General features: G+C 35.7%; 12 protein-coding genes across 15 annotated transcripts; 7 read left to right on the forward strand and 5 right to left on the reverse strand.

The window, feature by feature from the left end:
* The first annotated feature begins 24,049 nt into the window (after window positions 1–24,049).
* On the forward strand, window positions 24,050–28,612 carry LOC113500663. Its single transcript, XM_026881526.1, has 4 exons — window positions 24,050–25,600; window positions 26,055–26,150; window positions 26,525–26,605; window positions 27,242–28,612. The coding sequence occupies exons 1-4, from the start codon at window positions 25,543–25,545 to the stop codon at window positions 28,447–28,449; spliced, it is 1,443 nt and encodes a 480-aa protein (XP_026737327.1). The 5' UTR covers window positions 24,050–25,542; the 3' UTR covers window positions 28,450–28,612.
* An 82-nt stretch (window positions 28,613–28,694) lies between these two features.
* LOC113500673 (signal recognition particle 19 kDa protein) lies at window positions 28,695–30,335 on the reverse strand. The gene is made up of 4 exons (XM_026881536.1): window positions 30,145–30,335; window positions 29,636–29,813; window positions 29,143–29,282; window positions 28,695–28,841 (listed from the first exon to the last, which is right to left on the reverse strand). The coding sequence occupies exons 1-4, from the start codon at window positions 30,198–30,200 to the stop codon at window positions 28,769–28,771; spliced, it is 447 nt and encodes a 148-aa protein (XP_026737337.1). The 5' UTR covers window positions 30,201–30,335; the 3' UTR covers window positions 28,695–28,768.
* Window positions 30,336–30,716: 381 nt separating this feature from the next.
* On the forward strand, window positions 30,717–32,139 carry LOC113500666 (tRNA (guanine-N(7)-)-methyltransferase non-catalytic subunit wuho). Its single transcript, XM_026881529.1, has one exon. It carries the CDS (start codon window positions 30,982–30,984, stop codon window positions 32,110–32,112), a length of 1,131 nt encoding a protein of 376 aa, XP_026737330.1. The 5' UTR covers window positions 30,717–30,981; the 3' UTR covers window positions 32,113–32,139.
* Window positions 32,140–32,343: 204 nt separating this feature from the next.
* LOC113500661 lies at window positions 32,344–44,595 on the reverse strand. Of its 2 annotated transcripts, none has more exons than XM_026881524.1 (14): window positions 44,186–44,595; window positions 43,760–43,964; window positions 43,110–43,306; window positions 41,945–42,197; window positions 37,837–38,011; window positions 37,618–37,757; window positions 36,977–37,532; window positions 36,714–36,901; window positions 36,338–36,636; window positions 34,106–36,242; window positions 33,780–34,027; window positions 33,600–33,696; window positions 33,258–33,427; window positions 32,344–32,946 (listed from the first exon to the last, which is right to left on the reverse strand). In XM_026881524.1, exons 1-14 carry the CDS (start codon window positions 44,311–44,313, stop codon window positions 32,772–32,774), a joined length of 4,968 nt encoding a protein of 1,655 aa, XP_026737325.1. In that variant the 5' UTR covers window positions 44,314–44,595; the 3' UTR covers window positions 32,344–32,771. The 2 variants fall into 2 exon arrangements, with proteins under 2 accessions (XP_026737325.1, XP_026737324.1); XM_026881523.1 differs by having other exon boundaries at window positions 34,106–36,257.
* Window positions 44,596–45,355: 760 nt separating this feature from the next.
* On the forward strand, window positions 45,356–48,393 carry LOC113500668 (zinc finger protein 830). Its single transcript, XM_026881531.1, has 4 exons — window positions 45,356–46,089; window positions 46,277–46,374; window positions 47,948–48,117; window positions 48,210–48,393. The coding sequence occupies exons 1-4, from the start codon at window positions 45,630–45,632 to the stop codon at window positions 48,355–48,357; spliced, it is 876 nt and encodes a 291-aa protein (XP_026737332.1). The 5' UTR covers window positions 45,356–45,629; the 3' UTR covers window positions 48,358–48,393.
* LOC113500667 (ATP-dependent (S)-NAD(P)H-hydrate dehydratase) lies at window positions 46,397–47,786 on the reverse strand. Its single transcript, XM_026881530.1, has 2 exons — window positions 47,505–47,786; window positions 46,397–47,423 (listed from the first exon to the last, which is right to left on the reverse strand). Exons 1-2 carry the CDS (start codon window positions 47,730–47,732, stop codon window positions 46,683–46,685), a joined length of 969 nt encoding a protein of 322 aa, XP_026737331.1. The 5' UTR covers window positions 47,733–47,786; the 3' UTR covers window positions 46,397–46,682.
* A 372-nt stretch (window positions 48,394–48,765) lies between the features above and the next one.
* On the forward strand, window positions 48,766–57,867 carry LOC113500662 (26S proteasome non-ATPase regulatory subunit 5). Its single transcript, XM_026881525.1, has 7 exons — window positions 48,766–49,099; window positions 49,240–49,384; window positions 49,709–49,930; window positions 54,597–54,849; window positions 55,203–55,391; window positions 55,816–56,136; window positions 57,367–57,867. The coding sequence occupies exons 1-7, from the start codon at window positions 48,915–48,917 to the stop codon at window positions 57,561–57,563; spliced, it is 1,512 nt and encodes a 503-aa protein (XP_026737326.1). The 5' UTR covers window positions 48,766–48,914; the 3' UTR covers window positions 57,564–57,867.
* Window positions 49,937–52,072, forward strand: LOC113500664 (putative nuclease HARBI1). 2 transcript variants are annotated; one of them, XM_026881528.1, is made up of 5 exons: window positions 49,937–50,694; window positions 50,791–50,987; window positions 51,095–51,227; window positions 51,312–51,453; window positions 51,531–52,072. In XM_026881528.1, exons 1-5 carry the CDS (start codon window positions 50,458–50,460, stop codon window positions 51,929–51,931), a joined length of 1,110 nt encoding a protein of 369 aa, XP_026737329.1. In that variant the 5' UTR covers window positions 49,937–50,457; the 3' UTR covers window positions 51,932–52,072. The 2 variants fall into 2 exon arrangements, with proteins under 2 accessions (XP_026737329.1, XP_026737328.1); XM_026881527.1 differs by having other exon boundaries at window positions 51,095–51,453.
* LOC113500669 lies at window positions 52,280–54,456 on the reverse strand. 2 transcript variants are annotated; one of them, XM_026881533.1, is made up of 5 exons: window positions 53,906–54,456; window positions 53,595–53,788; window positions 53,310–53,504; window positions 53,074–53,215; window positions 52,280–52,787 (listed from the first exon to the last, which is right to left on the reverse strand). In XM_026881533.1, the coding sequence occupies exons 2-5, from the start codon at window positions 53,781–53,783 to the stop codon at window positions 52,528–52,530; spliced, it is 786 nt and encodes a 261-aa protein (XP_026737334.1). In that variant the 5' UTR covers window positions 53,784–53,788; window positions 53,906–54,456; the 3' UTR covers window positions 52,280–52,527. The 2 variants fall into 2 exon arrangements, with proteins under 2 accessions (XP_026737334.1, XP_026737333.1); XM_026881532.1 differs by lacking the exon at window positions 53,906–54,456 and having other exon boundaries at window positions 53,595–53,882.
* Window positions 56,307–60,303, reverse strand: LOC113500670 (dnaJ homolog subfamily C member 9). Its single transcript, XM_026881534.1, has 6 exons — window positions 60,096–60,303; window positions 59,098–59,370; window positions 58,696–58,823; window positions 58,359–58,491; window positions 57,846–58,064; window positions 56,307–56,878 (listed from the first exon to the last, which is right to left on the reverse strand). The coding sequence occupies exons 1-5, from the start codon at window positions 60,184–60,186 to the stop codon at window positions 57,874–57,876; spliced, it is 816 nt and encodes a 271-aa protein (XP_026737335.1). The 5' UTR covers window positions 60,187–60,303; the 3' UTR covers window positions 56,307–56,878; window positions 57,846–57,873.
* A 284-nt stretch (window positions 60,304–60,587) lies between these two features.
* Window positions 60,588–61,660, forward strand: LOC113500671. The gene has a single exon (XM_026881535.1). It carries the CDS (start codon window positions 60,758–60,760, stop codon window positions 61,553–61,555), a length of 798 nt encoding a protein of 265 aa, XP_026737336.1. The 5' UTR covers window positions 60,588–60,757; the 3' UTR covers window positions 61,556–61,660.
* Window positions 61,661–68,383: 6,723 nt separating this feature from the next.
* LOC113500797 (desert hedgehog protein) lies at window positions 68,384–112,218 on the forward strand (the record flags this gene model as incomplete). Its single annotated transcript, XM_026881697.1, has 4 exons — window positions 68,384–68,872; window positions 100,349–100,610; window positions 108,678–108,820; window positions 108,928–112,218. Coding segments are annotated over 4 exons (1,386 nt in total), but the record flags the coding sequence as incomplete, so codon positions are not given.
* Between the last annotated feature and the right edge of the window lie 31,961 nt (window positions 112,219–144,179).

Below are 144,179 nucleotides of genomic sequence, written 5' to 3' on the forward strand. Positions count from 1 at the left end.
ATAAATTTATTGTGTTCTTTACTTTTAAATATTATTATTAAATATAAGAGTAAGTGTAAATAAATCGATTAAAAAGAAGACGAACAACATAAATCGTTACGAACACTTAATAAGGTAACAAGTGTAGAGACGTACCACGCGTCATCGATATCACATTAAGTGTTCACTTTATAGAATCGGATATTCCGTTTCCCTAAGCGGATATACCACTTACTAGCAAGTGCTACATAAGAAAGCTTCTCACTCTATCCGAAAATATAATATAAATGTGATTAACCCGTTAGTTCGTCGAGGTACGAAGCACCCCGGAGTAAAATCTCCGCCGCCGGCGTAAACGGCTTATAAATAACGTTTTATGACATATTAAACTCCGCTAAACGTTAAATATACCATTCTCATGTTTGAAGTGCTCTCCACGAGAAAAATATTAATTTCCTACAGAATGTACATTGAAACGGTGAACTAGCTCGACGCGGTGGCGGTGGCTTGATTACTTTACGGCACAACTTTATATTAAAAAGTATATTTTGTGCTTTGTGAGCGAAATAAAATGTACAAATTCTTGTCGACCTATTCAAAGTACTTACAGAAAATAAACAGCAAGAGGTACATTCATAAACCCCAACATACCTGTTGACGTTAAAAGACAAGCTACATTGTAAATCACTTATTCCCATGAAAATAAACATTTCCCCGCGTAACGCGCTCCACACTTGAGCGTTTTTCTAAACGTTCGTTTTAATATCCAAAATTAGGGTGTAACAACGTGATAACACACGCGTGCGAACATAACGACGAATCCATTACCTGTGTGACTACGCCCTAAAAATCTCATTAAATTCGTATTACAGTAACACTCGTTTCTAGCATATGTAGACTGTATAATCTAATAGGCACTTCTCTCATACGACGGCTCAAATCCCTTTTTTCATACATCGTAAACGAAAATTTCAACATTGAATATTTAAAGGAAACCTCTCAAGTTGGTATTCTTTACGTCGAATCAGATGCCCTTAAAATGCTTACGCAATAACAACTTTATGACGCTGCACTTTTATTATTATTATATATCTCGCGACAAATTGGTTTCGTATGGGAAATACTTCGAACAGCGTTCGCGTTTCTGTTGAGAAATATATACAGGAATATTTAACGAAGCCACTTAGTTTTATTGCTGAACCGAGTGGAAGAAATCCTGGAAATCCCGCTATCATAGAAATGTTTTCTATGATGGATTTTCTTATTTTCGCAGCATGGGCTGATCCCGGAGGAAAGCTTAAGTCGTTAAATAGAAACTGTGATGAGTTTGACCGCCTAAGTTGATTCAGACGTTTTACCACTCAACTACAAGATCGCAATTTCCCTCCTTTTGCAAGTACTACCACTGTAAGATAAATGTAATTACACGTCGTATGAGAGAGATAAAATCGTAATAAGAAAATAAAACTTAATTCTGCACAAATTTGGAAAACCTTTGAGAGGCTACATTATTTGCATGTAAAATGATTGTAACCGTGTTCTACTGAAAATATTTAAAGTAAGTTCAAATTTTATTTATCCATAAACCAGGCTTTCATCGGTTTTTCGTGGACAACAAGGAACATGTTTAAACTGAACGAGTTGCGTAACTGGTCTGTTTTAAACGCCATAATATGATCGTTTGGAGGATTGAGATACATAAATGTTAAATTGATAAATATCAAAATAAACTTTGGACCTACCTCAAATAGAAGGATATAACATTTACAAAACATATTTATCTTGAAGTGTGTAGGTGTAGTCGTAGGTGAAACAGCGGAATATCTTCCTCCCAAAAACACGGCACCAACTTGTGGGAGGCGATGCCTGTTTAAACTGTTGTAGATAACGGCCGGGTGATTGAAACTTCACAAGCCTACTTGCTATACAAAGCCATGTATTCAGGAGCCCGCCGTTACGGAACCTTCCCAGGTACGGCCATATTTCAAGATACTACGCCAGTTTTATTTTCGTTTACGTCATCGGTACAGGGAAGATGAAAATCCGAGAAAATCCTTGAGGGACGCCAACATTAGCATATTTATTAGTATCATCCGAGCCGAGTCCGCGCCACGCCATGGATCTGTTATCAATAATGACTCACGCGGAATTACAATAAAATTTATATTGACTTATAGCCGTTATTAAAACCGCCTTCAAACGACCCGGTTATATGTAAATGAAAGCCAACTCGGCGGGGAACTGAAAAACGCTTACAATTTAATTACTTTTAGAGCAAAATGATAAATGATTTACTAACGTAAATACGCTACACAAATTGGCTTCTACAGAAATAAGTCTCTTTGACGTGGGTAAAACAAACATGCTTTTGCGAGAGGTATTTAAGTGGCTCAGAAATGGAACGAATATGGGGAAGGGGTCGGACGATAGTAAATGATTTGCATTTGCTAATACAGAGGGGCAGTGACATTGTATTATAGTAGGGAACAATCGGGAGCGGGTCGTTGTGCAGGCGCGGCACGTAATGCGCTCGAAACAGATGTATTACTCTTATTTTATGCCGGCCTCGGCTAAGTCTGTTTGTTGAAGTACACGAGCAACGACGTACTTTGATGTAGCCGACGAGGTACGAACAATCCGAATATATAAGTCTCTTTGAACTTGCTGCTGGGCTTCTTCTTGCTTTGTGTAGTTTTGATACTTTTTTGATGGCATTAATATTATTGACGAAGTGTGTAAGTGCAAGGAGTCGTAACTGACATGCGTTTTTATGTAATTTACAAAATTAAAAGGAAACACTTATTTATAGATAGTATTTAAACACATAAATTAAAAGAACTAATTAAGAATTCGCAAAGAAAACATAAAAGTGCTATTTTAATTAATAATGATTATAATTTATGTATATTATTCGTTATTCGTAATTCTATTACTAAGCCTAATACCAGCAGTGGAATCGTACACAGGATATACAAGAAAACTCTAATTACTGGCAACGAGAAACAATAAAGAACGTGACTTCATAAACTAATATCTTTAGTGTGTGTTTTATTTAAAAGAAGAGGTGTGTTCCACTCTAATTGAATACAGATGCGATACTGAACTTTAAGCTAATTCGTAAAGAGGTACATTAATAAAATATTACAAAAAAAGTATTATAAAATTCGTACAGAAGGTACATTAGAAAGCCTAAGCCATTTTTCTGTTATCTTAAAAAACAATTCCGAATTTAGTATTTGTGTCGCGGGGGCTACACAAAAATCAAGTCAAAAATAGTCGAATCTGGGTGTCTTTTGCCCCCAGAAAAAATTCAAACAATCTTGGATCCCACAAACGCTTTTCCTACGCTTGGATCGAAGCTGCGACTCCTCCACAACAGGTACAGACACTTGAATGGGATGGATATATTCTTGGTATATTCCAACACTCATCACCCTTTAATATTTCAATTTTCATTATATATTTAACATACGCTAGGTATTAAGTAAAACGCTATGCATTTCGTACTGTATAATTTTCAATGCACACGTATTATGCAAATACGATGAGCCAGTGCAACGGATGGTCTTTATATTTATAATCCTCTCTTCATATCAAGACCACGCTCATATTTAACTTGAAACTTACTCTTACCGAATATATTTTCGACTTGAAAGCTTTTATAGTTTAATAAGAAGGGTTATACATACCTTTAGGTTACGAACTGAATATAATATATACAACATTCTATAGCGGTCCGTTCCCATTGCCGAGTTTTTTTCGCATACAGAAGTTAGGTTATTGAACATACAAAAACAGCACTTCGAAACTTTGTAACTAAAAAAATATATAGGCTACATAAATATTCCATCACAAAAATGCTAGGAAAAGAAAAAAACGGCCACCTTTTAAACCGACTTTAAGAAGGGGGAGGTTCCCAATTCACTGGTATTTTTTTATGTTCGTTTCTTCAGAACTTCGTACTGGACGAACCTAGTTTGTTGATTCTTTTTCATTAGATACCTATCACTTGGTCCCAAGAACATTTCATCAAGATCTGCCCATCAGTCTTATACTGGAAGACGCGGTGCGACCCGTCACAAAACAAATATAAAACCGCGATAACTTTATAAACTATCTGTGTACCAAGTTTCGTCTAAATCCGTTCAGCGGTTTTTGCGTGAACGAGGAACAAACATCCATACACACAAACTTTCGCGTTAATAATATTAGTAGGATAGGAACAGGTAGTAAAAATTATTTAAATAAAAATGAAATAGCTCTGACAACCAGTCACATCCGTTCGCGATTAAAAATAAAATATAAATCTAAATATTTTATTGTTTGTCCAACTTTTTTCAATTACGTATTTTGTTGTTTGTAATAAAATCACGTTGCCTCCATAAGTTTTTCATTTGAAAAAATAAAGACTTTTTAGATCTATCTAACTTTCGGCCTAAAAGCCACATCGAGTGTTATAAATCTAACTTATAATCCGAATTAATCTTTTATATAGAAAAAGAAAATAAATCTTAAGAATAAAAAGTGGTTTTTACACTCCGTATCTTTCAGAAGTTGTCGTATTTAATTATTTTTTAAATAGGATTATTATAGAATTTCTAACTTTTTTGTATCTAGCTCTGCCACAGCTTTTATAATTTATATTTTAATATGAATTATCTTTTGGAAACACTTCTCAGATTTTACTTAACTATAAATAGTTCTCAGGTAGTATAAAAAATCTCAATTTCAGATGGGACATAGAAATAAATATTTATCTTAAGTATGTATCGTATACATGAATCTAAATAATAGTACCATATCACACGAATATAAGATAACAGGTCAAATAAGAAACGCATTCGCGACTCTCGACAAGTGTTCCGTACAAATAAAACAAAGAATACCAAATTTACTAAACGTCATAGCTTACCTTCAATTATGATTTTTAGTATTTAATGGCAACAGGAATACATCATCTGTGATTTCATCTGTTGAACAATTACCCTTCATGAGATACGGCCTGGTAGCAGACGGACGGTGCTTTAGTAATAGGACTCCATGTTTATATTTTGAAAAACATATTTTTCCACGAATCCAAATCAAAAGTAACATACTACTATCTTCAAAGATAAAATAAAAATTTTACGAAAAGTGCAAATACCTATTTGAGTGCCTTACAAGTTAAGCCCTTTACGACATAAAAGAAGCCCACTAACGAGGCAATTAGATTTATTCAACTTACAAACCTCTTTTTACCATAAAATAATTAATTACTTCTGCTAGACCTGAGGGGAAAATACTTCGTTAAGTGGTTTGACCTTTTAAAGGTTGAAATTTACGAAAAAATTACAAAACTTTTGTAAAATGAAGTACCGGTATTTCACGTAGGCTGCTCTGCCATGGAACACAGATAATTAGATGGAAGTGACCTTAATCTTCGGTAGTATTAGAACCAGTGCTGCAGTGTAACCAAACTTTTCAAAAAAACTTTCGGTGGATGATCAGTTTTTATGAATTACACTTACAGCCGGGTCTGCTCATGATTAAGGACAGTTAGTCAAAAATCAGTTGGACCACCCCGATAAATACACGCGAGGGCACCGTTGTTATACAATTATGTAGAAAAAGCTTACTCTCGACGTTCCTCGTTGTCTGTCAACTTCATTATTTTTTCTTCATTCTTTTTGACTTTGCAAGGTAAAACTTTATTGATATTAGGTTGGCGCGTTTTAGGTTGAGTCTTAAAAAATAATTCATTTCAAATTTCGCACATTTATGAGCTACTGTTGATCGTCATCTCCTAATAGTTGCACACATGTATTTGAACGCCTCTTCCTTTTACACTTCAATATTCCATGTTATCTGCCATTCATTAAGTAACGCGGTGATAATTTTAATTCACAATTCCATTATTATACTAAAATTCAAACGAAGGCGTGTAAGAGTATCAAGTGTCACTGATAATTTAAATTGATATGGGTCAAATTAAGCTGCTGTTTATTATGACTGTATCTATATTTGAACAAACTGGATTCTATGATACAAAATATATGTTGTTCTTTCGGAATTTTACAAAGGAATGATCAATCACTTTTGAATCCCCCTGCTGGGCAAAGGCCATCTCCTAATCCTTCCACGATTCCCTATGCTGCACTACTAATAATTACGACTCCACATTTAAAGGCGTTTCAGAAAGAGCTGAGACATTTAAAGTAATATTTATTCCTCTTTTCATTGGTTTCCAATCAACTGAAGTCATATCAGTGCATGATTTTCTCCCACATAATAATACTTCAAGCAATCCTTCTTAATTCCTCTGGAGGTTTTCAAACAATTCTTTAAAGACGACTATTGTATGAAAGAGACACCGCTATTTGTCATACAGAGCACCGCCTTGCTCTCACAAAGGCACAAACCTTTCAAAAAGTGCTGCTGGACCCCCCGATGTTATTAACTTGCAACGTCTTGAAAACTTCATTCATATTCATCTTGTAATTCCAACGCAGGAATGATGAGGATAAAATATACAATTGTTTTCGTAGCGAACGCTTTCTGTGTCACGTTTACCAAAAGTAAGAAATTATTAATGAGAAATCTCGTGTCTCAATAAGTTGGGAACAATGGCAGTCGTTGGAGATTAATGTAAGTACCTATTAATTATCTAAAGTAAAATATTCCTCGCTTTACCTGTGTCTCTGGGGACGCTTCCGCGATCGAAGTATTAAGCGTTAAGTTATTAAACAATTGTAGCTTACAGTGTGGTTGAAAGCGTGTTTTTTATTTAGAAAGATGCAGAGGTTGATATAAATTAAAATAGCTATCTTATATGTGTTTATAGCAATGCTAGAAACCTTTTATAGTAGTAGGAGAGCAGTAATTAGAAAAAAATACATAGAAAATGTCACCATTCCTTTGATATAACCAGCCAGAGTCACGGGATCGCTCAGGTATGCTCTGCGCGACTTCGGCAAGCATTTTGGACTTCTTCTTTGGAAACCTCACTGCTTGTAAGAAAGGTCGCGCAGAAAGACACGTCTTTCTCCTTCTTGATCTGTTAGCTATCCGGGTGAGAGGGTGCCCTACCCGCCAAAAATAAACAAACTTCCAAAAATATTTTTGCGTTTCAGAAAATTGATGGCCAAAACAATGATAAAGCAACTGATACTTGGAGAAATATATCATGGATTAAAATGTTTCTAGATATCACAGCTCATGAGATACAGGCTGGTGACGGATAACGGAGCCTCAGTAAATCCGTTTCACCATTTGGGTACAAAACCCTAAAAACAAGTTCCGATCGCAAAAAAAGATTTACAATTCCATACAAGCCCCAAATTCCCGAGCACTGATTTACTCAAAGTCATTCAGTCCGTTACTCGATTTAAACTAAGCTAAGTTGACTTTACCTTTTGTCCGGCAGTCGGTGTCATTGCGTGCCAGCAAGAGGTGGTCGTATGCAAATATAATTGCGGCCCGATGCAACGGACGGGCGCGCATTAGTACCGCTTTGTGAGGGAATGAGTCGGTCCATTTCACACCGCTCTGCAAATTAGCCGCTTTCGAGTCTACAGTTAGACACGCCTAGATTCCTCTGTGCTTCCGACCCGTTACTGGAAAGGATATTCTATCATAATTTACGGGTGTGCGTAGATTGAGGTTGTTTTGCTTGTGAGGGATTGGTTTCGATATTCGGAGAATGTAAGTCATTAAAATTAAGTACATGTTTCAAAGTTTGAATGTTAGTTGGAGAAGGTGTCAATACAATAAGTCACATTCTTAAATTCTCGCGATTATTAAGCTAAGTAGGAAAACCATATTTTTTAAATCTAACTTTATACAATGTGGTAAATTGTACAGTATAAAATGAGAAATTACGAAAAATAAATAACAAAATGATTACTCGTGTTCTTAAAATGTGAATTACAGCAACGTCTTTCAAATGGCGATTCCCATCAAGTAACTCTAGATAAACCTCCATCCTTTGGTACACCAATGCAAGTACGATTGAAAGCCATAGAAATGACTTATTTCATTCAAAAGGAACAAACAAACTCAAGTAATTAGACGGCACTGGGCAGCTTTAATAGCTTAATCTACTGAAGAATATCTCGGAACGAACTTATTCGTGCAGAAATATCATTAACATAAGCGTTAATGATATTTCTGCACGAGTCAAACGCGGATCATTTTCCGCGCGAGTGCTGCGTGCTGCATACAAACAGAATCACAGAGTGAGCGCTAAATACGCCCGTGTTCCAATTAACTTTGTCGTTGGAAAAAAAAAATGTAGAATTAGGGACGTCGTTCACTCTTTGCATTCACGAGAATGTGAACGAGACCGTACGACTGCCACCGCGCGATTTCCGAACCGAGTTAGTTTAAAATTTGTTCTAAATTCAAACGAAGTCGCTCTTTGTAGTTCCCTGCGGACGCGAGATAAGGCTATTTCGGAGGTAAAGTCTGTATAAGTATCGCTCCATTGGTTCAGAATTAAAAAACGCAATTTGTTTGAAACATTCCCTGTTATTGGGACCGAGTTCTAAACAACGATAAGTTCAACAGTTCACTTTGTAAATGAATATCGAAAACTGTTTCCTGTAATCTTAAAAGTTTGCATATATAAGTATTAGTAAACAAATCTGCTTGATGAATTTAAGTTTAATCTTTGTGAATTAAATGTAGGTGGGTACACTGGGTACATAGTTTAATGTTCTCAAGGTATTTCTTTTGGGGGTTTTAGCGTTCTCTTATCTTGGTACGTTAGCTGGGACCAGCAAGTGTTAGGTAAATATTTAGCAAGTCCTTGTAATCCTCAGGGTTTTTGCTCGTCGGTGCGGTGTCGGCTGGCGTCGGGCGGCCCGCGGCATTCCTTTGTCCCCCGCTTAGTGTGAACAAGCTCTTTTATCATTACGTTTTGTATTCAATGATAAATTGTTACCGTTACTCTACGGTAAGTATGTATTCTCCGAATTTATGATTATACATTTTATGTTATAGTTTACACAGCTACGTAAATTTCGTTACAAAATAATTTACGGTGTTTTACGTAGGCAATGAATTTGTAAAGAAAATAATATTTTATTGTAAAAAAAAGTAACTTTGTAAATATCATTCAAATTCCAATCCAATCTTACATTTAAAACAAATATTTAACCCCCCAATAACCTAAGTAGTAAAAGACTATTCAAAGAATAAAACTAAAGAGCTCACTCGACTAAGCACTAAACGCAAGTACTGAAAAAGTCACATTCTGTTACCATTTACGTCACTCAACAAGATTTTATTGTTACCATAAATCGTCAACATAACTCCGTTGAATTTCCTTAAGTCAATATAAAATATGTGTGACGTCAGTCGTTAAATATTATAACCTAACCAGCGACCGAGCCATTGTACAAAGTTTGGCAGTTTCATCAATTAGCTACGCCCCAACTAGGTCAATCGATCTATCACGAATTGATCTACACGACTTATACGATCATATGACGCGGTATTGTTTGAATACTGATGTCTGGTTCAGAATTCATGACATTGTGTTTAGTATTTAGGGAGAAAGAGAGCAAAGAGGTTTAATCCGAGCAAAAATGGCCTAGAAGTTACCGCCTTAGTCACTTCCTTGGAAGTGCCCTTCGCTGGTATGTGGTTTCTGTTCTTTATATCTTGTGGAATGAAACACGAGAATTCAAACACGTCACTTTGTGAAGTGTTGTTTGTGAAGGCTGTTGTGTTGACTGTTGCTGTTGCAGTCTATTTAAAATTGTGATCTGAAATATTCAGTTCATTCCTAAGTTTATGGTGACTTTAATGAGAAGCTCATATGAAACAATGTAATTATTTATTGGTTTTAACTGCTTTTCACGTAAACATAAACATTCTGAAAATACATTTAACGCAAACATGGAATACATATAAAAGCCCAAACAAAGCGCGAACACCATGAACAAAGGAGTATCAATGCAATAAATAATAATCAGAAATTTAAAAATAAAGGGAACCCTTGCTTTGCCTGTAGGTTTATGCGACTGTCAGAAGTGACGCCAATTTATTCCAAATAAAGTATCCGTGATGGTGATCCTAAAGGGTTGGCCAGAGGGTTTCCGCTCGCTTATAATCTGACAGACAGCCTATGAGGCGGATACCGGAGACAGTCATGTTTAATCCTATATTTGAAGTTACACAGAGAAAAAATCGCGATTTGCCAAGACAAAAAATATGGACAAAAATCTTGTATATTGCGACTAGGGCTAAAGCTTTCGGTGGGTTTTAGTAAGCTACTCATCCATCCCCAGTCATTCAACGTCCATAACTACAAAAAAATAAAAACACAAATCATGCCCTGACACGAAACGCAAAGAAACTTCCGCAAAAGTTGAGTACATAAACAATAGCAATTCATCATCAGAATTAGTTGGCCGACAAAACAATTTTATTAACAAAAAAAAATCTCTTGACAAATCGCTGGCTAGGACGTTGTTGTGTGGAAGTGAAAATTTATCCGAAACGATATCAAAAGCGGCTTTATCTTGAGATGACGTAACATTATCGCAATATCCGTGCGTCGTCGCTGTCCCGCTCTCGGAATATCAAGAAGATATATTTTCACGGAACAATGCCTCCCGGTATCTCAATTTTCATTTCCCCTCGGCGGGCCATCCGGTGTGATTTGTAGCGCGAGATAATATACAAAACGGTGGCTTCGCGGGCCGCGGCTCGCGACTGCCTCAGCTGGATCTAGACCCGCCTTTATCTATAATACTTTAACCATGCGTCTTTCCTTATCATATATCCATTTGATCCCTTTTCGGAACACAAATAACGTGGAATTGAAGATGAAAAAATGTCGGGAAATCTACATTTGGTTACAACTTTCCTGCTTTCAATGTCTTCTTTACCAAAATTGTTTTCGATAAGAAGCGATTGGTTCGCTATCTCCGAGCTAGGACTTACAGACTTATATTTTGTAGGTTAGGAACATTAGGTCGTATATTACATGAACATAGACTTTCAGTATAATTTAACATAAACAAGATGTTAAATTATGCTGAAAGTCTATGTTCATGTACTACTTATAATTTTTGGTTACAACATAAAGATACAACCAGCTTCAAATAAAACCTATTAAGCCAAGCTTGAAGAAATTTGTGAGACGACATGAAAGGGACTTTACGTTAAATGAAAAAAAGAATCAGTTATGAGGTACGAGTAACAAACATGAAAAATACAGACAAATTAAGAACCTCATTCTTTTCAAAGTCGGTTGAACAGGAGCCGTTGTGTATTTAAATTTATCTGCATTATTGTTTTTTGAAATCCGTCAGCTCGTATAATCATAATATTGGTGTTCGGAGCACGCGGCCGGCTGCCCATTGAAAATGAATTGACTCAGTAGAATATGAATAAATTTAACTCTTCATCATTCACACATTGCGTTTATACGCACATAACGATTCATATGAACTCCACTGGTGACATTAAAAAATAAAAGGATAAATACGACAGCATTGCCCATAATAATAACATCCTCTTTGCATTTTACTGGTTAAATTTAGTCATCAATCAAAAAAGTTTTTCTTTTATAATGGAAAATCTAAATATTAAACAGTTTTATAAAGACAACGTTGAACATTCTCTGAAAGGTAATTATGTAATATAAGCCTTTAATCCCGATCCAAAAGCAATGTAGCGAAGTTTGTAATTTATAAATTAAGTCGGGTAGTTAACTCTTAGTACCCTTCATTTAAAACGGGAATTCGATGAGATATTTAGAGTTATAAAAGCCTACAAACATCCCACAACGAGGCATAGGCCTCTTCCCATCAAGAGAAAAGAGTCAAAACCTAAATCAAAATCAAAAGTTTTTATTTAAAAAAGGCCGTTTTCCAGACACTTTTAAAATGTTATAGTAATTATAATGACTCTAGTTGCGCGAGAGAGTACGGATAACTATGCTTGCTTCATGTGAGATGGCGATTTCAGAATACATTATTTAAAATTTAAGAAACCATGCTTCAAGGGTGTTTTTTTGTCTTTAGTAGAAGGATTAATTCAATTTTCCCATTCCATTTTCATCTTCCCCTTCCAAGTTAGAGCAAATACACCAACATAATTAAATAACTAAACAAAATTGAGGTTAAATGAGTAACCTACTCAAAGCTAATCAATCTTTCGTTCAGTAACCCGTTCGCAGAAACGCGGCAATCGGCCAAAACCAGTCAAATAAGTAATAGGCACAATAACATGTGATCAATCGATAGTCACGTGACCAGGAGTCGGTGCCAGGATAACCACACATCTACTTCATATAGTATACGGTACTTTAACCGTTCATTATATTTTGAACCCCTTATGACAATGTTGTATTGTAACACAAGAGTCAATGAGTCTATAAGACTCCACAACTGGACAAAAGATGTCAGTGACGCTTAGCCAAAATAAGGGGTTCCCCAAGCTCTGCTACGGATGGTATTCACATACACATACACCATATGTTTTTCATAATTAAACAGTATTATTACTATCCAATTAATTGAACCACAAATTGATGATTTATTTTACCATAAAATTAGCGCCATTGTTTTTTTTATGCAGTTTCTTGGGACTCTTCTATGACATTTTGGAACCGTGCACCTAGAGCAAATACTGAAAAGTTAAGTTTTACTCTAAAAGTTGAAAAAGGCCATCTTGAAATAAAAGCTTTTGATTTTGACTTAAAGTTTTCATTTATTATTCACTTGTAAAATATACCGCTACTGCCGTTTACAATATTGTTTCATGGACTATATGTTCTTTAGACTATGTTCTCTACCTAGACACGGTGTATTTAGGAATGTCCGTCTAGTTGCGAACTCTGCCGGGGTCTTTAATAACAAGCTCGTTCCGCTATGTCTCTATATCAAAATTCCTATACACTTCGTCACCTTCATACCATCACGTTAGCTTCAGGACGAAATTAAATGTTTAAGGTAGGTATTTTATGCGGAAGAAGATTATTTTTTGTTTTATTATAAGGTTAAAAATATTTGACTTTTAGATGTAGCACAATTACGTAAGTATGTATTGCGAGAAGGTATTACTAAAAAGGTCAAAAAGCATTTTCTTTGCTGAGCACTATTGGTATACTAGTCTATATTTCTCGATGCAGTTTAAACTAACCTTTTTGTTTAAGCTCATGCTTAAGATTGTCGCCGAAAACGTATTTTTAAATCTGAACAAAAAAAAAACAAAATCTTGTCACCCGTATACTTACCGCGTCAAGAAAACCGCACATTTCCTGTCTCCTAAAAATGTCTATAAAAGTATTTTCGTCGGTCGTAAACACTACAATAAAGTTTAGTAGCCACTCACGAGTATGAACGTTCCCCTATGTTTCTAACACCACTGTCCACTTTTAATTTATCTAATGTCCCAACATATGAAACGGCCAGCCCTCCGAAGAAATAATGTTTAATATCCGCTCACACACTACAGTCACATGCTTAGTCAGAAAATTCTGACAAGCGTAATAGGAATAGATCTTCACTTGCAGAAAACATCAAGAACAACAACATGAAGGAAAACATCATCAGGAAACAGACGTAGGTAATTGTTTGAAATTGTGACAAAGGCGTCACAATCAATACTTGAATCTTTCTCGTGAAGTTTCCCAAACAAATTCAACAAACATTCAAAAAATCTGTTTCGTAATTAAGAGCAAATTAAACTTACGGTTAATTAATAACATTACAAAAACTTTTCTTTTCTTTGAAATCCTCTTTATATTTCACTTTTTAGAAAACTATTTAACAATTTCAAAAGAAATTACAAACGAAAATATGTTATTTAAACAAAGACTTTTTTCTTGTAAGCTCAAGCTTATTATAAGAGTGCCTAACAACTTTAGACTAAGTAACTTTTAATTAAAAATGTTTGCCATTACTTTCTAATTTAGTGGAGTAAAAAGAGGGTAGGTATTTCATTACCAAGTAGATGCTAGTACTCAGAATTTTGAGAAGAGGGGGGTGTACGGATTCTAGAAGCTAACTATGAACTAAAGATATTCCTCAAGTCTAGCTAGTATAATAAGGAACTGACGCATTTCCACAACTTATTGCATTAAAGTCTATTAACCAAATGTAATCTCCCCATTGGTCAAAATCTTTAATTAATTGTTATTGATAATATGAAAACTACAAAACAATCAAAAGAAAACGGATACTTCTCTGACAAGCATTTGCAAAAAAAAAAAGTTGGATTCACGACAAATATATTGAAATCTTTTAATGACACTTACAAGTCACAAGCATGTCAAAAACAAATATTTCCTTTTATTCAAACGCTACCACAAGCCGTCAATTCCACCACTCAGCATCAAACGAGTAATTGGACGTCTGAAGATATCACAGACAATCATATTTCACTCGTGATATACATAAATGTACATAAAACGTACATTACTGGCGTCTTCCTATCCCAAAGTGGAGTTATCTCGAATAAATCTCTGTATTAATGATAAGCGTTATCATTTATCGCATAATTTATGGCTCTCTAATAGAACGCAAGAATTCTAGGTGGAGTTGAGCGTTGTATGAGCAAGGAAATATGACATTATGCATATGTTATTTTTGTTTTATGTAGATACGTCTTGATATATTCTAGGAACCATCATCTTCCAAAAAAAAATCGCTGCAGCCGCGGATGAGGGACGTCCCTCCCTACGACGAGCAATGTTGGTCTCACTTCCACGTTCACACAAAAGAGGGTGATAGCTTGTTTCTTTTTGGGACTTCTGTAATGTTATTATATTAAGACCATTGTTGTGGATTCATGTTTCTATGTATGGATTTGTATGCACAATGCATGTTAGATCCTTAAGCAAGCAAGTATTAATGAGACTAAAAAAATTTTTGATGCTCTTTCTTAGCTATTCTAAGACCCCACTGACTAATCTTGATAGCGTGATGATCAATGATCAAACCATCTTTATATGGAAGGATATGACCATAGATTATACACTAATACTGGTAGATATGACACCAGCTGTTGGTGGGACATTTATAGGCTTTTAATATATACATAATTAGTCCATATATTGTTATTAAAAGATGCCCTCATAATTCGAAAAGAACTACTCGAAAAGGACAGGAAGCTTTTGCTTGTCTTCTATGGAGACTATACTGAGAGTGAACTATTTTACCCAGTGAACAGGGTCGTGGAAGTCAGATAGGCAGTCGCTCATGTAAATTAGTATTCAGCTGAATTTCGACTTGAAGTTGACCCCAAAAAGGCATTAGAACATATTCTATGACAAAGTTTCTAAATACTTAATCTAGATAGCTAAGTTTCGGGGCTAAAAGTTTAAAAGTACAGGCTAAATTATTTACATGACAAGGATATGTAGGCGGTCGGCCAGAGAAATTCTAATTGTTTCGAAATTGAATCAACAAAATTGCCTAAATTAATTGATTTTATTATTTTTTATAAACTGTTAAGAGATTATCTATACTCTATACTAATATATAAAACTGAAGAGTTTGTTTGTTTGTTTGAACGCGCTAATCTCAGGAACTACTGGTCCAAATTGAAAAATTCTGATTTTTGTTTTGAATAGACCATTCATCGAGGAAGATTATATACCATCACGCTGCGACTAATAGGAGAGAAGATACAATGGAAAATGTAGCAAAAACGGGGTAAAATATTTATCATCGACTGCTTCCGTTCAAAAATCCCTAACTTATATCTTCTTACACGCGGACGAAGTCGCGGGCAACAGCTAGTTATTAATAAAAAGGTTTTTAAAAATGAGGTAGGTAAAATATTCTATTAGTCCAATACCTTGTTTTTAAACCCTGGTTTGATTAATTGATTCTTTAAATGCGTACTAAAGAATTCTTACGCCAAGTGACATTTCTTAAATCTTGAATTTAAAATACTCATATCTATGGAAATGACGGTTCAATTCGATAACTCACGTGACTTAGTCTTGTTATTTCCATAAATTTTTAAGTTTTTTCTACCAGCGATTGTCGAAATATCACATGGATAGTTTGAGATGTTTTCAAACAAAACTATTTGCTGTATCAGAGAAATATTTCATCGCAAACCGAGCTCTTTACAAAACCCATGCACATTTTTTATCTTGAAGTAAAAGTACATGTTACACAGAAGTCTGATATAATAAACCTGCCTGTATCTAGCCGCAATCTAAGTTTCAATTCTATTTCTGTACAAATCTGAATATAAATTGAATTTGCAGCCACAATGGAGCGAGCATATTGTCCTCCACAGGACTCCACTGGCTGAGAACATTTGTGCTCGACAAATTGATTTATTAACCTGAACCGAATTGCAGACGAAAAATCTTTTCGTTAAAGAACCGCGAGGTAATGAGGTTGCTTTATTAATTATTTAAGCCTTTGAGTTGGATTTGCGATGTTCTTTTATTTGTATTTTCAGCTGTTTTTTGGGAGATTCGTTAAATTAGCAATTGGCAGTGTACTTTAAAAATCATCATCCATTAGGGTTCGTTTTTGTTTTTTTGCAATTGAAATATATATATATAAAGGGAATTCAGAGTCAGCTTTATGTTTATTTACATTTACAGGTCGAGTAAATACTTGAATTCTGTCTCACCAAATATTAGTTCTCTCAAGTAATAAAAATATTGAAACAGAATTCTGAGTACCCAGCTTTGAACACAACCGGTTAGCATAATTGAATACATTACTTCCACAGAACTTGCGAAAAAGCTACTTATAAAGGGTATATTGAATAATCAACGTATTCCCCGCAAAAAAACACTCAAACAAAAAAGAAACAGATCAAAATATATTTGTACAATAAGACAGAATAAATAAAACAAGGGAATACGCAATTTCAATACACAAAGAATTCTAGTCGGCGTTATGTGTTGCGTAGAAATCATTCATGGGCAATAACGCCCATTTCTGTTGAGCGCCACCTTAGTAATACCCTCGGGATAGGATTATTGGCAAATTGTTCCGTTCGCATTCCGGCCCGACTCGCACATGAAATATTAAGCACCTATGTACCGATACCAGAGGCCTGCGAACATATAAATACGCGGTAAGTTATGACCGCCCTCTGTACACCGCTCATTTCTTTGAATATTTTACTCCAGCGACAAGGAACGTGTTTTGTTTTTCGTTAAACAAGTCTCAATTTGTTATTCTTTTTTTAATAAATTATCATATTAAATATATAGACTAAAGCGAAAGGGATCAGATACGCAGCCGCTTCATGTAAAATACGGTATTTGCAGAATCCTGCAAGACCCAAATACAGAGCTTTTTTTTACTCCCACACTAAGAAATTAAATCCTTGCGTCGCTCAAGGCTTCAAAGTAGAAGACTTAGAAAGAGTATTTATTGATGCACATAAATGTCGGTTTCATATTGATATTGAATCTGTACCACGACGAATACATTGACAAATTGACGTGGTAGATTGTAACACGTCGCTAAAAGTATAAGCCCGCTATCCAAAATAACATTTATGAATAACGATGATCATGGAAGTTCTATGCTTCCATGGACTCTAAGAAAAGGCTGGGGGCTAAAATTCAATTCGCTTGATACGGTCGGTGCTTGAATGGGTGACCATCTATGTCATAACATGACAACTTGTGTCAAATTGAACAGGTTGTTAACGTTAGAAGTAGTTAACAGCTAGAAAGTCTGAAAACCTATCTTAATAAGAAGTATCGCGGAGGAATCGGTATCTCCCAGGTATAGGCAGTTGCTCCTTGTAAAACTGATACTTAGCTGAATCCGGTTAGACTGGAAGCTGACCCCAACATAGTTTTGAAAAGGCTAGTTATCTTAGTTATACTTCGATCAACATTTTATTCGATTAACCTAAGTTTAGTTTATAACGAACATAATATAAACATGAACTTAAACATGACATCTGTTACCTACTGGCCCCACATCCATAGATTTGGAACAAATAATTGGATGATCCACAGAAGTACCTCCGACCTCAAACGTAGAAAACTAAGTTAGTTGGTGCAAACTGATCCGAAAATGTGACCTTAGATATCTAGATAGCACAGGAAGGATCCAAATTCAAATTGAGCAAATGATAGATACAGACTTATATTTATACATTTCTTGACATTGTAAAGAATTAACGATAGGGTATTTGACAAATGAAAAAGAAAAAAGTATCAGACAGATTTCCAAAAAAAAACTGATATTCGTTTCTTCTTTTATCGCATGAATAAGGAATGAAAATTATTTTGGAAACGATATTCAAAAGTTTAAAAAGCTAAAAGTTTTAGCCCTGAAAAAGCCTAACTGGATTAAAAATCTTCTGATTTTGATTACTAAAAAGTACCTCCTATGTGTAGTACGGAGCTTGAACACTGCCTTTATTCTTAATCTAACATTGGTACTAAACTTGCTTCTAGAAGAGAACAACAAAACCACTCTATTCCGCTACAAACCTACCAACAACCAATATCTACCAAATCACAGCCGCTCTTGACAGCAAACGAAAATTATATTATGTATCGTGACTATAAAAGCTAATAGACAATAATAATGAAACAAAGAACAAAAGCAAAGGCACTAAAGATAAAACACAGGTAACAGAAGGTAGTGTACACTCAACCACATAACAAAAGCAAAAACGACTTACGAAATTCAACCTTACGGCTTTACTATACAGATGATATTAACGGTAACATTTTGTTTCAGGAGTGGGCGCCTGTACATGCTTGAGATAAAACCGTGATTGTACAACGAATATTTAAATACGAGCTGGATATTCGCTTTAACTAGGTTGTAACGGTCGATTCCTGCCTGCGAACGGATGGTGGGTCCATAAAATGAGAGATAAGACTCTAACGCGGATGTTTAGTGGCCACTACACGCTAACTGACGCATTAACACGCGAAAATCAATTTTCATATGTCTTTTAAGCACTTCGGTAGTACTAGATATGGTAATTTAGAGTATTTTTTACTATTTGAATGTTTATGTTTCTCGTCTTTGGATTCTAAGTGGAATATCCATTAAAAAGAATTTATTGAGCAACTAAAAGTTCTATACATAATATATGTACCTATGCCAAATGCACCTAAATTTTTTGCAAAATGTTTTTTGGCATTCACTATTGAAATAATCCCAGTCTAAATAAAGTAACATGGAAAATCTGATAAAATTTTTCGGTAAGTTATACCAAAGTAAACATACAACAAATATAATTGGACCACATGAAAGCAATCTAAATTTGAGTCTCATCAACAGTATCAGGTAGCATCACATAATTTTCAAAACAGAAATCGTATATCAAGCCACAAAGGCTTGCTCTAAACCAAAAATATAGACAATACGTAGAGCAAGCCCCATTGTGGTCGCACGTCTTTGTTCGACTATCTGTGAATCCTATCGCCTCTCCTTATTACATTTGGGCGAACATTCTACGGATTCAATGGCCTCTGTTGGGTATGCCTACTCAATACAAAATATGCCTTTACCCTTGCAGTGACAGACTTTTTATGATTTCTGAAACATATTCGGTGCCACCAATTTCCTCCTTCCCGTAAAGAATTCCTTTGAAATCTCGCGTTCGGATTGATAAATGTTTTTTTGGATATTTTCGTGTTGCGAGACAAACAAGCTATCGCTATTTTATTATTGTGCAACATAATTGTTTTTTTTTCCTTCCAATAACAGAGAAATACATCCACCCGGACATAATATGTACATACATCTACTAAGACATACTGCCACGTCGACCAATAAATCAAAACTATAAAGAATAACTGTTTTAGAGCCGGCGCTGAAAGAACTACACATCGTAGCAGAAGGAAATGAAAGCCGTAAGTCGAGACATACGAGCGGCGAGTTCGTTACAGGGTCCCATCAGTTCCGGCCATGTTACGAGCCTTCGAATTTGCGTGCAAATAAAATTGCCAGCCACTGTATCAACTGGACTACCCAAAGGACGTAAAGAGGGGTGGGATATAAAACGTGGAGCCCAGTCATCTCCTGCGGATGTTTGCAAGTAGGGGCGCATAAACAACCTTATTCGCCGTAGGACTGAGGTTTGGTAAATAGCTGCTGCAAAAATATTACCCTTATAACCTTATTAAAACTCAAGTTTTTCGTCCGTATTTCAAGAGAGTAAAGCTTAACCCTCTCGTTTTGAGAGGATCCCCATGCTCCAGTAAAGCCGTCTTGTATTCATACATCTGAATCCAAACATAATAAAACACATTCACTGAATCCACAAAATCTAATTACGTTCGTCTTAGCATAAATCGAATTGGGTTCCGCAGTCACAAACTTAGCCATTTCCGAGATATTCATATGTAATTAATTTGCAGAGGTACACATCAAATTCATCGTGACTCAGACGCTCGGGATCCATACATAGTATTTGCTTAGATTACAAGGAACGTTAGCACTGAAATTAGACACTCTAAAGTTGAGATATTACTGCACTAAGAGTCGTAAACTCTTCAACAGTTTGTAGAGCAAACAAAATAAACTCGTGAAGCGCAAGTTGTTCGCCATTGAACAATACTACCGACCAATTGCGATAATATCTATTCGCCAGTCATACTTTTAGCTGGCGGCGATTCTGCGTGGTCGCGCCACCAGATTTTATAAGGCATAAACCCTGAGATAGCGGCAGTAAAACTTGGAACTGAGGCAATATGCCAGCTCCCTATTGCCAGTTCCATTGCTTTGTTTTAAACTGACTAGGAGGCGATACCTATAACCACGCTGTGGACGAGCCGCAGTAGACTCGCTCGGGACAAATCACGACCGATCACATCCATACGTGGTAAACAATCTTTTGTTTATCGACAACGTCACGTTTTGTAGAGTTACGCATTAATGTGAAACTGTAACGTAATGCTGACACCACAATACCCTAAGTAAACAGCAAGTATTGTACAACTTATGTTCTGATGTTTGTATCGTTTTATTACCCAAGCAATACACGTCCACATAAATAATGTCGTATAAGTGTGTTTGCTAAATTATTTATTTGAGAGAAATCGTAAAAAATAACAAATGATTATCAGAGGCGACAGGCTAGCTGCGGAGGCATTATTTGTTGGTAATATTTTGATGCCACAAATATGATACCATAACTTTTTATGGCAAAACCAAATAGTGTCATCAGTTTCCTGAATGGTCCTAAAGAAGTATCACTCTATTACGGCGGAATAATGCCAACCCTCCCAAATCCGTTTATCGCTACAGTGGTAAGGCTCTCCGGGAGCCGCTTCAGCCTGTTTAGATACAGTGCACTCGATATATTTCCTTCAAATTGCGAATTTCGGCTTGCTCCGTACAAAATCATAAACGAAATTCTGGCGCAAAAAAGTAAAACAAAAACCGAGAGAACGTAATAGAATCCAGCGATTGTGGATATCGTTTCGTGAAGTAAGTAGGTATTAAGCTTTTATGGTTACTATTCCGAGGTCTTAGTTAGGTCGGTATCATGTCTGGCCGGCACTGCACTTTATGCACCGTACTGGATCTCGCTTTACATGATTTGATTATCCGCAGACAATATTACGCCGGCTTCCTATATGTAAAATTATTGTCTGAACATTATTATAGGGAAATGCGATAGACCGTTTCAATTTTCTTACAAGGTCTATGAATCATAGACGCACTACTTCGGATTCTCTCCAAATTATAGTTTGAGTCCAGGCATAATAACCCTCGGTCTAAAAAAGCGCTAACACTATTTGACAACGAACGTTAACAACTAAATATTTGGTATGGCAACAAAAAACTGTGGTCCTCAACAAAACACCGAACAAATTGATTTGCAACCAACAGCGCAACATAAACAAAAACTCAAAAAACTACATCGTGTTTAGAAACTAACACCGGCGCTATAAAATCGAATAAAAAATACACAATCGCCTGTTCCTCGCAAATAGAAAGTAATGTATATTGGTTGAAATATAAATGCACAATATACGGAGCGTGACGACTACGATACTAACTCCTGCCTGTGTTCACTCGTAAATAGGGGAAGTTACCGACCACTGCCGCCAGCCTTCGGATTTTCGACTTAAATAAAACGTTTCACCAACCGCTGAACGCGCGCCGCCTGCTCGAATAAGTATCGCGATAAAAATATAGAAAACTTAATAAAAATGACAATGAGTTTTAAAAGGTCTCACTAAGTGGGTACATTTTTTTCATTCCTGCTCTAAAAAGGACATAGATATTAGGGTTTCGTTTGACTTGCAAGTGAACCCGTACTTTTCCGAAAATGCGTGCCTTTTTAGTGTTGTAAAAATATCAAATTCTCTAACTACAGGTGTCATGATATAAATACAGTGCAGATAAAAACATTATTACGTAATAAAATGTCCAATTTGAGACATCCGCCATTATTCTACCGTCGAATATAACGCAAGCAATAAATAAGACGTGAAGTGCCAAATTATAGGATCGTTCAATATATTATAAGCTCGATTAGTTTTACGACATGGCTGAATATGATTCATTCGGCTGTAAGTTGTAGCTCTAATCCAAGTATTTTAGGCCGGCCGCTAGTCCCACTTTCTTTCCACGTAAAACCCGGATATACGATTAAAGATTTCATCCGACGATATTGGACGATCGTAATATTTTAACGACGGCCCGACCCTGCAGCGACTTCTTTGTTTTACTGCCCTTATTTTATTATTTATCGAAACATTTGATATAAAAGCGCTATTATCTACAATTTTATGTGATGATATATCATGCAAGTTGGAAATAACAGTTGTAAGCATTTTAAAATTTTCAATAGCTCTTATATGACGCTGGTGTTGTGCATATTATAAAACCCTTACTTAATAAATGAGAAAAATAAATGGCTACCTACACTACAAGCAAAACTGCAAAAAAAACAATGAAAATATATTACAATACTATCACAATTTGGGTTCATTTTTCAGTAATAAAAGTTCTTGTTTCTCTGCACCATATCTTGGATAAATGGTAGCAATTGCCTTTGGCATTCAGTCCGCCATTGTACTTGTTTTTTTAAGAAGAATTAAACAGACAAATATCCTTCGAATTGCCCTCCGGACGGAAACGCCCTGTACGGAATCTAACGTGCTCATACAAATATTAGTGCGATCTACGAATCGCGAGTAACATGAATTTCACATGCACAAACGCGTCTAGCATCTACGCGACATTCAAATATTTGTCCCGCATGAAAACAGAACGTTCAAGAACGCCTGGCATTCGAGAATAGATCAAGAACATTTCTACATCAGGAATAAATTGTCTTTTTGTGTATTGAAATGAAATTCATACCATCTTAACCTGTCTTGAAACGGTGATCGAAACTAAATTTTAATTTGACTGTCAAAACTCATTTTAGGTGCGGTAGTTAACAAACCTTTTTTAGATAAAAGTCATTTGTCATCAGAACGGGCACATAGGTCGTTATGTTTATCGTACACATATTAAAATAAAGAAAAGAGAAATTACATCAGAAAGTATTAATTCGACAAATTGACAGACAGCTTCAATAACATAGGGATCAATTTTTGGCCTTTCAAGGTCAAAATCGATTGTTTGTATTTTTAGTAGGCCTAAAAAATGCTTAAGATACTTACTTTAAATTACAGAACTAGTACTTTAAGTGCGGTGCCTTTGGGCACGAAACTCTCAAATGGCAATTGATAAAATATTGTTGTTTTGTTTTGTTTCATCACTGTCAGTAAGGGTAACGTAACTGTTTAAGTTCAACAAGTAATAGATTGTTACGATATCTAGTTAGGTAACCGGAAAAACTAGATTTGAATAGGTGAGAGATAACTTGCCCCAAGTGGGGTTTAAATCAGCCTGTCGAACGTTTGCTTAACCTAGTTAGCAACCACAAAATGGATAACTTAGATATTAATTTCAGCCATTACGTAAATTTGGTCCGAAAATTTGCCTGGTCTTTGTGCTAGCTTCTGTTTTACTTAAAGGGTAAAACGGATACAATAATAGGTACAAAACCAGGTTTCCTACACTTTCGAAATTAAAACATATTGCATCACTGTACACCAAATTCCTATACACACTGTAGGTATGTGCATCCTATATCTTCTACATCGTCTCAATGAACCGAATACTGTTCGCCAGAAGGCAATATGTATGCCTCCCGGCGCCGAACGCTAGTTAGCTGGTCAGAACGATACTTGTATTCCCAAAGGATCAAATGATGAGAGACTGCCGACTGAAGCTACATAACTTAAGGAAATAATATTACTGAATATGCGATAGAGAATATAGCATCGTTTGGCGGATAAAGAAAATGTCTAGGTTGTTTGGTAATTTTTACTAAGGGTAAATTAAGAATGGGTTGGAGAGAGGATAGGCAATGTCTTAATTTAAAAAATGGTATGCAAATGAAGACTGAAACCTGTACTACCCGTACTACTTGCATTTATATTAATTTCTATCGACCTTGGAAAATTCCATTCCATCCAGAAATATTCACACCCGTAACAACCGTATCTTAAACCCAATTATATTTTTTAGTAATACATCATACTTGATAATTTTAACCACCTAGCTATGACGCTTCCTGAGATAAAGCCTGGTGACAAACGAACCAAAAGACAGCGGGGCAATAATAGGTACGAACCCCTTAACGGACAACAGTCTACTGCCCTCCTATAGTCAGAAATTGATTTCACATAGAGAAGGGACCTTCCTACTTTGACTCTCTGGAAGTCCTTTTCTGAAATAGACCAAGTTCTTTTTCATAGAAACAAATAGAGCCAAAACAACCAATATTGTTAATACAGTCCATTTTATTACAGTTATAATTCTATCTAACACCGCGATCACTACGCACTACGTACGTGATCCGTGAGTGAAATTCGCGCAGGGAAAAGACACGTCCTAAGACATTCATTATGCCTCAATAAATTCACTATTTCCATTATACTACGAGAATATCGGTATTTATTTGGTGTTGTTCTTTCATTTCGAGCTGATTTGTGTAAATGGGTATGTTGTGACACTTATCGCTTGCAGTATTTTCAGGGTTTAATACAGAGAGTTGTAGTGTGATAATGTGGTTGGATGTTGTCTGGCGTTTAGCGGAATTCGTAATTCCATATGTACAATATTCTGTATCTCATACTTGTCTCATCTGATTTTTTTTTTATATAACGCTTGGTTTTTTTACACTTAGTTAGTTTTATTTTGATAACATTACCACTATAACTCTGCTAAGACTGTGTAGAAGGAATGTGGTTTGGGAAATTGTCTAATGGCAGCCTGATTTATTTTTCCAGCACCGCTTTTTATAGACACTCTGAATGTACCTAACTTTTGTTTTTTTTCTTCGGGTGAGTAAGTGGGTAGTGTCACGGACACATCTTATACCTTACAAAATAAATTTAAAATTAAGTATAGAAATACGGAACGTAATTAAAAAAACCAGACATATTTGCCAAGTGTTAATGGAAACGCGCAAGCAATATTAATTGAATGCTGAACCAGCATTTACAGTAAAGTTATAAATATAAGAGCATGTCCGCAAAATGCAAGTGTTATTACATAAATAGGTGTAGGTATACACACGAGACAAAAATGACAGAAAATGGAATTCCGACGATGGCACTGCTACGTGATTGTTAATTGTTTTGTTTTATTGCAATGTAAGTAATTTTGATATTTGGTTTTTGGGTCGATCACGTGTACCGGTTACTAATAATTTGACGTAAGTTATCATTTGAATGGTAGGTAGATGGGACCGCAAAAACCATTTGCAATCATTTTATAATACCTGACAGCGTGGTCGCGCTGTCAGGTATTATAAAATGATTTTGTAGGTATTATAAAATGTATTGTATTTTTTTTTGTTTGCATTTCTCATACAGGGTTTTCCAGATGAAAATGAAACGCTCGACGGTCCTACAAACTATTTTCCATTTTTTTATACGTAAACATAGTTTATCACTCGAATTCCATTGATTTATGCATAAACAGAATCACTCTCCCCATTTTCAGTGCTTTTATCAAAGTCTCTTCTTTGCCTTAATAAATATAAAGTTATTATTAGCCTTGGAAATGTGATAGTGACAAGCTAATATAATAACTTATTTTCTTCAGATCTTGAAGCAAAAACATTTTCTTTGAACGAAGCCATCGCTGCCGAGTCACAGTTAGCGGAAGTCTCAGAGCCAACACTTCCGCCGACTCTACCAGGTATTGTGAACATTTTGCTAATTATGCTAATTTTAAATGCTTTGATGATATTGTGCTGAATATTGCTTGATATAAAAAGTCTAAAGGTCATTAACACAGACAGTTTTACTCTCTTTATACCTCTATTTCGATACGAAAGTATTCTATCACATACAAATTTAGAGGATTGGTAGATTAATGCACGCACTGCTAAGGAGAACAATGTACCAAATTGATTTCAAATGAAATATGTTCTTCAAAAGTTCAAAGCTAAATAGTTTTAAAGTACGCATACAATTTATTGATCTTTGAGTAGTTTGTTTCCGCCTTCTAGTAAATTACGTACTCCTAATGTACCTATGGGGTACACATACATCATACATTATTTTTTGCAGCACCTACAAAACGATTGTCACTGCTTGAGCGACTCGCGTTGAAACCGAAACTGAAGTTAAAGAACCTCTTAAACAAAAAAGGTAAGTCTCAAACAGACCTTCTATTTGTATCTACGGAAACAGAAAGGCATCGAATCAACGTACAAAGACAACAATCACACTCACAAATTAGGTATTTGCCACCCAACAAATTAATGAACGTTACTATCGATGCTATATATGGATCTTCACTTTTAAATAACATCTTGTGTCAAATAAAATAGGTATAATTTCGACTATCTAGCTATAACGGTTCCTATTATATTGGCTCAGTATTACTCAGTATTAAAAATAACAATGAAAATGCAATTACATTTAATTGAACTAATCAGACCAGGCACTTTGAGATAGGACTCTACAACATACCGGTTGTCTACTTTACGCTTTCGAATGAAATGTTCAGCTTTGTTGAATATTCCCGTCTTATTTATTTTTATTCAAGTGCTTTCATGTGCAAAGTGAATACGTGCCTCAGTTTTTAATATGAAGCGTACGGCAATACAAGTTATAAAACTGCGCTCGATGCAAACAGACATTCCTAATTCTCTTTTACTTTACCGTAGTACTCGTATATCCTTGAATGATTTATTTTATACATTTATTATTTTCTTCCTTTTCCAATATTCAACTTCAGGAGAATTCCCGATGTCCTCTAATACGTAAATTGTAATTTTCCAGACTATATAGAAGGCAAGAAAAAATCTCCACTGAAATACAGAAAGGCATTCCGGATCAAAAACCCTTTAAGACCGAAAAGACTAAATCTAGCACAACAAGCAAAATACAAACGAAAAAATCAGGCAGCGAAACGAGAAATCAATGGAAATGACAAACAACAGTATATCCCATTACTCAAAAGCCTTAGTATGCTGTTTGATAATCTACTCAATTCAGACGCAAGCGAGTCTCGCGAAATCAAAACAAAGAAATTTAAACGAAATCGATACTACTCCGGAGAAAATGAAGTCCCTTGCGATTGTGCATCATCCAATACTGGGAAAACAAGCGCAGAGCCGCGTGAAAAGGCAATTACTTCTGCCGCGCCTCCCTCGATTGAGATCGCGATTGATGCCGCTGATTCCGCCATTGCCGAGACTGCCCCCGCCGCGACCTATCATCCTACCCCTCGTAACATCAGCACTTTCCGACAGCATAAGGACATACCCGTACTACTTACAAGAGATACCCCTAGCCCTGGGCGAGACAATCATGGACTCAGTACGAGAAGCGGCACCACACATCACAGACACTTTGAGAGAAATATCACCCGGGATCATGGACATCATGAACATGTTGCCCCCCTCAGAGAGAAAGGATTCCGTACAAAAAGTAATGAAACGAATACCAACGGTGTTGCACGAAACGGTACAAGTGGCTTTAGATACACAAGAGCACCTAGACTACGAATCACCGGAGTACCAGCTGGAGGAAATACCACCGGTAAAGGCTCGGAAACCAAAAGCTCCAATGACAGCCTTAGAGAAAATCGGGTCGAGACTGGAAGAAACGAAACAGCGAGCCCAAAGCCTATACCAGAATCTTTTCGAAGGTTACGAGGATTCGTACCCGATGACGAAATCAGCGTACTCTCAGAATCCCTACAGCCCGAAGAAATTCGTAAAGAAAGCAACTTCAGTTTCGCAAACCATAGCACCAGTTATAAACGAATCCCTGACAAAAATGTCACATTTACCGCAGAAGATACAACAGTTCGTGAAGGATATGAAACAATGAAACTGGAAGATCTGAAAGTAGCCAATCATAAAGAGAGTATTAAGAAAAACTCACCAGTCGTGATCATTTATGATGGGTATAGTGTAACAAGAGACAAGAATGGACTGAATAAGTATTCTGAGACAACTATTCGAATTCATTCTAAGCAGTAAGGTCTCAAGAACATATCCTGAAAGACTGTTCTGAGTTTACATCGTCGTTGGAATGGATTTCAATCCGTTTCGTAAATGTGATGAACAGAAAGACTCACATATATTTTGGACAATGTAGTATGAATGTGTTCATTTGACAAATGTAATGTTACATTGTCAAGCATACTTGTGCTGATGTAATAATTTTCTAAATAGGTTTATAGTAGAATTAATTTATTGTAGGAGTCAATTGTAAATTCATAAACTTAGGTAATAAGAACTGTATATTAGAAATAAAGAAGTAATTTTGTACAAATAATTTTGTAATAAAGAAACATATCTATCGGCGTCCTTTCTTTCCCTTGCTTTTGTGACTTGCTTGGGTGGTCTGAGTAGCCTGTTGGTCTGCGGGTCTGAAAACGATATATTATATGTAACCACCATACTTAACAGTAACTTGAAGTATAATTATGCAAGGTTTAAATTACACCAATAACATGTTTTTAAGAAGTCAATGGGCATTTATCTCGCAATATGTATCTTCAGTATGCCTGTTTACTGTTATTATTTCTATACAGACAAAATGATAGCATGGTACAAAAAAAAATGTTAGTAAAAATTCTATTCTTTTTTTGTATACCCATCACAAAGGGGATTTCTTGATGAATATTATTTGTTTTTATGCCTTCACTTATACATATTTTGTATAGGTACCTGTTTTGTCTAGTCTTTAGCTTAGGGATAGCGTCTCCAATGTGCTTCATAACAGCATCCCGAGTAGGTAAGTCAGGTTTGACCGGTGATCCATCATCGTTCTTTAACTGAACCCTTATCCTACCTCTGTATAGTAATTCCTGTAATGAAACTATGTTTTATAATTTGCATGCTACATGGCAGAATGTTGTGATAATTCAATGCAAAAAAATATAGTAAAATATGGTTTCAATCAATACTAACCACTTAAATATAACTTACAACAACTAGATTAATAGCAGCCTTAGGAGCAATTAGTGTCTTATATTACAAGTCTTATATTCAGAGAAGGAATGTATATTGATTGATCATCAATTTCAGTTTTTGATTGATCAACTAATACCTTCCCTGCCACTTTCATGAATAAAATGTTGAACCTATTTCATATATTATTCATGTAGATTGTAGGGCCTTATGCAGAAACTAGTACAATCATAAATGTTGGATATATCACCTTGCTAGGTTCCCTGGGATACAATTTGTTCTCCACCCCAACCCTGAGTCCTGCAGCCACTAGAACATCTCTGATCTCCTGGTGAGTGGGGTTCTCCACACAGTTGGCCTTGGGCAGCTTGCGGCCCTGCGCCAATGTCTTCTTACTGTTCAGATACGCTGGGTATATGCATATCCATCTGGAATACGAATCAGTTGAATCATGAAGAAACTTTTTAAAAATGACAAAAAATTTATTTGGATTTTAACTCATTCAGAATGTTAGGTCTTAATAATTGTGCTTTTAGTAGAAAGACAATAGAATAAGAATACATATGTATAATTATAACGCTTAACTGTGGTCTGAGAAATGCTACGTATTTTGAGGAGGTTTCTTCGCCTGAGCATACAGTACACGATTGCGGTTGAATTATTATGTTTCTATAAATTCATTTTTGTATTTTGTGTTGCATATTGTAGCCTTTAAGTAACTCTTGTAAATTACACATTAATAAGATCTACTCAACATACCTTTCGACATCGCTGTGTTTCTTCTCGGGGCCCCACGAACTTATCATAGCAGCCATGACTTAAACCTCATGAATTCCTTAAATAATCACAACAATTTCCAATTCTAATGAGAATTAGAGTGATAACTGAAATCGTAAACAGTATTCAGAAATGGATACAATCTGACATGACTTGTTCCACGTTGACAGATTGACAGCAGCTGGGAATTGATGACTGACAACAAAAGTAAAGTGTTGTCCATTCAAAAATTATATAAGAAAATAATTATGGGTGCGACTTATTGGAAAACTTGACACTTGATGATTTGCTATTTTCCACTAGAGACTGGCAAACGAAAGTAGAAACTAAACACTTAGTACATTTAAAAATCGCTGCCTAGTAACCCCAATTGTAGGACGTAATATGTTCATAGTATCTCGCCCACTGTGTCCCACAGCTGCTCAAAGGCCTTCCCCATATCTTTTCACGATTCTCTACCCTGGGGCACATAGCAAGACATGACATGGTGAGATTGGACAAAACTTAAAAATACAAAACATTTCCTTGGTTCCAAAGTCGTGCCTGTCACTGCTGTGTTGACATAGTATTAAAAATAAATTCTAACCTACAAATTGCATCGCTAACCAACCGCTAAGGATGTGCAATTATCAATAAAAGCTGTATTAAATGACAGAAGTTCCTGGAAAATATCTTTTTACTTTCTTGACGAACCTGAATTCTACATACTTTATGTTGTACTGCGGCTTTTTACGGTGATAAGTGATCGCACAAATTTCGCGTGTTATCAAGACTTTTAGTCCCTTTAATATTACTTTAAGTACATTTTAAATCTACAAGATGTCTCTCCTGGTGGCAACGGACAAATACATAGCACTAGCTAAAGATCTTCACATAGATTATTACGATTATACAGATCATAAAATAGTTGATATTCCTTTACTACCTAAGCAGCCTGAAAAAGATTATATATCAGATATAGCTGTTTCAAATGACGCTAAACATTTAGCATTAGTAACAGCATCTTCTAAGCAACTTATGATATATGATTTATGTAAAATGGAACATCAAACAACATTTATTATACCAAGAAGTGCCAGTAGAATAAGATTTACAGTGGACAATACAAAGCTGTTAGTAGCAGACAAGAGTGGCGATGTGCTCATTTATGATATAATGAAGAAAGACTCAGGAACTAAACTCCTTGGCCATTTAAGTTTACTATTGGATGTTTTGCAATCAAATGACTCAAAATATATAATATCATGTGACAGAGATGAAAAGATTAAGGTTTCTTGTTACCCCAAAACCTACAGTATCCAAACATACTGCTTAGGTCACAAAGAGTATGTCAACCACATAGAATTTCTGCCACACAATGATAAATACTTGACCAGTTCATCTGGTGATGGAACTTTGAAAATCTGGGACTACAGTGAAGGAAAGCTCTATCATACAATTGACACTAAGTTTGATGTAAAAGATGAACAATTAAGACAAAACTTTATTAACATAATGGATGAAGGTGGCATTGAAGTTGCCACACTGCCAATTGTACATTATACCACAACAAAAAATAATAATTCTAGCAGTTTATTAGCTATCACTGTACATTCTTACAATGCTGTAATTATCTACAGTGTAACAATTGAAGATAATTCATTTAGTCATAAACTAGAAAAGAGGTTGGAGCTTCCAAGATTTCCAGCTGCCATCAATCTATTTAACAAAACCTTATTTGTTTATGACAATGTTGAATGTAATATCAATGTTTTTAAAATAGTTGCCGAAGGTGGAAACTTTTCACTTGAAGAGCCTTCTAAGATAGCAATGTTCAAAAATAAAAATATACAATCAGATAGTGAACAGGTACAATTGGAATCAATCAAGGTTCTATACAAACGAAAATTTGATAATGTTCAGGAATATCAAGAAAGGAAAAAGCTAAGATTACAGAAGTCTACAAAATAATTTGCTTAAATACAGTTTTTTTATGAATTATAGTATTTTAATTTAATCCACTCCTATCACCTATACTTCTACTGTTTTGTCTATTGGACTGTCTATTCAACACAGCTATAAAGTCAGATATCTAAAGTAATATAAGATATTAAAATAAATTAGCATTTAAAATACAGCAGAATTAATAGTACACAAGACTTATACAGAACAGGTAGTTCAAAGGGAAAATAAGAGACATCCTAATTTTAACCAGGTATTTATTTATTATCTTTGTTACAATTCAAACAAGAGATGTGAAAGTGTGCAAGTCTTATGGGTTGTACAAAAATAAATGAAACCTAAGTAATATTTCAACATTAGTTAAGCTAACAAGTTAATCTAAGCCAATTTCATTATTACACAAACAAAAAAAACCTAAAAATCACAATATCACATTTTAACTAAACACAACAAGGCATGTTATAACTAAGTTATAGATTCTGGTATTTATAATACTTATTATTGCTTAATGAGAAGAGCAATGTTCAACCTGGCAAAAGATTCAAGAAGTTCACCGAACTCTGATATATTTGTATCACTATAATAATACATATTTAGGTATCTAGTTTTTACAATCGCCATTATATCTAAATGCAATAAATACATACAATCTGAATCGTTTACGTTATTTACCTAGATTTAAGCACATTAGCAAAGTTGCGTAGTTGAAAGCCTAGGTTATCGATTTCATTCAGCACACTGTCCACTTCATTCTTAAGCTCCATCAAGTCTGGCAGGTTGTTGCAGTCCGGGATGTTCAGGAGAGTCGTAAATATCTTGTCCCACAGACTCACTTTCATGTACCTAGTACAATTTAAATGTATTAGTAACTCATTACTATCTTTTTTACATTGTTGTACATTGATTATGATATCACACAAGTAAACTCTCTCCTACTTTTGCTGTGCCCAACAGGGTCCATAATGAGCTGTGAACCTAGTTATAATTTACCACCTATGTAACATTATGGTATGCAATAAAGATTTGATTTGATTTGAGTATGCAATAAGGTTTAAAATACCAAATATAGTATAAAGAATATGCCACAAAATAAACTGATGTATTTCACAGATAAATTCAACGAATCACAAATATTACAGTTAATTATTCCTTACCTAGGAAGTTTCTTGTCAATATTCCATTGCCCTAAGCGATTAGCTACTTTCATATAGCTGCCCATCAAGATCACATGGATGGTTCCAGCGAGACAGTACAGGTCGGTCTGGTAAGTCCAAGGCTTGCCTTCCCTCATCTCGGTACATGTGAAGCCTTCTGTGGCAATCAACTAAAATATAAAAAAACTACATGAGAACACACACACAAAATATTCTAATAAAATACATTTAATTTTGTATCGGAAACTGTCATGTGGGTCATCCAAAAAATTCACATGTCAGTTACAATGTATAAATATATTTTTTTGTTGTTATAATAGGTATATCAATATTGTTGCCTACCTCTCTGAATGTGGTGCCCTCTGGAAATAGGGACATGTCTATAGCGCAACCAAGATCAATCAACTGCAAAGACGGAGTTCGCCATTCTTGGGTTGGGCTGAAAAATTATATAAGGCATAACATAAGGCAATTAATCAAGACACTGAAACTTTTATATACTGATTTTGGTTGTTTACTTACATTTTCATCAGAAGAAAATTGTCTGGCTTGATGTCGGCGTGAATAATCTTGGCCTTATGCAGATAATGTATTATCGAGAGCATCTCTGACGTCAGTAAGATGACGATAAATTCATTTATACATTTAGAGGTGGCAGCTCTAATTTTATTAGCGACGTCTAAAAGGGATCCGTATTTGGAATATTCAGAAACAAATAAACTCGCATTATCTCCTAAGAATGCTGTTGTTATGTCCATGTATCCAGGAAGCTGAAAATCATACAACATTCAGTTTAAAACCTGTTTTTTGAGAACAAAAACAAACTTGATACACAAAAAATTTATTACCATGAATGGATCCTTTATTCTAGCTTTGATTTCTTGACAGATGTAGAACTCCCAAGGTCGACTCGGTTTTTGATATTTCGCAGCTACAGACTTGTTGTGATGTAAATCAAGACACAGGAATACTGCGCCGTAGTTCCCTTTGCCCAGCTGTTTGTCTACCGAGAACTTTGTATGCCCAACAGTCACTGCAGTGGACAGTTGGAATTTAGGAACACTACGCACTTCTACATACCCGTCTGCATGAGTTTTGTTTGGAAACTTCACATATTCCAACAAAGAGTTAAGAAGTTTTTTACTAAATGGATCGATTATCGCTGGGAATTCAATATCAGCTGGTCTGGGTATGTCACTGGTCTCCACCAACGAGATGGAATGTGTAGATTTAAATGCTGCACATTCCATAGAATTCTCACTGTCCACATCCATCCCATAAATATCAGAATGTACATCTGACTGTCTAGAGTACACTGATGAGATCCTGCTCTCTTTGCTGACAGAGTCTCTGCTGTCTTCAGATTGAAATTCAACTCTGTGTTCAAAGTCTAACTGCCTCTTAGAGATATCCTTTTGTTTCTCAATAGCATGAGAAACTTTAGCTGACTGGATTGGTGTGACAGTTTGTGCTGTCATTCCATCCTTACTGTCAGAGTCGGACATACCAGATGACGGAGGTATCTGAGCCTGCTCGGGGCTGGACACATACAAGTTCTTGTGCATCTTCTGAGATATGCTAGGGCTGTTAGTAAACTTGGGAGTGTTAGCGTTATCTTTAGGTTCATTTCTGTTAGAAATGAAGTTCAGGTACTGGTTTGAGAAGCCAATGTCAGGCGAGTTCTGACCAATCTTGACATTAGGCTGGTCATGTCTGACGTTTCTCAAAGCAGAAGTAGGACTCTTGTGAGCTTGTGATGTCTTCGACGAATTCATTTTGTTTGAGACATTTTGATCAGCCCCAGAAGCGTCTTTGCTCTCTCGTCTCATATGCATATCGTTAGATTCTGCCTGGCCACCAGCGCCGTGTGTAGCCGGACTTCGGTAGTTGTTTTGAGAGGCTTGTGGGCTTTGATATATCTGGAATTGTTGGTTATTGGACGAACCATAACCACCTGAGGCATTTTCAACCATTTGTTTAGGATGCTGCCTGTATTGACCTTGCATTGAATTGTAATTTTGATTGTTAGGATGATTGGCATAAGCATTTGGACTGTTGTATTGATTATGCATATATCCTTGTTGGTTGTATCCTGGATTTTGTGGTGCACCAACTGGAGTTGGTCTCTGGTAGTATTGTGGGCTCTGATATTGAGTCTGATGAGGAGGGCTTTGAAAGACAGCAGCTTGTTGTTGCTGCTGTTGTTGTTGGTGCTGTTGTTGCTGTTGGTGATGTTGTTGCTGTTGGTGGTGTTGTTGTTGCTGTTGATGCTGCAGCTGTTGTTGCTGTTGCTGTTGTTGTTGATGATGCTGCTGCTGCTGCTGCTGCTGTTGTTGTTGTTGATGTTGCTGCTGCTGTTGTTGATGTTGCTGCTGTTGTTGTTGTTGGTTTACATAGATGTGCTGCCTGTCAGTCTGACTAGGATAGTGATAATCTTGACGTCCAGCATAATTAGATTGAGGGCTCATCATTGCCTGACCTGGACTATGATAGCCCACTTGATTAGGGTACGGTGGGCTACCGAAACCTGGCGCCACGTTTGAGCCCATAGCATGAGGGCTCTGCATGCCAGAATGTTGAGGACTGTGATAGGCATTAGAACTAGGGCTTGCATAACCCTGTTGTTGTTGCTGCTGTCCCATCATTTGATTACTAGAGTAGTTTTGTTGATAACTGTAGTTTTGTTGGAAGTGCGGGTGCATCGAACGCGGAGAGTAGCCGTTGTAATTTTGCGGCATTGGCTTCTGATACTGATGATCATGGGAGAGGTAAGGCACTGAGGTGGACGGTGTCGCAGCTTTGTTCTCCGGCATATCGCGCTTTTGAGGATGACTTCTAGCAAACTGTCCATTCAACAGCCTCGGCTGTGAAGACATGGAACTTCTTTTTGATGTTGTAGGTTGTTGTGATGGATCGTTATTATACATAGAGTCGTAATTCGTTGTATATGCAGTAAAATTAGTTCTGGTTGATTGCCCGGAGGAACTTGAGCCAGATTTGCTGAAATAATTAAGATTCAATAGGTCTTACCGCATGACGCACAATTAAAAAACTGTTTTAACATGGTTTACAAGACATACCTGTTATATTCCCTCGTGGCTTCCATTATCACAGAGAGACCTGCGCCCTGATTATCCACAGTTGCATGTTGATCTGTCACATGCTGTCTACAGCTCTCTTCTCTCTTCGTGAGGCCAGCATCAAGATGTTCTATGCCACTCTCGTCCATACTAAACTTTGGTACAGACGGGAATTTACTCTGGTCAATACAAGATGAGGGCTTCTTGAATTGCGACATGTTTGGTGTGCTAGCGTCTTTTATGTTGAAGTTAAATACTTGAGTACAGGAAGGTTCTTCATAGAATGCAGTCTTATTAACCTACAATTAAATTCTCGTGTCATTAACAAGTTTATAAATAAAATTAAACTACATGATATGAATGATTATGTACTTACACTTTGCTGTGCAACAGTAGCTGGTGCAGGAAATTTACTCGCGTTTTCTTTGTCTTGCGGAAGAGGTTTCATTTCCGCAAGTTCTTGTTTCTTCTTAGTATTGATAGCCATAGTTATAGACCTATCTTCATGTATATCGAAGTTTGGAACTTCAAACTGTTGCACTACTGGCTGGACTATTGATGGTTCTGCAAATAACATTATTCATTAAAAATAAACATCTTTTCTATAAAGTTTAATTATTGTTCAGATGTTGAATTTACCATTGTCATTGAAAAGGTTCCTTAGCTCCCATCTCGCTTCCTTTGTATTCACAGTAACAGAGTCACCGAGTAGGTTACCCATCAAACTCCTGTTGAACTCCTCCATCAAATTGTTCTTACCAAAGTTAGTACCCGCATTTTCATTACCATAATTGTTACTTGCAGGAGTCAGCATTTCATTCTCTTTATCAGACATACTTGATGTAGGTTTGTAGTTGTCATCACTTTTCTTAGAAGTCAATTCACTGAATTCTTTAGAATCCAAGTTAACTAGTACTTTTGGTTCACCCGGAGAATGCATGTTGTTGACTTTTGTGATATTTTGTAATGTTGGGATTGTCAAAGGCATCAGCTGCCCTAAATGATCTTGTTCCGGATCTAGGGCACAATTAGCTAAAGTTTCTAAAGCACTACACTGGGCAAGTGTCTCATTAATATTTTCATAATTTTGCTGAGCTCCAACCATTTCAATGTTTTCAGTCTTTACATTCTTTTCTAAATTATATTTTCTAGATCTTATTTCTTCTAAGCTGTATTCTTGGTCATTCACATAAACCTGTCAAATTAAAGTCATTTTTTTATATTCATTATTTACAACTACAGTGAATCTGCATATATTTACAGCTATTCTATACACTTACCTGTGGTTTATTGTAACAAGGTATTTTCGTTGAATCTGGAGGATCAGGTACACATAGAGGCACAGTAAATGATAAATTGTCCATGCAATAAGGCATGTGATTGGCTGGAAGCCTTAAGACGTCATCTTCGTCTTCATACGCTAAACAAATAAAACAATGACATTAGAGTACTTTTGTCTTTCAGAAATACGTAAAAGGAGTATTTATTGTGTAACTTACGTGTAAATGCTAAAGGTTGATGCGGTACGACGTTTGTGTGTACCATTTTAGTCTTCGGGTTTGTCCACATACCGACTTCCTTCTGATTTTCAACGTTACTGCAAGCCTGGACCAGTGACGCGGGACCTGGGTCTTCCGCGACTGGTATAGCTGCTTGTGACGTCGACGGCGCATCCTACGCAACGAAGGGAACGTACGTATTGTTAATGTATTATTATAATTTGAGCTGACACGCAAGGCTGCGAGCACAAAAATCAAATGTTCGGTCGATCGTGAGAACGTGTATTTCGCTTACTCGTTTTAACTTGGTTACTTACGCTACAGGCGTTTTATCTAACTTTTAGCAGAAATTCTAGTAATAATTTGTTCGATTTATAGGTGGCATTCCCGTTGGGCCGTTATTATATTTTAGATGAATAAAGTAAAATTAGAAAGTTTAGACTCGTGATTGGGAAATTAAGACTGTCCGCATCCAGATAAGTTACAGAGTGCATTGCGAAACTCCTTACTTTTCACCACAGATTTTAATGAATGTAACATTATGTACGTTCTTTTTTACCGCTTTGTCCAACAACGATATGGAACTTATGCAAGCTAATAACTATAATCTATATGACTTAATTTATCATAGTTTTTAAGTCCAAAATGTGGCAACGGCATGGCAGCATTATTGGTATGGATTAGGTCTTTCAGTGATCCGGTAGCCGCAATTACCTATGTGAACGTGTAAACTCTATTTAATTAACACCTTTGCTAGGTAATTGCTGGTTGCTGATGTTATTACTAATATGCTATATAAATTTAACATTCAATTCATTCAATGATCATCAAAACAACGCCAGTTTTGCGTGACTACAATGATATAATTACAAAACATGCTAGATAAGGGTATTTGTTTATTTTTATAATCTATACTTTCAAATATATCGACGTTTCATCATCCGGTTTCTAAATATCTATTTGCCTATAATAATCAAATCTTTAATTCTAATGCCTTTTACATTGAGAAAATACTTTATATTTTGCCTTTTACTTCGATAAATTTGAAACAATAGAAAACCAAATAACAGGCCAATCAGGATTTAATCAATTTTATCAAGCTCCATGGGAAAATTACAAAATGCTTTGACTGAGGAAAGTCGTTATGGAAAGCACCTTCGTCACCCTCATTACCGAATTTTTGGGGATATTAATGTAACCAAAACCTTTAACAGATTACAGAAAAAGTAATAAATACTGTTTTCGTCTCAGAAAACCCTAAGGTACAAATGCCCAAGGTTAAAAAAAGGTTGTAAAAGTAAAAAATAGTCTCAACATATAAGTATGAGGCCTATTTACAGGTATATACAGCAGTAAAAGCTAGGGATAATTTGTTATGTTAATTGGGCAATAAAGTTAACTCATTAAGTACTATACGATACTATTTTTAACTTAATTGAGGCTACACGTAATGCCTTACAGTCATGACTAAGAGCACGAGAAAGGGCGTTCAGAAAGACTTTAAATGTTATTTAATATACGTAACATCTGGCCGAATTACGATAAACTATCTAAAAATTATCTTTATTGCTAATAATTTCGATACGTAGAATGAGTCAATGCGAAGGCAAAACGTATCACAAATATATGTGCAGAGATACTGTTTTCCCTTAAATGAGACATTTTTAATCATCTGCAGTACTTTTAGTTCCTAGTATACATAGTACAATTCAGTTACATCTAACAAATCTATTTTAAGAGAGAAAAAAAATACATCAAGGTCATTTTGTTGGTTAGTTTTACGACGAAGCGAAGACTAAATGATTTAGTAACTTTCTATATCAATTGATAATTATGTTGCATACAGTTGGTATCATCTATGAGGAAATGTTTTATTTCAGTTAATCGCTTTAGATAATTATCCCAATCTTGTAATCAAGGACAAAGTATCATTATTTTATTTGCCTAAATTCAGGTATTTATTAGATTTAATGAAAACATTTTTGATTAGATATTAACATTAAAATGGATAGGACATATATGTTTTCCCCGATCCCGTTTAATTAATTGAAAAATTGTGATAAACCTTAGATTACCAATCAATGACCAAGTTTGGTTAAGTTACCCAAAATACACAACACAGATTTTACCGTCAATGCAAATTATGTTGATTGTGTAGCTAGTTAGTTATGTAAGGTACATCGTCTTACACAGTTTTTCCTTCTCTTAGAAATTGGCATTAATTATGAAAGAAAATTTATAGGTTATAAATAATACGATCAGCTTCCTACGACTTCGGTCGCATGTATCATTCTTAATGGTTTGAGTAGAACTCTAAAAACTCAAAAAAAAATCTGAAAGAGAGAGATCTCTTTCAGATTCTTTTTTTAGAACAAAAAGTATAATTCCTAGCCCCAAAAGCTACCCACTAGTAATTGCAAGTACCATTTAAATAGCTTCAGCAATTGAAGAGTTTTGAACAAACAAAACATAATTTCAGCTTCACTATATCAGTAGGTTTATAGATATACTTATTGTAGATAACAGAGGCTATTCTATATGCTGAGAGGCGAATTCCTAGGGATAGATAACAATTCAGTAAATCTTCCATGTCAATATCGGATCTACTAGGGGGTTAGATGAATATATTACTCAAATCCTTTTGATTGAAGAAAAATAATAAAAACTTTTCAAAGACACGTCAACTGAATTGTTGAAGTGACGATTTCGAATAACTTCCGCGTAATTATGACGTCATGAGCCCTATTTCATTTCAACAGATTTTCATACCCAGTCATGATTCATTAAAGCAACCCATGAGAATATTTACCAGGGAACAGTTGTTTTACAATCTGACACGATCAATAATCATCAATAATACAATACAATTGACAATTATAGCTATTAATAAAGCGGTTCGATAAAGACATAAGAGACTCGTTGCATACTATTTTATGTCTATTAACATTTATTTTAGGCTGTACTGCAATAGACAACAAAGACAAAACTAGCAAAATTTAACGAGTAAGTAAAAAAAGCGATCAGTGGCGTCAAAAAAAAATGCTAGGGAAATCAACCCATCTATGACGCGACCCATAAATGATTATGAACCTTAAGGTGATACTTTCTTCGCCTAACAACAAACAGTTCTGTCGTTTTATTCTGGCCCTCACCATACAAGGGTCAAATTCGTTAGTGCGGGATATTCATTAAAAAAAAATTTATAAAGTTAAATCGACGAAAATGTTACTGGCTAAATATAAATGGTGTAACCTACGAAATATCTAGAAGAACGATTTATTCTACATGCATATTTCGTGGGAACTTTATATAGTTTTATAACAATACTTGGTGAACTTCTAAGGCCGCCTGTTGACGTCATAATCCAAAGGGCAATGGCAAGCAATATGTGAATAACTATTACCAGGTGTTTAACCTGTTGCTACACTTGCTATATGAAAACTCATGTCTTGATCAGTCAAGGTTTAGGGCAAGACAATATTACAGAAAAAGGCGACGTAATGTGCATATAGGTGATGAAAGTCAAGTAGATTTTGAAAGTACAAGTTAGGTTTTCCTGAGGTTCTTAAAAATGTAAACAATTGTGGTGTGTCTTTATATATTTCCGAGGTATATTTTAATTTGCTAATCTTTATACACCTCTATATTTCATTTGCTTTATACACCTCAAAGGCTTCGAAACGTCGAGAGCTAGTCTAAATAATAAACCGTAAAAAAGTCAGTGTTACAGGAGTATTACTTAAATAAAGTATGACTAGAATCAGCTTAGTCGTACTTATGTCTACTTACTTGAGGCCATGACATTGTTGTGTAATATCAAATGAATCGATAAGACTAACGAGTAATCCTTAAAAGCACACTAATTTAAAAACCTCAAAGGATTCCGAAAACCCTGGTTAAGCCGCAAGTAAGCACACTAGTCTAACAGGTAGACAGTGACTGATTGTAATGACGATCAATTTCTTATTTCTATTAATGATTCAATTGCTCAACACTTGAAGTCTTAGTAAACATAGTGGAAGTCAAGAACCATCTCTTAGACTTTGAACTTATGATCAGCTTAAGCTTCATAATCAATACAAAATTGTAGATATCAAGACCATCTTACCTCATAGACATTGACCATAACATTGGAGTTGGGCAGCCGGTTGTCAAAGTTCCCTTGTTGCCGCACCACACCAGGCACCACACTACGGACACTGTCCCCAACTCTTTGAACGGGCACATTAGCTATGTTGCGCCGTTTGAACGACTTCAGTGATGTTAGAGCCATTCTGGTCTCCGCCAATGCTGATGCTGCCTTCCTTTTTGTTGGTGAATCATCGTGTAACATTCTCTGAGCAAAGAATAGTTGAAAGTTCCTGAAAGAATATTGCTTTTTAGTGATACTCTAATAATAAATAAAACACATGCTTTTTTTCACCTCTTTGTGTTTATGAAAGACTTCTTAACAGAGTTGTGATTGGTTATATGTTATAATCATTATATGCAATAGTTGTAGTTGTTGTCTATTTTAAAGTACAGATTTACACTAGTAACAAAAGAAGCACTGTTTATTGTTTATTGAATCTTCCATATAGGTACTTTTGTACTCAAACCAGACATCACTTCAACAACCATGATTTATAAAAATGTATGAAATTAACATTTATTTTGTAACAGAAACTTTTAGAGGTCAAAAGGTTACATGGCAGAAACCTCCCTAAGTCTTAATTAGGCTTATTTATCGACTTTAATTGATCCTATTTACAACATAAGTTTGTAAGTAAATATAGCAAGAGATATAAGAAGCCCTGAACTTTACCTATACCATACTAAATGAAGAGCTTAATGTGCATTGCATAAATATGCTTATGCAATTGTTGTGAAATTACTGCACACCAAACACAGTACACTGTTTTGCATAAAAAGATATGAACAAAAAATCACAGATTAGGGTCCAGGTTTCTTTAAGAGACTGGCTAGTTTTCTCTTAACAGAATGCTGCCTCAGTAAGTTCTGTAAAACAGGTCTTAAAAGGCAGCTTTAAATAGATAAGTCAACAATATTATGTGAAAGGTATCTTATCCAACAACATCTAAAGATTACTCAAAAATAACAGGTGGATATAAAAATTGTGAGTGAGTGTAAAAATTATGCTGATAGAAAGACTGGTACTGAATCCATACCAAATACAAAAAGGATGAATATCGAAAATTAGAAAGTCTGCCTTTTACACTAAACCATATATTTTTCAGAGGAAAATAAGACCTATGTTTAAATAAGATACTTACATATGCGCTTGCTCAAGTTCATCCAAAGGTTGTGCTTTAGCTTGAAGACCTAACATGTACACTTGGTTAGCTTTCTTATAGTCGCTTGATTCTTCACAGTAACATGCCCAAGCACGGTAGAATTCTGCACATTCCACACCAATACCAGTGGTGTACAACCTTTGGTATATCTCCAAAGGGTTGGATAGACAGTCAACCTACAAATTTTAAAACAATTTAGATATTTTACAACTTCTTGAATTTACTAGGTTACAGTTAAGTAAAAAATACAATTGCCTTAAAACAGACTCTAATATAGATGCTTATGTCAGAAAAATAGTTGCCGTACCAGCTAATTACAAAATTCATAAAAAATGATCTTGCTGGACAAAGAAATCAAATGTAAATACTATCAATAATAAATTGCTTACTCCTCAATATAACTTTATTTAATACACAACTATAAATAACAAAAAGCAACCACAAAATAATGCTGTTTAATCCAAATATGCAATAGGAAGTTATATTGCAATTGACACACATTTTCATTAACCTTAATTGATATTTTAGCACAACTGGTACCCAATAAACAGTTTTATAATCGGTTTTAAGGTCATATTTGTGTTTCGTTGCCTACAATGTCAATACGGAGTGGTGTTTAAATGACTTACATATTTGATCCACAATTTGACAAATCTTCTATCTTGATAGTACTTCTTTTCATTTTCAAATAACTGTAGACAGTCTTTAATTAACTTATCTATGTGCCCTTCATGTCCATGTTTGGGGTAAGACTGTTCAACCCACTGGATGTAGTTAAACCAAGGATCCAAGGGATCTGTACCCTGGTAGTGTCTGATAGCTGCTTCATGCTCTCTGTAGTATCAAAACACGGACATGTTTACTTATACATGACATAACTGTCCTTGTATTTACAAGGATTCCAAATTTCACCAATGAAATAAGTTTGAAAACAAAAAATTGTGGGTTATGCAAAAATTTAGGATTTAGAAGCTATTTATACGCCAAAACAGTAACAAGGATGTTATATATTATAGTTCATTGGAGATTAGGAAATAAGTTATGAAAAACTTTACTCTTTTTGTAACTGCAGCTGTCTCTGAGCCTCAACATCCGACTGAGCTTGCAACGCTGTACCCAACTGCACAAGGTTTCTACCACCTCTTAGTGGCTGAATATTCTCTTTGCTAACGTCGATGTCCATTGTAGAACTTAAAAAGCGGCGAAATATCACAGCATGAGGGATAAACACAGCACACTGAGCCACAAATAAGCGATCTTACAAAATTAGGTTTTGAGCCCTAATAAGAAGTTACAGTTACAGTATCACGCAGATGTTATACATAAACCTAATTTAACAACAGATTAACATTTTACACTAAGCAATGCTAAGATATTTAAAGTTTTTAGCTTTGAAAACCCGAAAAAAATTGGCGACTACCAACTGAAGCACCAAAAACTAACCCGAAATTGACAATACTCTAGAGAATTTTAACGTCTATGGGTAGATTTGAATTTCACAAAATAAGTCCGTTATATGGAGGCATTAGTCGTTAGGTGGTGGACAGGATAAGTAAATTCCTAAGATTGAGGTATACAAGGAGACAGCATTTTGATACTGTACATAGTTATAAATCTATCAAAAGGGTACCGTGCCCAACTATTCAAGTACTGGAATATGTAATCAAATATTATTTTTGTCTAATTTAAGTTCTGGTGCCTAACTTAATCGATTTTTTTTCCCAACAAAATATTTCTAAATATCGTCTATCAGAAAAATATTCTGGAAAAGTGCTTAGATACACTTGCATATAAGCCTTTTAAAGTGAGCTTTTGAAGAAGTTTTACCCTATATTGCTACGTTTTAATTTTTCGCAACAGATATCCTTTTGAATTGTAACAATATTTTTCTATCTATAAGCGAGTAAAAACACAAGAAATAATGTAGAATATTTAAAATTACATGAATTGGTTTAAAAAAAAAAGTAGATTTTTGAAACTCAATCCAAGCTTATATCTTTACGACAATCTAGTGAACTATATTGAATGGGCTTTTATTTGTATTATAGTGCAGGCTTGGGTCAATAATGTTTGTTTTTCAAAATATCAGCTATCAGTCCCTGATCTAATGAGAACAAATCATTTAAACATGTATAAACTACTAAAATGCTAAGCCGAATACGATCAGGACGTAGATATACAATCTATGGGCTAGATTACACGCATCTCAAACTTCAAAGTAATGTCAGTTATGTCACAAATGTCAGGCATGCATATGTCAAACAAGTGTCTTGGCCTAGCTGTTTTCAGCGAATTTTCTGTTGCGAACATCTAAACTGAATGTAAATTCATAAAATTATTCTTAAAATAGATTTAAGGAATAGTACTGGAGATATATTATTTGTGTGTCCTTCAAGTCCCTACTTGAAGTTGACAATAACGGAGTCCTTCTAAAGTGCGAGAAACCTGAGCAGAGTTTTGTCAACATTGATTATTCGTGCGCCAACCAATACGATAAACATGTCTCTTCGATTGCAAATGGAGAAGCAGAAAGCACAGGAGGAGATGCGACGCCTTATGGCTGAAAGGAAAAAGAAGAACATAAAACCAACAAAGATAGATAACCCTCTTGCTAAATACAACAACACTGGTCAACTGATGTGTATACTCTGTAGCTCGGTAGTACGATCGGAGCATGTCTGGACAGTACACTTAAATAGTAAACAACACAGAGAAAATGTAGAAAAGGCAAAGAAACTGAAAGAATTAACAAACAACTTCACAGTTGGTAAGGTCAGGCACAAAAGTCCACCGAAAGATGCTCCACCTCCAAAGAAGTTGAAAAGTATATTGAAGAATGCAGCTGATGTACCTGTTGTGCCTAAAGAGGTCAAGAATAAAGCTCCACAAGTCATTACATTTCACAATGAAGAAATCAAAAGGGCACCGTTAAGTCCTGCAACTACACCTGCTGTTGAAGGTGACTATCGTTTAACATTTTATCCTGTTAATTATTGATTGTTTATTTCTCACTATTGTTATCAATTAAGACAAAAATGGCTGATGGCATTGTATCCAACAATTGAATAATCACTGCCATGTTTTAATAAAGGTTTTAAAAGGAATTGTTATTCCTGGATTACAGTATTTAAACCTTTTTTTTTTAGAACTACCTGCGACAAGTACAGCTGAAGCGGAAGCAGAACAAGCCCCAGACCAGCCAATACCAGAAGGTTTCTTCGATGACCCCATTTTAGATGCCAAGGTAAGTTTAAAAATAAACAAAATCATTTTAAATCTTTTTAATATACTTCTTTTATATTCAACTGATTAATGCCACCAAATATGATGTTTAGAAATTAGAGGATTTGTGTATAATGTTGCAACTGGTGCAAATATGTCTTTATGAAATGAAATTATTTATTCTGAAAATGATGGAACGATTTCTTGCACCATAATATGGATGTCTTTTGATACCAAGGTATCAATTTCCCAATACAAATTGGAAGAGTTGTTTTATAATAACTGCAATGTATAGATATAAATGCAAATAAAAAACTTGTTCCAATTTAATTACTGCCCAAATAATTCTTCAAAGGATGGATGTATGTAATCAATCATGTCAGAGGCCACCATACTTCTTCCTTTCTCTGCAAAAGCTTTTTTATTGCACAGTCTAATAAGGTGGCAGGCAGCATAACATGATAATGAAGATGCCATTAAACATTTGTCATTGTTCCCAGCTTCAATTTTGTTCTGATTAGCTAAGGTCCAATTGAGGAAGGTGGCTATAGCCCCTGATAACAAATCTCCTTGGCCACCACACCTCCTTCCAGACCCTGTAGGGTTGGATTTCCATTGAGCATCAGCATCACCACTGAATACTTCATCAATTTCTCCTTTCTTTAACACAGTTACATATTTCCCTAATTGTGTCAACCCTGATGGCCCATTTGTTTTGTTGCAAAGCCTATCAAATTCAACCTTGTTTGGTGTCAAAATAACTGGCGACATAAACTCTTTGAGCAAATGCGGTTTCTCAGTTATCAAAAACAAACCATCAGCATCAATGACTAATGGTATCCTTTTTTCTCTTATAACTTCTATCAGTTCAGTTACCACATGAAAAGTTTCCTTTTGCCTACCAAGGCCCGGCCCAATAACTACTGCATGAAGTCTGTCAAACCACTGTGATATCTCTGGAACTGCATTTGGCCAGTCTAACAGTGGATGCACTATTAATTCTGGGCTAAAAGACTTGATAACAGTTGCTGCATTTACTGTGCAGAAAATATGAGTTAAATCAGCTCCTACCTGCAATAAATTAATGGGGTTATTTAATTAACCATATACTTCGAAGGATGCACAACACAAAGCAGAAGATTGTAATCTAACCCTTAGTGCACTTATACCAGCAAAATAGGGCGCGCCGGTATATTCTAATGACCCTCCAACTACTCCAATTCTGCCCGCTTGTCCCTTATAATTACTGTTGTCCAAGGGAGGAATGCATGATTTAATAATCTTCATCTTGCTCTGATCATCCATTTTGCTATTTTGCGAACAACTAACAAACCGAAAGTTAGAATATTTTAACTTGGTCAAAGTTCTTGATAACAACATTGACACTGATGATTATACAAAAAAAATAAACAAACGTCAATTTCGTATGACGTGAGCCACGTTCCTAGTTTGCAAAGACTATAATTTTAGCATCGTCATTAAAAAAAAAAAGAATGTTATTTACCTAACAATTAGTAAGTTAATCTTAAAAATTAGCTGTACCTGCTTCATTGTAAAATTTAGCTATTTCATACTTTCTACAAATTTATTTTTAGGTACGAAATATCGAATACAAAGATCCTATCGAAGAAGAATGGGACAAATTCCAAAAGGAAATAAAAGAAGAGGCAACCGCGTCAGCAGAAATCATTGCTGGCGAGCAGGAAGAAGCTACGGCGGAAAGACAGATCGATGAAATTGATGAACAAATAAGAATTTGGTCAAAGTATGTATTAGACAAATCCGTTAAAATCTGTTTTTTAATGAGCCATGTATGTATATGAATGTTCATTTAACAATTTTGATATTATTTTTTAGGGTGTTGGATCTGGAATTAAAAAAAGATGAAACCAAAAAGAACAAACAAGATATGGAGCAAATGAGTGAAGAAGAAAATGGTGAATCAGAAAACGATGAAGACATTGATGAGTATCTCGATTGGCGAGCAAAAAAATCATATTCTTGAATTAGCTTAATAATAAAGAGTATTTTATAAAGATCACCAGAACTTTCATTTGTTAAAAATCTATAACATTTCTTTTTAGGTACCAAGACCATCCTGATTACTATTAAACCGATGGCTAGGTCTGCCATTTTAAATAAACGACATAATTTTAAGTAAAAATTCAGGTTTAGCTAACGGACAATCCATCATCGTTTATGTGTTGACAGATTTTTACTTATTTAAATGGTTTTTAATCTAATCATGCTGACATACAGTATGATTAGAATTAAAAACCATATACAGGCTTATAGACTATTTTCTCTGTATGTCACAAAAGTACAGTTGTCCTCGAGTCATAATTCCCACAAAAATCAGGATGTTTAACATTTTTGTTAAAAACCTGATATTTTTAACCTGTGCTTACTAATGAGTGACTTGACAGATTTAAAATGACACTTTGAAAACAACAAATAGAACGATATTCCATTCAAAATTCAAAATATCTAAAGTTTCTGTTTATGTCTTAAATTTGTGAGTTTGATTTAGTCATAAATCACAAGAAAGATACGATATCTAAAATGTCGAGTCAAGATACGGAGCAGTACCGTCTATTTCTCGGCAGACTCCAGAGAGAAGAAAATAAACTGGCGGCATTGACCGACATCAAGAATTTATTTGCTTATAAGCCTGCTGGTGAGGTAACTACGGCCATAAGAGATGTAGGCATATCGAAGATATTAAAGTGCGTTAATGTACCAAACACGTACGTAAAATTTCCTTGTTTTACTTGAATTTCTCATCACAAATCAGAGAGTCGACTTTAACAGCATTTAAACCAATTGTTTCGCTGTTATCTCTATTAAATCTTAACATTGACTTACAATATGAACTTTTTTATTTCAGAATGACTGTAGATTTGACATGTGAAGTGCTGAAGATATGCTTTGAAAAGTTTGAACCAGGAGAAGTTATCAAACACTATACCAGCCCTATCATGTATTTGCTTAGACATGATAAAAGTTGTGTAAGGAGACTTGCTATTGATGAGGTAGGTAATATGCACAACAAATATTGATATTTAGTAAAACTAATAAAGTAGAAATCCCAAAAAAATAATATAAATAAGACAAAATCTTACCAATGTATAAGTATATTACTATTAAGTACAAATAATTATTCTGATCTCCATGGTTTTACTATGATACACAATATTTGAGTTGGGTTGTGGAGGTCCTCATATAATATGGCAATTTCTTGATTTTGGTAAGACTGAAACACCTTTTAACATTGTAACAGAACTAGAAAAAAAATAAGCTTAAAATACTTTAAAGCACATGAAAACAGCAAATAAACATTTACAATAAAATTTCAGGTACACAAAGCAATCAGAACGAGTCCCAACATATTACCAGTGGCAGAATACATAGATGTATTTGTAGCCGTGGGCCAGATGGTCACAGACTCTGATGTGGGCGTGGCTAATGCTGCTGTGTTGATTTCATCCAGCCTCCCCAATGAGGCTTATCCAAAAGTGTTGGAGGAAATGCAAATAGCATTAGGATATAATAGCAGCAGCAGTTGTAATCTTTTTGAGGTGAGTCTCATTTGCTGTTATTTCATATTTAGAGTATTTGGAATTAATGTGCTTGTATTATGATTTTCTACATTGATTGACATATAAAATGTGACTTACCCTTTTTATACAAGTTACTTTTTTGAAGCTTAGACAAAGGTCGCATATTTATTAGTATCTTTTGTGAGGATGATTCATATTTAAATTACCAAACAGTTTACTCTTGCGTATTTTTCGGGATTCGGACACAACAGGGGGCTTACTCTTGATTTCAATTCCGATCGGTCGACATTGGAATTGTGACGTTTCGCACTCTTGAGTTCGATGCTAGCGCCACATTGGTTTGAAATTGCGTGTTCATTATGGGGAACTAATTGAAATCGGATTGGGCGCTAAACGGTACTCTTGAGTTTATTTTGACAGCTGCTTATTGCGCCAATATTACGGTGGGATTGATTGTTGATTGTGATTTTTCCAATTACTAAAGAGTAACTTTTAAGAAATTGTTTTGTGTTTTACGTGGTTTTCTTTCGATAAAAGTGTTTAATATGGCACGATTGGCGGTAATGTACAGTGTTTCGTTAAATTTCCATAAAAAACAACTGAAACAAAGACGAGATGAGCGTCGGATGATGCGTTATACGGAGAAAGCGTTTTCGATGAATGAAAACGAGTTTAAAGCCAATTATAGGGTGAGCAAGGATTTGTTTCACGAAATATTCGAAAACATAAAGCCTTTTATGCAATCCCCTAAGAGAAGAAGTGATTTATTACCAAAATATAAGGTAAGTAAATAAGTTCAATTTGATGCATGACCTAGCAATGTTATCATGACATTTGTTTACAAGATCAATAGCTTAATAAGTACTTATTTTTCATAGGTTTTAGTGGCATTGTCCTTTTATGCTACTGGGAGTTACCAAAGGCTAGTTGGAGGCAGTTATGGGACCCTAATGAGTCAGCAATCTACTTCTCGTTCTATTCGAGAGGTAACAGCAGCTCTTAACCATCCCTTAATACAAAGGAAATGGATCAAGTTTCCTCAAACTCGTCGTGAAAGAGATGCTGTAAAACTGAGGTAGGTAATGAGAAATACCCAACTCATTTATTGAACTTAATAATGTTTTATGTTCAATGTGCATTGATTTTACAATAGCAGTAACTATGTAACATGTCTTGTTTCAGATTTTTTGAAAAATTCAGTATACCATCTGTTATAGGATGCATTGATGGCACTCATATAGCCATAATTAGACCATCAGAAAATGAAGAGAGATTTTTTAATCGCAAACATTTTCATTCAAGAAATGTTATGATTGTTAGTCAATATTTTTGGTTATTACTGAATTGTAATTCATTGCTTATGAAATTAGTTAAATATCTTTGTTTTATATATTTTCAGATAGCTGATTCAGACTTAAGAATACTGTCAGTAGACGCTTCATTTGGAGGAGCATCACATGATAGTTTCGTCTGGAATCAGCATCCTGTGAAACAACATTTAATTGAATTAAATAATAATGGGGAAACTGTATTTTTACTAGGCAAGTTATTTAAATAGTTAATCTGAGATTGTAGTTTTGTTGATTGTGAATACATTTTAATTTATTTTACTTTGCAGGTGATTCCGGGTATGCCCAGAGGGAATACATGATGACACCTATTGTAGATGCTCATCAAGGGTCCCCTGAGGAATATTACACCAAGTTACACTGCACTGCACGGAATACCGTAGAACGTACCATTGGTGTCCTCAAAAACCGGTGGCGGTGCTTAATCGGGCATAGGGTTCTACATTATCATCCTGATGTAGCAGCCAAAATAATTAATGCTTGTTGTGTTTTACACAACATGTGTATCAATAGGATTTATTTTGACCAAGATGAGAATACAGCTGAATATGGGAATGATTACCCAACTGTAACTTCTCAAGAATCAACTAGCAGCACAGCTGCTGAACTAAGACAAGGCATCGAAAAGCGAAATGTTTTAGTTCAGCAGTTGTGGGCAAGCAGAAGGTAGCCTAAAACTTTATAAGGTTCTCATCGTACCTTATAAAGGTGAAGTGGTAGAAAGCTAAGTAGGTAGGTTTATAATATATTATTATAGGTGTAAAAGCATTGTTTCAAACTATTTTTGCATGGTAGTATTAAAATAACATAAGATTAAAATATATGCTATACTATATAATATATGCAGCATTAACAATAATTATTTATATTTCCGTAGTGTCCTACTTTTAATAACAATTGATATTTTTTTGCAAAACATTATTAAATAGGTAAAATAAGAACTTTTTAGAATGTAAGACATTATTGTAAATGTTGTTCTTCAAGAAATAAATTATCAATTTCTAAGAAAACAACCATTAATAAAATAAATCTTTTAATTACCTACTATAACCTAATCTATACCTTATACATTTATTTTAGAGACAACAGCTGACAGCGTTTTAGGAAGAACTTTTTGTTTATTTTTTATGAACATTTTGCTTGATTACGAACATTTTAGGAATCTTCATTTAACTAGCATGTTTAACTAGTATTTTTACGATTTAATACATAAAAAAAATCTAAGGGAGGTCTTTGCTGAAAAAAAAAATTGTTAAGATGCCTTTCTTAAGGTTCTGGCATTTTTCTGGCTACGTCTGAAATTGCTGTAGCTATAGATGTTAAAGCCCTTGCAATATTGCCAATTTGTTGTGACAGTTGAACTAATGCTTGGGCTGTTGTCGTTTCGGCTTCAATCCGTCGCTCTTCCATCATGGCAAACCGTTCCATCGTCACTGTATCCTGCCTCTGAGTTAAAGACCGGCGTCGCCGTCGTGGAGGATTGTTACTCAACAGAGGCGTAGTCTGTAGTGGCGTGGTCACAGGTACTGAAATAAATATAAACAAATTGAATCTCCATAAATTTACTCAAGTAGTGTCAAACTGTTGTTACAAAAAACAAGTCCTTATGCCATAGCTCGTAACGTGATAAGTGCCAAAGCACTTTAAATGTTACACACTTAAGTTGGGTTGCGTGACTGACTAAAGGTATTTGGAGTGTATCCTTTGCTTGAATACAAATCACAACTATGCAAAGGTTTATTTTAGTATACTCTTTGAATAGGAAAGAAAAATACAAAATTAGCACTAGAATCATATCGCGTCAAGACTTACTTATGGTTTCTGGTATTATTTCACTATGTGATGTGCCAAGTATAGGGGAAACATGCACCGGTTGCTCGAACTGCATTTCCATGACGTCATGGTGGCTTACCTCTTCTTCAACAACCTGTGGTTCTGTACCAACAGATCTCGGCTGAAATAATAAAATGATATGTTGTTGTTATTTCATAAATAAAATATAATGTATTAAATAAATATCACAGTTGTCTTAAATTTTATAGACATACCAATTCAGGAAATGGATTGACTGCCAAGCTTGAGTTGCCAGTCGCAAACTCTTGTCCACCCATCACTGCCACCAACCTTTTATCTAGAGCAGACAATGTTGGCAAGTTGTCTGCTGTCCCACCACCAGTGCGCCTCATTGAAGATGAGAGTTGTGCGCACTGTTTCTTCAAACCACATTTCTTCTCAGCCCAATACTAAAACATGCATTAATGTTAATGAAATTACTTGCTATTTAATTACTGCCTGATAATAGTGATTCTAATGTCTAATTGATTTTTTAATACTTTAGCCCAGCCTTGACCATCTTTATTAGCACCTCCAATAGAATTCAAGGAGGTTGCCAAGCTTGCCCATTTTCGCTTCGTTTCCAATTTGGCTTGACTGGTCCGAAGCAAGCCTTTGGCTATGCCTGGATTTTGCTCCAGGAATTCCACCAAACATTCTATTTGAGAATACGTTGGTCGATTCGTCATTTTAGCTAAAATTGGAATACTTCTATTAACCATGTATCAGGTAATAATTACAATATTTTACTGATGAATAATTAAAAACGTTTATCTATACAGCAATACAGTAAAATTGTATGTTTACTTACCACTTCTTTAAAACTTTACTTTTATCTATTTAAGTAACTTAACGGACACAAATTATTTTAATAATAAAAGGAACTTAATGCAATTTTAATGTTCCAACTAACTCGCACTCCACTCACAGAACCACATCAAATTAAAATTTGGTAACTTTACGCGCCACTTGACATTTTTTAAACAGTGTAGGCAACGATTCTTCCGCATACAGCCAAAGCCGTGGTTGATTTAATAATTTTAATTTTTTTTACTCCCAATGTATTGGAAACATTAAAATTATTTAAATTAACAATTATTTATATCACATATTATAAATCAGTTTTGTTATTAAAAAGATATAGCATTTTAAAGACCTATTACCGGTTAATCGTCAAGACTTGAACAACACTCGAGCAGCCCGTAACGTAGCTAACTTCACTTCTAACAAAACAATCTCGGGGCAATCCCGATTTCAATCCAATGCTGACAATATTGTATTCAAGAGTACCGGATCACGTGACTGCAAAATTGACATTGGAATCGCATTGGTTTTGGATTGGAATTAAAATTAGCTTGAAGAGTAAGCTTAATAAAGAAATGAGGCATACTGGAAATTGCGATGCCTATTTGGTACAACCACTATGGCCCAGAGAAAATGATCATTTAACAGAAATACACAGACAGCAAATTTTTATTTTACCTTCATACTTTTTCTTTTAGGTTGTAGTCAACATATCATCAAGATCCTACGACCTATTTAAACTGTGCGTTGATATGAAATATATTGACGCTATGATAACAGAGCTACAGACAGATGATGTGTTATATCAAGTGAACATTCTAGAACTCTTGTCAAGACTGGTTATACAACCTCATGGCATTACCTACCTTGTGAAGAATGGAGCTTTGACGAAAATATCAGCTTATGTAGCCGAGTTACGGAGTAATCCTTTACGGGGTTTGCTGATTCCAGGTATGTAGAAATACGTCAAAAAAGTTTAACTGAGGCGGCAAATTGGTATTTAAGTTGTGATGCCATAATGAAGATGCTAGCTTAAGACTCCTGTTTAACGTTTTTAGCTGTTGTACATGAAAGACTAGATTTTAGTAAGCAGAGTGGTACAATAAGTCATCACGTCCATCCCACAGTGCGTGACGTGTCGCGGGTTTGATCCCCGCATAAGACTAGCACTAGTGTGATCCTTAAACGTTTGTTCCGAGTCTAGGTGTCTTTTTTTTAATGAAGATTGATATTTGCCGCATAGCATAAAGTTTCATACAAATTACGTATGACAACATTCTACCTACATAATATATTATTTCCAGGTTACATGAAGTTCTTTGGAAGTGTTGCTCACAACTACCCTAAGGAAATATTCCAGAAGCATGCAGTCTTGTTTGATATCGTCTTTGAAGCAATTGAGTCTGGGGATCAAGCCGTTATGCCAGTCGCCTTGGATACGTTAGGGTTTGTTGGGGAAACAGTGGAGGGAAAGTTGTGCTTGGCTGCTTTAGGTATGTATTTTAAAGGTTTAAATGCTTTTTTTATTGCGAGGTTGCTGTCGTAACTTCGCAGATGGAACTAATGCAAATTATACACGTGCTTTATTATCCGACTACCCTACAACTTTTTTACTTGTTGTTTGATAGTTTCACATTGAATATCGACACACAAAATTAGTTCTAAAATACCTCTTTATAGTCATACTTGGCCCAGACATTTACTAACGTAAGGCCTACTAACATAATAAATGCGAAAGTTGGAAATTATGCGTGGATGCCGTGGATGTTTATTATTCCTTCGCGAATTTGGACGATATAGTTTTATGTTCCCGTAGGATCATTTCGATTAGGAGCGGGCGTAGCCGCTGGCAATAGCTAGCAAATCATAAATTAGTAAACTTAATGTGTAATGTTTTGAATTTTTTATTGTGCACAGGGGGCAGATATGCGAAAACTGTTGAAAATGTGTCGCTCCTCATCAAGAACAGTAACTCTGAGACAAAGATTCGAGCTCTAAACTGTTTAGCGGGACTTATAAGTATTGACAAAGACCCTACGGTGACGGCAAGTAAGCCGGTCGATCATAGAGTCACTCTTATGACCCGTGAATGGTTCAGGACATTGGATGCTAAGCCCATGGAAACTTTATTCGAGATCTGCAAGAATCCTTTCCCTGATATGAGACAAGCTGCGTTTGTGTTGTTGGATGCCGTGTGTCAACATCAATGGGGAGAGGAGTTGGTTGCCAGAGCTGCAGGTAATTTAAAAAACTTATGAATGGAATATTATTATTTTTCAGTTATAATATTAATTTTGTTCAATCGATTATTTTATTAGCTATGCTAAAGTTTGAGTATCGTTAAGTGCTTTTATGTAGGTAAGTTTCCGATACTTAAGTATAAGAAACGGGCGCAAAATAAAAGCAAATGAATTTTGTTACAATTTATTTACGCGACTTATTACTAGAGACAAATTCAGCTCAGTTTGACGCTAAATACTTATTTACCAATGTATAATATAACAAACTTTATCACTAAACAAAAACAGTCCATACGAAAAACTGACAAAATAAGACAGTCAATAAATAAAGGGAACAAATGCACTTTGTCACACAAATATCACCTTGATGTAAACAGAAACATTTTTTTTTTAATAATGGGGCTATATGGGTTGCGTAATAGACGATCTGCATTTGATCCAAATGTTGAGATTTGCTCGAATATTATGATAGTATAATAAAAGTTGAAATATGGTAGAACTACAGCTGTAAGTGCATGCAACTTATAAATAATGGCATTAAAAAATATTTGGGTTGTCACTTAGTACTTGTTGACTTTTTGGAGCAAAGAGTTAAGGGCACTAGGCTTGTATTTGCAACAAACTAAAATGGCAGCCAATGACATTTTCTGAAATTTCTTGCTGTACAAATAAATTTCCTATTTTACTATTGGCCAATTCTACGGAGAAGTTGTTAATACTGGCAGAACTCCATACAATACCTGAAAAAATACATTTGATATTAACAGTCATACAAACGTAATTGTGAATCATTAACTCGACACATTAATGATGTGTTTTACAATGTTACTTTGTGAAATATAATATGCTTTTGGCAGCCGCAAAGGTATTTTTTTGCTAGACGTTAGGTACTAACGTGCGTAGAAGCACACACACATCGCTACTTTTTAGAGCTAAAAAACATAATTATCAGACACAATTTTTCTACAACGAAAATATAATAACTCATGTTCAAGAATAACCAATAATTTTGGTGGCTAGCGATTCATTTTTATTGGTGGCTCTTAATTTTCAGACATAGGTCTTTGATAACCTAATTTACTATGTATTTAATGATGGCAGAGTACTGTGGAGTCCACACCTAGTGCTTAGTTAGGAAACGGGCGGGTGATACAGGGTGCTGTCTGTACGTTTTTGTGACGTTTAAAAGATATCAGATATTTAGTTCTTCACTTTTTTTTAATTCCAGGTTTCGTCGAGTTTCTATTGGATCGGTCAATCGTTTACACGAAAGAAACAAATGAATCTAAGTACGACATAATCAAGAGGCTGGCAAATTCACCGGCATTCCAACCAGACATTATAATGAGGCTGCAGACTTATGTCGAACAGGGACCATTCTATTCTGAGAGTCAGCTAGAAGTGGCTATGGAAGACGGAGAATAATCCCTTGTACCTACAACATGACACACTATCCCTAATTAAAAGGCTGATAACTTAAAACAGTAAAATCTGATAATTATTATTGAAATTTCAGCCTTGAAAAGGTTTTGACAGGTTTTGTCTACTTATTTGAGTATGGGACACTCATTTGTGAGTACAATGTAAATATCAGTCCCATACAGTGTCGCGATAAGTTTCGCTATGTATGTAAACATAGGTTAAGAATGCTGTTTGTTGAACATATTTCTTGTTAAATTCAAAGATTCTGTTACAAATAAAATGTACCTTTATTAATTTGATATAAAAATGTAGTTTAATTCCGCCTTCTTTTGGGTTTGACCTCTTCAGTCATTGCAGCTTGTCGTTTTGAAGTTCTTGTGGGTTTAGCTTTAGGTTTTGAGGCACTGTATTTAGCTGCTAAGCCATCTATGAAAAAGTCCATGTGGCGAGCTCTACTTTGTTGGTTTTGGGAAATCAGCTTTGCTAATGAATTTTCTTGTTTTTCTGCAAATCAGACATTGAAGATTAGTTACAAAAAAAAAATCTTTTTTAATTACATCAACTAAAAGATTTCATGAGGCGCGTTGCAGTTATTTGAATTTCAGGCAGGTCCATAATTGTTTAGGTGAAAGGTTTCCTTGTCACTCTAGTTTCAATGATCACCAGTTGGATCCAAAACAATAAAACCTTGATGGAATTCAACTAACGAAAAAAATCTCATCACAAGTATTTCATTGTACACATACATGCTTACTAATAAGATGACATAAAATTTAATTGTCTCATATAGTTTCTTACCTTCCTGAGCCTGGAATATTTCATCAGCTTCTTTTGCCTCACGCTTTTCTTTGGCGATGCGTCTTTTACGTTTTGCTTCTGGTTCATGAGTATAGACTTTATATGAGGGTATTTCTCCATTTTTTATCATTTCCTGTAAAGAGCAAAGGAGCTTATTTATACTGCTACTGGAAGTATATTTTTCTAAACAGGTGCATAGCAGAATGCACTGTTTTAGGTGTTTTGGTCTAGAATTGAATCATTATAACTGAACTGAACCAATGTAAACTCTTCAAAAACACAATTTTCTTTCACAAAAACAGGAATTATTTCTTGTTAATTATATAAAAGTTCTCACGTCTAGTATTTCCCTGAATCTTGGCTCATGTTCACTCCTTGCGAACTGCACATGATCAGTAATGTAGCCCATGTCACCCTTCCCATTCAAGTAGGCCTGCTTCAGATCTGCCCGTTCTGTGTCAGAACCTGAAATGAATATTGATTTCAATACCTCAGCGCTCTCCAACAGGAATTTAACGAAATTTTTACTAGCCATTTAACTATTATTAGAGACAATTTTGACCAGGTTTTTAAAGTGTAAATGCCTTCATAATACACAAAAATAAATTTAAAATATTACATTACTTCAAAATTTTCAAATTTTTGATTTATTCTATTTGAACCTTTCATATTTGACTTGTCTTGTCAGATGAGACATTTTGTTGAAAGAACTCAAAATTAAACTGAACTAAAAACTCACCTTGGTATTCTTTTTCATAAGCCCTAATATCATCATCAGTGATTTTTTTGAACAGCATTCTCCAATAGGTGGTCCAATCCCTATCAATGATAATCTCGCAATCATCATCATCGACAATCCCGGACTCATCATAAAGGGCTCTCTTGTTAGTGTTGGACAGGATGGCATGAATACCACCAAGGACTTTAAATTTCTCTGTTGCCTCAAGTTTTTCCCCCTCATCTACTCTGTCTGGATGCACCTTCAAAGACATTTTGTGATATGCCTTTTTTACTGTAATGGTGTAAAATTATATGCATATGTTAGCAAATGAAGTAGCTAATGACATTTAAATAAACAAACAGGAATAAGAGGGATGCAATAGGCACGAAACAGGGAAAAGGCATAAAAAAGGGAGGCTTAAGCCCATGCAGTCAATTTTATATGACTGATGATGATACGGATTGATTCAGGAGAGTAAATAATACACTTGGTAGTGCTAAAATGTTCATTTACATTACTATGTATTTATACATTTCAGAGTTTTCCAGCAGATAGGTTAGGCCCTATAATTGTCTATTTACCTGCATCATAAGTAATCCATAAAGGTGAATACCCTTATTCCCATTAAATTATGGTAATTAGTACCCAGGGTACAATATAGTAACATAGTTTAAAATTACATCTATACCATATGCCATGTTCTTTGTTCAGTATATTAATAGTTATCATAAAGAAACTTAATATAGTTATGAACTACATTGAATATTACTGCGAATTTCAACATTTGTTGTTAAAATGTTACATTTAAAGACCGAAATTCGGCATCAACATTACTGTTTTATTGTTAAGATCGTTAATGAAAGAAACCATGTCAAAAACGAATGGAACTGTATAATTCATCTCTTTAGAGCCAATTAACATTTTTCCTTGCTTTTTTTTAAGTTTTTATTATGGTTTTGAGTAGATGTTTACCGGTAAAACACTAGCCCAATCATTTTTTTTTTGTATCATCTTACCTTCTTTGTCTGTAGCTTTTGATGAAATCCCAAGGATTTCATACAGATTTTTGGTCTCGAAATACTTTTCACACATTTCTAAGAGCCCCATTTTTATGGTTTGTGTTTAAAAGGATATTTAGTTTTAAATAACACAACAACAAAAATCTACACAAACGCGCCAAACTAACCGTCAAAGCAAGTTCAGTTCAAAGCTGTCAAATACACTTTATCGAATTTTGACGTTTCTAGAGGTGTTATTTGTTCGTACTCTCAGTTGAGAAAGATACAAGGTGATGCGATGTTGCCATTGAGGACTTGTAAATTTTATTTAGTCGATTTTCACTATTAGGAATACAGTAAAACATTACTGTTCATCACTAATTTTATTTTATTAAAAAGAAACACTCGAGATAACTGTTTCCACGAAGATAGCATAAAATTATCATATGTTGTACAAATTGTTGGTCCAGTAAATAAATAACCAATCTAAGTAGCTGCATAGATACTTAGCTACCAACCTCTGAATGTGTAATGCCTTTTTGATTTCTTTTGTTTAACCTGAAATCCATCAAATCGAATATTTTTGTCAGCTTTTCTGAATTGTACATTTATATCTGAATTTGGTTCACACAGCTTTAATAATTACCAGCATAACTTTGTATATCAATGTACTGTGTAAAATGAATTCGACAAAACTAGGTTCGGGTGATAATAGGAATGCTCTTACACTACTTGAAGAAAATGTGAAATTGAATGAAGCTGACGAAGATAAAACATTGAGACAAGAGCATCATGATGAAGGAGGTACAAGGGGCCAAAGTGAATTAACTGCACAGATGATTGAAGATAACGAGGCCAAGATGAAGGAGAGGATAGCCCAGTGCAAAAATATCATTGAGTCTTTAAAGATTGAGTTAAACGAAGAAAAAGCTAAATTGGAAAGACAAAATAAAGCTGCTCAGCGTCTAACTGAGAGCCCTTCTAAATGTACGACTAGTTTTCGTTGTGTTTCCTCATCTAATATGCTAGCTACCGACCTAGACTATACTACTAATTCCTACAGCGAATGCGTCGACAGCAAACTAAATTGTGATGAAAATTTAATGGAATATGAAAAACAATTAAAGAAGTATCAGAATACCCTGAATTTGGCTCAGATAGAGAAAAAGAACGCTATACGAAAGCAGATGCTGGCTAAGGCATATCGACTGAAACTTTTAGAAGTTGAGAACCAATGTAACATCGAACTGCTGAGGGTAAAGCAAAGCTTACAGTGTTTGGAGCCTCTACAGATGATAGCTAGCAAGTGGAAAACTAACACAGAAGAAATGTATGACGTTAATAATTATGAATTGATTCCCAGATATCCAGAATTATACGCGAATTCTAGTAGCGACATTAATAGTGAAATAGATATGAAAACTGCCATAGAACGGAACGAAGACAAAGCGGAAGATGCGTCTGTAATGTCAGATTAGGAGAGGCACAGAGATAAAATTTAATACAAAAGACATTTTGTAATTGTTTTTTTCTTTCAGCAGGTATGTATTATATCTTGAATTAAATTACGACTTGTTACAATATTATTCGATATTTCGTTTATTTCCAATTTTATAATTTACGAAAATTTTTGTTCAGCTTAAATGTCTGAAAAATATTTTAAATAAATATTTTGCGAATACTTTTGCACTTTTTCTACTCCTAAAACATCTTGAAACAATAATCTACCTTATAACTTCGAAATTCGCACATCAGTAATCAATTCAATTACCAAAAACGGGTGTGAAAATCTGATTTCAATAAATCAAAAGCGAGAGGACCTCCGCAGTGGACCACACACATCGGGGCACGCGCTTCAAATGCTGCTGTCTTTTTATTCTCGCCGCTCGGGCCCGATCGTGTTCGTTCGGCGCTCGTCGGCACCCGGTAGGCAGGCCGCGTACATCACACACGTCTGCCTGCGCCCGCGCCCGTTCACTTAGGAACTTGAACTTTATTTTAATAAGATTCCAATTTGTCAATTAGAGGGCATCGTATGAACCAAACAGGTTTGACTCCTTTACACCTTGTATCTTTATGAGTTTCATTTAAAAAGTGCTTTAGAATACCTAACGTGTTGACGTCGATGAAATTCTATTTAATACGGATTACTATAGTTACATGGAGCTTATTGTCTTATTTGTATCCGCTGACTCAATTGGAAGCGAAGTCTTACAAGTGAAATTGCGCAAGCTTTCTGAAAGTTCTCATATAAGACCAGTATTTTTTTTTTCAATGCTGTGGTGAATCTTTTCTTGTATTCATGGGCCTAGCCTGTTCTAAAAATTACCACCTTGAGTAGTTCCCTTCTACTCTGAAATTACTTGGTACTACAGTTTTTTTAAGTAGGTAGACTAGGTAGCATGAAAATGATTTTTACCTAATTCCACATAAAGCGCACAAAACTACCATAAAAAAATCCAAATTGGTTAAATTTCCATATTTGAGTAAGTCCAGCATTAAAAAAACATTCAAGATTAACAAGAATTCATTCAATTCACGTTTTCACTGTGGATAAACATGATTTTTCCCGATTACGTACCTGATGTTCAAAACTAACCGTTAAATCAATAAAATGTGTTAAAAAAGTAAAATACACGCGGCCGGTAGCTACGCGCCGATGCGAAAGCATGCAAAGTATTTTGGCCGAGCAAGTTTCGATTCTGCATCTCTGCAACCTTTAAACTTGATGTTTTTTTTTTACTTCGGAGTCTGGAATTTAAGCGAATCAGTCGTCTCTGGAGAGATATCTCAAATATTTTAATCCATCTCTGATTAATTGGTAATGTTGAGTAAATAAAAAGGGTTTTTAAGTGCAAACGTAAGTATTAGTCATTAGGTATCCTTTTAATATTCAGTGGTTGTGTCAGGAAGGTTTGTTTGTCGCGAGTGGAGTGGGGTGATGTGTCACTCGCGTCGCGCGTCGCCATCGCGCCACCGTCTATGTGTTCTCGAGAGTTTTATGGAAGAGTAAACAGTTTAAAACACTACACGCCGGGTGTATTGGTCCAGCACTCTCCTCCATTAGCCTCGGCCGACACCTCGACTCGCCGCTCCTTTGACGACGATGATGTTTGCTCACAAGCGCAGGGAGCGAGGTGCGCTCGCGACACTCGGCTCCCACTTGGTACAGTTTGCTTTGGCTCCGCGAGAGAGCCCGGTAATCGGCTTGTCGATCTTGTTTTGTTATGTATGTGTACGTATGTTTCCGTAACAACTACCTCAGCTTTACACTCATCTAGCTGTTGTTTTATGTTTTTCAATGTGGGAATAGACTTTTATAGAGCTAATTCGTTGACAAATTTAGTATTGTTAAAAGTAGCCAAACAACCTTATTAGTACTTACTACGACAATTGTTTCCACGCCGTTGGGATCTATTACAACTCATAAATGTTAAAATTTAAACATGAAAAGGACACGGTGCATTTTATGATAAAAGTTTGATACAAAAAAGTACTTTTCTATCATTATTTACTATTATTAATATTACTTAGGGCTTATATTAAATTTAACCAACCAAATTCCTTCCATTGTTAAAAGTAGAGCTTCTCTGCCTTGAAAAGCAAAATGGCGTCAGCATGATGCATTGAGTACCTGCCGAGATGAGATCATACACCAATCATATCTCGTTAGTCGAAAGCTTTAAAACACTGTTTGCACTGCGATAGCACATCCTGCAAAGTTTTACACCCTTGTCAACTGGCAGAATGGTGGAGTATTTGTAAAACGAATTTAGAACGGAAAAGTTATATGAAAAAGTGTGAAGTGTTTCGTTTAAACATTCTTGTCTCGCAAATCCGTTTTGTTATGAATGGGCGGCCAGTCGGCGCTACAAATGCTACAATAACATCCCTCAGTATATTGCGTTATTTAATTGTGTGAATAGAGCAGCAATAGAATTGCGCCGGGAAGTCTATCCGCTATCTGTCCTGGCGCCACGGTAAAGGCGTTATCACACTTGTTTGCTTCAAACAGCTTTCTTAATAAACTAGATAGTTATATTTTTCATATTGTTAAGCTTAGTAATGGAGATAAGTCGCTTTCTCGGTGGGAAACTCTTAATTTAATTTTAACAGAAACTATGACTTGAAAGTGCTTGAAACTAGTGCTTCAATAAGAGTGGATTTTAATTTTATTTATAAAAAAAATGGTTTTGTTTTTAAGCATGTAATACCTACCTACAAACCAAACCGCTACAAAAACAATCAAAGAAAAAGATCATTATTACTAGAATTTTCAGACACCATGAGAACCAATTTAAAAGTAATCCCATATCCACAAATATTTGAACATTAGCGTGGGAATCTCGCAAAAATCTATTGTATTACGAATGCAAATATGTGATATAAACTACAGGTAAGTACCGCCTAACGACTTATCGTGAACAGGAACAACTAATCTCGCAAAAACAAAAGACTAAAGGGTTGCCCGCACATTATTAGTTTTACACACTTTAATTGTTGCAGGTTTGTGACGTCATTGGTCTGTATGGCAAAGGAAATGAGTTATAGAGTTATCGTTATCAGATTTGCGATTAGCTTTGTGGGTTAGGCGAGAGCACGTTGCGTTCGCACCCTTTTGTTTGCGGTTCTACGTTTCTGGGTAAGATAAGAAAGTGTGAAGGTCTTGCCAGTCCCGTTGGAACTTGTAAGTTTTTATGCGTTGCTTGATGTGCTAAATATTTTTAGATTTGTTGTGGACTGTTTTGATCTAGTTTTTCAAAGAATAAATCTGGAATCATAAGTCTAAGTAGCTTTGTATACTTTTTTCAAAAGAGTTTATTTTTGGAAAGATTTTGGTGTAGTCTACTCCCCTCTTTTACTATATTCAACCTTAGCTAAAATTTATTAAACTTAGGTTAAATTGCAAAGCCAAGTTATTCAATGATGAAAAAAAGTCGATCAATTATTAAAATAAGATGATTATAATGATGTTTTTTTAATTAGTTCGCGAAAATGGCCAGTCTATTAATTAGATTCCTTCGTAAAATCAAAAGCTCTTCGTGCAAATTCATTTTATCAAATTAGTTATTAGTAGGTACCAAACTTGATCTTTAGTAAAAATATTTTCCTTATAGAGATGAAGGCAAATAGGCGGGGTTTGCAGAAAACAAGTACTTACGTATGACTTACGACACGATTATGCTGATTATGCATCTTATTACGTAAATGTGGCCCTCGCATACAAATTGTCCCAAATTGTCCATCTTTAAGGAATCCCTGTTTGCATCGTCTTTATAATAATGTTAATTTTGGCTTTTGTTTCACTGAGTATTATTATCACTGAAACATTCTCCCTCATTTTGGCAATGCCTTCACCGAAATCTCATGAACACTTTTTTTCTATAATATAAATGAAGATTATTTTGGGTCCTTTAAAAAGAGAAATAAGTCTCCTTCGTCTTTCGAATAACAATAACGTTAATGCACTACATAGAGACAAGCGATTAAACAGATTTTCACGGATGCTGAAACAATTCATGATTCGGATGAACTTAAGAATTTATGTTCCTGAAGAAACTGAATTTAAATTGTGAATGGAAATGCACTGACTTAAGCGTAAATAACTGTGAATATAGCGTAATGCAACCTTTATTGTATGAATACAAATAAGGATCATACTGAAGTCTTTAAACATGAGAGAAAAAGTCCTTTTCCATAAGACGAAGATTTGCTGGTTTTTTCAACAGACGTTATGTTAACCTAACGGACTGAGGATTTCGAATTAGTCAAAATTTTATTTAGAATGTTATGAGTTCGACTCAAGATGGAGTCCGAAACTAGTCGGCTGAATAATGTGTGTGTTAATTAGGAGAAGCGAGAATTATTACGTGGTCAAGTATTGTTTTCCGCTAACGTCTCCGCCTCAAGCCCCAATAATTATTTGAGTTTTCCACGGTGAGTATTTTACTAAAGATGCTTCCTGCTGCTTGTTATCTTGGAATTGTCCCTTCTTCTTTGTTTTTTCTGTCTGCGGCTATCCCTCATTTGAATGCGATCAGGCCTCTTTCGGAAGAACCGTGGTGTAAATACTGGACTGTTATTATGTAATCAATTGAGTGCTAATACTAGTCCATTACCAAGTCCAAGATCGAGATCAATTAGTCATAAAATGGCTTTGTAAGCAGACTTGTTAATTAAAGGTATCGTTTCTATTGCACTTGCCGAGTGAGTCAACTCAGTCGTAATTTATCGGTTGACAAACAATTAATCTTTGATCAGTGACGAGCTGTCTGATATTTAGAGAGATGACTGCGATCCCTTAATGTAATATTTTTGCAGTTGTGAGAAAGAGATGCCGCTCTATGCCTTGTATTGCCGCTGTCACTGTTCCACATCTGTAATGATATAACTTAAGACGTGATGGTAGGCCCTCAGATGATACCATGATAGTCAATAAAGTCGTGTTCAATGATTTCATGGTGTCGTCTTCCCCTTTATTTGTTTACAAGGTACAGTCACTCTGAGCTAAAATTAGACGTTGAGACAAGAAAGTTATTTACTGTTTATTTGTTAGGTACGGAAAACTTTGACGGGGAATCCTTTGTTTCACACATGGGTGAGTTGGACTTAAGGATAGTTTATTATGAAACTAGCCTTTTCTCGCGATTTTGTTGCCAGAAAAATATTGATGGGATTAAATTACTAAATACAAAAAATTTAAGTTGGGAGTTTAACGAACGTCAGGTAAAAATAAAAAGTTTGAAATATAAGGCACATAGAGATGATGTCAAAGGTTCCAAATTGAGTGTACACGTTTCACAGATGACTCAAATATATTCCGCCTGTCATTATTACTTATGTATTGCCGTGCTATGTAAATACATACCTACATGATACCAAATGGACAGAGTTACTCACCTCTAAATGGCCAGAACTAAGTAATCGTGAATTGAAAAAACCCAGAGTGAGTGTAGGTTTTTTGCATACTTGTATATTTTATGCATTACCGGCTTCTATCTACGGATTCTCCCGCATCTTTGAATGCAGGATCCCAAATTTTATCAAAATCGGTCGCTTCGTTTCCTGCTAAAAACGTGACATACACTAAATTATTTTGAATTTATAATTAATTGATTAATTTGTTTAAAAAACAACATATTAGGGTCAGGATTTTTTAAATAGCTCAATGACATTTAACTATATTTATGCGAGTCATAATTATTTTAAAGGTATCAAGTAAATTAATCCAGGACATAATTTCGAAGAATTTATAGATTGTAAATGAGTTAACTACTCCTAAATTATTGTTTTTAGTTAATTAAAGCTTTAAAGTTAAACATATTTTTGAAATAAAATTTAATGGACCTTAATTAATTTAGACTTATATAAGAGGACAGCAAGTTTTCGTTTAAATATTGTATTACTTTTACGAGGAAAATTTTATGACATACCCATTAAATGTACATACATACCTGCTTCTATTTTGCTTTATATAAAACCTTCTTGCATCGAACCTTTTTGCCAAAAGATAGAAACACTGCTTACCAATTAATAAATAGTGATGCTCCATCCAGGGTAGAGAGCCAGCCTGTAAATGGAATTATGGGATGCAGTAAATTGAATTGAATTAATTAATCTAAATGTATTTAAAGATTAAAAATGAGTGCTTCAATATCTTAAAGGATTTGGATATTTAATCAGGTTAAAAATATTTAAGATTATTTCACAAGATTAATGTTTATCCTTTTAAAAGGAACCTTCTACGCGTGCCAATTCGCCGCTACAGATACTCGTACTATTTATAAACATTACTCGGAAGGTTCATAATCTTTACAGTGTTCGAAGAATGTTAATTCTTTCATGTTTCTAGTAACATCTAGCGCTGATTTGATTGAGATCGATCAGACAATAGGTCATTAGTCTCTCATATGCCATTTCGTGGTGTAGTCATGGCTAAGCGAAGTGCTCTAAAGACGTTTGTGGGATGTATTTATGCCTCCGAAACACATTTGTGTACCACAAAGGATATTTTATTTAAATATTCAATCAGGTATGTATTTTTATTGATGATTTTCTATTATCTTTGATGGGTCAAACTTGATTTACGAATAAACGTAAAAAATGAATGAACATGTGTTTTAGTTTATTCGTAAATATTTAAATATTTTTGTGTCGAAACAAACTTTAATTGCATTAGCAGATAAGATTGGTCTTCGCCTTGTTGAACTTTGTTTTTAAACTGCCTTCTCTTAAGTTTTTTTAGATACCCCCAAATTGTTATAATTATTTTAATGGCTCTTTAATCAGTATCAGGGTAGTTGTGATGGTTGCTAGGTACGCGGTGTGGTACGCGGATATCCGTGGTCGGGCACGCGCGCGGGTGTCGGCGGGCGCGCGGCGGTGGTGGCTGGGCGGCCGCAAGGGATGCAGGCTCGGTGGTGCTCGCGCTCGGCCGGGTGCCAGCCGGCTCTCAGTGTCGCTCAGATCGCGGCGCGCGGTGGTCGTGCGTCGAGCGCGTGTGGAGTGATGTCTGCGAGATGAGGCTGTCGCTGGTGCTACTGTGGCTGGGCGCGGCGGCGGCTTGCGGCCCGAGCCGCGGCTACACCCGCCGTCAGGGCGCGCGCCGCATCACCCCCCTGGTCTTCGGCCAGCACGACCCGAACATTAGTGAGAACAAGAATACCGCCAGTGGACCCCCTGAGGGTCGCATCACCAGAGATGACGAGAGGTTTAAAGACTTAGTGCCGAATTATAATCCGGACATCGACTTTAGGGACGATGAGGGCACGGGTGCCGATCGCCTCATGACGCAGGTGAGTGCTTCACGATTTCCCTTCAATTTTCCGATAAAATTCAGTACGAGCAGTAGGAAGTAGTTCGATGCCGTCGGACGGTGCACAGGTTCGGGAACTTTGGGTTCGGATGTTTAATGGGGAGTGCGATAGTATGCGGCCCGTTATAGACGTTGGAAGTTGTCTTGCAAAACAATGGATTTCATGAAGTGTCCGCTGTTTTGAAAACAGCTCCTTAGTGCGCGGGCAGGGACAATCGCCGGTGTAAACATTACGCGCGTGGAACAATGGGAACAAATTGCGGGCGTTACGGTAGCTTCGTAGCGAGTGTTCCGATTGTAGTACTGCAATTACGCAGGCATTGTCAACAAATATTTTGACTCTGTGACTAATGGATGAATGATGAATTCTTTACAATATTGATGCCAGTTTCGGTGAATATATGGCTGTCATAAAATTTGGTGTCGAAGGCATTCAGTATCGCGCGTTGTCATTCACGACGCTTTGTATCGTTATAAAGACAACTTACGGGAAACATTTTGTTGAGGGTTGGTACATTGTACTGTATTTTGGGTTACTGCAATATTACGCATGAGAACAATGACCGATTTGTTTTCATTTGACTAGCATTGATGATTTGATTAAATACGCACTGTGTGATATCTTAAAACTGGCTTAAACGCGTTGCGTTGTCATTGTTTTCGATTTTCAAATTACAGTAAAATACAAACGGCCAGTCAATGCGCACTTTTTTCCTCTGTTTATTGTATGAGTTCTACTTTTAAACAGCACAAAAATGTATCCGTGATCACTACGTATACGTGAAGAGTTTAAATTGTTTACAATTGAATGTTTATAGAACTGGCAACACCTTGTAATTATGTCGACGGAATTATTTGATAGTATTTTCGATGACGCATTATTATTAAATTTAAACTGGCTATAAATATGAATCGGTGGTGTGGTATTTGAAAATATTGATTAAAACACTAGAATCGGAAGTTTCACGTTTTAGATTGCGGAAAAAAGTAAAAATACATTCAAAAGGAATGCGGGGTCTTTATACGGTAATATAGTTTGACGTAAAGTGGTAAGGACCCATTCATGATGTTTCGGTCGTAATGTGTCGTTCAAGTGACCTATGAGGCGTGTCTATTCCGCTTGGGCCCACGTGTGGTCATAAAAATGGGCTTAAATTGCAGTAGTGTGACTGTAGCTGTGTACCTGTAGTAGTTTGCTTGTCGCCGGCAAACAACATAGTAACCTATTTCCTCGCTTGACTCACTTGAAAGATAAGGAAATCGTTTAATCTGCGCTTTTCTTTTGTTTCGAAATAAATCATAATTTAACGGACTTGTAATTCGTTTTCTATTTCACCTAAGCATTTAAACATCGAATTGTTTCATGAAATGTATGAATTAAACTGCAAGTGGCCAGTAAGAAATTTGCAATAAAAAATGTATCATTTTTTTAACTATAGCACCAAAAAGTTTGTGTTGCAATAAAAAAAAGAATATATTATCTTTACTTGGCCAAATCTGGTGCGTGCAAAATGTACATAGAGGCTTCAAATGCCTTATATACTATTAACTTAGCCTTTTTAATAGTTTGCATGAGTAATTGACAATCTCGATTAGCAAATAAGTCGGACATGCGTATAGTCAAAGAGACCGCCCGGGACAGTAAAGTACTCAAGAGAAGTAAATAAATAGAAATACGTATGTATGTGTTTATTTAATACATTAAGTGCCTATTTTCCTCCATCGATTTCGTCTAAGCGGATTTTTTTGACGAAATATATAATTAAAATTCGAAAATATTTTAAAATTATTTTTTTATTGTTGAAGTTGCTTAAGTAAATAATCTGTTGATTTAACTTGTAATTTTAAACTAAGAGCAGAGATAAATTTAAAGAAGCAAAAACAGAATTCGTGTAAATTCATCAAGAATTTGTTCTGTTTGTGGATAGATTCATTCATATTTGTAGTGTAGTTTTCACAGAATGGATTTACAAACAACTCAGGCATGTAAACAAACTAGTTTTACACCCTCGAAAAATGCAAAAGTATCCTGGTTACCTTGCGAGTGTATTATCTTAGAATAGAATATTATTTATTGATCACCATCTAATGAAATCAGAGAAAATAATGACCTGAAGTTTAAGGGTGCAATGGCGGTCTTATCTTCCAGACAATCTTCGCATGGACAGGAAAGATAGACATATAGAGGTAGGCGACTGATCCACTATTTTAACTACATACTTTGGTCTACAGGTTAATTAAATAACCAATATATTTTAGTATTCACATACATATTCAGATGTGGATGAGGAGGCTACTTAGGTATTAGGTATCTAGTATCCGTACCTGTTATTTACTTATTGAAGAAATACTAATATACATAAACGCTAATCTCTAGTAGCAATATGATTTTTACAGTACCGTTAATATAACTGTAAAATACTCGGTTCGGTTTACCTTCTTTTTAGGGCTGTCCACGAACATCAGAAAGTGATGTGACATCTAGCTTAATTTTTATTAATTGGTAATTTTTGTTTAATTGCTTCTAGTTATTAAAATATTTTTATTTTATCATTTAACAGGGATTTTGCCTATGTAAGAGTATTCGTTTAAATAAGAAAATATAATATTTCGTGTTGTCTGATAATTATAATTAAACAAGCAAAATGTATTTTTTATGCTCAAATGAAAATGGATTGTTGCGTTTTTTTAACTTCACATTACTTATATACTATTGCAAATTAAAGATCATAATAATATCTACCTTAACTATTACTTACTTCGATTTAAAGTATATGAATGATAGTTATAAATATTGGAGTATATACTAGCATGTATTACAGTAGTTTACGAGCATGTTTTCAGTAAATACATTATATATCGTGTCGATGCCATGGACAGTCACGACTCGCATGTAACATTATGTACTAAGTACTGTTGGACACTAAACAGTTTACTCTATTAAATATTCACGTACAAGATAATCCAGCAGTAGAAAATACCTGAACAAAAATGTAAAAAATGCATAATTTTATCTATCTAGACTAGATACATATCTATACTTCAAAAAGTCATAAATTTGGTAATTGCAGAAATATAATTAAAACAAAAAACAGCATTTTAAACAAAAAAGAAATACTTAATGAAAACGCCAAACTTTTCTATGAGGAGAAAATGCAAGCGTTTAGAAAAAAAATAAAAAATTTTGAACTTATTTAAGAAACCATTATAGTAACAAAATACCTCTTTACTAAATGCCAGTCAAAATCTATTGATTTTTGACCTTATTTTGAAGAAAAGTACATTACTTGAAGCAGCAACTTTTACTATAAACATATAACGACACTAGAGGTGTGAAAACCATAATTGACTTGTTATATTTAATTAACACCTTTTGTTTATACAACCATAAACTATTAGTTACAAGTTTACTTAAACTAAATACGAAAATCGGTCACTTGCAATTTGTTAACATCACAATGCTTACTGTAAAACAAGTCAATTTTTGAACGCCGAAAAACCCTTAGCATTTACTATTTTTTAACCTACTACAAAAGGAGTAGCTGCTCAAATCGGCCGCGTTATCTGTTATGAAGGTTATAATAATATATCACAAAATTTTAATAAACAAGAGGAATAAGTTTTTTTTTCGAATTAATTTACGAAGTAGAACTTTTAGGATGCCAAATTACAATGGACAGCACTCAGATTCGCTCACCCTTAACCGCTTCCTAAATGCTTTTGCTGTGAGAGAAGAACCGGCGAAATAAACTCTCTAGCAGTACGCTGTCTTTTCGGTTACAATATGAAATTTTATCAATAGAATAATCATCAATTGTTTCTACAGTTATTGCAAGCAGGATTCTTACCATAAAGTAAAATCGCTTAGATTAAAATTATTGCAGTTTTTTTAAAGAAACGCCCCTCTACGCCATGTTAGTCTTACCTTTAGAGGGGTTGTCTTATTTCGCTTCTTTATTCAATTTCTGGACATTGATATAAATACTTTGGGTATAAGACTCTTTGACTAGTCAGAGGGCAAAAGCCTCATATCATAAAAGCAAGTGAACATTGATCAACAACAATTGCTCACAGCAGGGTAGCGTTTGATTGAAAAAACTTTCCTAACCGTTCATGGGAAAATAGAAAAAATATCCTCCGAAAATACTGTTAATAGAGATTGGATTCGCGTGCCAAGATAATTAGGGTTCTGTACCCAAAGGGCAAAAATGGAATCGCTAAGACTCCGCTTTATATCCGCCCGTCTGTCACCATCGTCATAGCCAGTCAGTATAAATTTTCACAAATATTTTTACTGATATTTTTGGTGCCGCAACAACAATCTCATATCGATAACACAATTTAAAAAAAAAACGATCGACGTTTAAGCAAGTACAAATTTAGAATTTGTTTTTCCCTAGCCCTATTTGTACCAAACCCTCACTAACACGAGTCCAACTCGCACTTGACCGGTTTTTCCAATCTTTCAGTCAATCTATGGGTAGGTCGACCTCGGCCTAATGGCTCGTCAAATAAGAGAGCATGTTGACAAACAAATTCACCATTCGATATACAGTTACTCGTACAATGTGGGTCAGCGATGTGACACTCCACATTAAAAGGTCATTTCATCAAGTTTCCATACATCATGTATGTATTCACATGGTAAATGGTAATGTACAAAGTTGTAAAGGTGGTAACAAATGCTCGCCCTGAACGCGGTAAAATATTACATTTGCATTTTTGTGTGTTGCTTTTATTTTGTGTATGGTAAAAATGTTCTGTTCTAAGATAGTGCGCACACTAAATTCGGATTAAGTTTAAGAATGATATAGTTAAACACTAGATTTTCTTCTTTCTTCCAAAAGTATTTTTTTTTCAGTAGTTCTAATTTAATACAAATAAATACAGTTTCGGACATTGGCAGTGGCATTCTCTATCAGTTTTTATTTTTTGTTAAATTGGTTTGAAAAACGTCGAAAAATCACTCCAGAATCGCATTACATTTGTTTTCTTCGCTTCGATTACTTAAATGCTAAAACTCAGCTGATATGATCTGCACATCGTACATTTATGTCAGTACTGGTTAGCTAAGTGAATATATGTAAATTACATAACACATGGAATTACATACCCGCGGGAACTCTACATAAGGTACAGATTGGTAGTCTGACGTTTTTAAATATAAGTACAATAAGTTCAAACGTAAGACTTCTATTCCAAAAGTCGTTTACAAGGAATGATTTTGCACTTTTTATCGGCATACAAAAAATATAGTAATTGTACAAAGTGCGAGACAGGAAGGACTAGTAACAACATATGATTAAGTCGACTAGTGACGTACGAGTGGCCGAACGAACGTAAAACAAAATTCGTTATGACATGTTTATCGGATCTGCTATTTCTGAACAGTTTGATGCAATGTCAATCGATGGTAATTAGGACGTAGTCGAGTTGATTTAATGTTTCAGACAAGGTGTTTACAATCAGGGCCCGGCGCAAACTCAATTCGGTTTAACGTCATCACTCATAATTCAGGCTCAGTCAACCCAAATCCTGAAATAGTGTTTAAGTGTTCAAGGATAGTTTTGACGGCTATTTGTAAATACCAGTTTGAGCCGCGAATTGATTGGAGGTAATGTTTTAATGGGCGTAGTATCTTTGGGTAGAATCCAGTTATATGCAGATAATAATCGGAGAAGGAATGTACGGAGCCGGGGCGCATGCGCGCGAGTGTGCGTGAAGAAAGGCCGGCGCGAATCCGGCGTCGGTGATGTTATGTGGTCGCGCGCGCCGCCGCCGCGGGCAGCACATAGCCCGCGCCGAGCTCAGCAGCCTTGCATTCGTAAAAATCTTCAAACCGGTTCGATGCGCCTCCATTACTTTCTTTCTGCCTCCACCGAGCCTCCCATTTAACTCGGGCCCACTTTTTATCAGGAATCGGTATCTCCGTCTAATAGTATTATTTATTTCTCATAAATAAGAGGGAATATAAGTAAAGTTAATGCGCACGGGAAGCGGTACATTACATGCCAGATGCTTCACAGATAAATGCGTTATGCTATGCCCTGGCCGTCGCTCGTTGTGTTGCGTAACGTGCTTGGTGACAGCTCGGGATTTATGCTACAGCTTCCACGGCTAGTATCTTTATTTACAAACAATTGCTCAAATTTACATCATCGCTGCAGTGAAATATTAAATCAAACGCAACTACGCTTTATGAACTTTGTCTGAGTAAGTAGATATCTATTTTGTTGGCTGCAGATTCAGTGGCCGTACATCATCGGTATTTGTGTGTGGAGTCGTCTGTAATATTATCTCATAAACTCGAAGCATGCGCAGAGACATACGAGCCAGTGTTCCCGTGTAACCAGCGTCCAGCGATAGACTGGTAGGCTAGCTTGCTAACCGCAGGATAGGCTCGGGACCACTGCGCTCGCTAACCTCCGATTCCAATCGGAATTACTTACCATTTTATGTAAGTTTTTATTTAATATTTTATATCCCTGGACGCGAATACGGCTGGAAGGCGGGAGGGGTGCGGCGGGGCGCGGGGGTAGAGGGACATAAATATCTCGGTGATTTATGGGCAAGGCGGTCGCGGGATAGGTCAGCATTATTCAATTTCGTATTTGAGGCTCGAGTTACAATGAGCTTTTACTGCGGTGCGCGCGCGCAGATAGCGCAGCAATCCGCCCGACACACTCACGTTTGTTATCTACTTTTTAAACCCTATTGTAATCCGGAGATTAGCCTCGTGTTTGACATTCTCTCAAATAACGAAAACATTAATTAACACGCCGTCTCCCATGTTTGTAGAACTGTTAAGAATTAACCTTAATTTTTAAAAGCACGTTCTCCAACTAAGAGGTAATTAAGTAGGTATGTAAATAGATGGGTAAATCAAATAAACGTTTTATATGACGGCACTGTATACTTAGTTAATTATCGATTGTTAATATTGATTTAATTTCATTGCCTGATACGCTAAAGTGGTTTAATTTGTTAGCAGCAAAGACACCGCCGTCCAAATTAGATATTTTCGGCTTATTAGTGCAGGACAAAAAACGGAACGAGACCCCGAACGCTTTGTGAATAATTGACCATAATCAAATTAATCCTAAAATTCAACGGTGGGTTTACAACGTTGTAAAATGTTATAAAGACCTCCTAACTGCCGCGATATAGCGCCGACTTATCAACGCCGCGCTATCTACACCCGACAATAAGAAACTGTTCCCAGATATCAAAATACAAATGTATATTCTAGACCTCATTATCTTATAATAAAACTCTCCTCTATTTTTGTAATAAAAATGTTTAAACATTATTTTTTTATGTTGTTTCTACGATTTTAAAGTACGTAGGTACTTGAAGGCTGGTCGATTTAAAAAAAAGACGATAAAAAAGGGTGGAGGAATTTCATTTTTATATGAATTTAATTTTTGAAAAAAATCATCTTAGAGCAATGTTATGTCCTTATTATTTAATACATTTTTTTATATATTATAATATTATTTTTTTAGTTTTTTTTAAACCATAGTTATTAGTATGCAAAATGATTACAGTATAGTAAACATTTATTAGGAGTGGTTCTCATCTAAATCACATCTGGCGAGCTATAAAAATTAATAAAATAAACATTTCATGAGAAACTCCTTGGTCTTTGGTAAACGAAGGCGCTATACGAAAATCGGACGCGCTTACCGCAAAATTGCTTTTTTATGAGCCCATATTAAAATATTTGTATTTATTGAAACGCGAATTACAACATTTTTCGGATGAATCTGCGTTCTTAATTTGAATTTGAAAGGGAGAATTGAGCAACACTGGCCTTCTGCATACTGCATAGTCATACAGCCCAAACAATAGAGTTGTAAATAAAATAAAAATGACAACATTCAATATCACGTGTAATATTGGTGATATTAATTTATTTACTATTGTGGCCGCAACCGTCTGAGGTACGAGAGGCTCCTTGTAGACACACCTTAGTTCCATTCATCTAATCGATTCTACAGAAATTACTTCTTCGAAATGTGAAATCGGATATTCTATTCGATTCGCAATTACTTACATGCATAATATGTTATTAATGCAATGTCCTTATTTATTGTGTTTGCGAGTACCGGGTGTAATATTTATCGTGTGTTGTAATAAAGGCCGTGTTGGTATAATGCATACTGGCTACCGAGTTTATTTTTTCTTTATCATTAGATTTATTATGTACACATTGCAATCTTGGAACTGGCCAGTCATAAAATTAAAAGGGAGATAATGTGGCTGTTTTAAAAATAATGGGATTTAAAATTTTAGAATGTTTTAAAAACTTTGCTCATTATTTTTTTAATTGTGTATGCTGCATTCGTGTAGTTTGCCATACTGCCAGTAGCGTTTAAAGCATAGTTAAGTCTTTTTCCACGATTAATTGTTAGTTTGAAGTGTCGTCGAGACATAAATAATTGTACAAACAAATAGGAACAATGGACCGTATGTTATAGAATGCGCCCTCCGCCGGTACATAAAGTAAATGATAATTGTTCACGTGGTAGCCCTCACCGTTCGCAAGTTGTCGGCGGACACTTGTTCAAACACACGCCAAACTCAAGAGATAGGTCTTTGAACCTCGGCCGTGTTTGCGGTTTGTTTTATATAGTTGCTTCTTAAGGTGGCGATAAATTAACGATTTGCATTTCTCTCACAAACGTAAACAGTCGTGATGTATGTAAACACAAGTGTGCTAATACCTTAACATAAATCAGACGTTTAGTGAGCTGCACAATGTATAAGTAGTTGGGGCTTGTTCGCTAGGTAAACACGTCCCGGTGGCTTGTGACGCAATCAGGAGAGACGATCGTCATTTATTATTAAGAAACATTAAATTACTAAAAAAATACCTCATACGAATTAGTTGTTCGGTATACATTGCCAGTCTTTAATTAAAAAACTATAAAATGTTGTTTAAAGACGGCAATGGAAAGGAATCAAAGCCCTGTGAACAGACATGCATAAATACTGTTTACAACTTCGTATTACAAGCATCTAAAGCTGAGTTCTGGCCTAAGCAGTTGCAAAGTAATAGAAACATTAAACATAGTTTACGCAGTAATACAAATTATTTATTGCTCGCTGGAAGTTGGCGAGTGTTAATTTATTCCGTTAACTAACTGAATGTTCAGACGCCAGACAAACATAACATTTGTAACGTAAAGTTAGTATTTGAACTAGGTTTTACGTAACATGTAACTGTGGATGGATTAGAAGGCTTTTTAATTTCGATAGCTGTCTAAACTTTACCAAAGCATTACGATTTTTTATTTTTGTTCTTTTTAATCTCTATTTTGTTAAAATTTAGCCAAAACAAGATTGTATGACGATCTAAATCTCTTAATCACTGTTCGAAAAATGTCCAAAAGACTAGATTTTTTTGCAATTCATCTTAAGTTGTTGCAAAGTAATAACATAAGTTACTTAATAATAAAATAGAAAGTAATTTAAAACTATAAATCCATTACAACAGACACAAATAATAGAAACTCAGATGGGAATAGCTCGTAGCTAAAGAATGCTTTGTTGACTTACCTTTTATATTTTTTATACTTCGTCTAAAAGAAAAGAAAACTGAGTGGGTCGCAAAAAGCGTTCCCCACTGTTTGCTTGCGTCTCGTGTGTCTGTCTGTGTGTCTGTGTGTGTGTTGGTTTGTTTTAATTACTGCTGCAAATATTTGTTCACCAGCTGTTTGTCATCTTAGTGTTATCTGTCAAACCTCAGTCAATGTTAAGAGGCACGGGCTATGTTGAAGCCTTAGATAGAAATGTCAGTGTTATGATTGTGCCGTCATGTTGATCTTGGATTTAATTATTTAATATTGAAGTCGTTTGTCACCAACTGGAAGTTTTATGTAACACTCCTTTGTAATTTAGTTGGACTAGTGATTTTGAATGTGCTTTTTGAAATCCGCGTGTTATTGCTAAACTCATTTATCAAAAAGACCACATTATTTCAATTTCCTTTAAAAAAAATTAACACAAACAACTCTAAAACTTAACTCCAGATTCAAAACCAAAAAAAATACAGGTGACCTAAATACAGCATAATATAATAATATTCAATCATTGAATAATACCCAAAAGCTTACATGAAGACAGAAAACAAAACACTACCAGTTCTCAATAAAATAATAGACTCGTTGCATCAATATATTTCATCATCTTTGATGTTGAATGTATGCAAGTCTTGGAGATTTATCCTCTAACCATTACAGTGTGTGAGAAATTAGTTTTCACAAGTAGTTCCGTATTACAACTATGTTGAAACATTGGATCCCTGAAATCATTTATGATTGTTTAGCTTCGTTTGAATTGATCGAAGGAGATCGTAAATCCAAGGGATTTTAGGCAATGTAGTGAAATGGGGCATTGTTAAAAATAAACTAGATGCAGTTAACCGTGGTTTGCAGATGTTGTAGATAGATTTGTTAAATAGGTAACATTTATCGTAGTAGGTACAATTGTAAAAAAATCACTTGTCTTAGGGGCCTAAGGGGGTCTAACACACCGGTACCGATGAACGAATGGTGTTTAAACTATTTCGAGATGGATGTCTCTCCGTAAGATACTAGTGTTAAATTAATGCCTGAAACCCTAGACAGAAACAAAAGAAGCTTGTCATATTTAGCAATAAAAATCCTTACTTTAGTGATTACTTTACTTAAGTAGTCGACAAATAAGTTTTGATAAGGGGGCCCTGAAAATAACGAACCGTTGCGAAAATAATCAGTCAACGTGTGACTAAATACGGAAATAGGTTCCACTTAAACTAATATTACAGCAATGTGAAATACCAGTACGTAATGTTATGACATCGACGGACGAAACAAAAAACAATCGGTATTGTTTCAGCCCGTTTCGGTTTGTTTATGTAACATTCTTGGTATAATATCGCAATGTTTGAACTCTAAAGTGCAATCCGTTTTGAGCTTATCGATGGCTTTCGATGATTTATTGCAATCCCTTCCCTGGTTTTATAAGACGTTTTGATATATGGACTATGAAAACTTACGTGGAGGTGATTCAACCGGATGATACATCACTTATGAATTAACCATGACGATAGCAAGATAAACTATTCGTTTCTAGAAATCTCCCATTTCCTCATTTGAAAATCTTTTACCCGTAAGTCGTTCTCATTTCTGATTGGATGCAGAATGCTGTTCAACTTTTGTTTTTATTGCCTGACCTTTACGTTCGAATGTTCGGGCGTGATTCTAGACGCAGTCTTATGTACTCGACAAATTAGTTGCGGATATAATTACCGGGCGAGTCAATAATGATAGACAACGATTAATGTGCTTAAATTTCGAGTTAAAAATGGTTCGTAAATGTTTAAGTGGCCGTAAACATCAGGCTGGGCTTGGACTCGGCGTGGCGACCAGCACTTAAATCTTACACCCAATAAAAGTGCACGTTGGTCTCGCACAGCCCCGTAATTGGTCCTGCCGTACGATTACACTCACAAGCGCGAGCGCAAGCGATCAGCACGGACAATACATTTACGACTCTCATTGGTCTCATTTAATGACGTGTGACAAGTACATGGAACGAACAATGACCATGTAATTGTGATTTTTACAATGTACAAAAGTTTTTGGTATCAGAAACACGAGTTATGGGTGTTCCCAAACATTATTGTTTTGATTTAATTGAAATATTTTCTGCCAATGTGTTCGGTGGGGTTTGATGTGGCTCGGTAAATGATTGATTGTCGCCTCGGTAACTGTACCGTGTCGTAAACAAAAGACGCACGAAATTCCATGGTCTGTAACGACGCACGCTAGAAGGTTCTTTTCAAATCGTTCTCATCTCAATTTTTTATGAGTTTGTTTTATCGCTTCTTAGTTTTTAATACGAACCGAACTTTCCATATACATCGGGCGTCATGTATTTAAACTATGCGAGTACATTATATTACATAGGTATAAGTTGCTCTAAGAGAATCCTGAAACAGTAGTGGAATGTGGTAAAACCAGCCATCAAAGGGACTAAAAAAGAAACAAATTATTTATGGCTAATCAAAAAATGTAAAACGGTATTAAGTGGTGATTGCGGTGATAAAACCGATGGTCGTTGAGAGCTAGATCGCGACGCGCGCATGTCTGCCGGCCGACCGGCGCAGGCGCCGCGGGGCGCACGCCCCCCCTCCCCGGATCCCCAACCGCCATCACTTTTATTTATATTTATTTACCTTCCCTTCATTCAACGAGGGCCGCCCTTTCGGCCCTTTTTGTCGTACCGTAATACGCCCGATACAAATATTGTGAAAGAGCCTGCGGTTTGGGTAAATTTATTGTGCTACGATTTGATGTAGCACCGATGACGCCCGCATTCTGAAAAGGACCGCTTTAAATGTGTTCGGTGAAGTTAATGATAAAAACTGAATACACCGACAAGTCCGACAACTGTTAGATTTATGCCTACAGAAAAGCGTTAATTGTGCAGGCAGAAATATTTATCACTTGGGATTTAGTCTAGATCGTAGAAAAAGAAACAATTTAGTCAACAATCGTCACATTTTTTAGGACCCGCTCTAAGTGCAATTTCTTGTACAAACACGAAATCTCTTAATGTTCTTGTTTTTAAATTAATTTGATTCGACTAAAGCGAGAGATCTAAATTCCTTACATTCGTAGCATTAAAATCTATACCATTAGTAACTACTCTCATAACTTATAGTAAATGACACCTCCCACTAATATCAGTAGTATTTTTTATTTCTATATTACTAGAAAACAATGCAAAGATAAATCACTACAAATTGTTTGAACTAAAGATGAAATCTCGTGTCCATCTGCGACGCGGCGACGTTCACGTGCATCAGTTATCTATCATGATAAATGGCGTATTTATTTATCCGACGAGCCTAAATAGCTATGGTAATATTGGTCCTACAACAGCACAAAAGGTAACAAAACACAAAAGTTGAAAAAGGCAAACCGCACTATTTACAAAGTGGCTAGCGAGGACCACACAACCACAATCGTACCGCGCGTGCGACTCCGCCGCTTCACAGCAACAAAAAATCCTTCCCAGCATAGATCTTTTTCGGTTATACATCTCGCATTTTGGTGGTGTGATTTGTGACGTTCGGAAATGTTAATGGCACGTCCTGTTGATTTCCTTTTGCGGTCCTATTATTCAACTCCTAAACCTAATATCGGAGCTCCAAGTAGTTCAACACTCGACAAGTTTAAATTCTAGAAGCTTAAAGAATAAATTGTTATAGGAAGTGGTACTAGGCGCGCAGAATCTGTTAGGAACGCAAATCGGTTGCGTCGGTTTTGTTTACGGGATGGTTGCGGCGCATTCGTTGACGGACGATGAACAGAGCCGGCCAGTCTTTGACACCGGTACGGCACTACCGCCGCTCCAACACTGCTTAAACTATTTTTAGACTCATTTTTGGATGCTCATAAGTATTGTTTCCTTATTTACGTTGGATTTATAATTTTATCGTCGACCCACTTTTTAAGTAATCGGCCACTTGATAGGGATAATAAACACGCGTTTATATTTAACCGCATAAATTGTTGTAAGCAAACTTTAACAAAGTTCTCTAGGCATCGTATTATTAAATAGTTTTAAAACTCTGCTATAGAGTATTAATTATAGTAGGTTAGCCAAGCCTTCGGGCTGGATCTCAAGCCCTAGAGGCGGCTATTGAGATTGAACAGCACACGGAAAGTGCTCAGATGCATGTACCCACCGTTCTTATTACTCTGTGGCGTTAACCCGGTTCTTCGTTAATGTCTGCAGTGGAAACTCTTAACGGAACAAATACTTTTATTCAATCTAGTCGAGAGTGTTTAAGTTTCAACAATCTGTACATATTCAGGAAACTTATGAAGCATATGAAGCTTTCAAATTACATGAAAATATGACTGATTAGGTTATGAATAGAACTCTTGCACAACTTAAGTGGCAGGGACACTCACAAGAGCCGTAAACTGACGAATATCGATTTGTCTGTAATAAAACGACTATTATCGATTTGCCCAACTTAAGCAGCCTGCTAAAATTAACACTGTACCGTTTGTAGTTAGTAGTCAGATTAACCTAAGAGAATAGTAAAGCTTTTGTTTTTATTGTTAGGTCAAACGGAAACGACAAAGGAAAAAAAGTTGTTCGTCTATCTAGCGGCCGCGATTGTTCGTTCATTCGTTCTCTCATTACCAGACATTACATTTTCAGATACACGTTACGTTATTAGATACCTTCACACATGCACACAGGCACACATGCGCTACTTTAGGGCACATCTAATTGAACGTAGGCGCGGCGGCGGCGGCCTAACCTAATTTACATTAATGCAAACGAGGAGCATTGTTCAGGTGTGAAACGCCAGTGTCAACACACCGTCTCTACTCAAATAGTTTATTAGCTCCACCCAGCGCTGTGCTGGCCGACAAACGCCGTGACGCGAGTACCAGCCCTCGGAGGACACGCATACTTAACGCTTAAATATGACTATTCAAGACGCAGCATAACTAATATACATACCACACAACTAAATACATGCACAAAAATGTTAAATATTTGACGTGAGAAAGTATTTGTTCCGATTGCTTATAAACGCTTTTAATGTTTTGAGAGAACTACGAAATTATTGTTCAGCTATTGCAGTTTAGTGAGAAATTGTATAATTAAATACAAATTATACATTATTGTTTTACTAGAAATTGTTTATTGTTTAATTTTTCTACCTAACATCTAAACTATGACGATTCCACAAAGTGCACTAACGATTTTACGACCGCTTTACATCTGCTTTATAGGACCGTTTAAGAGACGATTTAACGCCTATAAATGGTTTTTGATTGTATGCGACAAATTGTGATGGTCAGGGAGTGGTGAGGTCGATGACTGCTTGTTGCGGTCAGCTGAAATACAAGAAGATGGTGGTGAGCTCGCGAGCGCGGCGCGGGCGTCGGCGCGGCGGTACCGCACGTCCAGCCGAGCGCGCTGTGGTCAAGCTGCCCCGCTGTCATCTTGCCAATACACACTTTGGCACATATACACACTTTTTTCATAATCAAACATCTGCCAATATAGAAAAAAATCTTTCAACGTGTACCTAGTAAAATTCACGATAAACCGATTCGGTTTATTCTAGTGATTGCTGCCAAAAAGCTGAATTTGTTAATCCGTTTTTTGCTCAAGACTTTAGTAACATCTTTTACACAAAAATCGTCGTAAATCGAAGTCGTCTGCAGTTAAATTCGATCCCTTAGTACCGGTACAGTGAAAGTAGCGGGATATTGTCTTGATACCGCCGGAGAGAAGGTTTTAAATGACAACAAACAAGCAACCGCGGTAATAAGTCCTAAAGAGCATGCTTATGCAAATGACGTCCAGGCAACAGGTTATTATCTAACTGGTCCACTTGTAATAACATATCTACGTCAGATTTACAACTGTAAACAATTTACAACTACACTAAAATGTGTGAAAATTAAGAAGCCATTTAAAAGCCCATTCTGTTCATTGTTCAATAAGCCCTAAAGCGAGACCCAATATATTTTTAACAATGCAAGTAAAATAATCAGATGGCAACGTCTTGCATAAAATGACGTCACTTAGGAGACAATGGTCGATCATAAATTATAGTGACAATCTGCCACATCGGAAATTAATCTCGCCATGTCGAGTGTCATGTTATATCTCAGTGGTCCGTCCGTAATAACATATAAAAAATTACCGATTGAGACCTCGTCGGAAGGTAAAGTGCATTCTTGTGTTACTTGCTTCAACTCAATTCGCGGGAATGTGCGAATGTGAGTGAGCGTCAGTTGTTATTGTAATCCCGTCAGAGTACTAACATCTCGCCTGTGAATCATGCTTTTGTCTAAACAAGAAATTATCCTTACCAATTATGTATCAGCCGTATAGCTAAGTAGTTTTTATACAGCCATAGCTAGAGGATTAGCAAAAAAAAACATGCACCCGTCCACTTTCACTGTCTACGGTTTGACGTAACAATTTAAATGAGGAATATGGAAATTCGAATTCAGAATGTCATTGATTCATGTCAAAGTCATGATGCCGTTAGTATGTAGGTGTGTGAAGCTTTGGATAGCATTAAATTAATAAAACATTTGTGGCCAATAGCAAACAAGTTGGGTATTTAAAAAGTTAATTTATGATTTATGTGAAATAAATCTACGGCTTTGGATATTTATATTTTGTCACATATTGCGTAGAATAGTAGTGCGTGAGAACTTTTCTCAAATATATTTTATTGGTTTAAATCTATCAAAGTTTGTTCTTTTGCGTTTTATACGAGGTTAAGTAGGTTTACAGCTGGTTTAAGTATTATAATAATATACTTTTGGCCTTAAAAGCTTTTGCTTATAAAAGGAAGGTAACAAGCCACAAAAGTGCTATAAAATGGAAATATGAAAATATATCTTATGTTTTGTCAATTATCAGTTGTATTATAAACTACATAGATTAATTAAAAACTTGGTATTAAATAGTTATATCTCATTAATGTGGTACAAATGTGCTGTATCCCTCGGCGGCCGTGAACGCACGCAGCTCGCGGTCGAGTTCAAGGCAAATAGACACGACTAGAATGTTTCATAAACCATAGATTATTTTATTTATCGCTGGCCAGAAAAATAATTAAACATAAAAAAATGACAGTCTGTTGTTTATATTTTGTCAAAACTTAGGCCCAATAAAAAAAAATCGTTTAGTATGTAAGGGCCAACAGTGTTTTGTTTTTTGTCATAATTGGTACTAATACATGTATTTCAGGATGTTGAATCCATAGTCAAACTATCGCTTAAAGTCCTCTTACGTAAAAACTGTTCTTGGAAAATAAGCTTCTCGAAATGATGTGTGTATATTGTCTTTACTGACTAGTGACTACGTAATTGAAATCTTCGGAATAGTTACCGGTACTAGGCGTGAATCACGTGCTCCTAATTCCAGGAATGTTAAACATTCGTCCTATATTTCCGAACCACGTCTGTTGTTTACACTCGCCTCGGAAAATGTGTTTCCTGCAGTTTTCATTTGAAACGCCAATTGGTGTATCGAGACTCGGCGGAATGTATTAAAAACTCAATTATCATAAAATCATTCAATTTCAGTTTTAACATTTTCGTTTGTTGTTAAAATGGCTTCACGAGCATGTAATTGGTTTTCTTTATGCGTTTGTTGTTTATATGGGAAGGCATTGATGCGAATGTGCACTGCCTTTGCTTTTATGATTCGCTCCCGCGAAGCAAATGTTCGGAAACGAGCAATCACAATAAACTATTAGTACCTACCTAGAACGTATTTAGTAAGTACATGAAATTGTCTATAAATGTTTAGTTAAACCGTTAGACAATGTAGCGAAAGAAAGCTTTTAGATCTGATACTTTGTTGGAGAAGAAATTGCCGGGTTATGAAGAATATTCGTTTTAATCTAAAGAGGATTGCGTCTCTCATTTATTAAGATTAGCTGCCACGTTCGAATCACTATTCATATTTATTGATCTCTTAATACGAAAAACAAATGACGAAGGCTCATATATTGTTACCGCTTTTCCACAACATGCTTATAAATGACCAGCACTAAACTACTCATTACATGAACTTGTGCATAAATATTGAAACTACCGCTTTCAAACATTCGCAAACATTCGATGTCAAGTGAAATGAAAATATCTCGTACATTATAGTTCGTATGTACATTAACCTATGACACGCGTATAAATCGCCTCTGAGTGGGCAGCTTACCGTGACTGTATTGATATAAGTGCGCGTTTGACATAACGCTTATTTACCGACTACCGTGCAATAGAAAGCCATTCGTATTGTAACGCTTTTGTGTTCATAGGTTCGCGGTCGGCGCATATACAGCCTCAACCGCATGCGATTTGTTCTCACGCAGTTTGTATTCCTCTCCCACTCACTCCTATATAAATTCACTTTGCTCTCTTTCACATTTTGATATTCAAGCCTTGCCCTTTTTTTGATACAACATTATTTACATTTACTGTTCTCGAGCTTCAAGTATCAATGTCCTCATCTGAGGAATTCCTGTTGGTATAATTGGAAGTTACGACCATAAATTGGATGAAATTGATTCAACATGACGTATTTAATTTTGATTTACCTTGAAATGGTTATGATTATGCCTAAAGATTTGTAACGCAATACTCTGAATCATGAATGCTATGGTTTTTTCTTGTTCTGTTGTTGTATTTAGGTAAGCGGAGCCGACGTTATTTGGTCTAGCGACGATTGTCCGCGGCGGAACAATGCTTGGCTCGTTCGCGATTAATAAACTAATGGGTATAATTGTGACCGCGGCGGTACGGTCGCGTCATTATTTTGACTATGAACGATCGGCTTCGTGCCTCCGATAAGGCACACTCGCCTCTCAGTCGTGATTGTGTTTTATTGTTATTGAAACTGTCGCGGGAAAGTTGAACTTCCTTCTTTGCAAATGATAACATCAATTCATAAGGCATGGTACTGTTTTCAATGCCTTTTAAACTCACGTATAGGTCAAAAGAAAAGAAAGAAAATAAATAAAAAATCATATTACACAATCAGATACCACGATGTATAAATTTTTACAAGCATAAGTACTAAGCCTTGTCCTAATACAACAATAAAACATAATGTCTGGTAGGTAGTGTAAAACCTTAATTTCTGAGCAAAATATACGAAACCGAGATAAACATGTGCGGATGCTTACTCAATGAGACGTAAATACAGAGTTATTGGTCATTGTTTTAATACTACGGCCGAGCACCGGCCATAACTATTAAAATGCGCGATGCGTTGACCTGAAATAAACTTACAGATATCTGGCCATGTCCGAAGTAGTAGGTAGTGTGGTAGTGTAGGTACCTAACAGCATTTATTACCCGCGATTGACTCTGATACACTATGTAGTAGGCCCTCGAGACGTCTTGAAGTAAATCGGTCCCTAATACATATTTTAAAACACATTTGTGATCACATAAATTTAAAAATTAAGGTTTTACGGTTTGATATTTTGTAAGCGGGTTTTATTAAGGCTGCGTAATGTTGTTGTTTCTGTAATGTGATCTTTTTGATATAACCTCTTTTGGCGGAGTTGTGTGAAAGGATAAAAATTGGTTATTTGTTTGAATATGAGGTGATGGCGAGACTAGCTTGATTCCTTCACGTAAAACTGGTCCCCGTTAGTCATAGACTGGACTGTAATAAGCCATTTTAAATAATAAAGTATAAATTTTATAAAATATCAATATTAATCTACAGGTAAACATAACACACCTTAATTATTATCTAAATACGTGTTAAAATATCAGCAATAAAACGTTCTTTGTGCCACAAAAACATGACAACATTATTCCAACCTTTGAACGTTGGAACTAAATTAGCTTTAGGTAATTAGCACTCTCGTAAATGGTTACATAACCATCATTATTCTATACCCTATGTGACTCTTGCAAGTAAGATTTTGCAATAGTTTGGTAATTTAGCAAAATAACAGAGTTAGCGAAACGACACATGATGCTACGTATGACTTTATGAAAAGATGATGTAAATGAATGGAAATTTAGCATACTTTAAAGCACTTTATAGCTCAGTATTCAATATTGTTTGGACGACATTCGTTTTGGACGTCATATTTATTTACCACGAAGAAAAACTAGCTTATTTTGATCATGCAAGACGAATAACTTTAAAAGTATTCTATTTTCGCATAGGTACTAATTCCCAAAATTATTTATTAGACAATGTTTATCTGTCCACCGAATATATATATATAAAAATAATGTTTAATCAGCATTTAACTTCGCTAAAAAATGTACACCAAACATCACAACTCAAGAATATCTAACGCTACACCGCACAACATTATTGCTAACAATATTTTAAGTTATCTCGAAGGTTTACAAAGACGAGGCGACATCAAACAAAACAATACGTATTTTCTAACAACAATTATTTGTACGCGCTATTCACTGACCACCGCACTGTGGGCAGGAGATAATTTACTATGGACCTAACCTGTGCTCCTCTCCACATTGTTTCAATCTTACTGTGTTTTAAATACATTCATGTGTCTATGATTCTATTGTGGTGTATCTATTTGTTTTTTATTACTATAGTTGTAACTACCGAACGACTTTGTCATGATGGAAAATTATAAAATACGTTGTTTTAGTTTGGCTTAATGATTACGTAGAAGGTAAATGAAATGCTGTGGAAAAGTTTTATTGCTTTTAAGTAAAGGTATTTTATGAAGATAAACTAAGAAATTTAAATATCAATATCAAGTTTATTTACACAAAGATGAAAAGGGTCTTAAAATCAAAAGGCGTGGTTGAATTAAATTTGAAATCGCAGAATTATCTCGGTCGGTTTGTAAGCGCAGTGCTTGGTGGCAATAAATTATCGTGTCGGAACACAAAAGATGGCATTGTGAAGTCGACACGGCGACGTCTGATAACGATCACACTCCGGCGCGCGCGCACCTCGCCATCACCACACCGACACTGCGCTACTATTCGCCAGATCTTTGAAACGACATTTATTAATTAACCCTAGTTATATTAAATCATGACACACAATATAAAAGTTGTTTACTAAGTGAATCTGAGTCCGAAAACTCTTTATTGCCTCTCTTCATACATGACGTACCATCGCATAATTCTGACATAAAAAGTAAAACAAACAGTAATTTTCATCATTTCCAACGCACAAACAAGCATATAAAACAAAAAGATAGAAAAATAACTCCTTAGTCTCGAATACATTGAACATTAATGTGATCATGAAAAAGTTAATGGTGAATGTTTGATTTATCACGAGGTTGAGTCGGCTCGGTCCGCGGGCGGCGCGGCGCGGGCGCGACGCGGGCGCGCGGCGGTTGCTGGCTGTTCTTGGCGACACGCTTTTGTGTTCGGCTGTTCGTTTTATGTCCAATTAATTTAAATAATAGCTGCCTCCCGACCTACCTGGCTGCGACTACCGCGACCCGTCTGTCGCATGTCGTCACGACAACCGTCACACGCTCTGCATTACTTTCCTGTCAGTTCACTTTGATACTTGATACGATAGCTTGATGATCATCATTAGTTGATAAACATAATAAAACTTCAACATATTTTTGATATAATCGACAGCTCCGTATCGTCCTCAAACAAGTTTTTCTCAAAGCTCCAAAATTAAGATAGGCCGGCCGTAGAGTAGTAAATTTTTCTTGTGGGGCTAGATGAGGCTGTTGTTATTCATATATGCAGTCCATTATGACCCTAAATAGTTATAAAGCGCTCTAGACTTTCGAATTAGCATGTCTTAAAAGTGAATTGATCGCTCACAAGCCTCTCATTGTGTTCCTCTAAGGGGGACATTTGTCTACTATTATTATTTTGGGGCCGGTTTTTTCATGTACCTGCCTACATGGCGCCTAACTATTCATATTCAAATTAGTGTTTCTTGTTGGGTAATTTTTAACATTTATTTACAATTGTGTAATCCGATCACTTCGAAGATAAATTGAATGAGCCTGTGTAAGTGAGACAAATTGATGCCCTTCGTACTACAATCGGGCGTTAATAATGATATTGGTTCCAATAGTGCTAAAGGGGTCCTGAGGTTTTATTTGGTGATTTGGAGCACAAATATTTTTTGTTAAATGTCGAAATTATTAATTTGATCCATATTCGTCATTTGGTATTAAGACTGAGGTGTTAATGTATATTTGATGGAGCTCGGGGTTAGATGTGACGTGGCCGTTTCCGCTGGCTGCCGGTCCGACGCGGCTCCGGCTCCGGTCCGGTTCCGGAGCGGGTCAGGCAGCTTATTCATTAACGCACAGTTCCTCCCACTGACGTCGGTCATTTTACTTTATTTATGGCCGCCTCGAGGTGAGACCCCAATTTCGCATGCGCCCGTGGCTTGATAATTATACCCTAGTCGCGGCTGAAAAAGGTCGCGGTTTTATATTGAATATGAATAACTCCCATGATACCCTTGGAAACTATATACCTGACGATTGATGTAAGCTCATTTTATATACAGGTTGTAGTCTAATTTGTAATGTAAATATGCTACGCTGAGGTCATGTCTGGCCTAAAATCAATCTTCAAACTAATTTTAATACCTAATTGCGGTCTTTTAACATCTTTCAGTCTTTGTTAGTTAAGTCTTTTCCACTAAACCGTATGTTTTAATATTTTCCAAATTGAAGTCTTACAGCTTTATTCTTTTTCCAATATTTTCGTTTTAATAATAGTATTTGATACATGTATTCGAAATATTAAATTTGAACGTATTAGAAGTTTAACATGTTAGCAATTATGTCGCAACCTAGTCGACTAGGGCGCCTGGGTCTAGCTTACATAAATTACTCATTTTTCAACACTTCTCACCTGTTTATTACGAAGGTAAATTATAACCCGTTTAACATATATGCATATTTTTTTATTTCAATAACGCCTGTGCCTCTCAGGTAATCGTTTATCGCAATACATGAATACTAAGCATCCTATTTATTGCCGCCAATAAAGTCTAACTCAATGGGCATGGGAACTTGATCGAATTCGTATTTTAAACTTATTTTTCTTTTTGGTTTAATGATACTTTTTTTAAACCTATACGTCCAGTATTTTGCTCTGCTCACATTACGGGGAGCGTTATTGGCGAGGTTGTTATTCTCAATAATGTAGGTTTGCGAACTCTTTAGCACTACAAGTCTTTTAAAAGTGATCTGAATAAGCACACCAGTCTTTAAAATGTCCCACTACTGGTTTAAAGCACACAATCAGGGTTGGTCACTTACAAATTTTAATATTCGGTTTCCTCACTACGTTTTCTTTCACATTATGTCTCTCGCCTTTTCCTTTTAATTTTATTGCATTTAATGAACAGTGAAAGCTGGTTCACAGATTGAAATCCATTAGCATAATCTATTCAATAGCTTTTGCCCTTTAATTAGCTATACTTAATTAAAACAATGAAGTCGGAGTCACGTACTGAGCTTTATCTTATTATAAATTGTTAATGGCGTTAAGGGCCCGAATATAGAAACAAAATATCGCATTGTTGAAGTAGGAATGTAGGAACTAAAAGTTTAAGAAATGTTACGGTAGTAAAAAGAAACAAAAACTGTCCTGGTTTTAAGCTTTTAAAAGTCGGGTAAAGCTAAGTAAATTATAATTTGCAAATATTATCTAAATTAAAGGTTTGGCTAGTCTTGTGAAATTTACTTTTAAATTTTTATTACCGTTTTGCAGAAGCTGAAAAGCTAGGAAGCTTGAAACTTTTCCGTTTACACATATCTGAAGATTTTATCTACGTATTGAGATCAAACTTTCAAACTCTGTTAGTTTTGAGTTAACTCTTGACACTGTAAAAACCCAGATTACACTAAAAGAAGTCACGTAGTCATCCATGCTAACATGTTTTCGATAAAATGTATGTTACCTACTTAGTTTAATATAAGGCTGCTAGAAAATCGAGGTTGCGAAAACCGAAGTCTGGGCACGAGGTGTCAACTAACCTCTGTCCGATGTCAAAGTTATTAGCAAGTTTTTGTGGCCCACCCTCTTCTGTAAATGCAAGGTTAACACACATTTTATCTAAATAATATGCCTACTAAAAATGTGTGAGGAGTTTTTAAACGTATTTAAAAAAAAATAGAAGTTGATAAAATTGGTTTTTGTTTATCAAATTTTGAAAAGTTTAATCTTTCTTTATTAATATAAATACACCTATAATAAATCAATTACTGTTATAAACAATGAAATTCAAATAAAATCTACTAATCCAGCCAAAGCATTCAAAATGTATCAACAAACATTCAAAGAATATCTTAAAAAACGCACACTATGGATAAACAGAGGAGCATAAAAACCTCTGTAGATAAGAACAAATGCAACAAATATATCTCCTGATGCACAACGCACAAGCACGAATTTATTAGAGATATCGAAGGAACAAACTCGAGAGGTAGATGATGTGGTGGCAAAAAGCTCTCTCATGTCCGCGATGTCGAGATAACATTAAACTGAGCATTTGTTATCCTTATCTGAGGCTCGAGCGTGGCTAATGTGGCTGCAGGCAGATACACCCGATCGATTTATGTCGCCCTGGCACCCACAACAAATTGATAATTAATTTCCCAACGATGCGTTTGATGGTGCCGAATTATTTTTGCGAGCTCCGCTTATTTTAGTTGAACGACATTAAACGGGTTTACAAAACGTCAATGTTTGTATCTACTAAATGAATAAGTCGTGCCGCTTGTTGCTTGCTCAGGAGTGACATTTGACTGATGTTACACCGTACCTACGCATTGTTCACGAGATAAGCCGCGTTAATAGTCAGTCATGCCACCGATCGAGAACTTGTTCATTTTTTATTGTGTGTTTAACTTTTTGTATTTTATAATTTGATAGGAATATTACAGCTGGTAAAACCTAAATTTACGTGAGAGTAAAATTCAATTCGAGTAAAAGTGACACATTAAAAAGGTTATATGCAATCAAAAATTTATGTCCGAGCTCGGCTATTCTCACGCCCTCGCGCCAGCGAACACAAAAGCCTCATCTAATGGACGCCCATTGATAAAAACAGTTACTACCTCAAAATAAATAACAACACGCGACTCTCGAACGAATTATCTTGCGCTCTTTATGATAACCATTCTGAGATCCTGTGACATGTCCTACAAAAACCAAATGAATCATGTTTCCATAATGCGTCATCACATTAGAATAATATTTCGATAATGTTCGCTTTGATTTTGTACAAAGCTGTCTATTTAAAGTGTTTTACGATCGTTGTCGCTGAATTCCTCGTACGAAGTGATGCGGAAATCACCGCAACATCTTAGTCCCACGTCAAATTGTCTCTTCGATAAATCCTCAGTAGATGTGATGCGCGTTACAACATGTAAACCAATATTCCATGAAACTATACCGACTTATGTTTACACATCGGTAAACCAATTTGAAATCCTTTTGTTTATATTTAAGGTTTATTATTGTATTTAAACAGCAAATTAGGGATTCGAAAAAAAAATGGAAGACCTTCTGTCGTCGGGTAATTTTGTAAAATTGCCGGAGACATCAGTTTTTATTTCGGCCCCAAAACAATCTAAAAACGTTCGATCTTTTGTGTAATACGACACTAACCGCGGACGCCAGCCTGACACGACAGCGGTCACAGCGAACAGCCTCACAAATATATGCCATTTTATAATCATTGTTGCTAGCGCACTCTGATAGAGACAAAACAAAACAACTACGAGTGATGTTGCTCTACCAGGCAAAACAAAAAAAAACTGTCTTATCAGCAGCTTCGACACAGTAGTCGTTTCACACTGATTACTCGAAAAAACGACATGTGTCATAAAAATATGCGTGTCGGGCGACACATCGGCCCCTAAACGCCGCTCTAAGCCTTTAAAACAATGCTAATGGATCTACGTGAAGTCCGCCGCCGGGACTTATCCTGTCAACGTATTTAAACATTCGACGATCGCCTTAACGCTTCGCTCGCCACCAATAAAGTTGACACTAAATTAGAACTTTTATTCCTTTTCTACCCGAAAGCACAAAATTGTAAATAAATATTTTATTATACTTGTTCAGTGGACGCATTTTAGTGTGAGCGATGAACACGGGTTCACGTCAAAACATCTTTATCGGGTTATTTGTCTTATAAAATATTATCAAGAGGCTCCTCGGGACCGTCAGCAAAAGAGGACGTATAGTGTGATACGTGTGCGGCTGTTTACTTAACACCCACGTGATGTGGTCACTTCGCTTTGGGCCGAGGGATAAACAATGAGAGAGCCGATTGCTCGGCAACGTGTAACAAAGATGGTTTATTTATCTTCGGAGATGAGATCTCGATGAGAATAGGTTGTTAGGTGTGAATCATAGCGGCAGACCGTACCGCGGAGATTAGTGCGTGAGCCGCGCACTGGCGCGTACCAAATCCGACGCGACAAGCAGAATTATCAAGTTTTGATGTACTGATAAATCAATAAGTCATTTCGATAACAGAGGCGCGCGAGGAACGCGCTCTTAATGTTTGACTTTATGTCCTCAGCCCGAGCCTTAATGTGAGATGACGTATGTTCTTGTGTTAAAGAAGCTGAAATATTTCAAGTGATATACTTAGTGTACAGTTTTATCCATTAGGTGGGTGACAGCGCTGTAATATGCTAGTGTTAGTGTTGTCGGCGCGGCGCGGTCTAAGTAAAAGCTCGCGACCGGTTGCGTCGGAAGGGGCGGGCATCGCCTCCCGCAATCACGTACTTGTCGCGTTTTCATCACCTGCTCGCAAAAGTGACGTAATTACGGATGCAAATCGATCAACAGCAGTTATCGAGTGGACGAGGGTTGACGCTGGGAATTAGCGCGATACGCCAGTTAATGTTTATAGCCTTCCGCGATTTAGCGAATATGGTATTTACGACGATGTAGCGACACGCAAGGTGCGCTCTTACGAGCTCCCAACCCTCGTGCTGTAAACTGATTATTTTAAATTTCCCTTTAATGATCATATTAAACTGCGGGCTTTTTATAAGCGCGTAATTTTTACGTAATCATATGCTTTGAGATTTGTTTTTTACGCTCGTTGAAATTGCTACAAGCTAATAAATGCTATCTTGTGGGAATCTGAGTGACGAAATCGGTAATAGAACGGTTTAACCGGTGAGCTATTGCTGGTTTTTGTAGACGTGTTGTAACTAGAAGACTGGTCATCGCTTCTCAAAATGGGTGCTTAAGAAACTGTATTCCGTAAGCTCAAATCTAAAATTAAAAAGTTGTTCTTAAAAAAACAATTCATCATTTGAATTATGAAGAAATGTATCGTTATATCGGACACATTCTTCCAAAACGTGCAGCACCATACCGTTACGATGCTCCACTCTACTTACAGCGTTACAAACAACATGAATACTCTAAATAAGTACGAGCATGGAAACAAAGCGCGGCTACACGAGCTGATCGACGTCGGAAGCGCGGTACCATCGCTCACTCGGATGACTTGCAACCAAGAACATTCCCTCATTGACCCCGCGTCAGACCAACATCACAATAATATAAATAATAGTAATACATCCGTCTCAAACATAATAGAATAACATGGAAGAACTTAACAGATCGGTCCCTAAGGTAAAGGCACCCTTTAATAGCATAGCAAGTGCGACTGGAACTAATTATTTGTAAATACAGCCTATTGTAGTTTCAATTTGGTGTCTTCAATTGAATGGCGACACAGCTGTGGTTGACTTTTGGTGTTCGTTCTGAGTACCTATGGATGTCCCACATAATAATATATTGTGTTTGATGTAAACGAACACACAATAAGACACAATTTTAGCGTACTGTTGTTTGGTATATGTTCGATTTCTGTTTTGACATAAGATATAAATTTAAACGCAATAACTAGTCCTATTATAACGTAACAATCGTCTTTTGTTGCCTCTCTGTCGCATCAAATTGTTATGTAAATAATAGTTATTAAGATTATTCTAAGCCAGGTACAAAGTAAACTTCATAACGTCTGGACACTTGCTCCAGTTGAGTGAATGAAGTGTAACGTTTCATTGACTGAGGTCTGTGGCCCAAGCAAACACCGCATATCGGTGTCTTGTTTCAAAAGTTTTTTTTTAAACATAGTGAAAGGCGCCCGCGTCTCCTTAAAAGCCTTGTGGACTGTATTCGTTAGCGCGCCTTTACATACGGAATATAGCCCTCAATGGAAAAAAAGCTCTCAGACGAGTCCAAGTGACTAAACTATGTTTGTGTGGAAACAAAATTAACTGTTTGTACTTTAATTATCACAATCTACATGAATTAAATCAGGCGGTTTTTAAGACTACTATTTTCCATATTACCTTGTTAGTTCTCGGAAAACACTTGCTTGATATTCAGTGTAAAGGAGAACAAGAATGTTTAAGAGTCTCTCGTGATGATTTCTTGCTCACAAATAGAATTTGCTAACGAGTGGAGGTGATTACCGGCGGCGGTAACATTTCACAGCGCGAGCACGTCGCTGCGTCAGAGACGAGCCAGTGAATGTGTTAGCGCTCGGCCCGATGCACTGACGACAGCCGCATTAAGACAACAAAGGGTGATATTTTTCGTAGACAAACAATAAAGGGCTTTGAACACGACAGGCACAGGTGATGCTCCCACACGATGCATATTTATGATGTGTTCGACAACCAGCGCGACACTAGGAATTATGGTCAGCTAATATTTGTAGTATTTACATCCACACTCCGAATGAACACCCGCGGCCCGTACTGTATTACAAGCTAGAATATACAAGTGTAATGGCTTACAAAATAAATAAGGCCCTAAGTAATGACTATGTAATCGACACACTACATAGTCCGTATCTCTGGCTGTATAATTACCTACTCGATCTTATACAGGTTATAAAAAAGTAAAAAAAAACAAAATGGCCGCCTGGGTTAGTGATTCACACGTTGCGGTTTCTCTAACTATTTGTGACTGAACAAAACGATCTGTGAGAAATCATTCATGGTCCCTCCCAGCACTGCAATCCGCCAATCCGAAAAAAATTGTTTCATTGCCATAAAGACAAGGTGTTACTGTGATACAAGGGATATTAAGCCGCCTAATTTGTACTGTGCTGCCTTCAAAATGATATTTAACTTTGACTCAACCATACGATTTCGGAACGCGTCATTTTTGCAGGTACCTAAGTATGATGGGAAATAAGGCAGGCTATAAAAATCAAGCATTAAGTGGTCTTATTTTAGTTTAATAGCTTTTGTGTGCCGTTTAAGTCGTCGGTCGGTCTAAACAGATCTGAAACAATAATAAATGTACTTTGCCCGTCACTAAATTTGAATGTTTACACGTTTAAGATGTTTGTATTGTTCATGTTTTGGTTAATATGGCTAATAAATTAAGAATATATTTCTTTTAAATAAAAGAGAGGTTTATTTAATAAATTTGTGACTTTGAATGATAGACAGTATACTAGGATCTGCATGCGCACAGCGTATGCGATACAGGTAAGTTATCTCATCTCTATGAACCCTTGCCACACACCCCCGGTTAGAAATCCTGTGGGTTCGCGTGAACAAAATGAACGGTCGGCACAACAAAAAAGTGCCCTTAAACTATTTGTTGTGGTTTCCACAAAAAGACAAAAAACGGGACATCAAAAACCAGTCAGTATTGGTCGGCTTTTCGACTCCAGTGGCCTTGTAGAAAAAACCATGTGTTAAGGAATGTAAAGAGCCATTTAATTATCTTAATATATTGTTATGGTCGCGGAGGGAGGTGGTTATAAATTAGCGGCGGGTCCCGGCAGGGTGAGGTGGCGACTGGTGCCGCGCGACTCCTGCGCTGGGCGAGCCTGCTGGCACTGCGCGCGTCGGCGGGCACACCGCGTGCAGCGAGCGGCGGGTGCAGGCGAGCGCTCGCCGCGGTCATAATTCCCGTGCGTGCGCGGGATCGTGTCCCGCAGACACCACTCTCGCGTTCTCACGTTACTGCAGCCGCTGTTTCAGTGCGATGATCCTTCGAGTTTTTATTCCATTTTTACCTCAGTTCCATCGAGCGGCCTTCATTATGCGTCCGCAAGTGCTTCGGTCGCCACCGGTTCAGGTAGCTCGGAGTTTCGCTTCAAACTTGACCTTAGGTATTCGATACGCTTGTTATATTTTTTGTTAATCAATATAATTGAATATGAGCTTTTGATGTGGTGTAATTTGATAATTTGCGAAAATAAATTTACGTAAATTGACTCGGTCGTAAGAACAGGTTTAATATTCGATTCTTATTGGATGTGTGTGTTACATATACATTCCTGTACATGGTTGCATACCGACTGGATGGTAATCGTGGCATTAGGGTATGTAGGTATCGGTCGGGACAGGGCGAGGTGTCGGAGGCAGGCGCCCCGCCGCGCGAGAGCATTGTGATCGACAGCTTGTTTACTAAAAATATGCATAATGAATTTATAATAGCCTATCGGGCCTGCCACGTCGCCGCGCCCGCGCACCCGCCACCTCCCGAGCCGCGGCGCATCGCCACTCCACCCAATACTTACGAGTAAACTTTTGTTACGCTAGATCATTTGATTGGAAATCAACACTACGAATACCACTGTAATCGCTCCAGCAATAAAATGTTTGCTATTATTGTGAAGAGAATACTCACCAATTATTCATATTTAAGGTTATCAAAGAAAGAATGTTGGTGCTCGATGGGTGAGAGATGGTTAATTGCGCCACCGATATGTTCCCACGTTTAAATGCGGCAAGTGTTTGTATAAGCATTTAGCATTCGATTGTTTTAGTGCGGACCGAGACGTCTGCGGAGGAGCAAACATTGAGCTTCCTGAGCGTACTCCGACCCCCTCCCCCCTCCCATACCTACACATGCTGCGTATACCTATGGCTTTATGTAGCACACACATACTTCACGAAGGATAAGCTTATTAAGAGCACAATTAGCCTGTAAAATAATTGTAATGACAAGAAAAGCGAGCTCCTTTTACATGGGGAATTTGGATGCCGTGAAATGCCAAAAAATAAAAGAATCGCCGGCGATCTCAAATATGTCGCTGTTCTCGCAACTCTTTATTAGGCGGTTGAAACGTTCGTAGAAGTAATTATACACGGTGCTCCAAGCTATCTGTCGCTTGAATGTGGTCGGCTAGTCCGCGGCCAGGCGGGGCGCCCGGCCCGGTTCTAGCCTCGATTCGTTACGTCAATCTCCAAATTTTTTCACATTGAAATCTGCATAGAGTGAGTTGACATCGCGCAACAAAGCCGCCACGCGGCGCGACGAGCTTTGTCCGCATTTCTTTATAAATATTGTGACATTTCCCTCATTCGTCCCGCGGAGCTGGCCCAAACAAATTCGTGTGGACCCTTTTGTGCAGCGTGTGTAATTTGATTTATTCTTTCACGACAAACGTCCGACATCCTGTGTTGTCGGGCGTCGGCGTTGGGCGGCGGCGTTTGTCGATTTGTTAGCGCATCTATTGGTATTTTCTTTAGTAGGTGTAAACAAAAAGTTTCGCATGTCTTTAGAGCCTCGATATTGTTTGTTAGAGGTCCATTGAGTGCGCTCTCCACTTAGGGACCTTTTAGGCGACCGCCGCAAATTGCGATGCAAATATTAGATACGATGATGTTTGCGGGCGGCCGTTAGCACTCGTACTGAATTGTTACAATATACACGAGTGCAGGCGTTTCTGTTAAATCGGTACGGTTAGGTGAGCTTACGTTGAATCATTGTTTATGTCTGCACGTCTCGCGTATTTACTCTGCGGATCAGCAGAACTAAATGTGAATTACCTAACGCTTGTACTTTGTATTTGTCGGAATTATCGAGAACAAGATTAACGTTCTCTTTGTGGTTTATATCGATTACTCAAACAATTTCTAATAGAGTAAATCGAAATGTTTCAGAGATGTAAGGAGAAGCTGAACACGCTGGCGATCAGCGTGATGAACCAGTGGCCGGGAGTACGGCTGCGGGTGATCGAGGGCTGGGATGAGGAGAACTCGCACTTGGAGCAGTCGCTGCACTACGAGGGCCGCGCTGTGGACCTCACCACCAGTGACCGAGATCGCTCCAAGTACGGCATGCTGGCGCGCCTTGCCGTCGAGGCCGGCTTCGACTGGGTCTTCTACGAGAGCAGATCATACATACACTGTTCAGTCAAAACAGGTACCAATCAACTACTGTGTTTTGTCTTTCTAGGCCTCCTTTTCAAACCATCAAAACCATTCGTAATAAATTCAGATATCTATTTTCTAGTGTCTTAAACACGTTTAGACAGTTTAATTAAGAATCTATTTATAAGAAACTAGTTAAATCAATCTATAACCTTCTAGTGTTTATATAACAAAAAAACTGGATTTAAAGAAATATATTAGTATGTTTAAATGCTTCATTATGTTTGCTTTGACCATTTTACACTCGTGCGTTTATGTCTTTTGTATGACGGCGCGTAGTCACTCCTTATTTAGCCTTACTTAAACATTATCACTCACTAAAGTGCGAACAGACTTACGTGCGTATGATGACATACGAAAAAATATATATCTGTCATTACGATCATATCGAGTACCATTTGTTTATCGATTTTAGTAATAAGAATGTGCTAATTTTCGTTTTCGGAGAAACCAACGCGATCATTGTTACATAAGTATATAGCTTAAACTTATTAACACTTAATTAGTATGTTTTTACTAAGTAAAACTCATACATATATTTTAGTTTATCAAGATATATTTGCTTTCTTTTTTATGTAAATGACAAGTTAGCATTATTTATATTCCTGGTATTTCTATGGTGGGAAAGCCAGTGTGTCTAACAATTTGCGGGTTCATGTGTACGTGACTTTAAGAAGGTAGACATTAGAGAGATTTACTCATATTTACGAAGGTGGGTGAAAATTGTGGGTTTTTCTCTAAAACTGATAAAGTGTTAAATAAGAACGTCGCGTGGGGAAAGCCCGGTGGTTATCAATTATACATAACTGTAGAGCCACGGGACGGTCGACCAAATATATAGTTGAACTTTACAAGAAGAATGCATCTCAGACAGCTTCCCGCGCCCGCGCCCCGGCGGTGTCGATCAAACGAACGAACGAGCCTCTTGTTAGCATCCCTCTCACTCGCACGCGCGGCCTCAACTCTCTCCGTCTCTACCGCACACGGCCGCATCGCAGCCAATCCCCCACTTCTATAATTACACCGGTGATTCAATGGCTACTTATATCTATATATATGTATACGGCATAACGATCAGAGAAGCTCGTATTTATATGTATGCTTGTGTTTTTAGATATTATGGAGGTATTCCGTCGCGTTTGCATAGTTCCAATTAATTTTGCAGATGGGTCTGTAAGTGGTTCGTTGTGTATGAGAGTGAAACGACCAATCCATTGACGTGTTATGTAGCTTTGCATTTACTTATACTAAAACTCTATTACAGAGTAGATGGAAGTTGAATAGCTCTACATTCCAGTAATTTCTCTTAATATTAGTCATAATGAGAATAGACGAGCGTCTATTCTTAGTATTGAATACATTCATAGCTGACTACTAAACCTTAAATTTGAAAGTCTATCCGCCAATTTAAGATATAAAGTAGAGACAGATGTCATTTAAAAACATCTTGAATTGCCTTTTAATATTGAGGAGTAAGAACACGCTTTTATTTAAATACAAAAAGGTTATAATAAATACTCAGATTTACACAAAGAAACAAACCACAACTCTTATAAATCTGTCCACGGGATTGTTTAAAAGGAGAGTTCTTAGCATTTTATTTTGAATACAGTAGTTACCTTGTAACGCGAGTTCACTTCCTACTCATAGCTACCGATTCAGGTTTGTTTAATTAACAATTATACACTAATTATAACGTATCAGATATCTTTCACCTTTGATGCTATCAAACAATTATGGTTAATTGCATTTTGTAGATAATTTGGCTGCGCATTCCTAATAATGCTTATAAAAATTAAGGTATGTTTAAAATTTTCCAAGGTTCTTTTGATTTTTGATTTTATGCTTTGATAAACCAATATTAGGTGCATCTATAAGATACCTTTCACCTTTGATCTATAAGATACAGGCTAACGCATTATCTTGTAATGTTTAGTTTATTTAAGATAAGAACATTTTTGTGTTTATCATAAAGTGAATTAGTTCACCGGAATTCGAAATTTATATCAACTTATATTAACAAACTTTATGGCTTCAAGTAGGTATCTGATATTGTCAACAAACACTAAAAGTATCGATCAGATATCGATAAACAATAAACCTTTATCGATACAAAAATAAAATCGTAAATTTATAAAAAAATAAATAGAATCCTAAAACGATAAAGAGCATTGTTTCTGGGGCAGTGTTACCGTCGGCGGCGCGGGCGCATCCCGCAGTCCCGGCCAATTTGTTTCGATGTTTATTCATTTATTCCGGCGTTTTGTACGATCCGAGTCTTTTAGTATTAATTTGGATCTTATAAATAATTAATGTGCTTTGTGTAGGTATGTGTTGCGGCCGTGGAGCGCTGTTGGTCGCGGTCAAGGCCGGCGCGCGCACGACCATCCTTCGCTCTTTGCGCACTCCCCTTTTTATCGAAAATTTCGATTTTATCGACCCTTGCGTTGAAATAGTAAAGTTTCATCTTAGGCTTTACTTAGTAAGGTTAAATAAAATTAATAATTACGAATTACGTAAATTGCTTTTTAAAAGAACGAAATATTGCACTTAATACAGTGTGACCGGTCTGTTAGGAAATATCGGATGTCGTTTTAAAAACCATTTAATTTATTTATGATAACATATTTCTTAAGTTGCTCATGCCTACGATTTTTTATAAACAATCGATTTCAATTTGACATCTTTATGTTAATTCATTTTTTGTGTTATGTTTTAAATGAATGTCAAATTTAAACAACTTGTAGCGCCTGTACGGGCTAGTTTATTTTCGATTGAAAAACGATTAACACTGGTTTAATCGAATACTTCATCAAAAGTTTTGTAACTATTAAAACAAGTGCTGATCGGAATTAATAAATTAATCATAAAAAGTACGAAACTTCTTTAAAGGTAAACAACCAATTTTAACATTACTCAATTTCTGTAAAAAAAAAAAGAAAAAGTGAATTTTAAAATCAGAACTTCATAAATTTTAATCTGAACTACGTCACATTCTCACGGTCAGACAACATAGTAAATATATTTTAAGGCTTTAAAGAACAGTATTAATTATTCACTTTATCACATGGAGTATAAAAGAGACAGAGAAACAGGCCATTATATGCTCGTATATTAAATTAAAGCATTCACAGATCAGCCCGGCGCCAATAAAACTATGTTGAGCGTTAATTTTTTGTATTGGACCCGATTAATTGGTTTTCATTGGTCGGCGGTGATTGTTTTTTTTATTAGGATCATTGACTTGTATTTATAGTAACGTCATCACAAGATTAGGCGTGCACTTAGACGAATTAGTCGATCAATAGTACTTATGTCTAAAATTGTCGCCTACACACGGATCTAGACGGACACAATATGTAATTACGTAGTTTTTTTGTGGTTGGTTTTTAAGTCATGTTTTATTTGTTAAATGCCTTCTAGGTATAAAACTTTTAGTAGCGGATTGATAAAGAACAAGAACAATTTTCATGATCAAAATATAAGTTACACTTGATTTTACCGTGGAATTATCTAAATTTTATTGTGTTTTTGTTGAACAGTTAAATGTTGTATTTTATTCAATTTGTCGATCAGTCATATTGATAATAAAAAATCTCTGAACATAACCTGATCTAGTTGTGCAACATACTTCTGTTAAGTAAGACATTAATAGACCAATGTATTATGTATCAAACCAGATTTGTTGTATCACATAACTTTTTGCAACTATTAACATTTCTTTGAAGCCGGCGACTTTTAAACACGATATAAATTTATAAATTACGATTATTGCAGTTTTTATTTGCTAATAGATGTGCTATCGTTACATAAATTTGATTATACTTCAAAGCGGTTAAGAATGAATATTTTTGTTGATGACATAACACATACTCACGAATAACAATTGGCGATGAACCAGATTTGTGTGAAGTGATTATTTTACATATGTTTTTCATTTTAAAGATAAATTTACGTTTCGCAATTTACGCTTTCAGTAACACAATTCATACGAATAGACATTTCGTTATTGTCCGCCCGCGGCTTAAGCCTCCGACTTTAAATTATGTGTAGCCGTCTGTCCACACATACAAACAACATGTTTTTACATATTTAGATACATTTCCCTGCTATGAATACTGCATAATCATTCGACTGTGAAAGCAACAAAACTTGGAATCTTTATAATAATCAATTACAGTAAAACGGTCCATAAAATCAATGTATCCGTGAAAACAAGTGTTTAATACATTATTCTCGGAACTAGAACAATGGTTAGGGGTCACTATCACCTCTTAATATAAGACTGTAGACGTTATCAAAGGGAGATGCTGCTCTATACGATGTAGCGCTGTCTCGTTCTTATTGAAATAGTATAACTTTATGGGATAGTGGTAGGTCTCTTGGTATTCGTGACAGTTAAGGCTCGGTGCAGACGGGTTGTAAATGGGGCGTGACCGCCTCTGACCAGGACGGGTCACGACTGACGTGTCACCACCCTTACATGTGCTCAAGGACGTATTATAATGTTTTGACTCGTTTTACAGATGCTACTAAATTGATATTAAATTGTTTCGTGTTCAAGTTAAATTGTTCGGTGGGAATGTTAAGCCTATTTACATGCGTTTATTTTTTTATTACTTGCTATTGCTCTTTTTTCATTTCATTCGCTGTATTTTAACCGTCTTTCTTATTCTTTTATTTGGTCTTACTTTTCGGTGATCTCATTCCGTTCTATTGGTAGATTGCTATCAATTAGACCTAAAAATATTTTGATTGTGAGAAAATATGATCATTCATCCTTGATTCTGTAGCAAAATAAGTCGAAAAATAATCTTATACGGATCCGTTTTTTATCCGGATCGGTTTTTTGAAAAGCGGATAGAAGCGTGAGTGAGCGATATCGCGCGGTCGAGCGCGCTCGCATGCCGCCTGCGTGCGAAAGCCTCCGACACCCGAGCCGCCACATCCCGGAAGGCTGCGGGCAATCACCGCGCGGTTCCCACAGGACACTCCTATCACTTATCATGTGGATAACCTTAGCAGAAACGAGACTAAAATACTAATCTATATACTACTTCAAATTTGTGTCAAGTAGCTAGAGTTTGTGATATCTTACATACAGTCCATATTCTTTTCGATACGATTACTCTGTTGTTCATTTATTTTAATGTTATTTATGCAAATTAGTGACTACTTTCTTTAAGTTTTTTTTGTTCAATCCAGCTCCTTAAGTTTTTCCACTTCAATACATTACAAAGAGTTGATTACCGTCATAAACCGATTCGATTTCCAATTTCATAGCGGTGTGAACATTCATTACACTTACACATTTCCATGCAACAATGTTGCAAAATACCATCGTTTTTTTAATCTTTCAAACCAATAAGTATCAATTACAGACTTATTTCGTAATAAAACGAATCCCAATTACCTACACATGAATTTTGATCTCTCTTTTCACTATTTTAAAAGATGCCAGGATCAACGAGACCCAAATAGGCATAAATCATGTATTTATAAGGAGATAATGTCAAAAGGCAGCTTGTCAATTATAAATTAATCATAGTACCGTTTTGTTTTTTTCCCTGGACGTGTATCAATGAAGGGTCTTAGCGTCGTCAATTCAATGCTCGTACGCAATCAATTCAAACGTTAAGATCTCTGTAACACATTACTGCGTCAGACGCTACACATTGCATCACAGTCAGCGATGCTCGCTTGCACCTTAAATCATTTCGCTACCTCATCAATGGGCACTTGGGAATTACGAACCGCTTGCCACTGAGGCAACTTTATAAATATTAATATTAAAAAGACCAGTAAGCTAATGTGTTTATTCTACAGTTTAAATATATAAATATTTACTCATGAGCTACTTCTTTAAATATTTAACAAAATCACACGTTTTATTTCAAATATTGGAATTATACTTTAAAATAATTCAACGTGACGCGATCAAACACGAGATGCAATTTGAACTCAGTTTCGACTAATCTTTAAAAATGAATGCTCAGATTATGCGGACCGATCAGCACAATTTTAGAATGTTTTCTCACGCTTACCTTGTACAGCGTACCTATTCCGACAGATAAAATAAACCTTCCTTTATTTATTTATTTTGTTTTTACGTTGTAAGACGCGGCAAGCGCTGGGCCGCGGCCGGCGCGAGCGCGCGGCGCATGATTCATAACCGGCGCGGTTTGGCATTTGCATGACCATGCGTCGGCTAATTGCTATTCTACACGATATAAATCAGATGTAGTTCTACTGATCCCATGCGAGCGTCTCGATAGCCTTACATTGTAACAACAATGCACTCAGACAAATGCTTATCGATGGTACTTTTTATCAATTACAGAGCTTTTAAATTGGGGGCGCTACACATGCTGGTTTGATTATGTAGTTATGATAAAATGCGTAACATTTCGCTCGGGTATCGGCGAGATAAATTATGAATAGTGTCACGTGCGTGCGGAGCTGGTGTGTCGGCCCGCCTAGCTCTCCCGGTGGTCCGGCGGGGCGGGGTCTGCGCGGCCACTCGGCTGCGCCGGCGCACGTCCCCCGCGCCCCGCCCGCCGCTCCCAAGCCTCTTATCGCCGCATCTTCAGCCTAATGTTACTTACGTCACTATGAAATCGCGTTCTGACTGGTTTTAAGGCTTTGGATTCGTTAACTTTGAAGCTTAATAAGGTCGGGAATTAAAATTAGATAAAAGCTTTTATGTTGTAGGTATAGATAAGTTTCTAAACACATAATGACGACACCGCATATGTAAATAACTCATAATCTAACAAGTACATATAAAAAGGTGCTTATAGTTATAATAATGAAAGGAAGCACGCTTGTACAGACGGCAGATCAGCAAATCAAACCCCCATATACAATAACTCCACAAATGACATGAGTAAAGTTGCATCCTGCTATTAAAATTGTACAAAAACGGCAAAGCGCCCGGCACCTATTCAATCATTCGCGTGATGTGTTCACCAGACAACAAATGAATGTTGACAATAAGCGCTTGACTTTGAGCAAAATCTAATTTGTGTAGTTATTGTGTAATGTGATCCGCCCCGAGATTTGTATTCAGAACACTTTGTAGGGATCGCCTGAATTTGTCGGTCGGTTACACAACAAATCAGAATTTAACGAGTTCGCGCAAAGCGGGGGCCTTGCAGGGTGTCTTTGGCAGTGCTCATTTGCGCATGTAATTGCACCACCCACTGTAACTGTAAGTTATGTTAAACATCAGTCAGTGAGCACTAGGCCTTACATTCAAACCATTGTTAACACGTAACGACTAACAGTGGCGGCTGCGCACGTTTGTGCTGTGGTTTAAACCATTTTATTTATCTTTGGGATGCCATTTAGTTGCACGTAAATAGACACCTTTTTTGCCACAGCAAAGATCCCAACGAATTAAAAGATTACGCACAGGTACAGTTTAAGCTGGACGAGGATTTAAATAAATACTATTAGATAAAATACAAACAAAGTTCAGCAAATCAGGATTCTGTGCGACTTTTTGGTTTTAGTTTTTTGGCACAAACAATGAATGAAAAGAATCCGTAAAACGGATCGAATTAGCTTATCTAACTTTAAAAAAGTTTGACCAAAAGATTATTCGTCCTATTTCGTGGAAGCCTTTTCTTCGTTATTGAATTTGGCAGAGGGATAATATATCTGTGTTACATCGGAGCCGGTCCGAGCCAATTGTAAGGGTTAGTTATAAAGCCAGGCTGGGAGTCGGAGCTGCAGGTATGCTGCCGATAACCTGGCCGCGGCGGGAGCGCCCCGCGATCCTCTTTTGTTTCGTATCTTATCCGATTTTAATTACGAGCGTAGAGAAATCTCGTTATTCCTTAAAGGGGTATGACTGCTCGGAGCTAATTTACTATCGACCCTTGCACGATTTTATGTTTTCAATTTTATTTTATTGCTTTTGGCTCATGTTATGTAGGCACAGCACGCGTGATATACCTGTCTCGTTTACCAAAACTCTTTCTTTTAAATGTTTTATCGACACCGATTTGATAAGATTTAAGGGGTCTTTTTCTTATTCGTGTTTTGTTTATTCCAGAATCGTCTGTTGGAACGGGTGCCGGGTGCTTTCCCGAAGGCTCTATGGTGTACACAGAGAACGGTCCTCGTGACATTGCTACGATACAAAAAGGAGACAGAGTGCTGGCTGCCTCTGATGATGGAAAAATGATATATTCTGAGGTAAGACGTCGGGATATTCTTTATTAATATTAAAGAGTTTTTTTTTTGGTAACTAGTCGATTCTAAATAAGGAAGATTCCTCTAACAGAAGCGTTAACGTTTTCCAGGTATTGACATTTATCGATCGAGATCCGAATACGACGCGGCAGTTTATCGAAGTGACGGCGGAGAACGGCGTGACGATCACGACGACGCCGTCACACCTGCTGCTGCTGGCGGCCGCCGACGGCTGGCGGGAGTCCTTCGCCGCCAATGTAGAGGTCGGCGACGTCCTCCTGACACGGGGCTCAGCTGACGTGTTCAGGCCGTCGCGAGTGGTGTCGACGCGCATGACGTCGAGGCGAGGCGTGTTCGCGCCGCTCACGAAGGCCGGCACTATCATCGTGGACGACGCGCTGGCGTCGTGCTACGCGCTGGTGCGCAGCCACTCGCTGGCGCACGCGGCCATGGCGCCGCTGCGCTGGCTGGCGGGCTGGGGCGCGGCGGGCGCGGCGGGCGCGGCGGGCGCGGCCGGCTCCCCGCGCGGCGTGCACTGGTACGCCAGCGCGCTCTACTCGGTGGGCGACTTCGTGCTGCCCGCCTCCTACAGGTACCGCTAGTGACTGTGACGGACTGCTGACTATGAGTGCTCGTGGAGACCGCGCGCGGGACGTGCAAGGACACAGTTGTAAATATCGCTCCTGTAAATAGTATAGAGTATGACAGACAACGATATGTAAATACTTAGCTCGCGAACATTAAAATGTTTAATATTATATTTTAAGCTCGTCGTTGACGATACTTACCCTCATTGGAATTTATTTATTAAGTAGTTTTAGGAACTTTTTGCAAATTTTGCATATTATTTAGTTAACTTACGAATATTTTTTTGTAAATTGTATCGGTATTGTTATTCTGCACAATGCAGAAATACTTAAATGTATGCGCTTATGTTATTTTAAGTTACTGTATAAATACTAATTACGAATTAATGAATTCACTTCTTTAGCGAATCCGACGAATATGATGTTCTGAAATCAATTGTTTTGATAACAACAGTGCAGAGCCGCGCGCGAGTGCGTCGCGCTGTAACCAGACATTCCATAACTCTAATCCCGTCTACTTACACACGTTAGAAATGATGAAATTGTGATCTTGGTACCTAAAAACGTGCCTTAAGATTTTTTATTTATTGTTATTTATAAGCTAGGTGTCTATTTATAAATTGACGAAAGTATTTAGGTCTAACTTATTCAATTATGTCCGATCCCGTCTTAATAATCTAAGTGCTTTAACTATTTATTTAATGTTCTTCCCTTTCCTTTATTTCACTGCTTGACATCGTATGTTATCTTAATTAAATATCTTCAGTATTACTTGCATGAGTTGTTCTCGTTTTTCGACTTATTGGAAATACTTAATACAGAGCAATGCATATGTTAGGAGTAGGTGCGGCGATGTCTGCCGGCACACGTACGTACGGCAATCGTTGACCTTATAGATCACACGGAAGATCTGAACTGAAGCAAGGGTTCCTATAGATTGAATTTAGTGGAATGTTGTTAGACTTGTGAATGCAAATATGTTAGAAATTATTAATAGGACAACATTTCGAATTATTTATTATACATTCACATAAAACTGATGTCGGCGACAACGTAAAATAATCTTTATTATAAAATAGTGATTAGTGCTTATGTAGACGATACTAACAAATTTATAGTTACATACACTATCCGAAAGCTTTAACTAATATTTGGACAATACATTTATGCCATAATGATTGCCATATTAATATTACCTAGTTTAAAAAACTAAATGCTAAACAGTGGATGTAACAGTGCCGACTTTGTGGACCCGACGAATGTTTTATTTATTATTGATATGATAATATGTTAAGGATCACTGTGGCATAATGTGTGTGCAGATGTACGTACGTCTTATTTAATGTTATTTAGTATACAAAGTGAAGGAATACTTCTAGGAAAATATACAAGTTCCTTTATTATAGGAACACGTTAAGGTGGAATGTTTTACGATGTTATAGAGACAATTAAATGCTTAAATGTAATTTCTGTTTATATTATTTTGGAATTGGAAATAATAACTCAAAATTTGTAGTATACATATGTTTCCTTGAAGTTTTCTTATAATGGTATTTAAAACAAATGTTCTTTTGTAACAAAATAGTTCTTAATAAGTTGACTAACACCAGTTGTAAATCTAAACATCATTTCCTTCCTGTAAACATTACCCTTTTACAACTTAAAAATTATATTTTTTGATACTGAATTGCTATTATTAGTAGTTCAAGTCAAAATTCAATAAACCATTTCTTAAATCGAATTATTGAGTGAAGAAAGGTGTTAAGGGTTGTCGACCAGTACCTGTACTACGAGCTCTTAAAGCGAGACAGCTACCGTTGCGAAAAGAAGACAGCGCTCTACAATGCTTATAGCGCCATCTCACTTCCACAATTTCAACTGTCATGTTTTAAGTTCTCATAGTAGATCTCTATCGCCCCCAAACAGTAACCCGTTTATATCCTTTCTATTTGTATTTTCTCTTCCATATTTCTTCGCTTATTTCTCTGAAACTTGTGGGCGATTGCTAACATTTTTCATTCTAAATCCGGTAAACTGTATCGCGGAAAGTGCACTTTGCTTTTTGACACTGATATTCATTTTGTAAGATTTTTAGAGAAAATGTTTTGTAATCCTGTGTATTTTTTGATAGAAATTTAAAATAATCTTAATGTTGTTCACGTTTGGGTCTAACTCAAAATTATTGTATTCCCAATACCGTCAGCTTTGTCTAATGTGGTGTTACAAACTTATTAAAGAAATTCATATAAATGTAAAAAACATCGGAAAAAATGTTATTCTGAAACTGACCGTTCCTCTATTTCACACGATACATTAACAACTGCATTGTAAATTAACCCTTAAATTGTATCAATTCTGTATTTATGTTGATACAATGAAACATAAACAAAATAACATCATCATAACCAGTTCACTAATACCAAACCACCCCTCTACCAAATGACGTTTATTAAAAATGACTAATAAAAAAAAACTTCATACATTTCTGTCATAACCAACACTTGAAATGTCTCTTGGTACGGGGGTGAAACATATTGGAACTATTTTCTAAAATCTTCTTGAAACGAACGAGTGTTAAACCCTTATGTAAAAACAATACGTAATTATTATACATTAATTATTTATTTATTGACGTTATATTTGGTTTAGTATAAAAGTCTTAGCCCACGTTGTACCGTGGACTACATATTTAATAACTTCTTGTAAAGAATGAAAAACATTGTGGACATTATTTGCTGTACTGCCTAACCACTGTCGTATTATCGAAATGTATTATAATATCAAAATAAATAAAATGTTGGCTTTGTGGACATATTTCTTTTGTTTTATTTTTGCTACATCTGTTTTTTAGCCAGAAATACTTCATTGAAACTGTACCTGATAGTATAATAAGCTACCAGAGCTTGATACCAGTTGATAACACCATTAGGAAATGTCGAAATAACTGGCTGTGAAGAATAGAAAAAACTACTCTTAATACGTTTGTATTTTGAGGTTCTTTTTTGTAGCGTCCTTATCCATCGTAGATTTTTAGCTGTGTGACTGGAAAAATATCTGCAGTTGACAGCAAGAACTTTCAACCTTTCATTAACAAAGAATGGGGCAAGCCCCTATTAAAAGGCAATTGTCTGAGAAGTAAAATCAAGACTTACCTCTACGTACTTAGCCTCAACAGTTGACCAAAAACACACACAAAATTTTTATTTTGCATACTATTTTATGCTTAACCGGTCTCTTAAATTTAAAATTTCCCTAAAAACGTTACGTGGGTTCTAAAAATAAAATAATTGAACAAAAGTACAGCCAGCAACAAAACTAGCAACAAGAAGTACATAAACTTCATCAGATTTAAAGACATAAGACGGCCTAATTTTGCGTTTTGCCAAATAAACAAAATAAGACTTTTACGGCTATAATTTCCTGAAAAAATCATTTTAAAAATCGCTGAACATATATTATTTAAGCCTTTGTTTTTCCTTTGTTCATAAAATTTAGTTGTTGACCGTACCGTATCGGCCTCCGGAATGGTGCTGGCTAATGACGTCACATTTAATTACAACTCAAAGTAAACCTGTAACAACGTTTCCGTTCGTTAATTAATGTGATGAAAGGACCTGAAACGTCATCATGTAATTAATATAAATTTTCTTTATTTATTTTACTCTTATTATGCTTGAGTTGAACAGGTAATAGGAGATGGGTGAAAAATTTGAGCAACATTTAATTATTTTTTCAGCTGTGATGAACAAAGTGCTAAGGCTAATAAATTACACAGCCCTGTTTTCTAATACAAAGTATTTGACTTTGAACTTATTTATAGTTTACGTATTTTGAAGAACTTTCTTCTAAACTCATTATACATTAAATTATAAATGGACTAACTAGCAACGAAATAGTAAGTAAAGTAATCAACTAAATAGACCATTTCCGAAACGACTTTTTAATCCCCTCATACAAACCTTATTCTCCTCTCTCGTCTTTGTCTCTTTTTTCTTCTGAAGTTTAACAAACAAGATTTTTAAATGTGCAACTAAAAAAACTAAGAGACTTCGATTTGCTGAGAGTCTCGCCCCAGTTGAACCTACTAGACCAACCTATATGACTTATAAGTCTAATAAGTGTTCTTCCCCGTAGTTCCCCGTTCCCACTCAAGGCAGAGTGGTCGTGGTCATGGTGAGACGCCCATATTATTTGGAGACATGGAGACAGCACTCTACAAGACCTCCCATTCCCTTATGAGTGGACTCTCCTTCTATGAAATAAGTGTGGTAGGCCGAGTAGTTGAGGTCACCACTCCAAACGCACAGAGCGCAACGTGTCGCGGGTTCGATCCTCGGTTAGGACAAGCATTAGTGCGATCCACGAATGCTTGTCCTGAGTCTAGATGTCTTTGTGTACATGTAACAATAAAAAAAATGTCAGGTAGAAGGTCAATGACACCATAAACCGAAACTAAACAAGAGTTCCAACTATCTAATAGCAATAAAAACTTCATATACGTTTAGTACAGACCACTAAACTGTCACAGGAACTCGCTTGATACTGTTTTTCTAATACAGTACACAAACTAATAAAGCAACTCTTAACTTTCTTCTGTTATTAGTTTCCTAGAACGTCGTTCTGTTTCCTCGCTCTAAATAAATGATAGTTGTATTTCAAGTGTTTACAGATTTATGATATACTAGCTGTTGCTTGCGGTTTTGCCCTCCAGGATGCCGGTTAGAGCTGCAGAAACATAAACCTCCTTTAACGAAGTCGGATAAAAGTAGCCCGCTTGCTAATTTTTTAATGAAAATCGGCATAGGATTGTATAGTTCACAATCATTAACACATACAAACAAATAACTATCGCACTTTAATATTAGTGTGTTGTGTAGCTTATCCTATATCAGCAGTGGCAAAAATACTTTTCGTATTCGAGTTTGACGTATTCCGATCACGCTTTCATACATTCCGAGATTGGTGATGGGTGAATTAATTGTATTCGGCTTAGCTTTGAATAATATATTTGAAATGTCAACGGTTCGTAAATATTCTAATTGTTTTGCCTTAATACAAATATATAGAGAGATATATTGTCACATAATTCACAAGCTTCTGATATTACATTCTCAAAGTCATTCCCATTGTATCCACATATAATTAAAACTCAAGTTCATCTTATTAGACAATATTTGATCGAGATTGAAATTTAATTTCAGTTGGTCTTTTCTTAAATCTGGAATATTTGTCGATTTAGAACACGTGTTGACGGAAAGACAAAGTGAAAACTATTCAAAGTAATAAATTAATAAGGACTTATTTAGTAAGTAAGTAGAGTAGTGCTTTACTAATTTTAATTTCAGATAAGAATCATACTGGTTTTTCACTAATAAAATATGCTAATATTAACAACCTGAAGGGGTTTATTTGTTTGAACGAGGAAATCTCAGAAAATACTGTTCCAATTTGAAAAAAACATCACTATTAGCCCACCTATTGTAAACTAGAGATACTATCACGCTTTCATTAATAACAGCAGAGCAGTATTAAAATATGTTACAAAAAACGGGGAGAAGTTGCATACACTTTAGAACTATTAATTCCATAAAAAATAGCAATTTATATCTTAACGTAAAAGCTAGTAATAGATAAATAATTATATTATCATAGGTTTACGCGAATGTTTGAAAAAACTACTTTTACGGATACTACGGATATTATCATATTTTGAATTGATTGATGAATAAACACAAGGAGCGCTAATAATATTTTTAGAATCCAGGTTCAGGTGAGGATTTATTTATTCCACTAAACTGGCAACCCAATTTAGATATATGGACATCGTTAGAATTCCACTGCGAGTGACACTGGCTTAATTTGTTTTAACAAAAACAAATATGAAGATTTGTATTTTTTTAATTAAAAGGTGCGTAGTAAAAAAATCTGAATTCGTTAAAGACTAACTCTTTTCTAGTAAGAATGAGTAAATATTTCAGTCTTTTAAAGAAATTCGCGCTTTCTATCTTCAATATCCGGCACAAGCGTAATTTTCTAATAGTAAAAAATCCAATTACATAAATCCGTCAGAAGCCAGGGGTCGTCAAATAAGCCCGCGGGCAAGGCTTTCAGCAGAGCTTCGAAAAAGTTCATTGCTAGCGGCAAGTTACAAAAAAGGTTGAATATTACTGACTTCTATCAAAGGGAACATTTGGACCTACATATATATGTAGACACATGTAATGAGAGATATTTTCCTGAATGGACGTTTAGGTCACCATCGTCAAACTCTATGCTTTTATTGTTTTTGCCTACTTTTGTAAATGCTATAATTTTAGGCTCTAAACTGTTTTTTTTTGTCGATTTGTAGTTAGAACCTTACGGTATTATATTATCATATAAACACTAACTGTACAAGTCGTGTGTCGTACACTAACTGAAAAATACGCCAAACAATTTAAATTAATTTAAAAGAGAAATATTCCCAGTATGAAATAAAAAAAAGCAAATAGTAGTGCCGTGACGGGTTTATACTAATGTACTTAAAAAAAGAGTTTTGCCCTTTGCGTTACGGTACTCTGACAAAAAAAAGAAAAATCACCAACCATTTAAAGAAAATCCGCTGTGAATTCAAGACTTCTCGGATTTCCATTCTTAAAAGTGTTAAAAGAAATTGTTGGAAGGGTTTTTGATTGTCTTAAGCTCGACTAGAGAAAGATTTTCATTTTTAGAAAATTCTCTTACATTTCTGGTAACTACAGCGTTTTTAAATTAAAAACTGTTTACCGATTCGCCCGTATCCTCAAAGAATTATATAATTTTGCATCATAATGAGTACCAACCTGCCAGTTTTACATACTTTTAAACACATGGGAAAGAAAAGCCTTAAATTCAATTTATTTATTTTCAGTCTCTTTAACTTATTCGAAGCCTGATTTACTTACATTAGTATCCCTCACAGCGCATGTATCAGTATCCCCTAAAGTCTCTTTATAAAATGTTATGTTACAGTCAATCTTCTTGGAAGCTTTTGTTCTAGTCGCCTCTATTGGTCTATCGCGTCTAGTTTATGCCTACTTTACGGCTTCTGTTTCCTGTTAATAATACTATTTTACCCTTTGATAAAACACTTTGTACAATATCCATGGCCAATCGAACTCTAATTGTTGGAAGCAGTAACTTTGTGACGCAGCAATGTAAAGCTCGCTCATATTAATTGTCGACAGGAATGTGTTTTAGATCGTTGCGTGGTAGCGTTCTTGTGGACTCTATTCAGTACAGTTTCAGGAACGGCCGGGAACGCACGTTACGTCAGTCAAAAAATAAGGATTGTAATAAAAAAAATTACGCTTAACATCTGTCGAACCAATAAGTTTGAAGTCCATAACTTTGCTTGAATTTTAAATTAATTTTCGTGGTTGACGTGAAAATAACAAAAAAGTTTCTAGTTGTTACTGTTTGCGATAAAAGTTTTATGCGAAGTGATTACTGAAGAGTTGTCGTAAATTTTACGGAATGGAATTAAAGTGGTGTTTTCTACGTGCATTGTTTATGTGAGGTGAGTATAAATATTTCATAAAATGTTATTGTTTTGTTCAACTGTTTTTTAGTTTGATATTATCGAAGTGCTGTCTTATAACTCAGCTGTACATATCAATGTGTTTACTGTATTTAAATCAGTGAACACATGTTTCAACTATTTACGAGTTAGTTTTAAAAGTTTTTTGTTTATTTTGCTCTCGTTTTACCTATTTATTGACGTTTAAAAGTCGTTTGTGTGAACGTGTATTTTGATAGTCTGGATATTTTTTTACGGTTACTTTTTAGACTAATTCTGTTATATAGTTCTGAAATTAACTTTATATAATCTCGTGCAATTAGGCCTAAGTCTAGCACTGGACGAAATAATTTATTGTTTCACTTAGTAATAGTATAAAATTAAACTAAAACTTGCATTCTTTAAGAATATCCTTATTACGAACTAACTACAGTAGGTACCTACCTAATTTTATTATATTTTAACTTTTTATTATATTTTTAAGACAAATAAAAAAATTATAGACCAGTTTTCCTTAACGGAGGTGACATTATCGTGCCAGTAGTGTGTATTACAAGTTTCCGAAGCGTGGTGCCAAAAGTTAAATTTATGTAGTGACACTTTTTGGTACACTGCTCCCTAGACGCGATATGAAAGATAGATATGTATTGAACTACATGTAATAGCTGTAACGGAGTTAGATACGTCAACTTATTATAATATCGTTTTTTGCATAAGGCAAAAGTATCGTATGCTATATAAATAATGAAAAATTTATGATTTACAATACAAAATAATCAGTTAATTTAAAATTCGTGTAGGAGATTATTTTTTTTGGTTCAGTATAGTGTTTTTCGGTACAGACTTACTTAATTCTTTAGGATTTTCATTGAAGGTCAAAAACAACTAATTTAATATGACTTTTTCACGAGTGTGTGTATATGGAGGTTTAAGGCACTCAGGTAGATTGATGGCTGACATTTTCCGTCATAAAATATTATGTGACTTATAAACGTAGTGGAAAAGGTAGTTTTCTGTCCAAGTAGTTCTAAGTAGAATCGTAAAGAGGCAAACCTATGGTAATAATGTTCTTGTTATGCGATACTGACTAAGTTTACTTACAATTACAACTTCAATAGGGAAGGGCGGTGCCCGTTGAGGATAAACAACGTGACGAATGAAAGACTTGAACTCTCTTAACACTATTGTTGGTTTATCTACGGGATAAGTTACAATAGAAAACATTCAATGATTTTTTAGTTGTAATTTTGTAGTAAATTATTGGTTGCCAAGGGATGTTTTAGGAGAGTTGTATTAATTGTATACGCGATCGTTTACATACACAAACGCGTTTGTCATAATTATTGAAATGAAATAACCACTCTTTGATTATAGAAGCCATTATTTGTAAGTTTATATTTTTCACAAAAAATGTATTCAGGTGAATAGTTACCTTCTCATTTCTTCTTTCAACGGTTTTCTCTTTATTTCTTTCAACGGTTTCTAGCTAGGTTTGCGACAATAAATTGGCAAATGTTTTTAATAATTTTCCGTTCGTCTGTCAAGCTCCCCCTACCACTTGTCTATGTCAAAATATCTCTATCAGACTTGTTGAAGATGTCAAGTATTTTAAAAAGCCATTAAATTATTTACGGAACCTGCTACCGAGTTTGTTTCGTTATTCCTTCCTAGAGTAGGCGGTGATAACAATGGTAACAATCATTTATCCTAATGTCAATAATAGGTAACTTCATTTCATTTTTTTTTCGACAAAAATAGATTTTATTGAACCTAATATTATAATACTGTGATTACGTATAACCCCTTGCCAAATGTCGCCTCGAAGAGAGAGAGAGAGAGAGAGAGAGAGAGAACGTTATACTCTGTATAAAGCGCCGTCTCTCTTTATCAGCGGCAACAATATTTCTCTAAAGGTTGCTAGTAGGCCCCAGATCCATTTCCTAACAATTTGTCTTCAGCCAACAGCGTTAACGTGTAAATATCTTCCCTCGCTCCATGAAACTGAATTTCCATAATGTACAAAACATTTGCATAATTATAACGTTTACATCACATAAGCCGGAGTCACACGAATAATTAATATGTTTAATTTAGATTTAAGAGCATGGGGTGAAGGGACTCGAAAAAAGATTCAAATGAGTTGTAGACCTATGTAAATAAAATGTTATACTGCGAGTTTATATATACATTGTTCTTTAGAATGGAAAAAGGTTTTTGTATCGTTACCATGCCGATTTATAGAAAAGATTTCGTATTATCCTTTTGTTAGTCGTTTTCGTAAGGTATCGGTTTGATGGGATTGTGTTACGCTGTAGATTAGTTTGAGTTTTGATAAATTAGTACATTTAAGTACATATTTATTAAAGTGAACTTCTTATGTGTGTAGTATTATAACGAGTTTTGTGAGCCGCACTTATAGCTATTTGGTTGATGCTTACTTATCGGAATAGCCCGACTAGTGTCGGACCCAACCGTAGACCTTAATCATGAAACGACGCGATGGATAAGATTACTTTGGTACTTTAATTTTCAATATTCGTGAAAAATACTTAAGTAGCCAGTTTGTATACAAATGTACTATTAGAATTAATGGCTACCGTTCAAAACATAATCATATTTAAGAAACAAACACATATACGCTCAAAGTGAATTTCAAATTCTTCTACAAATACAAAATGAAAAGTTATATAACAGTTTGATTATCTTAATACAAAAAATAAATAAAAAAGTATTCTCATTGTAAAGACCCTTCCTTTATTAGGTACCTTGATGAGGTGTCAGACATCATAAACGGCCAAGTTAAGAGGTCTCTCAATAAACGTTTTGAGAGCTTATGGGTGATAAATGTAGGCAATCTATCTTATTGTGCGGGGTTTGCCTGGATTTTCAAGATACACCCTGTATAAATCACGTGTGTCGTCGTTTTTGCGTGATGACCGTCCCCTTACTTGTAATTTTGTAGTAAATTATTGGTTGCCAAGGGATGTTTTAGGAGAGTTGTATTAATTGTATACGCGATCGTTTACATACACAAACGCGTTTGTCATAATTATTGAAATGAAATAACCACTCTTTGATTATAGAAGCCATTATTTGTAAGTTTCAGTCCGTGGTGCCTGGCAACTGGTTCTAACTTAGTTATCAATCTGTTTTCTTTGCTTTAGTTACTTATTTCTATTTTGTATCCTGATGCAGTGGAGGTGAAGGACCTTTTTTCCCCTGGGACACACCGAGATTAAGTATTTCATTGGTACTTGTCTACAAAAATTGCAATGACAAGTGTGGCAAGCTTGTAACAAAAACAAAATACACATAAAATAATAAAGGAAGAATATTTAAAAAAATTAAATGCCATTCTCAATGCGCTGATGTTGAGCTTAAATTAATAGCAATGTGCACATAATCGAACTGTCATCGTCTTGCATCAATATAGCTTTATGTTTCGAAAGTTTCAGAATATGCAAACCATAATAGGTAAGTACCTACGTGTTTTGATAGTAACTGTCGTGAGAATGATTCATTATTAAATGATGTAACGGTTTACACACGCGTATTTAGTTCGAGTTCGACTCGCGATCCCGCCGCGTCTGCTCATGATTAAGGACTCCGGTTGGGTCCGAAACTAGTCGGGCTACCCCGATAAATACGCGTGAGTAAACCGTTACATCATTTAATAAGTACCTACGTGATTAAGAGTTCTACAAAACAATTTAGGCCTTACGTTGTTAGGCGTCACAGAATCACGCTATGCTCGATCGTTTCGCACGAGTGAACACAAGATACCAGGAGCACTTGTAATCGGTGTTTGCACTTCAACAGGCTGTGGTTATGTCGATCGATGGCATCGCAATATCACAAACCTTACTGAAATTAAATTGTCAAGAGTCGGGTTATTGGTCCTTCAATGACTATTTGTAACTTTATTGCAGGCTCGTGATTGTTTTCTTGTAGAATAACAGCCACTTTATTGAATAAATACCTCTTCAGAGAGAATGTAAAATTAGATATCGGTCTACTCAAATGTGCTGTAATACCATCATTTATTTTATGAAGTCACTGTGTTCGCAACAAATAGTGTTTTGTTTTAAATTTTAAATGAATTCAGTTTTGAAGCAAATACTGGGACTTAAATAACTTAGACAAGTTAAACGACCTACCTAATTGACTGACAATATTGAACATTGTACAGATTTAATTATATTTGATATTTATTTTAGTAATTAATTCATAACGAACTAGATGTCGTTGTTCATTGGCACATAATTTCTAAATCACGTTATGGCTTTCTACTAAATACGTAAAGTGACAATGATTTGTATTTTCATGTATCACAATCCCGGCACTCTTAAGAACATTACCAATCATAATTAATGGCATCGTTCTAGCTCAACAACCCATCAAAGCTTCCACATAACAACATAGTACCTACAGGTACAATTAAAAACCAACATTAATTGTCAGAAAGATGTGGAAAATTTGATGAGCACTTTTGCTCCCTGAAAAAACAATCCATCGCAATTAAGTACCGTGCGACACGAGACTAAAACGAACTCTAGAACGGAACTCTACGCTCTAATAGCACTTAGTTATATTTGCAGAACCTCTCATATTTATTCTAGGAAACTGTAAAGACTCATCTAGACGAGGTGATAAATATCGTTTCAGATGATATACATTGCTCAGCCACACAACTCCGGTATCAAAAGTGATATGTCATTGCCGGCGATGTATCGCATTCGCACAATATTTCTCGTCTCGCCTAATTGCACAAGTATAGCCGGATATCACGGAAAAGCATTGTGATCATTAGCTACTATTTTATCCCGCGTTTGGCAATGTTTTATAAACAAGGGCATTGAAAACTGCGCTATTCGCAAACTGGGACTAATTGGAATTCCAGTCGAACAATATTTTCGATTCGTTACGCAAATAAATTGAAACTGAAACTAAATAATATATTTTATTTGACAGTGGCTAGTTATAACAGACTTTTATTTTTAATTACGTGCACATTGTACATGAGATTAACACAAATTGTGTCTTTAATTGACTTTAGAAAGGTTTTATATCATATTAATTATAGTTTTGCTTTTCTGTGTACATTACTTTTTATTTTAATTGACTACAATTCATGAATAAAAATAAAAAATCTGCCGACGCTAATGGTCGGTCCAATTAGCGTTTATTTCCTCATTTGCTTGATATTTACGAGTGAATTTGATGTCGACCTACCAGAACGGCGCTTGAATCTATGACTAGTAAACAAACCAGAGAACGAAAATAGTTTGGTAAAGAAATGGGACGAGGTCTAAAATGCGTGAATAAACGGTTAAGTCAAAGAAGGTTTCACGAATTCTTAAATCATTTAACAAACTTTCAATATCTTCAATTGAAATATTCATTTGTATATTGTGTATCTTAACTTGTATCCCAGTAACATAATACATATTAATCTATACTAATATATAAAGCTGAAGAGTTTGTTTGTTTGTTTGTTTGAACGCGCTAATCTCAGGAACTACAGGTTCGAATTGAAAAAATATTTTTGTGTTGAAAGACCATTAATCGAGGAAGGCTTTAGGCTATAAACCATCACGCTGCGACTAATAGGAGCGAAGATACAATGGAAAATGTGAAAAAACAGGGCAGGTATATATCATAACTTATATCTTCTACCCACGGGGACGAAGTCGCGGGCAACAGCTAGTGTCCAATAAAGCTGCAATACCCGTAATCTTTTTATACAATTCCTTCAGTCGCGAAACCGGTTTTACACTCTGAGTAGTTTTAATTAAAGTCTTCCAATCTTTTACTTAAGAATGCTTTTGATGTTGTTACAGAAATATCGTTTCATAAATTCGATTTTCTCTGAAATATGTGAACAATTTTGAAATTAGAAAATTCTAAAAGTATTCTTGGACGAAAAGTTCGAGAGATCACAGCTGCTAGAAGAACATCTGAAAGTTATTTTCATCAATTACATATTAAGAAATAACAAGTTTAGTTTTCAAAAGCAAATTGGCTATTGACTCTGAATAACTTTACATTGAAATTTTGTCCAGTTTTTTAGTGAAAGAATTCAGTGGCTATGAGTTGAAGGTTTTGATTGTATTTCGTTTTTGACATTCACAAACGAGGTCTCTTTTCAATTTTTTAGAAATAATACAGTCTAATTGGATAATTTCTCAAAAGCAATGTGAATAATTATTTGTTTTGTAAAGTTTCAAGTTTAGCTTCCAATCGAGACGTTTACCGATGGAGCATAGTTTGCGAGTGATGACGAATACAGCATCTATGTATACTTATATCGCGAATAAACATTCTTTGTGCTACTCAAGTTTATTAACAAAATAATTGAATGGGATCGAAAAAGCATCTGAAACACGTTTTTTTTCATTGACTTAGTAGTAGAGTTCAGTTTTCCACATATCGTTTGAGGTAATAACATCACTGACCGAATATATAAGTTTTTAAAACTCGCAAAAGCCTTTTTGACTATCTCGTTTGTCAACACGAGCGTTTATAACTGTAAATCAGGGACCGGCCGGATACTCATTGAAAGGGTTTTTGAAGGGGTTTTTTTAAGCGCTTCAAGAAAAAACCCTATGACATATGTTACACCTTCGAACGGATTACTGGAACCGTGTTCCCGAACAGGTTACCCTTTCACTACCCTGTAACACTGTAACAGGGTAACCCACTCCAACCTAAGACAATGTAATATGCACTCTTTATCATAGACATTAGTTTGAAAATAGTATAACCACGAGCGCACGTGACATCTTACCGCCCAGCGGCGCCATTGTTGCATTTACCGAACAACTTGTAAACATGGAATAAAAATCATTGTGTATATGATCTTACAGTTTAATTTTGCTTGTCGCACATTTCAAACGTTGTGATATATATTTTTCGTGTCTATTCTTGTAGACCAGGGTCGATAATTTTTAAAACCAAAAAAATAATAGTAGGATGAAACCTATTAGAAAAGGAGGGGAATATTATAAAAATGAAAGGAAAAATAATTTACGGGCGATCTGAGGTCGGGAAGGGGGTGGGAGTGACGTTTGAAGAGTAAAAAAGGGATTTTCTCGATTTCCGGCAAAACTAAAATTCGTATCGAAAAAAGTCAAATGGCAAAGTTGTAGGAAATAAAAAGATCTAAAACTTTTGTGTTTACATTTTTTTTCACATAACCTCAATTTTTTTGTGAAAAATCCAAAAAACAAGATTGTGGTTTTTTTTTTATCTTTTACAAAAAAAATATTTTTGTAACGATATTTGGTGAAAACTTACTTTTTTGTGTCCCAAATACGCTGTAATTTATTTGATTAAAAATATTTATTTTTTCACTTTATTTTGAATTAATATAAAAAAACACTCTAATTTTCAATCGAAAATTCACCCGTCAAATCTTCTCAGAAAATGCAAAAAATGAAAAAAAACTTGTTTTCGATTTTTTTACTTTAATTATAAATAATTTCATCTAAAAAATTTGATCTCATTTTGTGTTCAATAGACCAATAATCGAGGAAGGTTTAAGGCTAGGTATATAAAATTACGCTGCAACTAATAGAAGCGGAGATTTAATGGATAATGTGATAAATACGGGGAAAAATATTAATCTTCGAGGGCATTCGTTCAAATATTCCTAACTTATATCTTCTAACCACGCGGACGAAGTCGCGGGCAACAGCTAGTTACCTATATGGCTGGTTTTCTTATCATGCTGACATGACGCGACGTTTCGCGCGTAGGTAGTTTGTCCGAGAGGCACGAGTCGCGGCGCGACGCCTCGGCGATAGAAGAAAATCAGCTGTTGTAGTCTTAGTAAAGCAATGAGGGGCCGCTAGGGTGCAAGTATGCAGCTCAAGTTTAGTGGGTAATTCAGGGTAACACGAATAAAAGCCTTTCGTGAAGGTAACCACTTCAAAGGGTTAAGTTATTGAAGGGGTTAACCCCTTCACGTGGTTACCATAATGAAGGGGTTAACCCCTTCACGTGGTTACCATAATGAAGGTGTTAACCATTTCGCTGGGTTTCGAGGATGTAACTCGAACAAAAGGTAACACTGCGATATGAGTTACCCCGTGTACGGGTTACCCTGTCAAACGGCTTAACTCTAAAGTGGGGTTGTCCGGTCCCTGCTGTAAATATAGCTCCAAAACAAAATTTTGTATCATCTGATGTCGGTGAACAACATTCCAATTACACGGTAGTTTATCACAGAAGTTCGTTGATCCTGATTATTACTTTTACATTTACAAACGAGTGTATATTTAATTCGAACTGAATTAACTCAGTCTTAAAGTTCATTTCACTGTAACGTAATGATGGAATATAAATGATTGAACATTGCTAGAAAACTCCTTTCTGCCTTCAACCCACGTCATTAACGCGTTCCTGAAGAATGTCGTCACGTTTTTCCATTTTTTTTTAATCAATTATGTATGAACAGAAGCATCCAGTAATATGTTGGAAAACAAAAAACTGACAGATGAATTACAAAGAGGAAAAATGTAAAAATGTCACGAACGCACGAGACTTCTCATGTATAAAAGTAATCTAATTAGGGGATTATGTAATATGAATACACATATCAGACGTTTCGTTACCGTAACTTTATCTTATTTTAATAATATTTTTACTTAGCTAAATAAAAAGGTTGTTTAATTATAACTTTTAACCTTTATTTATAACTTTTATTCGACGAATATGTTTGACGTTTTGACAGCTTTTGTATAAAAAATATGTCAAGCGGCCATAATTATTCCTCAGATAAAAGTTATCTGACGATTGAAAAATCGGCTAAGGCCTTAAGGATATTAACTTATTAAAATTCTCCTCCAATATTAATTAAGTAAAAAATGTTAGGAATAGGTATTATTAAAATTTATCACAACGAATACATTTTCAATGCACAAACAATGTCGTAAATTACATTAAAATAATTATATTAGATATATATACATACAACCCTCATCTGAAATCCGTACAAACTTTGTAGACTTATGCCAATCAATAAGGACTTTGGAAGCCAAAATCTAGTAATCCGACTGAGCTAGTAACTAGTTAAGTTTCAATTTAATTACGTAATACAGTTGGAATTTATGTGTGTAGGTTTCGTAAAGTGTCTTAAAATCAGTTTTTTTTTAATATAACGACTCCCACACTAAGGAATTTAATCCTTGTGACGCGGGTGTTTTACAAACACACAATCACATTCACTAGACATGAAATCTTAGATTTTTTTATCAAAGCTTTACAAAGCAAACTACTCACATACAGTTACTCACTACATACAGTTACTACTGTAACCCGTTTCGCAATATAAAACGTTAAACAAAATTGAAACATCAAAATAAAACATTGCAGCGGTAGTAAAGCGATGACGTTAAAAACACTACTGAACTGTAAAAACTGGAATCTGACAAGATTTGTACGAGTTTGGGATATAAAATGTGTCTTTGTTCTAGTATGCTTTTAATTTAATTCTCTGATTTTGATGAAAAACATTAAAAAGTATTTATTTCCGTTCCGGTGAGACTTGAAGTCGAACTCCTTACTGGAAAACTAGGTAAGAATTAAGAACACTGATTACATGGTAATCTGAATTTTATAGACGTAGTTTACTGAATTTAATAGAATTCTTATTGATATAATATATGAATGATTAAAGCTAAAAAAAATACCATACTAAACGCATATAAACATTTCTGTGTTTTTTAAGAACATCATAATATGTGCTACGACCTACACCGCTACGCGCTACGATACTACACTTATTTACTTTAAGTTGTAGCATCCATTTTGGAAGTGTCTTCTAATCTTTGCTTAACTCATCCGAATGTTAAGATTCTTGAAAGATTATTATTTACCGTTTTAAAAAAAAATCGATGTAATTTTAATTTATTTATTACAGTTCACAAATAGCCTCTTTATGTAATGTTGTGTATATGTTAAACAATTCTATACAGATGCTGTAAAACACATTAAATGGTCACTATTACATTCAGCTTTATCTAAAATGGCTTTCGTTTATAAATACTACAGTACGTCAAGCGAATGTTCAGCCATTAGAGTAATCTATTTGATTAATAGCATTCCCTTCAACGTCAATGGCGGCAGAGTTTTCCTTAATCTCAACGTCAGATAACAGCAATCAAATAGTTGAGTGCGTTTCTGGCTTCGATGAGAGCTAGATATCTGGAAATAATTATCTCGTAAAGTATCTAGGGTTAAGAGATTAAATAATATGACCTGAGTCTTAACGCACCAGTTTATATGCTTTAAGTTCTTAATAAAATAAAAATCACTAAATTTCAGAAGAAAATTTAAATTATCTATTATAATTATGACCGTACCAGACATGGCTGCGAGCGGCCATAGAAAAACATCATCTGTGAAAATTTCAACCTTTTTCTTTTTTTTTTTTTTTTGGTTAGGCGGGGGAATCCTCATGGACACCCACCTCCTCGGGGGAGGAAGTGGGTAGTGTCAGACTCTTACTGACTAAACCTTAACCGCCGTACAGCGTCCCCGTATTTAGTAGGTGCGCGGGCATGCATAGCATTTCAACACGCACCGACTGCGGGGCACCGTCGGCTATAGATGCCGACGGCTTCCTTCATTTCGGAGGCCGACGTGTAGAGAGCGTTTCAACCTGCTAGCTACTAGCTATTGCGATTCACGAATCACAGCCTGGTGACAACCAGACTTACAGGGATGAGATACTTTATTGGAATGAATAAAAACCTGCAAATAACTTTCAAAAAGTAAGCAAAGTTATTCGAATGCATCACAAAGATTGCTACGTTCACAAATAGCTGAAACAACAAACAGTGGCTACATCAATCTCTAGCTAGTTTGACGCCTTCGCTGCCCTAGTTTCAGAACGACGACGTTATTCAATAACAAATATACAAGAAACTTCAGTCGTCACCGATGTAGTTATGAAGGTTAGTTATAAATGAGGTTTTATTCTGATACAAAAACTTCTGATAGTATGAACCACTTAGTGGTGTTAGAGAATGTGGTAACTATTTCTTATTTTTAAGGTTTTAATTACAAAAAAACTCTCTTTACTGTAGTACATAGGTCATTAAAATGTGTTACCAGTTTGACACGCAAAAGGTAAATACGAGACTCTATTACTGGGGCACTGTCTGTCACCAGGCTAATGAACCGTGATAGATAGACAGTTAAAATTTTCATAGATAATGTATTTCTGTCGCCGATATAACAAAAATACCAAAGTGACTGCTGAAATTAATTCTATCATTAACAAATACTTTATTTTGATGATTTTTTTGTTTATTGAAATTGGTAAATTCAATGACAATTGATTTCTGATCACACTAATCCTATATTACTGAAATTATTGGCTGTAATTTAAGATATTTTTTAATTTCGTTGTCGATGGATTTTAAGTCAGATTTAATCAGAAAACAATAATTCTTCTTCAAGGAAGTACAATATTTGGCACAAAATCTTATTACAATAAAAGTAAAAGTAGAAACGCTTTTTCATATAAGAACCTAATCTCGTTCACACCGTTTAAAAGAAAACGCCCCACAATCCCCACATTAGAGAGAGCGCGGTCAACAACAACTCTCATATATAACAATTAGCCCTCACAATACGAACATTCTCTCATACAGCATTGTACTCTGTAATTGGTATTTGGTACCTATAACAGTTGTTGGGGAAAAGTAATTCTTCTTAACCCGTCGGAACAATTGCTCGCAAGGACTTTAGGGATAAAAGGGTCAGGGCACTCGAAATCTTAGCCATTCACTCCTTATTCCTCCGCTTATTCACCCGGAGTAAGACGTAACTGTCTATTTTCCTTCATTCAGAAAAAAGGAATTTCAAATTTTCGAGATTAAAAATGGAATAGTAGTTGATTGAATGTAAATTTTGTTAGATTTTAAATTCGTAATTGGCTTTTTTTTGTCTTTTTTTACAACCTTGGAAAAGTGTCTATCGCGCGCGAATCAGTCATTTTAATAAAAATGTTTGTTGGTTAAATCGATTCTGTCGACATTGACGCGGGGCCTACTGTACAGTGTCCGATAAGTCATATTTTTTAGTTCATTGACCAGAAAATAAAACGTATTCATTAACAAAGAAATGTCTTTAGTTTTCGGTCAATTATTGTACCTAATAGCTATTAGTTACCCTACAAAATAGAATGTAGAACTCGGTCTTATGTATTTATGTAACTGTTTATTTTACGATTATTGGCTGTTTTACTCGTAATACTAAAATGTAGATCAAACAGAAATATTATTGATAGTTTCCTGTGCCCTTTTTTGTTTATCTTTTTCGGAAGTTCTGATATAAAAAACTTCTTGTGAGTATTATTGGCATAATATTCGTAACTAAGATGTCGATTCAAACTTTCATAGCCTCAGTCCCAAATCGTTAATCAAAGTACCTACTAAGTATTTAAAGATTTTTCAACTTTTTGAATAAAATATGTTGATCAAATTCCGGTGATAATATTTTCAACGGAGAAAAACTTTCGATAACTGTCTCTATCTTTAGCTTTTAATATACAGATCTAAATATCTGAAATATAGTTAAAAGATCTTTAACTGCAGCGCTATAAAGGACCTTGTACCTACGTGATAAGAATAGAAATTCTTTAACAGTGTTGGATATAATACCTTGATACATTCTAATTAATCAGGTTAATCAATTTCCTGTTTAGAGAGCTATCGACGGGTAATATAGCGCCTCCGGTTCCATTGTTCACAAACAGGAACTTCGACAACAGATAACCTATAACAGATTTGGATTATGATATAAAAGCATACACTTTAGTTTTTTGCAACCTTTTACTGTGGCGAAAAAAATCGTAACTTTTAGTCACGATTTTTTTTTTAGGGCTCACCTCTCGACCGATTTAAGTTCGCGTTTCAGGAAAGCATTGTAGCCAGGTAAGCATACAAGCATATATACGGCCTAAACCATGCATCCAGTAGCCATCACCTCACCAATTACCACTTTGTTTGACAGGTCCATTTTCCGCATAGGAGTTTTTATGCAACTTTTCCTTCCATAAATATTGTTCTAAGTCCATACTTGTGCATGCAAATCAAACTTATGCGCCTCTTATGACACAGGATTAAATAATAGAGTACTGTATTTGCCTATTCGCTTAAACTATGTGCTCGATTATATACCGTGAATGTTATTTCTGATAAAAAAATCTATTTTTCTCCTTTCCCTTCCATGTCTTAATTAAAGAGCAAAATTAGATACTATACAAAAAGCAAGAACAATTCCTTTATAATCAGACACAGCACAAACAATAACAACACATACATATCTGTTGCTTTATCAAATAAATAGTTGGAGCGAACACAACTTTGAGGTAATAACTTCCCAACTGACGTTGAACAGAGAGGCGCATTCCTCGCAACAACCAGCTGAGTGAACACGAACTCTTCATTGTGAGCGATATTAACAGATAATACTCCAGTTTTATTGCATTTTTACCCGCCATTCGGGAGCTCAGGGAGCCTACCACTGCATCCTAAAGTAAGGAATTTACAGCAGTGCAAGCAAGACAACGCTCTACGTAACGAAGCTCTCTGTCTCGCTTCCACGCATGCTTACAGTCTTGTGTTTAGAAATGGTGGTAGAGACATACACAATAAAACTTTCATCATGGTTGAAAAGATAGGTTAAATATAGGTTACAATTTATCTTTCTTTGAGGATACGATTAAAAGAACAGATAATTCTGATTTATTTACGTAATGTCTGCTATATTTTATTAGTATTAATGTGTGTTTTTTTTTACTTTTTTAATTTCGTTCACTTTTGATTAAGTATGAAGTTTCAATATGGCTAGGCCAACATCTTTCTACGGACTACTTTCAGCTCTTCATATGATTCATAAAAAGGGTACGAATTAAAACTTTTAAGTCAAGTATGAGTCGGATTAGCGGCACTCAGGGTTCTGTACCAATTTCTAACCTCAATGTTAATTTTCATTATTTGTTTCTATAGCGGCAACTGTTGGTAGCTGCTCGTTGTTAATATACAGCCTTTTGAAAGACAGATGCACTGATGGCCATACGAATCTTAGTAACGTTTGAAGCCTAAAAATATTTATTTAAATACTTAGTTATTTTATATGTATCCACGACCGTTTAACATATATCAATATAAACCGTCAAACTTATCACAACAGCTACAAAAGTAGGCGTAGATGTTTCTTAGGTACCATTTAGGCGTCACAGGGGAAATCCGAGAATCGTGATAAATTATAAAATATTCATAAACACATTTACAGCCGGCATCCTATAGAGTATAGGTACATCGTTACAAATATTATATAATGATCCATTTGATACAATAATGGCATTAAATGGGAATTACCGGTTGATTATGTTGCATCGATTCGTTTGATGAATACGATCTTTTGTTTCTTTTTAAGTTTGAGACTAGATAGCGTTGTTTGAAAGTTTACGAGTATTATTAATAGTTTATATGTAAGTTTGTTTAGCTCAACTGTGTGTCAGCGATTTTAGATAAATTTTAATTTCTGCATCCACTATTTTTTACAATAATTAACGATGTTCTTTTCATATTCCTATATTAGTTAATTACTTGGACATCATTTTTATCATATATATACATTTGTCACATAAAAAAAACTACTTAATCTTTATTTATCGTTACAATCGCCAAACATTTACGATTTCTATGAGACACTATCAACTAACTCTAGTATAAGTTCTTAGTTATCATTTTAATATTGCTCTCGTAACAGCCGAAGATTACCGCTTATTACCTAGTTTACGGTGGCTGCAGATATACGGAAACAATAGAATCGCGTAAACACCAGTTTATTGTAGGCGGTATCAAAAGGTATCTCTGGATATGAATAATGTGAGCCACTGTTTATCGTAGGCAAAGATGTGTTGGAAGGTCTAAAGTGTAGTGACGGTTGAATTTCATGCAGCGTTTTATTTTCCCACGTTTTTATACACTTCTTTTTTATTTGCTTGTGGAGTTTTGCAACTTAATTTTTGGCACTTCCCAAAAAGTTAGCAGGCTGAAATTTCAGTGCTCATAGCTAAACCCGATGACAATGTAATTTACAACTATAAAAAAACATCTATAAGCCGCGTTTAAATAAAAAACGCGGGTTTTAGATGTTTTAAATTTATTAATTTATTGTGTTACTAATTCGCCAAACCCACAGTTCGCAACATGTCGCGGGTTTGATCCCCTAGGCAAGTATTTGTGTGATCTAATGCTTATCCTGAGGCTAAGTACCTATGTGATTTGAATGTTTGTGTATCTTCCTTGCGAAATAAGGATTAAATGCCGTAATACGGGAGTCCTTTTTTAAAATAAATACTGTGTGCTGCAGTAATTAAAGACTATTGGTTTTTAAAGATTAAGAAACGGTTTGAGCCCCATACCTTATGTGTGGGTAAAGTAACTCAATTCTGTTGCCTTAGTGAGTACATCTTGTTAGCGTAAATGATGCGTACGAATAGTTAACATCGAACAATACGTGTCACAATGCTGGCACTGATACGATATCTAATGTCTGGCTAAATTAACACGCTTATCTCCTGAAATTAAATATTTATGCATGCTTACGTAATCTGTGAGATAATTGTGGGCTGTACCAAAACTACAGGCGCGTAACATGTGATACTGAAGTTTGTAACATACGCTTTTGACGTTTAGTCAGAGTATTTTAAATCTTACGTCTTGGTAATAAGGAAGACAAATCTACACCTTAGAAAGATGTCGTCTTAAATTTACTGAAAAGCTAATAAAAAAATAACTCAATTACGGTTCATGAGATACAGCATGGTGACAGACGGACAGACAGTCAGCAGAACCTCAGTAATAAGATTCCGTTTTTACCCTTTGGATGTGGAATTCCAAAATGAAACATATACATAACAATTCATAATTCAGTTGTTGTCCTATATTATATGTAGTTATATCACGCCCCCAATATTTCCTGCGATCTGTTTTAGATCACGTCAAACACCATGAATTATGAAATCCCGTAAATTATTATAATTTATCGACATCAATGTTGGTATATGTTCAAGAAATTGTTAAACGATGAATGAGTGATTATAGTTGAATATTTTAGAGTAGGTGACTCATACAGAAAGACAAATGAAAGTGCCGTAAAGAGCTCTACCAGTTGAGCAATAATTTTATCACAACGATTGCATTGAGCAATGGCGTAATCAATTTGTGGGAGTGTGACATGACGACACACGAGAGAAAATTGCTCTTTTAAGCCTTGTGTAACACGGCTTTTAGTGAAAAGAATATATAATGATAACACCTTCATGCTACTTTTGCAATTGTTTGAACGGAGTGGATTTTTTATACTAATCTGTTACAGTTTTGATAAAAAAACTTATCTGCCTTCGTATAATAACAATGCAGAATATTTTTCTGTACTAATTAAAATCATTATAATTTTACTTATTAAAGTAATTTAAGATTAGATTTTGGATTCAATTATTTTGATTGTGAATTTTTAATTCATTTGACACGATCTTATAATATACTTTGAGTAAATGAGACGCCCATATGCTGTGTATCTCGCCTTCTCTCTCTTTTACAATGTTTTGCTATTAAAGCTCATTGTAAGGTTCTAATCGGTTTGGTATAAATATGAGAAAAGGCACATTATAAATATAACAGAATGAAATTTTAATTAAATTTTTCCCCAACCCATTAGGGAATTGAATCGGAATTTTCACGCGTAGATATATCAACAACTTTCGGTCGTACTTTTTAATTGAATTTTCCCGAAAATTTAGTTGATTATAATATAATACGGAACGGTTTCAAGCGTTTTACGATGATGATTAAGGTATTTTGTTGTATTTTTTGGATAAATTCCCTCCACTAGTGTTTATTACGCACGCAATTCCAATTTACTACAATATTAAGCAGAATATACAATTTTGGAAACGTTGATACTAGCCCGGATTTGAACCACCAAATGCGTGAACAATTCCTTACACGTGCATACAACATACGTAACATTTAACAAAACATTAATCCAATACATATTTACATCACAATTACGCACTTGTTTTGCAATTCACTTCAAAGATTTATCAAGTGAATACGCATTAGAAACGATTGAATCGAAATACAATCGTGAACAGATATAGTCTAGCTGATTTACTATCTCGGCGGTTTCAGTCCGTGGAATAAACAAATGGATGGAAATAGAACAATCTAGCAGTAAGACTTACGTGTTGTTTCACTGTGAAAACAAACGCGCGTTGGTTCGGTTACATTCCGAAGTCGGTACGTACCGTCAATAGTAAAGTGCAATCAAAGTCAGAGATGCAATTACCAATGAACAATGTTCACGCATCATAACTGTTTTTTTCTGAGTTGGCTGGTAATTAAGCCTGGTTTACATACTTTTGGTTTACTAAGACTTTTATACCACATAGTTTTAACGCGAACTATGTTCGTAAGTATTTAATTTCTGATTTAATCATCTACTTTTGCTGTTGACTGTAGTGTGAGTTGTTGGAATCTTTTGATTAGAACGATTTACGTTGTAATGTGGTCAAGTTACTTGAGTTTTTTTTTTTTGATACTGAATATTTTTGATGTCTTCCATAATTGACATTACACACATACATTTCACACACGTATCTTTGACATTGATACATTTATTCACTCATTAAAAACTCACAAACATAAAAGCTCCGAAAAACCTAATCTTATATTCTGTATATGTACCTGTTACTTGTAACATTTTAATCTGTTTCAGTATAAACATATAAATGTTTCCATTGTTTAACTGAAACGAATGTTGATGACGTAATTAAGCATACAAACAACGTGCGAGACAACTTTATCAAGCTAGTTTTTGATCTCTGACCCCCTACCACGAGTTCATAAACCACAACTGTAACTGTTGTCGAAGTGAGACGAAACTATACGCAACGGAGAGCGCTGTCTCGCTCCCACAACGACCCCAGCATTGAAATAACGGCTAATGGTACAAGTAGTGACCATAACATTCATACATAATTCACACTTTATTGTACATCCACATCATTTATTCCTGTGGCCGAAGCTATTTGGCTAAATTGTTATCCTTTTGTTTTCGTAAATGTCGTAGACGTAGCAAATTGTCGCGTCCATAATACGTAACTGCCCATGTCGCCATATTAGTTTTATATCTTCAGTAATAAATGTGATCTATAAAGAGATTAGAAGCTCGGTTTAATTCGTCTCGCCCTGTAAGGCTTACAGACCAAAAGTAATTCTATGTATAGAAGTGTATGTATTGTGTTGACCTCAAACACTTATTTCGTCAGCAAATTAATATTTTTTTTATATGTTAATATTTTTTTGTCGTAAAAACAGCTTTCTGTCGAGTTTGTTTCGCTTTTTCTTCTCCAGAGCGAGAGCACTTAGGAAGCGATGAAGGGTGGGCGAATCAGAGAACTGTCCGATGTCGACTTTGTCATTCGAAAAGTGATTTTTTAGTTGAAAATAGATTATTCTAAACTTCAAAATTAATTTTGAAAGGATATGCTATATTCATTTATTTCGAAAAGTGATACAGACAGCATAATATTCAGAAAGATATTAAAATGTACATGTTATTGAAGTTCAAACGAAATATCTAATTAGACTATTGTTTGCTCAATAATAAATATCTTTTAAATCACTGAAGGCGAATGTGTATCTAATTGTGAATCTCTGAATAAGTAAGCAACTCGCATCATTCCACAACATTACATATTTAAACCACTATATAGCTGTCATCAGCAAACATTTCACAGACTCGTAGCCTAACTACTAACTCTGGCGTTACTACAAGAGCCTAACTTAACTCTTGAGCACATTAACAACTATTGCAGAGCACTGCATAGTAACAGAGTTAGTAACATGTTGAGACTTGACTGTTTGTGTTCAACTGCCAGGTGATATGAAAATTTGGTATGCACCAGTATATGACTTCTGTTTTGGATATCTCTACATGTGGAATCAATGTAGGTACAGGTTTGTATCCCGATTTTTGTTTGCTGGTATGTTTGGTGGCCTGTTTATTAATGTTTACCTCAGGCTTTACATACATTCGAAACATAGCTGACCGCTGACACACTGCTAGTGTTATAATATGGTAATTATTTTCTGAAAAAAACCCACTTGTTATCAAAAGCTAGGTAACGTTAACCGTACGTAGAGCCTAATTACCTTCAACAGAATTATAATTTATCCTCTCTTCGAAAAATAACCTGAATAGTGGTAATACTGAAGGAAACGTGTATAACAAAACATCACACTGCCTAAAGAACGTAGTAATAAGTAATATTTAAATCTTACCAAAATAATGTTAACAAAGTTAATTTTGGAGGGAATTGGTAAATAACCAATTTACATAATTACCCAGAGTAAAAAAGCCTTGCGAAAATTATCAAGGAAAAATATATTATTGACGGACAGTTCAATCGCCAAATTATTTACACATACTTTCTTTTAAAGATTTTTAACCTAGTTTTAATGTCGGAAAATAATATCTTAAAAATACTGAGAGAGTATAACCCTAATTGGAGTTGATTTAATTAGCTCAAAAACATTTCATTTTAGAATATTGAAGCGCTCGCAGTTGGCTTTAATGTAAAAGTGGGTCACGTCGCAGGTAAAGTATAAAGTGCAAGTTTCATCCTGCTTTCTTTTCAAACGTTTAATGTTATACATACATAATTGATGCTTAGAGTCTACGTGTCGTGACGAGCTCGTGGCTAAGCTATAACCGCATAAGTGAATCGATCACAGGTTAAGCTATGCTTGACGCGGTTAGTCCGTAGATGGTTGACCATCTTAGACATAACGAGTTCCTCCGTGTTTCGAAAGGCACGTTAAATTGTGGGTCCCGGTTGTTATTCCGACATCTTTGGCGGTCGTAAAAAGGTAGTCAGAAGCTTGAAAAGTCTGACAACCAGTCTAACCAAGAGGTATCGTGTTGCCCAGGTAACTGGGTTGTGGAGGTCAGATAGGCAGTCGCTCCTTGTAAAACACTGGTACTTAGACCGGTTAGACTGGTAGCCGACCCCAACATAGTTAGGAAAAGGCTAGACCGATGATGAGTCTACGTGTCGTTAGTGTCGCAATTTTGTAACTAACCTTTAGTAAGCAAACAATGCCTTTTGCTTAGCTTTGGGATATTAATGAGGGCCGGTATGTTATTTATTTACTTATACACTACCCGAGCAGTAAGTTGCTTATTAATGTGAAAACCATAATGAGCGATACCTATTTATTATGGTTTTCGCGTTAATAGGAAATCGTTAAAAAATCTTGAAATAAAACACAACAATTTTAACTAATTGATAAAATATCTCCTACTCCATCTTAGCAGATGTTTCGAAGACTCTGAAGTCTAAGTGTAATACAATTTTAGCAAGCGTAACTAATTTATTAGAAAACACAATATCAATGCCTTTCTTTCATTTATTAAGCACCTTTCAAAGGAACGCTATGTTCTATAAAATGATACAATTTTACTAAGAATATATAAGATAAAATATAGTTTTATCATTTTAATATGGAATAGTAGTAAATGGGTTAGTTTCTCTTTTTCTGCGTGAATTCATTTCGATTGGGCATGTACTTTCAACACAGTTTAATTAGTTTGTAGCCATAATTAATTTGAAAAACAGGAAACAATTATAATCAAGCATATCTCGTTTGGAACTGTTACGCAAAACTTTGCTAGAATCTCGATTTTTATTTTGACTTGTTTTGTGTGACAACAAAAATACATAGTTAAAATTTCGAAATAGAGACTGGTGACAGAGGGATAGACAACGAAGTCCTACTAATAGATTTCTTTATTTATCATTTGTGTCTGGATAAAGTGGGTTTTAAAATTAGTATTTTATTAATAGAAGAACTATTAATATTAACTAGTTCACTTAAATATAGCCTATTACTGAAAAGAGTGTTTTAGAAAAAAAAAAACAATTCTATTTCAAGTTGAATTCAAAGGATAATAAATCAGTAAAGAAAATCTCTCTCGAGACGAAGAACGAAAGTAATTACTAAGGTCTTAATGAAAACAGGAACAATTCTTTAATAGAACTGAAATGTACTAAAATAACAGACATCTACGATTAACTTAGATCTGATTTGATTTTAGTATCGTTAATAGTATCGAATAATTAGTATCTAATATTTCCCACCAGTAACTTTCCTATACCGGGGTATAGATTTCTTTTCTTTCAACATTTTTTTAGCAATGACTTTCCGCTTCCCATTTTTGGATTGGATTGATCAATCAAGAAATTACTAATGGATTTATTTTTAAAGTAGCTTAACTGTGAACCTGTCTCTTTTATTCTTCCCAAAGCAGCTGAAACAAGAAGATAGAAAAAAAATGTCAATGAAAGGAAAAAAATAATTTATAAATAAAAAGCAAAGTTTATAAAAAAAAATAGTAACAAAATGTCCACACTGTGTCCGGATCTGGCATTTCACGCAGCGATAACTTTTTAACCGAAAATTATTCCCGCTGTCAGTCAAGCAGGCATCTGTTAATGACTTTGTCACAACTTGTTTAAAACCTCTCTCACGATATAAATTGACTTTTCAATTTGAGTAATAGTAGTAATCTCAGTAGGACTACCGACCGGTTTCGTTTCATTTGTTTTTAATTAACAGTGGCAAAGTCTATAAGATCAGATGTTTTATATTCGAAAAGCATATTTTTTTAAGGTGGAGGAAATCTTCAAAATTTTATCTATCAAGCTTCGTATAATTATGAATGAAAAATAAATGATATTTATTTATCAAATGAAACTGAATTCATTTTTAAATCAAGGCTATGTAAAAATGAAAAAGAGATATAGTAAAATATTTAAATTGTAAACTACGATCGTCTTTCACACGTTCAACGATATACGCCAAAGCTAAAAGTCCCATAATTCGGTTGTGGAAAGAGGTCTCTTCAAATAGAGCTTCACTTACTACCAGCACTATCGGCACTTGTTTCCATGCATTCCGAAGCTAAAAGGCAAATAATTCGCTTTTGGACAGAGTACCTAAAACAGGGCTCAAAGCCTATATCCAGTTTGCCTCACCTAGTGCACAAATGGACTAGCTAAACGGTTCTAAATTGAACTATACTGTATTGTACAGAACGGAGGCGGGAAAGGAGGTTTTATTTCCCTTTTAATTGAAAGGTATCGTAGTTATGTAGAACAGTATTTTAAAAACTCATATAGCAGGCTTGTCGCTTTTGTAGAAATAAGATAGCTTACTAGACTTCTAATGTGACTCAAAAGAGTAGAATCTCACAGACATTTGTAACTTTTTGGCATTCGTACCGCCCAAATCTGGTAAGTTGTTGTCTTCCAAACAAAAATTTGCCAATGGCAGATTATAGCAAAAGTATTATTTATCACAAACTTCTTCCGAGAAAGTCATCAATATCTCCAAACATATCAAGAACTTGAAGACATATTTTAGTTGTTTAGGACGAGAAGTGATTGAAGATATTGGACAGAGTTTCACGCAAACGCTGTAGGATAAAATTACTTTAATACAAGTCTTTAAACACCAGTTCCTCAGGAAAAGCAGCATTTCTGTGGCAATGAAATATTGTCATCAGAAAAAGCTCAAAGCGAAGAAGTGACACTTCATTTCATTTAATCAAAGGACGTCTTAGTCTGTCACGAGCATTTTCTGTCAACAGAAAATGTATTTTGCAATGTGAGCATATTCTGTCTATGTAATATACTAATCTTAGACAGATATTCGAATACAAGCTTACTAGTCTACAAATACCTTTATCAATATACATAGATGGCCTATCTATGTTCCAGACATTTCTGTCTTGTATTTGGCACATTATAGTCACGTTGTTCTTCAGCCCGTGTGGCCGACGTACCGCGTCGCGTCGACCGCAGCCTGTGGCGACATCCCACAAATGCAATTACCTAAGCACTTTGTCTTAAGCGCGTCTCTAAGTGTCTATTAGCTTTCATCGAATTTAAACGATGCTGCTATTCGCTTCGGTATCGTTTATTTACGAAATCCCCTCGGTATTGCAATACGCGTTACTTTATATCGCAGGGTATTGGGTATCCCCAGTTGATAACATAATAAAAGCGGTTTTCAAGAATACAAAAATCGATCGAAGGTGTCGTAAATAGATGTATGTAGGTCATTAGAATATATTATTGTTAGTGACTCTAGTGGAATGTATTTTGCGATAGAAGGTGATAAAGATATTTAATTGTCATTTTCTATGTCACATGTGTGTGTAGTAAACGTTTTGTGGTGGGAAATGAACAGTACTTACCCTTTTCTTGAATAACTGCTCTGAAGAACTAAATATTTCTATTTTGAGGTTATTTGACAGAACAAAAACTTATTAATCGTAAAGATAATAAAAAACAAATCGCATGAAAGAAACTGAATCGTATGGAAGTGGGGGCTAATAACGTCACTTGTCGGTAAAAAGTTAGTTAAGAACTTAATATTGACGACAGTGCTCCAAGTCCAATAATCAAACACTTAAGATTTAATTAGACAGAAGCTGTTGGTGAACCTTTATAAATAAGTAAATAAAGACCCTCGTTAAGTACCAGAGTGACTTGTGACAGTTTTGAAGGAAAGTTTTCTCTACGACTTTCAATAACACTTTGGCAAAGTAAAGTGAAGTAAATTTCCGGAAAATGTCCCTTCCCATGTTAATATAGAGATGTAAATTCACAGCTTTATTGAGTTTTCGAGATGAAATTATAAAGTGTCGGTACCAGTTACTGGCTTGGACTTATGTCAATGTTATTTTGGGAGGCAAGTGGAACTGTCACGTGACGTTTTACTTGATGACTTTATTATTGAATTTTACAAGTTACTGCTAGTTGTTATCTTTGGCTATTAAGTTAAGTTAGGTATATAGTCTTAAGTTAAAAGATATTTCATATTCAGATATTTCAGTTAACAAATTAAAATCGTGGTTAAGAAAAGCGTGTTATGGCCCTAAGATGGGTGTTTTTTTTTTGTGGCATTAAAACTACAACTGCCTAGCTATCATAGATAAGATTGATAACAGACGGACGGACACCTTTAGAGAAATCCAAAAACAACTCTACAAATCGAAACCGTATCAACTCCACACAAATAATTAATTAACCCAACTCATATTCCTCGTGCGATAAATCTGGCATTACAATTTAATCCTAAAATAGCATCAAATCCTAACCATAAGAGATATACTATGATGACTCGAGTGAATATATTTTCTCACGTTCAGTCCACGTTGACAGTGCTTTGATTCCAAAGTTACTCAAGGAAATTGAATGTCAACAGACGATAACTCTGTGCGAGTGCTTCCATTGTGGTCAAAAGAATATTTTTTATTCAGTTAAGAAATATTTTATGGGTATTACGGAGTTAGAGACGTATTGTCGAAATGTAGGCTGGAGATAAATACTGTTGCGATTTTGTTTTGTAGTTCAGAGATTTTTTTTCATTATCCTTGAATAATATAACGGTACTCATAGATATATATCGCGATAGCCCGACTAGTTTCGTGGTCGCCTATGTTTTTTTAATAACTGCCTAATTTATCTATTTAAATTACTTATGGCTGCTTACAATTACTTCTTTACCAAAATTAATTAACACTGCTATGTTTATACGCTCCTACATTTCTGTGTTATTTTCCTCTAGATGTTTCTAAAAGAAACAATCTCTATGAAAAACAACCATTAGCAAGATGAAAAATCTCATTGTACAATAACTTAATCTCAAAAAAAATAATTTACGGGATATCTACAGAGATGTAGAGGTTCGTTCGTAATTTAACGCTTTTAACTATATTATTACTTATTGGAGGAGAGTCTGACTGAATGAAGGTATGGTATGTGTTCCTCTGTCGTGAACAAATTGGGTAAAGTGACGATAATGTAGCGATGACGGTGGAATGTGTCGACCCCTATTTTTTGGGATTTCTTACGCTACATTGGAATATATAACTATGTCTATAACTATGTCTTTCCGACTATGTACATCAAACTGATGATATTGGTTACTAGCTGACGGTATATAAGAATTTACTCTGTGCTTGCTGAGCTATATCGTTTCGCACGCATTCTATCAGCTTTGATTAGTAGTAGTAGATTAGCGCTGAATAAATAGCCGTTCTCGATAAATACATTATGAAACACTAAAATATTTTGTTACTATACAAATAAATGTCAGCTTATTTTTAGGTAGAATAGATTTCCTATAGAACCCAGTTAGCCGCATGGAAAGCGATCGTTGGGCCAAAGTCACCACACTATGGGAGCCAACCGATGGACGGCGTCGTCGTGGGCGAGCTAGGAAGCGGTGGCGAGACGAAGTTAACGCTTACCGCGCGGGCTGGTTCTATGCGGCCCAGAATAGAGAGTCGTGGAAGGATTTGGGGGAGGCCTTTGCCCAGCAGTGGGTCACAGTGGGCTAGAGAAAAAAAAACTGTTTCTTAGTAGGTATACTTCATCTAGATTTAAAAAAATATCTGTCTGTTCATTTGTGTAAACTATTCTATTTTGAAATTAGCGTAGCGAAGTCTATCCAATAACTTCTGGCCTCTTACTCATTCTCGCGGATAAAGTCGCGGACATAGCCTAGTGCCTCAAAAAATATACCACTATTAGTCACACGTCTTTACACTAGCAAGTACATAGTAGTGGAATTACATATCATGCGGCAACAATTAACAATGCATTGCTTTAAAATTTCTTACTTGACATAAGTTGCAAGTGCCAGCAATAATTGTCTACAGCTGACCGCTCATCAGTGGTTATAGTTTGACACGTACGATGAATTTATATCAAAGTAAGTTCGCGGTTACTTCTGACAGATTGTCCACTGAATCCGATGGATAGATACAAGTTTGTTCACGCCTTTGACCTGGTGAGGGCAATGACTCTTGACATTCATTGCTGTTAGTAAAATAGTAAATAGATTATGATGTATTTTGGGAATGATAAAAATATTCCAGCTACATATATGCTGGTAAAATATTCCATTTATCTATATGGATTGTTAGGACAATAAATAGAAACACTTTAGACCTAGTTTTATTGAGAAAAAATGTACAGAGCGGCTAGTGACAAGAAATGTTTTTTCAGCAACTGATAGCACGCACTCATACACACTACTGTCACACCGACCTTTGCACCTAGAATCGCCTTATTGGGTTTAAACCTTCATGGATCTACTCAAAACCTGAAAAATATTTTAGGAGTTTCTCAGTTAAAATCACTGCAAAACATGCCATAATTCCTACACCATATAATTTATTTTGCTATGACATTTAACAAGGTACTTTGTTTTGTTAGAGTATATTTTAAAGAGGTTTTGTTTGTCACCGGGCAAACGTCGGGTGAATGCGGTCAGTCGGGACGGCGCGAGGCGTCGGCGGTTTTCCTTAAATGTTGCTTTTTGGCTTCCAACGAGATTTACTAGACCAACCAGAAGGGGCTTTCATAGCTGACCTATATAACAAGTGATTTTGTTGTCTGATGGCAGTTGTTATTATTTTGTTTCTGTGTAAATACAAGTTATCTCACAGATTAGTTGGATATTACCTAAGTTTTTGGAATAGGTACTAATTATGTTTAATGAACCAAAAACTACAGCTGCACTTTTCACACTATAAATAGCATTAAAAGGTCAACACTTCGTTTATTAGTTCGTTGAAGTTTGTAGCTCGATATATTAGTTGAAACGAAAGTGGAATGTTGTAGCTATTTCATCATTTTCAGACAATCACAATCACAACTTAAATGTTCCAACACAGTTTTTTTCCAAAGTATGTGTGCAAGCGCGGAAAATGATTTTTGTACAAACTTTTTTGTGTCTCTGGTTAACGCGAAATAAAAAAAAAACAGCCATCAAAAATCTTTTTCTTTGCTAGTTATAAAGGTCTAGAGACTGTTAAAGTTAAAGTTAAAAGAAAATATATTTACAAATATTTTCGAAAGATTTTAATTTTATGTAACTAAGTAAAGTGAATTAATATTTTTTGCGCAGCGCCGTAATATTTCGTTAAAAATATTTTATTAAATCCGGAAATTATAGCCGAGGTGGCCCCAAGCCACAAATAATGAATTAGATGGTCATACTCCCCTCCTTTAAGTAAAATTATTTTATTTTATACGAATGATATTTACAAAATATAAACAGAATATACAAAA

The sequence above is a fragment of the Trichoplusia ni genome, chromosome 14 (genome assembly GCF_003590095.1).
Source record: "Trichoplusia ni isolate ovarian cell line Hi5 chromosome 14, tn1, whole genome shotgun sequence".
Classification (NCBI taxonomy): domain Eukaryota; kingdom Metazoa; phylum Arthropoda; class Insecta; order Lepidoptera; family Noctuidae; genus Trichoplusia; species Trichoplusia ni.

Bases quoted from the DNA above. Each gene is read 5' to 3' on its own strand.
- LOC113500673 (XM_026881536.1), bottom strand. From the start codon at position 30,200: ATGGCTGCTATGATAAGTTCGTGGGGCCCCGAGAAGAAACACAGCGAT. The intron at 29,283-29,635 runs GTGATATATCCA...GTTTCATTACAG, and splicing joins ATCCCAGGGAACCTAGCAAG to GAATTACTATACAGAGGTAG. The intron at 28,842-29,142 runs GTACCTATACAA...TATCGTTTTCAG, and splicing joins CTAAAGACTAGACAAAACAG to ACCCGCAGACCAACAGGCTA.
- LOC113500671 (XM_026881535.1), top strand. From the start codon at position 60,758: ATGAATTCGACAAAACTAGGTTCGGGTGATAATAGGAATGCTCTTACA.
- LOC113500668 (XM_026881531.1), top strand. From the start codon at position 45,630: ATGTCTCTTCGATTGCAAATGGAGAAGCAGAAAGCACAGGAGGAGATG. The intron at 46,090-46,276 runs GTGACTATCGTT...TTTTTTTTTTAG, and splicing joins AACTACACCTGCTGTTGAAG to AACTACCTGCGACAAGTACA. The intron at 48,118-48,209 runs GTATGTATTAGA...ATTATTTTTTAG, and splicing joins CAAATAAGAATTTGGTCAAA to GGTGTTGGATCTGGAATTAA.
- LOC113500664 (XM_026881527.1), top strand. From the start codon at position 50,458: ATGGCACGATTGGCGGTAATGTACAGTGTTTCGTTAAATTTCCATAAA. The intron at 50,988-51,094 runs GTAGGTAATGAG...GTCTTGTTTCAG, and splicing joins AGAGATGCTGTAAAACTGAG to ATTTTTTGAAAAATTCAGTA. The intron at 51,454-51,530 runs GCAAGTTATTTA...TTTACTTTGCAG, and splicing joins GGAAACTGTATTTTTACTAG to GTGATTCCGGGTATGCCCAG.
- LOC113500662 (XM_026881525.1), top strand. From the start codon at position 48,915: ATGTCGAGTCAAGATACGGAGCAGTACCGTCTATTTCTCGGCAGACTC. The intron at 54,850-55,202 runs GTATGTAGAAAT...TATTATTTCCAG, and splicing joins ACGGGGTTTGCTGATTCCAG to GTTACATGAAGTTCTTTGGA. The intron at 56,137-57,366 runs GTAATTTAAAAA...TTTTAATTCCAG, and splicing joins GTTGGTTGCCAGAGCTGCAG to GTTTCGTCGAGTTTCTATTG.
- LOC113500666 (XM_026881529.1), top strand. From the start codon at position 30,982: ATGTCTCTCCTGGTGGCAACGGACAAATACATAGCACTAGCTAAAGAT.
- LOC113500670 (XM_026881534.1), bottom strand. From the start codon at position 60,186: ATGGGGCTCTTAGAAATGTGTGAAAAGTATTTCGAGACCAAAAATCTG. The intron at 58,824-59,097 runs GTGAGTTTTTAG...TATTCATTTCAG, and splicing joins TTATGAAAAAGAATACCAAG to GTTCTGACACAGAACGGGCA. The intron at 58,492-58,695 runs GTGAGAACTTTT...TGCTCTTTACAG, and splicing joins GATTCAGGGAAATACTAGAC to GAAATGATAAAAAATGGAGA.
- LOC113500661 (XM_026881523.1), bottom strand. From the start codon at position 44,313: ATGGACATCGACGTTAGCAAAGAGAATATTCAGCCACTAAGAGGTGGT. The intron at 38,012-41,944 runs GTAAGATGGTCT...TTCGTTGCGTAG, and splicing joins TTATGGTCAATGTCTATGAG to GATGCGCCGTCGACGTCACA. The intron at 36,258-36,337 runs GTATGTCTTGTA...TAATTATTTCAG, and splicing joins GCCACGAGGGAATATAACAG to CAAATCTGGCTCAAGTTCCT.
- LOC113500667 (XM_026881530.1), bottom strand. From the start codon at position 47,732: ATGTTGTTATCAAGAACTTTGACCAAGTTAAAATATTCTAACTTTCGG. The intron at 47,424-47,504 runs GTTAGATTACAA...AATTTATTGCAG, and splicing joins CTGGTATAAGTGCACTAAGG to GTAGGAGCTGATTTAACTCA.
- LOC113500669 (XM_026881532.1), bottom strand. From the start codon at position 53,816: ATGGTTAATAGAAGTATTCCAATTTTAGCTAAAATGACGAATCGACCA. The intron at 53,505-53,594 runs GTATTAAAAAAT...TGCATGTTTTAG, and splicing joins ATGGTCAAGGCTGGGCTAAA to TATTGGGCTGAGAAGAAATG. The intron at 52,788-53,073 runs GTAAGTCTTGAC...TATTTATTTCAG, and splicing joins AATAATACCAGAAACCATAA to TACCTGTGACCACGCCACTA.
- LOC113500663 (XM_026881526.1), top strand. From the start codon at position 25,543: ATGGAATTCCGACGATGGCACTGCTACGTGATTGTTAATTGTTTTGTT. The intron at 25,601-26,054 runs GTAAGTAATTTT...TATTTTCTTCAG, and splicing joins TTGTTTTGTTTTATTGCAAT to ATCTTGAAGCAAAAACATTT. The intron at 26,606-27,241 runs GTAAGTCTCAAA...GTAATTTTCCAG, and splicing joins GAACCTCTTAAACAAAAAAG to ACTATATAGAAGGCAAGAAA.